The sequence below is a fragment of the Pipistrellus hanaki genome (genome assembly GCF_964339955.1).
Source record: "Pipistrellus hanaki genome assembly, chromosome: 7".
NCBI lineage: Eukaryota > Metazoa > Chordata > Mammalia > Chiroptera > Vespertilionidae > Pipistrellus > Pipistrellus hanaki.
This window is the reverse complement of record NC_140509.1, coordinates 5,174,755-5,296,650: the sequence shown is the minus strand read 5'-3', so window position 1 is coordinate 5,296,650 and position 121,896 is coordinate 5,174,755. Positions and strand designations below refer to the sequence as shown.

At 63.3% G+C, this 121,896-nt stretch overlaps 1 protein-coding gene and 1 long non-coding RNA gene across 7 annotated transcripts; one reads left to right on the top strand and one right to left on the bottom strand.

Moving 5' to 3' along the window:
* The first annotated feature begins 1,047 nt into the window (after window positions 1-1,047).
* Window positions 1,048-106,070, top strand: GRM4 (glutamate metabotropic receptor 4). 6 transcript variants are annotated; one of them, XM_084890712.1, is made up of 11 exons: window positions 1,048-1,523; window positions 12,798-13,688; window positions 55,553-55,769; window positions 74,333-74,468; window positions 77,205-77,359; window positions 80,157-80,297; window positions 89,019-89,219; window positions 89,490-89,626; window positions 93,300-94,235; window positions 99,715-99,961; window positions 105,134-106,070. In XM_084890712.1, the coding sequence occupies exons 2-11, from the start codon at window positions 13,170-13,172 to the stop codon at window positions 105,181-105,183; spliced, it is 2,739 nt and encodes a 912-aa protein (XP_084746838.1). In that variant the 5' UTR covers window positions 1,048-1,523; window positions 12,798-13,169; the 3' UTR covers window positions 105,184-106,070. The 6 variants fall into 6 exon arrangements, with proteins under 6 accessions (XP_084746838.1, XP_084746840.1, XP_084746839.1 ...); XM_084890714.1 differs by lacking the exon at window positions 105,134-106,070 and adding an exon at window positions 95,072-95,110 and having other exon boundaries at window positions 99,715-99,774; XM_084890713.1 differs by lacking the exon at window positions 1,048-1,523 and adding an exon at window positions 4,044-4,061.
* Window positions 35,685-39,025, bottom strand: LOC311625946. Its single transcript, XR_014795594.1, has 3 exons — window positions 39,000-39,025; window positions 38,673-38,968; window positions 35,685-36,378 (listed from the first exon to the last, which is right to left on the bottom strand). It is a non-coding gene; the product is annotated as an uncharacterized lncRNA (long non-coding RNA).
* Window positions 106,071-121,896: the final 15,826 nt, after the last annotated feature.

Below are 121,896 nucleotides of genomic sequence, written 5' to 3'. Positions count from 1 at the left end.
AGGAGTCAGACACCGCGGACATTCCTGACTGATATGGAAGTCAGGGGCTGGGTTGTGGGAAGGTGCTGACTGTCCCGGGCCTGGGCACCGGTGAGCACAGGGTGGCACGCTGAGGTCAGCCAGGAGGACTGATGGGGAGGAGGCCACGGGCCAGCCCCCTCCCCCACTCCCAGGCGCTCTGCCTGGGACAAGGACGTCACACATCACAGCTCTAATGGAAGTCTCTGCAGGCTGGAGGCGATGCTCCTGCCACCCTAAGGGGGCCACATGGCACCTCCTCCCTCCTCCCGCCTGCCGCCCGGGATTTCTCTCAGCCCTCCGGGCCTCCAGCTTCTCCCTGCGGAGGGATTCTCTCCCAGGTTTGCTGCAGCTGCTGGCCAGGGTACCTGTTACACGTTGCAAACCAGAGGGAAGCCAGCGAGCTGTGGGCCTTGGAGAGGGGGTTCCCCTCACCTGGTGGGGCTCTGGGGTGGCGTGGTGTCTCAGTGGAAAGGGACCCACAGGCTGTGTGACCAGGGGCAAGCAGAATCGCCTCACTGGGCCTCAGTTTCCCGCGTGTCCTATGCTTGGACCAGGAGCAGTGGGGTGTGCAAATGAACACGCCACAGGGAGGCACACGCCACAGTTCAGCGGATGGGAGGATGGGGGAGCTACTGACAGATGGAGGTGGAGGGGGTGGGGGCGTGGAGGAGCGCCACCCCTTTGCACCGCTGTTTTGCTGCACTCCTGTGTCCTATGACCCCAATCTTTGGGGTCAGGGGGGTCCCTGCCACGTCCCGGGTGGGGGCGGTGGTTCGATGAGCTGACATGGCACGGCGGGAAGAGGGGAGGAGGGGCTTCCAGGAGGGGGCGCCCGCGGGGCCGGCGGGAGGGGCGCAGCCGGCGGGGTGTGCAGGGTGGAGGGGGGTGGAGGGTGGCGGCGGGTGGCGGGCTCGGAGAGCACCGGTTCCGGCGGCGGGTGCGGGCGGGGGCTCCCGGGTGCTCCTCTTTAAAGGCGGCGGAAGCGCCACGCGCTCGGCCCGCACTCGCGGCGCGAACTTGCCGGCCCTCGTGCTCCGGGCGCCCCCGCCCTCCCGCCGCCCCGCGCCGCCCGGCCCTGCTGCCCTCGCTCCTCCGCGGCTCCCGCGCGTTCCCATTCCTCCCGCCGCCGCGGCGCCCGCTCCTCGGCCGGCTGCGCCCGCGGTGGGCTCCCGCTCCGCGCCCCTCGCTCCCCCGCCCGGAGCCCGGGCCGGACCGCGCTGCCCGGAGCCGCCTCGCTCGTCCCCCCGGCTTGGACCCCGCGCCCCGCGGCGGCCGGAGCGGGCTGCCCGGCGCTCCCCGCCCGCCCGCCCGCCCGCCCGCCGCTCCCGGAGCAGCCGCTGCAGCGGCCCCGGCTCCTCCCCGCGGCGCCGGGGCTCCGGCGGCTCCGCGCCCGCTCGGTCCGCAGCGTCAGCGCCGCCGCCGCGGCCGGGCCCGGCCCCGCGAGAACCTCCGCCGCCTCCGCCCCGCGCCCCGACCCTCCGCGGGCGGACCCCGCCGGCGCGGTGAGTGTGGCCGCGGGGACCGGCGGGGACGGTGCCGCCGGCCTGGCGCGGGCTGCGGGGGGACCGGGCGCGGGGAGGCGGCCTCCGGAGCTCCCGCGCTCGGGCTCCGGGGGAAGGCCGGCCGCGGAGTTTGGGGGCTGGGGGTCTCCCCTCGGGGCCGCCCCGAACGCCCCGGGGAGGGCCGGCGGCTGCGTCCTGCGGGCCGGGGAGGTGACAGGGGTCCGGGGGGAGGTGGCCCGGGTCCGGGGGGAGGTGACCGGGGTCCGGGGGGAGGTGACCCGGGTCCGGGGGGAGGTGGCCCGAGTCCGGGGGGAGGTGACCGGGGTTCGGGGGGAGGTGACCGGGGTTCGGGGGGAGGTGGCCCGGGTCCGGGGGGAGGTGGCCCGGGTCCGGGGGGAGGTGACCGGGGTCCGGGGGGAGGTGACCCGGGTCCGGGGGGAGGTGGCCCGAGTCCGGGGGGAGGTGACCGGGGTTCGGGGGGAGGTGACCGGGGTTCGGGGGGAGGTGGCCCGGGTCCGGGGGGAGGTGGCCCGGGTCCGGGGGGAGGTGACCGGGTCCGAGGTTATGTCAGGTCCCGCTGCCCGGGGTCTGCCGGCTCTCGGTGGGGGCGGCGGGGACGCGCCGGTTCGCGGGGGCAGGGCCGGCGGGAGCGGGGCAGCACCCGCACCCCTTCCCGTCCCTCCGGCGGAGGCAGCGCCAGCCGCGAGCGCCTCGGCCGCTGCTCCCGCCCCGCGTCCCGCTCCGCGGCCGCCAGCGCCGCCTGGACCCCGCGGAGCCCGCGCCCGCTCGCCTGGCCGCGCCGGTTTGGGGTGGCGCTCGGGGTCCCCCGCCCCGGGCCTGGGGGTCAGTGCTCCTCGGACAGTCTGCACCGACCTCCCCGGACCCAGAGGAACTCATCCTCCGTGTGGCAGCCCGGCGCTGCGTGTGTGAGTGTGTGTGCGTGTGTGTGAATGTGTGTGTGTGAGTGTGTGTGTATGAGTGTGTGTGTGTGTGTGTGCGCGCGCGTGTGAATGAGTGTGTGTGTGAGTGTGAGTGTGATGAGTGTGAGAGCGTGTGAGTGTGTGTGAGTGTGTGTGAATGTGTGTGTGTGCGTGCGCCCCGGTGGGGTCCCCTCTGGGGTCGGGCTTCCCCGGCGCTCATGGGAGCGGGGAGCCCCTCCGCGGAGGCGCGGGCGGAGGGGAGGGGAGGGGAGGGAGGACGGCGGAGCGGCGCCCCGCACCGGGCGGTCAAGGCTGTTGGTGCTGAAATGCCAGGCGGTGGCGGCGGCGGGGAGTCCTGAGGCCCGAACGTGCGGACGAGCGCCCCCTGCCCCCGGGCCACAGTGACAGCCCGGCCGCTGGGCTTCGGGTCCTGGAGGCGGCTTCTCCTGCTTCCCCTCCGCGCCAGCCTCGCTGCCCTCGGCAGGAGGAGCGGCTTTGCGGTGTTGAGCTGGGTTTGCCTAGCGGGGTGCCCGGAGCTCCGTGTCTGATGGAGCAGCTAGTCCCTCTGCCCCTCCTGTAGTCTGGCAGGAAGGCCTCTCTGATGGGAGGAGGGCGTGTGTGTGGGGGGACTGGGGGGGATAGGGGGGTGCGCGCTCCATCACAGCCCCTCCCTGCCACATTCTAGGGTGACAGTGGGGCTCGGGCAGGCAGCCGGCCAGCGCTCCGAGTCTCCCCACTGCACATCCGGTTCCCACAGCCCCGGGGCCAGCTCCCTGTGGAAGAAATGACTATTCTAATTCCCATCTCCCTCCCCTGGTTCTGGGTCTGTTCCACGCTCCTCTGGATCCACAGGGGCTGCGGGGCCGCCCCAGGCTCTGTGTACAGTCCCAGCTCTCCGAGGCCTCAGGGCTCCACGCAGAGGTGAGGACCTCAGGGGCTTTCCCTGGGGTGGCAGACGCAGTCCCCCCCAGGGCTCTGGACGCTCTTGGGTGTGGTCACCCACTGGGCAGGCCCTGGGGACTAGAGGTGAGGGTCTGGCTACTGTGGAGAGTGGAGCCAGCCCCCCCCCTCTCCCCTCCCCGCTGGCCACCACTTCCTAGAGGGCCTTTGAGGATGGCGCCCTGAGCCTCTGCTTAGCCCTGGAGGGCATGCCTGCCCATTTGTGAATGCGGTGACCACGGTCCTCACCTGCCCCCAACTTCTGTCCTTTCAGCCGCCAACTTTCCTTCCCCACCCGTCAGCACCCACAATCCTCTCAGAGCGGAAGACAGCAGAGTTTCCCCTCCTGGGAGCTCAGCCCCTTCAAGGCTGCCCTGCCACGGACCTGTGCGTTTAAGAGAGACCCGAGAGGGAGATGGCCTACCCCAGGGCGTGCTCTCTGCTGGTGGGGGCGGGTTTCAGGAGAGATGTCCAGGCGTAGGGGGGCATGCCGTGTGCCAGGCAGTAGGGGAGGGAGCAGTGGAGGTGGAGTGTGGCGGGAGCTGAGCTGCCTTTTTGGCCTCAGTGGCCTAGCCTGGCCCTCCTCCCCCTTCCTCTGGGCGGCTGCAGGCTTCGTGCCTGTTGGAGGCGGGACGTGTCCTGGAGGAGCCCGTGCACAGCAGCAGGCAGGCAGAGGCAGGTGAGGGGACTGTGAGTAAGTGAGGAGTGAGTGGGTGAGTGAGCAGGGTGCTGGCCCTAAGGGTCAGAGGGTGGACCCAGGGCAGAGGGCTGGGAGGGCCCCGGCTCAGACTCAGGATGCTTGGCCACACCAGAGCTGCCCGCTCCCTGGGGACAGCTGGCAGGGAAGGATGGGACCAAGGCCCACGGGCTTCCGTGGGCTATAATTACAGCCAACAGACGCGTCCTCTCCCCGAGACAAGTGCGGGCTGGCAGCCCCTAATTACCGCCCACCACGACATCTGCCCACCCTGCTGTCCTCCTCTGCTCAGCCCGGAACCCAGCTTGGTGGCGGGCAGGCCCCGTGGCAGCCTGCGCAGCTGGGCCTGTCGGCTGGAAGGTTATCTCACTTCTGCAGAACGGTGGCAGCCTTTGCTGCCCGGAGAAGGTGTGGGGGAGCTGGCCTCTGGGCTTCGCCCTGCTCGCTGGGGCTGGCAGAGGAGCGGCTGGCTGCCCAGGCCAACCCGAGGGCCTTCCCCAGGCGGGCAGCGGGCCTGGAGCGGAGGGTACCAGCTCCCTGTTGCTCCCGCCCAGCCTGGTGCCAGCTCCTGCAAAGGGCAGGGACGACTTGTTTTCGTGTTAACTCTGCCCCAGCTAGCAGGCGACCATCAAAAATTAATTTAGAGATTTCACTGCCTTTGGCCCTGACAGAGTGCGGGCTGCCTTTCCCCTCGCTCCTGGCGGCCCTGGTTCTCCCTCCACTGAGTTCTCTCTGCCCAGTCTCTGGCCTCCCAGCCACCCAGGCTTGTAGCTCTGTTCCAGGCTCCAGCCCCAGTCAGACTCTGGAACTTCTGCCTCAGTTTCCCCCACTTCTGTTTCACTGTTTGAGCTTCTCCTAAAAGGCCGGCGTGGCTCAGTGGTTGAGCATTGACCATGAACCAGGAGGTCACGGTTGTATTCCCTGTCAGGGCACATGCCCGGGTTTGGGCTGGATCCCCAGTGGGGGGTGTGTGGGAGACAGCCAATCAATGATTCTCTCTCATCATTGACGTTTCTCTCTCCCTCTCCTTCTCCCTTCCTCTCTGAAATCAATAAACATATATGAAACAAAAGGGAGGTGGGTAACAGGACTTGCTTAGAAAAGATAAGGCCTGCCCTGCAGCCTGCCCACCCCGCGCCCAGCCCTGCCAGGGAGCGCCTCCTCCGGCCTGGCCGTCTCTCTTGGCTGGAAAACGAGCACCAAAAGGATAGTAATGATCACCCCTTCAATTAAAGCCGATGACGCCTGTCAAAATGTTTTATTATTAATCTCATCATTTAGCAATCTCGCGGCAGCAGTGCGGCTTAAATATGTGCACACGCGTATATTAGATAAATCGAGAACGCGGGGCGTGATGCCATTATCCGGACCCCATTCAATTAAGGAGATATTATCTGCCGGCGCTGGGAACAGCCCCCGATGACAGCCCAGGCCATTCCGGGCCGAGCCGCGCTGCGCTGCCGAGCGCCGGAGAAAGCCCTGGGCACCGCTGTGTGATGGCCCCGAGCGCCGGGAGCTCCGCCAGCTGCCCCGGGCCCAGGGGCTGTGTGTCCTGCCCTGTCCCGTGCACTCGCCCGCCCAGGCCCCCCTCCGTCCCTCGGGACAGCTACTACCCCCTGGACCTGTTCGCTGGTCGGGGCCCAGGACTTGTAGTAAAAACAGTCATTGCCAAGGGGCGGGTTTTAGATGTGAATAGTGAAGTAAGAATCGGGGCCTGGCCTGATTCTGAAGGTTCTGGTACGTGATGGCTTCTTAGGGGCCCCTGTCCCTTCTCCGTGCCTCACTGCGTGTGGCCGGGATGGAAGGCCCACCCACAACCTGACTCTGTTCACCGCTGAGGGAGACGGTAGAGTCCGGGTGCTGACTTGCTAAGCCAGGGCCCAGCTGTCCAGGCGGTGCTGGGGTGGGAGCTCTGAGGCGGGAGGCAGGAGGGAGGAGAGGAGGAAGAAGGCATCAGCAGGGAAGCCCACAGCAGCAGCAGCTGCGAACAGAGACTCTGCCGCTTGGGTCTTCGGTGGGAAAACAGGATGGTGGAGGCACGTGTTGCGGCGAGTTGGGGGAAGGAGAGGCCTGGGTTGCACGAGAGGAGGGGCTGCTGGTAGGAGGAGATCCGGGCGGATTTGAGCTTGGAGGCTGGTCCCCCGCGCTGGGTGAGGCGGAAGTCAGGGCTGGCGTTTTCTGGGCTGACCTGGCGGAAGCAAGGGCGGAGGGGAGGTGCTATTTTCTACGCCGGCTGCTGGGAACTGCTGTGGCCTCGGCAGGCTGCTGCCCCGTGAGCCTCAGCGTTTCCTGTCAGGGATCTCTGCCCATCGCCGCTGGTGGGCCCTCCCTTCTCTGTCCACCAGGGGTCCTGTGCTTGGTGCCTCTCTGACCTCCTCCCCTGCCTCAGGGCCTTTGCATTTGCTGTTCTCGCTACTGCTACTTGGGATGTGTTTCTCCCAGATACATGCCCATGCTTTCATTGGCCGGCCTTCCTCCCTCCCTCCCTCCCTCCCTCCCTCCCTTCCTCCCTTCCTCCCTCCCTCCCTTCCTTCCTTCCAACTTCCTTCCACTGAAGTTTTACATATGTCTCTTTTCACCCAATTGACCCCTCCCCCCCAGCTTTTAGTGTTTTGCTTTTTAAAAAATCCTCACGCAGGTATGTTTTTATTGATTTTAGAGAGAAAGGGAGAGAGAGAGAGAGAGAGAGAGACACACACACACACACACACACATTGGTGTGAGAGAGAAACATCTATTAGTTTCCTCCTGTTTGTATCCCAACTGGGATGAACCTGCAACCTAGGTATGTTTCCTGACTGGGAATCAAACCCCCAACCTTTTGCTGAACAGAACTACGCTCCAACCCACTGAGCCGCCCACCCGGTGGGCCCTTTTACTGTTTTAATCTTTACCCAGTGCCACCTCCACAGGGAAGCCTTCCTTGCCCCATTCCCCCCAGGATGCCCCTCTGGGCCTTTCTCTGTCTCCTGACACCTGATTCCCTCACAGCCCCTGGCGGGCCACACCTCTGTGTGTAGGTGTGTTGATTGCCTCTCCTGTGCCACCCCACCGGGACCGTAGCTGCACAGGGCAGGCGTTTGTGTCCGTGCCGCTCTCTCGGTGCCCGTCCCAGAGCAGAGCCTGGCACACAGCAGGTGCTCAGCGGGCATTTGAGAGACATATTGAGCCACGGTGTGGCAGGAAGGGCTGTGCTCTCTGCCTGACCACACCGAGGGCTGTAAGAATTCGGTGCAAGGCGGGGTTCCTCTCTGTGGACCGGATGCCCCTGCAGACCCCTGCTCACGGCTCTGCCTTAGCAGGGTGGCTGCCAGGCTGGCTCTGGGCAGGGACCGGGCTTTGTCTTATTATTTATGGAGAGTTTCCTGTGTTTGAGCCTTGGGCTAGCCGTGGGGACAGAGGTGAGGAGGTGGTCCTATGTAGGCAGGCCCTGAATGCGCTCTTCAGGGACAAATAACAACAGAGAGTTGTGTGGCATTAGGTGTGGAGGAAGGAGACAATGGGAACGGGAATAATCAGGGCAGGCTTCCTGGAGGAGGAAGGGTCTCTTCAAGTGGCCGAGGGTCACAGGGAGGAAGCTGGAGGGAAGCAGGGTGGGGGAAGCACAAGCAGTTGACTTAAAGTTTTCCCTCGTTTCCATTGGCATTAAGCTAAAGAATTACGTTCCCTGCCTCCCTTCCTCTCTCTTTCCTCTCACAGACATTCCTCAGTGCCCAGCACATGCCCAGCCAGAACCAGGGGCTCCTGAATCAGGCCCTCTTGTTTTGGTGGGACAGGGAGTGTGGTGTTCAGAACGGGGGAGGGTTGGGGACCCGGGGTGGGGAGCTGGAGCAGCTCCAGGAAGTGCAGGGGCGAGGACCTGAGGCCCGGACCCCAGGGTGTGCTCCTCCTTGCCCTTAGACCGGGCTCAGGCGGGGGGAGTGACTGGAGCAGGGATGCTCGTTCTATTAACAGAGAAATAGGTTTCCTGGGAGAGAAGGGAGGGCAGAGCCCAGGAACCGTCACTCACATCTATCACTCATTCATGTCCGCGAGCCGGGCCGGGGTCGCAGGCACTGCGGGCCGGGTGTAGCAATATCCAGAGGAGCAGGACAGGACCCCTCGAGCTGTGGTCCGAGGGGGGAGAAGGTTGCTAGGGTTTGAGGGAGCTAATTGGCCAAGCCCTTTCCCCGAGGGCCGGGCCTCACGCAGGTGGAAGTCAGACTGTCCCTGGCAGCTGGCAGCATGGCTCCCGGTGACCTGCTCCCTGAGCTCAGACTGCAGCCAGCCCTGCCTCTGCCCGCTGGCGCGGGGCCCAGGGCTGGCTCCTGTGAGTGGGGGGCATATAGGAAGGAGGGAGGGACCTCAGGTTCTCCCTCACCTTCCCCTTAGGAGGTGGAGGCATCTAGAGACCCGCACTCCCCAGCTTTGCCGAGCACCTGGGCTGGGCCGGGCCTCACAGAGGCAGAGGGGCCAGAAATGAAGTAAGTGCTGCAGGGACGTGGATACACCTGGATGACGAGGGCCCCGCAGGTCAGGAGGCTTGGCCCAAGGAGGGCAGAGGACGGGCCTGGGCAGCCCTGAAGCCCGCCCGGGGCCTGGCTGTCCTCACTGAGCCGGAGGGCTGGCCCGCTGGGAGCCAGGGGCCTAAGAGCCCCTCAGAGGGCTGAAGCAGGAGGGAGCCTGCCGGGACCCAGCCCCACCCCCGCGCAGGGTCCTTCCGTCCGCCGCTGCCCTTTGTTTTGGGAAAATCCCGTCCCCTTAGGTTTGGGAGAGTAAAACGCAGCTCAGTGGGAACGGAATCGGGGTTTGGTAAATCGCAGCAGCTGTTCGGATCTGGCTGTTTTGTGGTTGTGGTTCTGCCTGGCTCAGGCCCGGGCTGCTGAGGGAGGATTAGGTTAGACCTGGGGAAAGCGGGCGCCCGCTGTCAGGGCTGGGAAGGGCCTGAGGCAGGTCCGGAGCCCTCCCTGCGCTTCACCCACCCCCAGCTCCCCTCAATCCCCTTTCACAGGAGAGAATGTTCTGGAAAATGCCCTCGAGCTGTTGCCTTGTGGAGATGACTGAGTGCTCTTCCCTCCCTGCATCCCTTCCTGCCAGTCCGTCCTCTCCTGGAGCCAGGGCCGGGGAGGGAGGGGAAGGCGGGCTGGGAGAGGGTGTGGGCGGGAGAGGGAAGGTCAGGGGGCAAGAGACCGCCTGGGGGAGCTGCAGCCACAGCCACCCTGGGCTCCCGGGCTCCCCGAGCCGTCCCGGTGTGAGCTTTGGCCGTGGAGGGGGTGGTCCGAGGCTCCAGCCCCCCACCCGGCGCCCCTCCCCTGCCGATGGAGGCAGCCGCCCCCAGCCCCTGCTCTCCGCCACCCCTTTCACTCACAGGGTATTTTTACTCTTCCCTTTCCCTGGTTCCTGTTTCATGATCAAAGGAAGGAGGGAGGCTGGGAGAGGCGGCGGTTTGCTCAGCTCTTTGAGAAGCTCGGAAAAGGCAGCCTGTGGGCCCGGGGAAGGGGGGCCCGTCTCTGGGGAGGGGGGCTGGGGCAGCCCCACCAGTGCGGGCAGGACCTGTCCCTGGGCTCCTGATTCTAATCCTGCTGGTATCTGCCTCTCGCCTCACTGAGGTCTCCTTCCCCACACGGACGTGTCCTTTCTGTGTGAATGTGTGTGTGTGTGTGTGTGTGTGTGGTACATGGTGTGCATGGGTGCCTGCGTGTGCACCCTGGCCAGCCACAGGTGCCCAGGCTGCAAGGAGAAGCCAGCGTGAGCCCTCAGGATCAGGGCCTGCCGGCTGCCCTGTGGGGGCCTCCCAGCCTGAGTGCACACAGTCTGCCCCGATGCTCCAAACCCCGGTGTCAGGAGAACCCGGCCTGAGCTCCTGGGCCGCCAGAACTGGGAGTGGCCGTGTGGTGGCGTGGCAGGGGCCTGGCAGCCTGCACAGGCTCCGTGTCCCTGGGCTCCATGTCACCGGCTGAGGTTCGGTGCCTCAGCCTCCTCCTCTGGGTGTTAGGGACAGAAGAATCCCCTAGCCCCATGGTCGGCAAACTGCGGCTCTCAAGCCACATGCGGCTCTTTGGCTCCTTGAGTGTTCTAACGCCACTTCTTCAAAATAGACTCGCCCAGGCCGAAAACCGACTTCTGCCACGAAGTTTCAGTCGCACTGTACGTGCGCACCCGCGCCTGGTGTTTTGTGGAAGAGCCCCACGCAAGGGGCCAAAGAGCCGCATGTGGCTCTCGAGCCGCAGTTTGCGGACCACGGCCCTAGCCCATCGGGAGGTGAGCATCGCCTGAGGAGGTGTAAGCAAAGCACTGGGACAGCTCCTGGCACACAGGAGTAAGTTGTCATTCGCTGTCACTTCTCCTCGGGGCACTGTTGGCATTTGGACAAGACAGCGTTTCATTGTGCAGGCTGTCCCCACGGCATCTCCGACCACTGCCTGGATGCAGGCTAGTAGGAGATTCCCTCCCATCACCGTGACAATTGGAAATGCCCCTGCATTTCCCTCCAGCCCACCCATTTCACAGATTTTGAAACTGAGGACTCTCCAGGGGACATGCCTGGCCCCCTGCAGGCAGTGGCAGGGCTGTGGCCTCTGTCTAAGCCTTCTCCGGTTTCTCTCTCCGAAGTGCCTAGTATTGGCACCGGCAGCTAGGCCCCCACATCCTCCCGGGCCCCACCGCCACCTGGGAAAGAGCGCTGATGAGCTCACACGGAGGTGTGAGCGATGGTGACAGCTCCATTCAGCTGCAGCCACCCCCTCTCCTGCATTTTAGCAGTCTTACGCCTCCCCAGAGCACAGACGCCCAGCCCTAGGTCACGGGGTCCTGGTCTCAGGGGTGCGGGTGGTACCGGGGAGCTCTCCTGCGGGTGCCCGCAGGGCTCGGTGTGACTGGCGCTGGCTGAGCCGGGGCCCGCCCTGAGGTGCTGTGTGCCCGTGGGTGCTGCTGGGCTCCGGGCTCCCCTGCAGAACGGGGCTGCGGAGAACCCAGTGTGTCCCTGGCCTCAGGTGCTAACGGGGAGGGGCATTTTGGTGAGGGTTGCGATGGGAGTGCCCGGAGGTGCTTGCCAGAGAGACCCAGGAGCTGAGGCTGGACTCCGGGTCTGTGCCCTCTCCTATCCTCCCCTGTCCAAGAACTGGAGCAGTCGGCCTCTGTGGGGGACTTACAGGTGGGGGGGGGGTGGCCCTGGGACCACATTCTCCTGGGAAACCTCCTAATCCAAACGCAAGCCCTTCTTCCAAATGGCGAGGGAAACCGAGGCACACCCCGGGCAGGTGGCTTCCTGGTCTTCACCTGACAGGCTCCTGAGGAAGAGGCTGGGCTGGCGCTCCGGCCCAGCCCTGACTCAGCTCCCAGCACCCTCCCCGTGGCCTCCTCAACGGAGGGGAGGGAGGCTTGTCTTTGAGCAGGAGGCTGGGGGAGGGAGGGAACCCCAGGGGAAATTAGCCCAAATTAGCAGAGAGACGAGGAAGAGCTGGTGTGCTCTCCTCTACCCTGGCAGATAAATATTTAATCACAACAACAATAATAATGACGATGATCCTAATAGTGTGCAGTGGCTCCGGCCGTAACCGGAGCCCCACTCTCAGAGGAAGGAAGTAGGGGAGAGAGAAGGAGCCGTGGAGAGACTGAGAGATAGAGATGGGCAGAGAGAAGGAGGGGGAGGGAGGCTGGCTTCTCACTCAGGAGGCCCAGGGTTTGCTCTCTGCCTGGGGTCACTGGGCGGCTGGGGTGGAAACGGGAAACAGGAGGGTCCACCCCTGAGTCAGGAGGAGAATCCTGACCCCCCACTTCTCCGCAGCCCTCAGAGGAGCAGCTCCCAGCCGATTCCTTCTCCAGGGGACCCTGTTGGCCTTCCTTGTCTCTCAGTCCCAGGAGCCTGAGTGTGTGGCCCCAGAGCTGGGAGCTGGGAGCTGGGAGGTGGGAGGTGGGAGCTGGGAGCTGGGAGCTGGGAGCTGGGTGCTGGGAGCTGGGAGCTGGGAGCTGGGTGCTGGGTGCTGGGAGCTGGGAGCTGGGTGCTGGGAGCTGGGAGCTGGGTGCTGTGAGCTGGGTGCTGGGTGCTGTGAGCTGTGAGCTGGGTGCTGGGTGCTGGAAGCTGGGAGCTGGGAGCTGGGTGCTGGGTGCTGGGAGCTGGGTTCTGGGTGCTGGGAGCTGGGTTCTGGGTGCTGGGAGCTGGGAGCTGGGTGCTGGGAGCTGGGTGCTGGGTGCTGGGAGCTGGGTGCTGGGAGCTGGATGCTGGGAGCTGGGAGCTGGGTGCTGGGTGCTGGGTGCTGGGAGCTGTGAGCTGGGTGCTGGGTGCAGGGAGCTGGGGCTGGGTGTTAGGCGATGTTCTGCTGGTCACTACCTGTGTGACTTGGGCAAAATGCTCTCCTGCTCTGGGCCTCAGTCTCCTCATCTCTAAAATGGGCTGCCCAGTGGGACTGGCTTCTTGCTTCTCTGACACGGCAGAGTGCTGGGGAAGGCCCTCGTCCTCCCGGCCAGTCCCGGCTGTCCCTGGGCGCGTGCTCACTGATGCCCAGGCTCCTGATGGCAGTGGGTACAGGCCTCAAGAACTGTTCAAACATGACCCACTTTCTGCCGTAAGCTCTCCCATTTGACTCAGGTTGAGCAGCAGCCAGGAGGAAACCGAGATGAGATTTGGAGTCTTTGGCGATAACTCCCAGCGTCTCCTCGCAGGCTCCTGATGAGAGATCAGAACAGCTGATGTCTTCTTCGGGCTTCTGTTTGATTCTCTCTTTCTCTCTCCCTTCGAAGGTTGGTAGGAGGAGAGCGTCGGAGCGGTTTTCTCTTTGATGCCAAGACACGCCGAGCTAGGAGCACCTCCTCTGTCCAGTCATCCGCCGAGAGCAGGCCCGCAGGACGTGGGCACCGAGGCCAGAGCCCGGCCGCCCGTGGCCGCTCCCCGCCGCCTGTGGGCACAGCCCGTGGGGCCGCTGAGCACTGCCTGAACGGCGAGGAGCACCGGCATGGCTCACCCCGTCGGCAGCCCTCGGCCGCCCCGCTGCTGAAGCCACCCCGGAGAGCCTGTGGGGGCTGCTCCGCTCATGCTCACCCCGGCTGGGGGGCCAGGGGCCGGCCAGGGCTAGGAGTGGGGCTGCCGTCCATGGATCTCTAGAGGCTTCCAAGATGCCGGGGAAGAGAGGCTGGGGCTGGTGGTGGGCCCGGCTGCCCTTCTGCCTGCTCCTCAGCCTGTACGGCCCCTGGGCGCCTTCCTCGCTGGGGAAGCCCAAGGGCCACCCCCACATGAACTCCATCCGCATCGACGGGGACATCACCCTGGGGGGCCTGTTCCCGGTGCACGGCCGCGGCTCGGAGGGCAAGGCCTGCGGGGAGCTGAAGAAGGAGAAGGGCATCCACCGGCTGGAGGCCATGCTCTTCGCCCTGGACCGCATCAACAACGACCCGGACCTGCTGCCCAACATCACGCTGGGCGCCCGCATCCTGGACACCTGCTCCCGGGACACCCACGCCCTGGAGCAGTCGCTGACCTTCGTGCAGGCGCTCATCGAGAAGGACGGGACGGAGGTCCGCTGCGGCAGCGGAGGCCCTCCCATCATCACCAAGCCCGAGCGCGTGGTGGGCGTCATCGGTGCTTCCGGGAGCTCCGTCTCCATCATGGTGGCCAACATCCTCCGCCTGTTCAAGGTTAGTGGCCGCCGGTTCACTTCGGAGGTTTCTTCCGCAGACACGGTGCCGGGCCCGGCCAGCTCCCTTCTCCTCTTCCCTTCCCGACTCCAGAGGGAAGAATTTTTTCCCCCTTGGAGTCTATCTGAACACTCGGGGCCTGTCCCGTGCAGAAAACAGGCCCAGCGGAGGGAAGGTGTCGGGGCGGGCCGCAGCCCGGTGGTGCTGACCGTGGTGCTGAAACAGCACCTGCCGCTGGCAGCTCCTCGATCAATTCCCCTCTGCGGGGAATTCCGAACTAAGAAGGGGAAAAAGGAAGCGCCTGTGAGCAGCGGAAGGGAGGGAGATTTGCAGACCGATATAGAGAAAGACAGACAGATAGAAAGGTAGACAGGTGGAAATAGGACAGTCTCCAGGGAGGAAAGGAAGACTTGTTTTGACATTGTTTTCAGATAATCGCAATTCCCAAGAAAGATGTGTTTTTCTTCTGGGTCGCCCTGCGTGGCCCTCCCACTCCCCCCGAGATTGTGGTGAGAAAATGTGTGACTGGGCGCGGGCCCTGAGCCACAGAGCGTGGAGATGAGGATGGAAAAAGGCCTGGAGAAGCGGCGGTCCCGGTGCTGGTGCCCTTGGCCCTGAACCAGGCCTCCTCCCTCATCTCCTTCCTCTGCCCTTCCTCCTCGCACACCTTTCTCCCTTTCCTTCTGGAATCCCTCCCTGCCAGCCCTTCCTCTCTTCCTGGGGCAGGAGCTGCTGATTTGCAATTCAATTGGAGCCAAGTGCTTCGCTAAGCTGGTAAAGCGACTGAAAGCTACCGGGTAGGGAGAAAAACATTACCAGCATTTTACCCGTAATTACGTGCCTGCTCCTCTCTCAGAGCCTCCTTGTTCGCCCTGTGTTTGTGTGTGTGTACATGTACATGTGTGTGTGTGTGTGAGAGAGAGAGAGAGAGAGGAAGAGAGAGAGGGAGGGAGGGAAGGAGAAAGAGAGAGAGAGAGAGAGAGGGGGGGAGAGAGATAGAGAGAGAGAGAGAGAGAGAGAGAGGGAGGGAGGGGAGGGTGAGGAGGAAGGGATGCAGAGAGGAAGCCACCGGGTCTCTCCTTCACTCTGGTGTCAGATTCTCAGCCTCTGGATGGTCTGGCTCCTTCTCTCCTCAGTCTTCAGAGTTAGGGGTTGGATTGAGAGAGGCTGTTGGCCCCAAGGTGGGAGCGCTGAGCCTGGAGCCCTCTCTTTTACCCGTTCTGGAACCCATTGCCCAATCCCAGCATGCACCAGTCCTCTGTGTTGTGGGGGCTGGATGAAGTGGGGATGAATGGTGCCAGAGATCCCTGTGCTGGGGCTGGGGGTGGGGCTGGTGGGAAAGAGGAGGCTCCAGTAGCCCTGTCCCCCATGGGCAGGGTCGGAACCTTGCATGGGCTGGCGTGGGCCCCTGTGCCATGCGGTTCTTGGCTTTGCACCTTCTTCTTGGTTTTACTCGGCGATCCAGATGAAAACACTATTGGCATCTGAGAACAAGTGGGTGCGTTGTGAAGAATGGGCACGAAGATGAAGGACGTAGGAGACTTGGGGGAAAGCTGTCCTGGCCCAGGACAGTCTGAGCAGGCACTGGGCGGTGGCTGCTCGGCCGTTCCTTGGTGGGCAGTCTGGGAGTGGTAGTTTGGTCCAGCCCTTCCACCTGCCCGCGTTAGCAGCAAGGCTGGGAGACCCACAGTGGGCGGGCCAGGGCTTGGCTGTCCCGGCTGGGCCGGTGATGGCGTGGGCATCCTGAGGGCTCACATCAGCCTGCCTGCCATGGAGGTGGGACCTGGGTCATCCAGCAGAGGGGGCAGTCCCCGGGCTGCTGTCAGCCTGTCTGAGAGGGACACAGGCCCGAGGAGGCCGGTGCTGGGGTGGGGCTGCGGCAGCTTCCGTAGCTGGGCTTTTGTCACAATCCATTTGCAGAAAGATGGTGAAACAGCCTGCGCGGGCCTTGGGACTGTGGCATGGGCCAGGGTCCCTCCGACCATCTCCTGAGGGGAGGCCACGCCCACATTAGAGGGAGGTGGAAGGCCAGGAAGTTGAGAGGTGACACGGCAAAGGCTCTCAGAAAGGCCACTGTCCGCGTTGGACCTTACGGCGTGTTCCTGGGAACATGGGTGTTTTGGGACGAGGGGCCCGGCCTGCCCTGCGGGGTGGGCCATGGCTTCTGTGGTAACTGTTCCCAGGATGGGGGTGCCTGGCGGGGTGATGGGGCCTGGGGCCGAGGAGCTCACCAGCCTTCTCCTCTGCTCGTCTGGCCACAGAGCCTGAGCCTCCTCAGGTTGCAGAGAGACGAGTGGGTTGGGTGGGGGCCAGGAGGCCCGGGCCGGAGGAGGGACAGGTGAGGCAGGAAGGAGAGGCGGGGAGAGAGCCAGAGGAGAGGATGGCTGTGGCCTGCCCTCCCGGTCCCTTTTCACAGTGTTAATGTCCCGGCTGGCGACAGGAAGGCTCCTCAATAATTAAGCGGACAGACATGAGAGTCTGGGCGAGAAACTTAAAAGCCATTTGCAGAGGGAAAAGATTGAACTTTGGGGAGGGAGGTCAGGAGCAGGAGCCTCAGGCAGGAGAGGATGGGGAGGGGCCCTGGGGAGCTGCCAGGGCAGGCAGGCATCTATTTCAAAGAGCACCGTGTGGTCCCAGCCCAGCTCCGCCCCACCACGGCCATTACGGGGCCTGCTGGGAGCTCCTCCAGGGGCTGCCTGACGGCTCTTCCTCCTCCTCGAGGGGGACTTCCTGTGCGGCTCACAGCAGAGCTCTGGCTCCGGGGCTCCAGGGTGGCTTCCTGCCTAGAGGACGCTAACGGGTGCAGTCCGGGTGTGAACAAAGCTCAGAGCTGGCAGAGCCCGGAGGGGCGTGGGAACAGCCCTGCTCAGGTGGCAGGCAAGGCTGGGAGTCAGGTCCCACTCCCAGGCCTCAGGCCTTGCAGACTGCCTCCCCGAACAAGCCGGGCTGGACGTGGGATCCACCCCAGGCCTTTGGGGATCGGGAGCCCTCACTTTGGGAAGTCATGTCATCTGACAGCTTCCCTCGCGTACCCCACTGCTCCCACTCCGCCCCCATTCTCTTTTGGCCCTGTTCTCCCAGGGGAGGGAGTGTGATGGATGTGAAGAATACCTTTTGGAGGCGATCCTAAACCCAAGATGTGGCCTGTCCAGTGCTGTGTTGTGAGGACAGCCCAGGCTCTAGAGGCCTGGGTTTTATGTATACTAGAGGCTTGACGCATGGAATTCCTGCAGGGGGCTCGGTGCCCACCGCCGCCTCTGCCTCCGCCCCCACCATTGCGGCTTCGTCTGGAAGGTCATCCTGAAGAATGTCCAGTCTAATTAGCATATTATGCTTTTATTATTATAGATATATTTTATTGAATTCAAAGGGGAAGGGAGAGAGTTAGAGAGATAGAAACATCAATGATGAGAGAGAATCTTTGATTGGCTGCCTCTTGCATGCCCCCTACTGGAGATCGAGCCTACAACTCAGGCATGTGCCCTCGACCAGAACTGAACTTGAGACTCCTCAGTATGCAGGCCGACGCTCTATCCACTGAGCCAAACTGGCTAGGGTGAGGCCTGGGTTTGAATCTCTGTTCTGCCAGTTACCTCACCATATCCACTCACTGTATCAGTCATTTACACCATAGTGTGAACGAGCCAGTACTATCCTTTCCTGAGAGCAAACATTGTTGCGGGGAGAACATACACTAAGTGCCTCAGAAGGAAGCACTTGTCAAATCCTGGTCCCGTAAGAGCACAGAGGGATCCAGAAACCATTTCACCGAGTCCCTTACTCATTTCACAGTGGCAAAAAGCGAAGGCTTGAGGAAGGGGAGAGTGCACAGGATGCTGGCTAAGGATTTGGACGCTGGAGCAAGACGGCCTTTGCCACCTTGGCAGACTGTTTAGTCTGTGTGTGCCTCAGTTTCCTCATTTGTAAAATGGGGATGACAGTGGTCTCTTAGACCAGGTGTGGAATTAAGAGTTCATGTCCACAGAAGGCCTCGTGCAGCGCCTGGCACACAGTCAGCCCGCAGAAATGTCACAGCACAGCGTGTAGCTGGCCTGAAGTCAGCACGGGAGACGCGTCCGGGCGGAAGAGGCTGGAGCGGGTGGGCAGGGACAGACGGTGACCTTTGAGGCTGATCCCGGAGAGGCCCCGCCATCTGCTGGGCCTCTTGTGTCTCCCTGCAGAGAGTTGAGACTGAGCAGCCAACTTAACTTTTGGCTAATGAGAGTGTCATCGCTGTGGCCACAGTGGGGTGGGGTGGCGTGGAGGGAGGGCATGGAGGGACCCGCAGCAGAGAGGATGGAGGGAATGCCAGCGAGCGGGTGGGGGTGGGGGGCGGGGGCAGGCGCCCTGCTTCCCAGGAGAGGCCTGGCTAGGATGCTGGTGACTGACATTCGCACTCTGAGCACCATGCCCCGCCCCCGCCCTCAGCCAGCCTGGCCTTGCGAGTCCTCTGGTCCCACCCGGCCCGGACGTGCTGGAAAGGCTCATGGCTGCTCCAGAGAAAGCTGCTGCCTGGCGCTTGGCTGCTCCGCTCCTCAGCGCCGGCCCAGGCTCCCGGGGATACTTTGCGGCTTTGCTAACACCAGCCATTCTGTTGAGGATGTGGGTTTTGTGTCTTCCAAGTATTTTTGCTGCACAACGAAGAGGAACTTTCTAGAGAGCCCAGCCTTCCTCCCCAGCCTGGCCGTCTTCCTGGAAGACAGCTCCACCCTCCCAGCGCCCGGCCCACATGCCTGGCCGCGCTTGACCACCCTCTTCCTACCGTCCCAGCCTCTCCTCGGAGCGTGTCCTGGAGAGGAGCGCCCCCTCCTCCCGCCCCGGGCTTGGCCGGGCCACTGCGGAGGCCTCCTCCTGCCTCCCCCTGGGCCTCCGAACGGGGCAGCAGCTGTGCTCGGCGCCCCGAGGCCCGGGATCTTTCTGAGAGCCACCGCACACCTGCCCCCCTGCCCCCCAACCTTCTCATTGACTTCCTGCTGCTCTTAGATCGAAACGCAAACTCCCGGCTCCAAGCTGCCGGAGACCCTGGCCACCGCTCTGTCTCTCCTGGGTGAGCCTTGAGTAGCTGCTCGGGGATGTCACACGTGGCGTGCTGTGTTCTTCCTGCCACTGGGAGACACCATGCTGTTCCCGCCAGGGCCTCCGTCCCTGCTGCCCCCTCTAGTCTGGAATGTTCTCTCCATCCTTTGAGGCTGGGTCCTTCTCCCAGAGCCTGAAGCTTACCTGGACTTTCTTCAGAGCCCCCGCGCCTGCTCAGCTTGTGGCCACGCCCGTGTTTGCCTTTCTGCTTGCTGTCGGCATTTCCTCCAGTCTGTCTCAGTCTTTGTATGGCCCATGGGGGAAGGATGGACCTTTGTGTTTTTAATGATGGAACATAATCAAAATCATCATAAAACGAAACGGGAAAGTTTATGAAATTCAAATTTCATGTATGTGTTGCCTCGGCTGCTCTCAAGGCGTGACCACTGAGCTGTGAGACAGCCATCAGCTGACCCTGCTGGACTCCAGCTGCACCTCTAGCAACCCCCCCTCCCCCATGCCAGGCCCAGCGGGGCCTCAGGAAATCCTGGCCGAATGGACTCCTGGGGAATGAGTCCTGCAGCCCGCACGCCCCTCAGCTCTGCAGCGACAGCAGGGTGCCACGGTTGGACGTGTCTGCTCTGGCTGTGCGGGTGGGGGCGGCAGGGCCCACCTTACCACTGGGTCAGACCTGTGCCTGCCAGTGCCCTTAGGCTGAGTCCTTGAAACAGGCTAGGACCATTGTTGTCCCCATTTCACATATGGAGAATTAAGGCTCAGAGAACTTAAGCAACTTGCCCAAGGTTGCACAGCAGGTAAGTGTGGAATCTCCTCTCTTGGACATCAGATTGGCTTGGGTTTGAGATCTGGCCTGATACGGTGTGGACTCTCTGAGCCTCAGTTTACTCATCTGTAAAATGGCTCACCTGGTAGGACGGCAATGTGCACAAAGCCTTGACTAGCTGCTCGGGGATGTGGAGTTACAGAGCGGGTTTGACAGGCCTCAGTGCTGTGACGTGCTGGCACCAGGGTGGGGGAGAGAGTGGATGGAGGTGGCCATCAGCACTGCTCTCTCAGGGTGAGGACCACGGAGCCCTCCCTCTGATTTACGGTGACTCTTTCCCCAGAGCCCAGGTGCTCCTGTGTGGCAGGGGGTCTGGGAAGGTGACCTCTGAACAGAGAGGAGAGGGAGCTGGGAGGAGGGGATGTGGCATTGGGGAGCGGCCCGGGGAGTCTGGAGCCCCCAGACAGCTCCCTGCGGGGAAGGGCCGCTGGGGTAGAGTGGCCTTGCTCCAGTGGCTCTCAAGCCTGAGCTCACCACAGCCACCTGCGGGGGCTGGGACTGGGGCTGGGTCTGTACTTGGACACCTGCCGGGAGGCTCTGCTCCACGGGTGCTCTGAGTTCTCAGTGTCCCAGTGTCCCTGCCTGCCCACCCGGCTTCTCCACGGAGTGCCCCCATCGCTGTGCAGGCCTCCCCGGCCCTCCGCCTTTGAGGTGCACCTGGGGTGGCGGGACCTCTGAATACCGGAGGTGTGGGCATGCAAGCGGGAGGGGCTCAGCTCTGGCAACAGGCTGGCAAACAGGCTCATTGTTGTGGGATGAAACGAAGGCAGCAGAGGCCTCGGGGGCCCTTTCTTACGGAGGAGGGAGGTGGCTCCTAGAGACCAGGCTGGAGCAGGCCCCGGGTGAGGTGTGTGACATGTGGAGGGGCTGACGTGGGGCTGCGTCTGGGGAGGCTCACGTTCATAATGGCTGGCTCCTGGCTCTCACGCTCCCATCTGGGCCTCAGTTTGTCCATCAGTGAAAGACATCCATCCACCAACCCACCCATCCATCCACCCATCCATCCATCCACCCATCCACCCATCCATCCATCCACCCATTCATCCACCCATCCACCCATCCACCCATCCATCCATCCACCCATCCACCCATCCACCCATCCACCCATCCACCCATCCACCCATCCATCCATCCATCCATCCATCCATCCATCCATTCATCCACCCATCCACCCATCCACCCATCTATCCATCCACCCATCCATCCATCCACCCATCCACCCATCCATCCACCCATCCACCCATCCATCCATCCACCCATCCATCCACCCATCCACCCATCTATCCATCCATCCATCCATCCATCCATCCATCCATCCATCCACCCATCCACCCATCCATCCATCCACCCATCCACCCATCTATCCATCCACCCATCCATCCATCCACCCATCCACCCACCCATCCACCCATCCACCCATCCACCCATCCACCCATCCACCCATCCACCCACCAAATCTGAATTGAACATCCCGAGCCTTTCACCACTGGAGCAGTGGTTCTCCGTGGGCTGCACGGTGGGGTCACTGAGAACCCCACCCCAGGAGTCCAGGCTTCATTGGTTTGAGATGGGGCCTGGCTCCCGCGTGTGCAAACCAGGTGGAGACCACACTCTGAGCAACTCCATACGGCGGAGACAAAGCGGGTGGAGGCCTTGCCCTGGTGGGGCTCCATGTCTGAGGAGAAGGCAGGCGGTGAACAGGCAAGGCACACAGATACAATGTCAAGGGGAGCAGTTCCCTACAGAACAAAGCAGGGAGCGGCTAGAGAGCCATGGGGGCCGTGGGGGCCCCTTTAGACGGGTGGCTGGAGGGGGGATTTAGAAGAGGGACATTTGCTGATCAAACCTGGAGGAAGAGTGTTCCCGATGGAGCGACTGCAAAGGCCCTGGGGCGGGCTGTGCCTGGTTGCTGACGTGACCCAGGAGCTCGAGAGAGACCCAGAGGCTCTGGAAGCAGGGAGGGGGGTTTGAGGTGGCTCCAGAACCCACATCCTCTCCTTCTCACTGCACAGGGTGTTTCGGGAGGAGGGTCACAGCGTTTTGACCTGGGGCAAGTCACTGAGCCTGCCAGGCGTTAGTCTCCTCTCCTGTGAGAGGCAGGGGGGCTGGCTGGGCCTCGGGAAGCCACGGAGGTGATGGGGAGGAGATCCAGGGGCAGAGCCGGGGTGAGAGGCATGCTCTTCCCCTTGGCTCTCACCCTGTGGTCCCCACCACCCAGGCCCCCTGAGCCTCTTCCAGCTCCTCCCTCTATTTCCGGCTGAGATGGACAGAGCGGAGCGCTGGAGGCCGGAGGGAGGCAGGGCCAGCTAGGCGTTCTGAGGCGGTGGGTAGAGTGTGGGCCCTGGGACCAGAGGGCCTGGGCTCACCCCCTGCTCTGCCATTTACTGCCTGGGAGGCGCCTCTCTGTGTAAAGTGGGGAGCCCTGTGGCTCATCTCGTAAGGCATTGTGAGGATCAGATGAAGGAGACGGAGAAGGGGCTCAGGGCACTGCCTGGCACGGAGTCTGGATTTCTGCCGAGTGCCTGCTTGTGGTGGGCACCCAGAGCTCCGGCTTTGGAGGCAGCTGCGCAGTAGGTTGCTCAGAACCCAGCCCCAGATCACTCGGCCTCTCTGGACAGTTCTCATCTCGCCTGTAAGATGGGCAGAATCCCCTGTGCCTTTCAAGTGTGGAAACAGAATTGCACCATGGGAGCTCGCAGTGTGGTGGGCGCACGGTAGGGCTCAGCAGCGTTAGTCCCCGTCTCCTGCTGCCAGAGCTCCCCCGGGGCTGCCAGGGCAGAGGTGCAGGTGGGAGCTCTGCAGTTGGAGGGCAGCTCGCTGGCGGCTGGCAGAGGTGATGGTGAGTGTCCCCGCATCGCCCTGTGTGAGGGCCCTGGTCCTCCTGACCCTCACGCTGGGAGATGTGCCATCTCTGGCTCCCCACTTCCGGGAGGACTGTGGGTCGCCTCACCAGAAGCCTCCCGGAGCTCAGGGACCCGCTTTCTGGGCCTGGCTCCGCTGCCAGCTCCGTGACCCGGGCTGGATCGGCCGTCCTCCCTGCCGTGAGGGCATTGGCTTAGGGAGGCTCTGGCCCCACACCAGTGCCTCCTGCAGGAGGGGCCCTGGCTCACTCCCCTGTCAGGCGGCGGCCGCCCAGCCAGCCCTCTGCACTGTTCCCTGCCGTCCCAGACCCGCGCCCGTGCCTGTGCGGACCACGCTCTCCCGGAGGCCTTTTTTAAAAAGCAGGCTTAATTCACTGTGTTTTTCTTGCATGAAATTGTGTGTTGGCCACAGCGGGAGCCTGGGTCCTCGGCACAGAAACGGGATGGCCTTTCCAAGACGTCAGTGATTCCTGGCGGGGAGCCTTGGTGAACAGTCTCTTCCCAGAGCTCGGGGGTGCGGCAGCTTAGGTCTCAGAGGTGGCCTCAGAGGTGGCCCTGGACGAGTGCAGCAGCTGGCGATACCAGCCACCAGCCGCAGATGCTTGGACATGGGCTGAGACGGTGCCATGTCCTCCCTGCCATGAGGCCCACCAGCGCAGAGCCACGGGGCCAGTCACTCGCAAGGAGCGGGGTGGGGCTTGTTTCCACTGGCCGGGGGACAACAGGGCCCTGGGCCAGGATAACAGCTCCACGGTGTGCCACTTCCTTTGGGCACTTAACACCCAGGCCAACATGTCCATTGTCATCCCCAACGGCGACAAAGCCTTGAGCCCGGTCCTCTGGCCAGCACGTGTCTGCTTTTGCCCACACATGATCTTCAAAACCTCATCCTTGAGCATATCCCCAAGAAAATGTCAGTGATCTCAGATTCCTTGATCTTTATGTCCTTTACCAGGCGGCCAGCTTGGTGACAGGATGCACTCCTGTCTTCGGTTTTGCCTCCACGGGCTCTGAGGCCTCAGCCCCGGTCTCTGCTCCGACCCCAGCCATGACCCCGGCCCCGGGCCCCGGGCCCCGGATGCCGCTGCCAAATCCTCCACGGAAGCCACCTCGACCTCCTATTCTGGGGCCCTGGGGCCTCCAGGCCCTCCTGCAGCACCGGCGTCATCCGCCGTTCGGTGTTCCGTTAGAAAAGACGCTGGAAGGCCTTTTTAAAAAAAGAAATATTTTTATTGATTTCAGAGAGGAGGGGAGAGGGAGAGAGGAACATCCATGATGAGAGAGAATCATTGATCAGCTGCCTCCTGCAGGCCCCCACATTGGGGATGGAGCCCACAACCTGGGCAAGTGCCCTGACCGGGAATTAAACCGCGACCTCCTGGTTCACAGGTCGACGCTCAGCCCCTGAGCCACACCCGTGGGGCTGGAACGCCTTTCTTGATGTCTGATGGACAGTCCACTCCTCCTTCAACTCTGATTCAAAATCCAAGACCTTCCGCCTCCGAAGGCTGAAGCGATTCTGGGGCATGTGGGGCGCTCACGGATCCGCCCCGAAGTCCGCAACCACGTCAAGGGCAGGATTGGGTTGGACCTCTCCTGTCATCCCCTGAACACCAGTGCCCGGCCCAACAGACAGACAGACAGACAGACACGTCAGGGAGTGTTTGGGCTCACCCTAAAGGGTTCGCTCCCTGCCTCTCCCGCCCAGCCCTGAGCGCGCTGTGCATTTTCCAGTGCCCTCCAGCTTATTAAACTAGCATTTTTATGGCTCAGACATGTTGGAAAGGAAAAGAAAGCCAATTCTACTTTATATTCCAATTGACCTTTATGCTTGCCACTCGCCCCGGGGCCTGGGCTGGGGAGGCAGGGGAGCGAACCCTTTAGGGTGAGCCGTCACACTCCCTGATGGGGAGGCGATGTGTGTGTGTGTGTGTGTGTGTGTGTGCAGGCTCAGGCCTCCGCTCTTGGTCTGGGCCGCGGAGAGTCGTGGCGGGAGGCAGTGCTGTGGGGAGGGAGCAGGGACACCCCTGGTCTGAGGAGCTTCCCCTGATCATCTGTCCCGGCCCCTGCCTTGCCGTCGGACGATGGCTTCCTCATGTCCTCCCACATCTCTCCCCTGGTGACGTGGGCAGCCTCCTCCGGGCCGGGGTTGAGGCCAGGCGGTAGAAGCAGCTGCTGAGCCTGCCTGTCCCTGGCCAGGTGCCCCAGCCTGGCACCCCCTCCGGCCATCCGCCTGCCTCACCCCTGGCCATGGCCATGGCATCTCAGGACTGAGCCCTACCTAGTGGACAGGCAGCCCGCCCAGGCCCTCCCTGCCTCAGCTGACCCCGCACAGCCCCGAAACGGACCTGGCCGTGGGCACGTCCTGCTCCTGCTCGGGGCTCTGCTTTGCCGCCTGCGGGATGACGAGGGCTGGCTCTGCAGACCTCCTGTAATGCCCAACAGGCTGTGGGGCCGGCCCATCACGGGGTGTGAACCTTCAGAAAGCGACTTCCTGGCCCTGCCGCCTCCTGACTGTGACTGGGGCAGGTCGGTTTGCAGACCTGTAAGTGGGTGGGGCCATGTATGAAATGGGACAAGAGTAACCAGCACAGGGCCTGGTGCATAGTAGGTGCTTAAGGAACAGTAGCCGTTGTGAAGTGTGCTCGTGTGGGGAAGGGCCGGACTCCTCCCATCCCCTCTTTTCATTCCCTCCCCCATGGACCGGAACGGGGATGAGGATAACGGCGAGGGCTCAATCCGGACCGGCCTCCCCAGGCCTCATTCCCTCTGGGGTCTGTCAAGAGATGCTCGGGAGGACCCAGGGGTGTGGAGCTCTGCCAGCCCAGCCGTGCCCTGGCCCGGCAGGCACATGCGGTGGAACCCGGCCATGGGCGGCTGGAGGCCCTGCCTGCCAAGAGGGAGTTTAAACTCTTCTGGCTGGAATACCCTGAGGGGAGGGAGCCCACCGAGCACCCCTCCCCCAGCCTCCTCGCCTGGGCAAGAGCGGAGAGGGGCCTAATGGGTCTGTGGTGTGGGCTGGGAGGGCAGCACTTACCTCACTCTCCCCGGCTGCGGTTAGGGGCTGTGGTTAGGGGCTGGACAGGCAGCATTAACCTCTGGCAGGGCCGCTCCCAGTCTGGCTCCCCGCCCCCGCCCTCCTGAGCTCAGCGTCTGGAAGCTGCTGGGGAATCCAGTGTGTGGGACCCCTCCCCCCATCACATACTGGCCTGGGTGGGGCGTGTGGGGAGGGGTGCACACAGCTTTCCAGGTGTGCCTTTTATTGGTCTTCATGTGGGTCTGATGGGAAGGGCTTCTCGCATGGATTTTAGAAACAAACTATTTCAAGCCTATGCAAAATTATCTATATAGTAAAAGCATAATATGCTAATTAGACCGGAGGTCCTTCCTAGTGATCTCTGGATGAAGTGGGGCTGCGGGGGTCCTGGGTGTCTGTGGGTGGCTGAAGGAGGGTCCTGGGGGCCTGTGGGTGGCCGAAGAGGGTCCTGGGGGCCTGTGGATGGCCGAAGGAGCATCCTGGGGGCCTGTGGGTGGCCGAAGGAGCATCCTGGGGGCCTGTGGGTGGCCGAAGGAGGGTCCTGGGTGCCTGTGGGTGGCCGAAGGAGGGTCCTGGGGGCCTGTGGGTGGCCGAAGGAGGGTCCTGGGTGCCTGTGGGTAGCCGAAGAGGGTCCTGGGGGCCTGTGGGTGGCTGAAGGAGGGTCCTGGGTGCCTGTGGGTAGCCGAAGAGGGTCCTGGGGGCCTGTGGGTGGCCGGAGGAGCATCCTGGGGGCCTGTGGGTGGCCGAAGGAGCATCCTGGGGGCCTGTGGGTGGCCGAAGGAGGGTCCTGGGTGCCTGTGGGTGGCCGAAGGAGGGTCCTGGGGGCCTGTGGGTGGCCGAAGGAGGGTCCTGGGTGCCTGTGGGTGGCCGAAGGAGCGTCCTGGGGGCCTGTGGGTGGCTGAAGGAGGGTCCTGGGTGCCTGTGGGTAGCCGAAGAGGGTCCTGGGGGCCTGTGGGTGGCCGGAGGAGGGTCCTGGGGGCCTGTGGGTGGCCGAAGAGGGTCCTGGGGGCCTGTGGGTGGCCAAAGGAGGGTCCTGGGGGCCTGTGGTGGCCGAAGAGGGTCCTGGAGGCCTGTGGGTGGCCGAAGAGGGTCCTGGGTGCCTGTGGGTGGCCAAAGGAGGGTCCTGGGGGCCTGTGGTGGCCGAAGAGGGTCCTGGGGGCCTGTGGGTGGCCAAAGGAGGGTCCTGGGGGCCTGTGGTGGCCGAAGGAGGGTCCTGGGGGCCTGTGGGTGGCCGGAGGAGGGTCCTGGGTGCCTGTGGGTGGCCGGAGGAAGCCGGGGCAGGCGGCCGGGAAGGAAGGCCTGCTGGTGCATGGATTTCGTGCATCGGGCCTCTCGTAGAGAATAATATAATAAACTGCCCTGTACTGCAAATATTGACATTTGCCCTGATTTTGTGTCAAATTTTGTTCCCATTTTAAGAAAGAAAACATTGCAAATATAGTTGGAGGCGTTTCAGGCACTGGTCCCACTTCTGTCCCCTCAGGCAGCCCGCCCTGCCCCGGGCACTTAAGGGGTGTGTGTGTGTGTGTGTGTGTGTGTGTGTATCTGTGTGTGTGTGTGTGTGTGTAACCCACAGCTCCATGAAAACTGGTCACACCGGTGTTCTGCAGCTTGCTCAGTGTCACTGCCACGCAGCTTTTGTTCCTTTTCCTGGCTGTGTCGGCCCTTCTCCCCTCCCCCGTCCCCCCCCCCGTCCCCCCCTCCCCCAGCTCCTTATGGCTGCCCTCCTGTTCCTGCTCTTGGGCCTTTCTTGGGGCTCACCCCCCGAGGGACCTGCGGAGTGGGGGATGAGCTCCAGGACTTCCCCAGGGGCTGCCTCCACACCCGCTGGCCTCCACACCCGCTGGCCTCCACACTGCCTTGCCGGGGAGGCGGGCTGCTAAGCCAGGCTGAGGGGAGCCTGCGCCTAGGCCAGCGGTGCTAAGAGGACTCGGGGGTGCAGTCGTGTCTTCAAGCCCAGGCCGGCATTTGCAGGTTCCCGCGTCTCTGCCCCCACTCACTGTGTGACTGGGTGAATTGCTGGGTCTCTGAGCTCGGTGTCCCCTCCAGAAAATGGGGTGAGGATAACGGTGAGGGCGAGGCCGGCGGCGGCTCAGGGCGGCTGCAGCCTGCGGGCTTGGCGTCCTCTCCAGGAGGTGTGGCCGGAAGTCCTGTCAGACTCAGCGAACCTCTCAGCCCGCGGTGTGCCACCCGCTGTGCTTTGGGGCGGAGTACGGGCCAGGCACCCGGTCCGCGATGAGAGAGCCGCCACTGCAGGACAGTGTGCTGGCCGGTGCTGTAATGGGAGGACAGGAGCCCTGGGAGGGCCCTCAGCCGCCTGGGTGGGGGTGCGGGGAAGGCCAGTGTGTGGAGGCCCGGCTGGCAGGGAGGGCGCGGTGGGAGGGAACGATGAGTCAGGGCAGTGTGGCGGCCTCGGTGCTTTTGGGCGGGTTTGCCCCGGGCTCCGGGCTCGGTGACGGCAGGAGCTGGGCCGGATGGTGCGCTCCCGGTGAGGCTCGGACTGCTGGCCTGGGCGGCCGCTGGAGGGTTTGTGAGCCGCAGTGTGAGGAGATGTTAAGTGCCTGTAAGTGTAGTGCTTTGATTATTTTAAATTGCTTAAGTGGTTTCTAAGATGTCCTAAGTATCCCAGTGACACAGACACAAAATCAATTAGGAAAGTACAACAAAGCCAACAAGAGGGAGCACCTCACCTGCCCCCCCCCCCCCCCCCCGGCCACCTGGGCCTGGCGGTCAGGCGGACCCTCCGCCCAGCGCGCCCAGCCCCGGCCCCGGGCACGCTCTCCTGGCCTGGCGTCCTGGCTGCCCTCTAAGGCAGGGGCCAGCCTTTCGGACCTCACTGGTTCCAGCGGCCGGTGGCCCACCGGTCGGCAGTGGCTGCTCCGAAGGTTTCCTTAAGGCATTCCGCCGGGTGGGGGTTGGGGGGCAGAGAGGGGGCACCTGAGAGGGTCTCCCGTGGAGATGCCCTCTCCTGAGTGAGCCTTTGCCCTGTGGCCCCAGCGGACAGGAGCCCCGGGCATCGTTTCCTTTTCAATGACAGCGCCCTCACTCGCCCTCACTCGCCCTCACTCGCCCTCATTCGCCCTCACTCGCCCTCACTCGCCCTCATTCGCCCTCACTCGCCCTCACTCGCCCTCAGTCGCCCTCATTCGCCCTCATTCGCCCTCAGTCGCCCTCAGTCGCCCTCAGTCGCCCTCAGTCGCCCTCAGTCGCCCTCATTCGCCCTCATTCGCCCTCATTCGCTCTCATTGAGTGTGCAACGTTCCCACTGTTCAAAGGATCCAAAGCTCAGGCCTCAGCCAGCCCTGGAGGTAGCACTGCTCCCTGTGTACCCTCTGTGTGCCCTCTATGTGCCCTGTGTGCCCCCTGTGTGCCCCCTGTGTGCCCTCTATGTGCCCTTTGTGTGCCCTCTGTGTGTCCCCTGTGTGCCCTGTGTGCCCTCTGTGTGTGCCCCCTGTGTGCCCCCTGTGTGCCCCCTGTGTGCCCTGTGTGCCCCCTGTGTGCCCTGTGTGCTCCCTGTGTGCCCCCTGTGTGCCCCCTGTGTGCCCCCTGTGTGCCCTGTGTGCCCCCTGTGTGCCCTCTGTGTGTGCCCTCTGTGTGTGCCCCCTGTGTGCCCCATGTGTGCCCCCTGTGTGCCCCCTGTGTGCCCCCTGTGTACCCTCTGTGTGATCCCTGTGTGCCCTCTGTGTGCCCTCTGTGTGTGCCCCCTGTGTGTCATCTGTGTGCCCTCTGTGTGTGCCCCCTGTGTGCCCCCTGTGTGCCCTCTGTGTGTCCTCTGTGTGCCCTCTGTGTGTGCCCCCTGTGTGCCCCATGTGTGCCCTCTGTGTGCCCTCTGTGTGCCCTCTGTGTGTCCCCTGTGTGTCCTCTGTGTGTCCCCTGTGTGCCCCCTGTGTGCCCTCTGTGTGCCCTCTGTGTGCCCTCTGTGTGTCCCCTGTGTGCCCTCTGTGTGCCCTCTGTGTGCCCTGTGTGCCCCCCCTGTGTGCCCTCTGTGTGTCCTCTGTGTGCCCTCTGTGTGTGCCCCCTGTGTGCCCCCTGTGTGCCCTCTGTGTGCCCTCTGTGTGCCCTCTGTGTGTCCCCTGTGTGTCCCCTATGTGCCCTCTGTGTGCCCCCTGTGTGCCCTCTGTGTGCCCTCTGTGTGCCCCCTGTGTGCCCCCTGTGTGCCCTCTGTGTGCCCTCTGTGTGCCCTCTGTGTGTCCCCTGTGTGTCCTCTGTGTGTCCCCTGTGTACCCCCTGTGTGCCCCCTGTGTGCCCTCTGTGTGTGCCCCCTGTGTGCCCCCTGTGTGCCCTCTGTGTGCCCTCTGTGTGTCCCCTGTGTGTCCCCTATGTGCCCTCTGTGTGCCCCCTGTGTGCCCTCTGTGTGCCCTCTGTGTGCCCCCTGTGTGTCCTCTGTGTGCCCTCTGTGTGCCCCCTGTGTGCCCCCTGTGTGCCCTCTGTGTGCCCTCTGTGTGCCCTCTGTGTGTCCCCTGTGTGTCCTCTGTGTGTCCCCTGTGTACCCCCTGTGTGCCCCCTGTGTGCCCGCCGTGTACCTTCTGTGTACCCTCTGTGTGTCCTCTGTGTGCCCCCTGTGTGTCCTCTGTGTGCCCCCTGTGGGTGCCCCCTCTGTGTCCCCCCTGTGTGTCCTCTGTGTGCCCTCTGTGTGCCCTCTGTGTGCCCCCTGTGTGCCCCCTGTGTGCCCCCTGTGTCCCCCCTGTGTGCCCCCTGTGTGCCCTGTGTGCCCTCTGTGTGCCCTGTGTGCCCTCTGTGTGCCCTCTGTGTGCCCCCTGTGTCCCCCCTGTGTGTCCTCTGTGTGCCCTCTGTGTGCCCTCTGTGTGCCCCCTGTGTGCCCCCTGTGTGCCCTCTGTTTGTCCTCTGTGTGCCCCCTGTGTGCCCCCTGTGTGCCCTCTGTGTGCCCCCTGTGTACCCTCTGTGTGCTCCCTGTGTGCCCCCTGTGTCCCCCCTGTGTACCCTCTGTGTGCCCTGTGTGCCCCCTGTGTGCCCTCTGTGTGCCCCCTGTGTACCCCCTGTGTCCCCCCTGTGTGTCCCCTGTGTGCCCTCTGTGTGCTCCCTGTGTGCCCCCTGTGTGCCCCCTGTGTACCCTCTGTGTGCCCCCTGTGTGCCCCCTGTGTGCCCTCTGTGTGCCCCCTGTGTACCCTCTGTGTGCTCCCTGTGTGCCCTCTGTGTCCCCCCTGTGTACCCTCTGTGTGCCCTCTGTGTGTCCCCTGTGTACCCCCTGTGTGCCCCCTCTGTGTGCCCCCTCTGTGTGCCCTCTGTGTGCCCTCTGTGTGCCCCCTGTGTGCCCTCCCTGTGTGCCCTCTGTGTGCCCCCTGTGTGCCCTCTGTGTGCCCTCTGTGTGCCCCCTGTGTGCCCTCCCTGTGTGCCCTCTGTGTGCCCTCTGTGTGCCCTCCCTGTGTGCCCCCTCTGTGTGCCCCCTGTGTGCCCCCTGTGTGCCCCCTGTGTGCCTCCTGTGTACCCTCTGTGTGCCCTGTGTGCCCCCTGTGTGCCCTCTGTGTGCCCCCTGTGTACCCCCTGTGTCCCCCCTGTGTGTCCTCTGTGTGCCCTCTGTGTGCTCCCTGTGTGCCCCCTGTGTGCCCCCTGTGTACCCTCTGTGTGCCCCCTGTGTGCCCCCTGTGTGCCCTCTGTGTGCCCCCTGTGTACCCTCTGTGTGCTCCCTGTGTGCCCTCTGTGTCCCCCCTGTGTACCCTCTGTGTGCCCTCTGTGTGTCCCCTGTGTACCCCCTGTGTGCCCCCTCTGTGTGCCCCCTCTGTGTGCCCTCTGTGTGCCCTCTGTGTGCCCCCTGTGTGCCCTCCCTGTGTGCCCTCTGTGTGCCCCCTGTGTGCCCTCTGTGTGCCCTCTGTGTGCCCCCTGTGTGCCCTCCCTGTGTGCCCTCTGTGTGCCCTCTGTGTGCCCTCCCTGTGTGCCCCCTCTGTGTGCCCCCTGTGTGCCCCCTGTGTGCCCCCTGTGTGCCCCCTGTGTGCCCTCTGTGTGCCCCCTCTGTGTGCCCTCTGTGTGCCCCCTGTGTGCCCCCTGTGTGCCCTCTGTGTGCCCTTTGTGTCCCCCCTGTGTGCCCCCTGTGTGCCCTCTGTGTGTCCTTTGTGTACCTCTGTGTCCCCCCTGTGTGCACCCTGTGTGCCCTCTGTGTGCCCTCCCTGTGTGCCCTCTGTGTGCCCTCTGTGTGCCCTTTGTGTACCTCTGTGTCCCCCCTGTGTGCCCGCTGTGTGCTCTCTGTGTGCCATCCCTGTGTGCCCTCTATCTGCCCCCTATGTGCCCCCTGTGTGCCCTCTGTGTGCCCTCCCTGTGTACCCTCTGTGTGTCCTCTGTGTGTCCTGTGTGTCCCCCCTGTGTGCCCTCTGTGTGCCCTCCCTGTGTGCCCTCTGTGTGCCCTCTGTGTGCCCTCTGTGTGCCCTTTGTGTACCTCTGTGTCCCCCCTGTGTGCCCCCTGTGTGCCCTCTGTGTGCCCTCCCTGTGTGCCCTCTGTGTGCCCTCCCTGTGTACCCTCTGTGTGTCCTCTGTGTGTCCTGTGTGCCCGCCCTGTGTGCCCTTTGTGTGCCCCCTGTGTGCCCTCCCTGTGGGGTAGGTCCCAGCAGAGTGCTGGGCAGAGGGCACGGGTGTTTGCAATGTCTGACCCTCTTACCAGAGGGGTGAGAGCTGGGTGCCGGGTCTCATGCAGCCTCGTGCAGGGGCTCAGGGAGTGGACGAGGGCCCAGCCCTCAGCTTAGAGCTGCCCGGGGTGAGTGCGCCTTCCTCACTGAGGGTCTATGTGTGTGTGGGCAGGAGGCTCCCTGCACCCAGGAGCTGAGGCCACCAGCCCACACAGGCCCCCCCCCACGCCCCACGCCCCACGCCCCTCCCCCACGCCCCTCCCCCCACGCCCCCCCACGCCCCTCCCCCACACACGCCCCCTCCCCCACACACGCCCCCTCCCCCACACACGCCCACTCCCCCACACACGCCCCCTCCACCCACACGCCCCCTCCACCCCACACACGCCCCCTCCAACCACACACGCCCCCTCCCCCACACACGCCCCCTCCACCCCACACACGCCCCCTCCACCCGCACACGCCCCCTCCACCCCACACACGCCCCCTCCACCCACACGCCCCCTCCACCCACACACGCCCCCTTCACCCCACACACGCCCCCTCCACCCCACACACGCCCCCTCCACCCCACACACGCCCCCTCCCCCACACACGCCCCCTCCCCCACACACGCCCCCTCCCCCACACACGCCCACTCCCCCACACACGCCCCCTCCACCCACACACGCCCCTCCACCCCACACACGCCCCTCCCCCACACACGCCCCCTCCACCCCACACACGCCCCCTCCACCCCACACACGCCCCCCCACCCACACACGCCCCTCCACCCCACACACGCCCCCTCCACCCACACACGCCCCCTCATCCCCACACACGCCCCCTCCACCCCACACACGCCCCCCCACCCACACACGCCCCTCCACCCCACACACGCCCCCTCCACCCACACACGCCCCCTCATCCCCACACACGCCCCTCCACCCCGCACACGCCCCCCCACCCACACACGCCCCCTCCACCCCACACACGCCCCCTCCACCCACACACGCCCCCTCCACCCACACACGCCCCCTCCACCCACACACGCCCCCTCCACCCCACACACGCCCCCTCCACCCACACACGCCCCTCCCCCACACACGCCCCCTCCACCCCACACACGCCCCCTCCACCCCACACACGCCCCCTCCACCCACACACGCCCCTCCACCCCGCACACGCCCCTCCACCCCACACACGCCCCTCCACCCCACACACGCCCCTCCACCCCACACACGCCCCCTCCACCCACACACGCCCCTCCCCCACACACGCCCCCTCCACCCCACACACGCCCCCTCCACACGCCCCTCCCCCACACACGCCCCCCCCACCCGCACACGCCCCCCCCACCCACACACGCCCCCTCCACCCCACACACGCCCCCTCCACCCACACACGCCCCCTCCACCCCACACACGCCCCTCCACCCACACGCCCCCCCACCCCACACACGCCCCTCCACCCCACACACGCCCCCTCCACCCCACACACGCCCCTCCACCCCACACACGCCCCCTCCACCCCACACACGCCCCCTCCACCCCACACACGCCCCCTCCACCCACACACGCCCCCTCCACCCCACACACCCCTCCACCCACACACGCCCCTCCACCCCACACACGCCCCCTCCACCCACACACGCCCCTCCCCCACACACGCCCCCTCCACCCACACACGCCCCTCCCCCACACACGCCCCCCCACCCACACACGCCCCCTCCACCCACACACGCCCCCCCCACCCCACACACGCCCCCTCCACCCCACACACCCCTCCACCCACACACGCCCCTCCACCCCACACGCCCCTCCACCCACACACGCCCCCTCCACCCACACATGCCCCTCCACCCACACACGCCCCTCCACCCACACACGCCCCCTCCCCCACACACGCCCCCTCCACCCACACACGCCCCCTCCACCCACACGCCCCCCCACCCCACACACGCCCCCTCCACCCCACACACGCCCCCTCCACCCCACACACGCCCCTCCACCCCACACACGCCCCCTCCACCCCACACACGCCCCTCCCCCACATACGCTCCCTCCCCCACACACGCCCCCTCCACCCACACACGCCCCCTCCACCCCACACACGCCCCCTCCACCCACACACGCCCCCTCCACCCCACACACGCCCCCTCCACCCACACACGCCCCCTCCACCCACACGCCCCCTCCACCCCACACACGCCCCCTCCACCCACACACGCCCCCTCCACCCCACACACGCCCCCTCCACCCCACACACGCCCCCTCCACCCACACACGCCCCTCCACCCCACACGCCCCCTCCACCCCACACGCCCCCTCCACCCACACATGCCCCCTCCACCCACACACGCCCCCTCCACCCACACACGCCCCCTCCACCCACAATGCCCCCTCCACCCACACACGCCCCCTCCACCCCCCACACGCCCCTCCACCCACACGCCCCCTCCACCCACACATGCCCCCTCCACCCACACACACCCCCTCCACCCCCCACACGCTCCCTCCACCCCCCACACGCTCCCCCTCCACCCACACATGCCTCCTCCACCCCACACATGCCCCGGGAAGATGCTGAGAGCTGGGTGGTGGGGCCGTCACTGGCCGGCTGGGCTGTCTGCCTGTCCCCCATCACTGTGCTGTGACTGATCCTAGTAAAGCGCTGTCAGGCCACACTCCGCTGTCCTCGGCCATGGCTGCTCATCCCTTTCTCAGAGGAGCCTCTGCGGGGAGGTGACTCATGGGTTTTCTCTGCTGGGAGTGCCCTTCTCTGCTCACCAGGCGGGACCTGGGCAGAGCCATTTAGTCCTCCTGCTCCTCAGTTTCCACCTGCAGAATGCATCCAGGCCCACTTTACTGACACTTTTCAAGGGAAGCGATAAAGGAGCTTTCCCACTTCTTCCCGGAGGGTCTTGAAACTCTTCTTCTGGGGGGCTTGAAACTGCTTTTTTGTTTTCCACATAAAACACGGTCTTAAGTATCAGGGAATCTACTGCCTCATTCCTCCTGCCTGAAGGTGCACCGTGAGGCGAGAGAGCTGAGAGCATGTCCCCTGGAGCATTGCACGTATTTATTTTGTGAAATTCGTAAACTTCCTTTGGAAAAGCCATGGCTCCTCCCCTTACTGAGACCCTACCCATTCTTCCCTGTCCTTCAAGTTCAGTTTCAAACACCACCCCTCCCCCCTCCTCCTCCTCCTCCTCCTCCACTTCCTTCTTCTCTTCCTCATCCTCTTCCTCCTCCCCTCTTCCTCCCCCCTCCTCTGAGACCCTCCCTGTCCATACCAGCCCTCACCTGCCTCTCACTCCCACTCCTCATGGTCAGTGCTGGCTGCAGAGCTCTCGCCTCTAGTCTCCCCATTCAGAGAGGGAGAAGGAGAAGGAGGGGGAGAGAGATGGGGGTGGGGGGGGGAGAGAGAGAGACCCTGAGGTTACAGACTATGTTACCCATTTCTTTTGTGGGTCCCCACAGGATCCAGAGGGATGAGTCAGTGTTTTTTAGCGAGAGGTGCCATGGGAAAACATCTCTGTTCCCAGGCGCAGAACCCTGGAGACGGGCCAGCAGGTGCGGGCCCAGCGCTGGCCGGCTCCCTGGGTCGGGGCGGGCTCGCGGCAGCGTGTGCAGCTGGTGCCCCGGGCAGGATCCCGAAAACCACAGGCCCGCTTTCTGTTGGAGGAGGAAGGGACGTTTCCCTCAGCCGTTGCTCGGTCCCCAGCTCCGGTGGAAATACGTGTGTTTTACGTTCAGCGTGGGATTCAGCATGTGAATGAGGTGCCCAGCGTTCAGGACATGTGGGTGCCCCTGTGGGCGGCTTCTGAGCACTTCTTACCGGATGGGACGAGGACCGGGGCCTGGCGGGGCCGGAGACGGGACTCAGGGGTCCATCCCGGCAGCTCGCAGTTCAGCCTCTCCCATCACTTGGTGGCCATTGCACACGACAGTCCTACTGCGTGGCCAGGACAGGTGTCCTCGGTCACAGGTGAGGGAACGGAGGCCCAGAGACGTTAATGTGTGGGTGGCCACCTGGCACTTAGTATGGAACTGAACTCAGACCCGGGCTCCCGGACTCCCAGCCAGTGCCCAGCCCCTTCCGTGGCCGGACGCCGCGGCCGGGCCCTGTCAGGCCAGCGGCTCCTGCTGCAGGCGCGGGGGCTGCTGTGGAAGGTGGTTTGCGGGCTCCAGGCATGTCGGTCCTCCCTCCGCCCTCGGAGCAGGGACGGCAGCCGCGGTCCCCGTGTGAGTGGCCTGGCTCCGCCTGCGGCTCCTCTCCGGTGTCCTTTACGAAGCTGACATCCCAGCATCCACGTGGTCTGGCGGCGTCTGTCCCCCAGACTGCAGGTGGGAGCACCTCCCACATCCTCTGTGACCTGGAAACACGGTGTTTATGGGGTGTGTCCACTGGGGGTGCTGTCGCCGTCGATGTGCCTCGGCTCCCTGGCGGCTGCTCCCTCGGCCCTGTCCGTTGCCAGTGGGCTCTCCACGAGGCGTGCCCAAGGGCGGGCGCGTGTGGGAAGCAGCGGTGGGAGGGCCCTACCCGACTGGGGCGGTGATCCTGAGAGCCGTGCTCGGGGGCTCCGGTGACAGCGGTGGGAAGGGGGACGTGGCCGGTGGAGTGAGGGAGGCAGAACCAGGGGTCCTCAGTGACCCTGTGGCCGAGCATCACTGCAGGCCCGGGCCCAGGGAGGCGTGCCGAGCCGACTGCAGGCGTGGGGCCGGTTGTGGCTGCCTGCATTCCCTCTCAGGACGAAAGCCCTGGACACTGCAGTGAGGCGGCCGAGGGCGGGGGCAGGGGCAGGGGCCTCACTCACACCATTGCTGTGGGCAGGTGGGCCATGTGGCAGGAGGGCCCCGGGGGAAGGAGGCAGAGGCCCTGGGGTTCCCAGGATGGCATTACCTTGGCTGCCATCCGGCCCCTCGCTCCCGCCCCGTCACTTCCCCTGCAGCCCCTGGGCCACTCTCCCCTCCTCCGTGTCCCGTCGGCGAGCCTCTGCTTCCCATGTGCCCTCTGCCGGAGGAGTGCTCTGGCCGCCTTTGCTTTACATTTAAAAAAAATTGAAGTATAACATCCACACAGTAAAGCGTTCGAGTTCCAGGGGTCCTACTCGCGGGCTTTGATGAACGCGTGTGCCTATGAGCACCGAGACGGTAGCGTTTCAGCGCCTGGCGCCCCAGGAGCTCCTCCGGCAGGCTCCCTCCCTCCCTCCCTCCGCCCCGGAGCCCGGAGCCCGGAGCCCGGAGCCCGGTGCCTGGCACACAGGGCAGCATCACGTGGCAAGCCCTCTGTGTCTCCGTGTCTCCCGGCCGCTCTGAGCCGCCCTCCCGGGGCCTGTTGGCGATCTGCTCCTTCTCATTGCTCCGTGGTGTGCGATTGTATGACTGTTTGCACAGTTCTCGTCCGCTTGTCCCTCCCGCCGTTGCTAGCAGCTGACCCGCTGCGTGGCCATCAGACTCCGAACGTGTCTGCCTTTCGTGGACGTGGCGCCCATTTCACGTGGCTCTGCCCCTCGCAGGCTGCGGGAGTGAGGGGCTTCAGGAGGCTGCCCGGAGGTCTGTCCTCTTCTCACCTCGGTTTCTGCTTTGAGGCTCCGCCTGCCCATCAGGCCCACCTCGCATGCCCCTCCGTCGCCCTGTGGGGAACAGCACGGGCTCCTGGCCTGCAGCATCGGGTGCTCAGTAGGACAGCGGTTGTGTATGCACCATGTGAGCACCAGGCCGGCGGTGTGAGCACCGGGCCGGCGGTGTCACGCGGGTTACTGAATGCCGGTCACCGGCCGGGAGCTCAGCGTCACTGGCCCATTCTGCAGGCGGGGAAGCCGAGGCCGCCCGGCGCCAGCAGAGCCAGCGCTGCCTGCGGAGGCTGTAAGCGCCGCTCCCGGCGGGCGGCATGTGTTAGGAATCCCTGCTCTTTTCCAGCTCGCCCACTTTGATTCCACTTGGCCTCGTCTCCCAGTCCGGGGGCTGCTGAATTAAATCTCATGGGTGACCTAGTTAGCTCGCGACCCAGCCAGCGCCGGGAAGATCTGTCAGCTCGCTTCGCGCCGAGTCTGTGCCCCAGAATCGGGGACGCCTGGGCTGGGGTGGGGACGGGGAGGCCGCAGAAACCCCCTCGTATACAATGAAAGCCGCCTCTGGCCCGGCAGCACGGGTGCCTCCTCTGTGCTTTCCCTGAGTTCCTCCCACGGATGGTGGCGGCTGTGGAGGTCACAGCCTGGCTTCATCACTGGCCTTTTTCCAGTGACAGGATTGGAGTCCCTGGATGGGGTGCCCGAGTTTGTCACGGGGCCTAGGGAGGAGCTGGGGAGAGAGCCTCGAGCTCCTGCCTTCCAGCCGCCCGCCGTGCCGTTTCCCGGAGCTGCTGGAGGATGGAGCTGGGCGCCACACCCGCGAGGCTGGCCCCAGGCCGCTGTGGAGGCTGGAAGGGCTCCTGCAGCCATTGATTTATAAATGGCCTTTTAGGGCCCTGAAAGCTCTGCCGGTCTCAGGGGCAGCCTCTGGGATGAGTTAACCTCAGGCCCCAGCGGAGCCGAGGCCGGGCCGCTGTCCACAGTCCTGAAACGGGCCTGTCTGCCGGCAGGCAGCGGAGGGCCGGCAGGGTTGGCCTGGCTGGGGGTGGGGGGTGGGGGGTATGAGGGAGGGTGGAGGTGGGGGATGGGCCACTTACGGCTCCCCAGGAGGTGCTCTCCTGCCAGTCTTGGTGGCAGCTGGGCATGTTGCCGGCAGACAGTGCGGGTGCCTTGATGTTTTAACTGAAGCCCGGAACAGGGTGGCTGTCTGCTGTGCTGACAATGTTCGGAATAAATAATTCAGTGGTGGCTGTGCTGTGCCTGCTGTCCTCCCCGGGGGTGGACACGCGTGTGCTCACACATGCCAGCTTCTGGGTGGGCCGGGAGCCGCTGTGAAGGGCTGGCGGCCGGGCCAGAGGCAGCGCACCGCCGTTTTAACGGGCCCGGCCGCCTCCTCCCGGTGAATCGGTGTCCTCCTGGGCAACCCCGAGGAGAGGTCAGTGGACGTGGGGCCGGCGTCTCCTGTGCGCTGTGGCTAAGTGGCACTTAAAGGTCCGTTTGTCCTCAGGCCAGCCTGAGTGCCGGCAGCCTGCAGGAAAGGCCCTCGTAATGGGCACCTCCCGGGCTGTGTCTGAACTGGTGCATTGGATCCAGTGAACCTGGAGTCCCAAGTCTGTGCAGGACGCCAGGCAGGTGTGGCGACCGGAGAGCTCGCCGGAGGGAATACATCCGGGTCCTTCCTGGACGGGGCGGTGTGGCAGACGTGTGATTTGCCACCGGCTCATTTAGGGGAGGGTGCGTCGGGCTCAGAGGAGGAGAGGTCAGTCTGACAGGATGAATGGAGGCTGCCTGGAGGAGGTGGCGGATGGCCTGCAGGCAGAGTGGCGCCAGGACCGTGCTGTGGGCCGAGAGGGCATGTCTGGCTGGAACTGAAGGTGTGTCTGGCACGGAGGAGGGTCGGGTAAGGGGCGACAGGTTGGGGTGGGTTGGGGGGCTAAGTCTAGGAGTGTGGCCTTGATCCCGCAGGACAGGGTCCTGGCCGGATGTGAGTTAGAAACACCCCTTCGGGTGTGGAGTGGAGGTTTGGTTGCAGGCCGAGAGGATTAGAGGGCAGATGGGAAACTTGAGACTGGAAATGATGGTGGCCCAAATGATGGCCTTAAGCATTTTGTCATTCACTCACTCATTCATTCACTCACTCACTCACTTATTCATTCACTCACTCATTCATTCATTCACTCACTCACTCATTCATTCACTCACTCATTCATTCACTCATTCATTCATTCATTCATTCACTCACTCACTCTCTAGTCAGACAGTGACTCTGATGTCAGACTAGGTCAGGATACAGTGAACAGGAACACGGCCGGCCCACGGGAGCTGGCTTCCTGGGGAGAAAGGCCGGACTGAGATAGGCAGTAATTCCAGTGACGGTCTCTGCCGCGGAGGAAGGGTGCCCGGGTCGGGGTTGGTGGGACACCGGGGTGGGGGGATGGAGGGGGTGAGGGGAGCGGGGCTCCTCTCGGCAGGCGGCCCAGGAGGGTCTTTGACTGGACCAGGCAGGTCAGGAGGGAGCCGTGTCTGGATGGTGAGGGCCAGCACAGGCGGAGAGCCCATCGAGGGGCAGGGGCGCGGCCCAGAGGGAGGGCGGCAGGCCGGGCCGCGGGGACTCCGGGGCCCAGAGCGGCCTGACTGCTCTCCGGTGGGGGCCGCCTCTGGAGGGCGTTGGGCAGAGTGACAGGACAAGATTTATGGTTTAAATCAGAGGCGGGAACCTTTTTTCTGCCAAGGGCCATTTGGATGTTTACATCATCATTCACAGGCCATACAGAATTATTAACTTAGAAATTAGCCTGCTATACTTGGTCAAACATTTAATTAACTCACCCCAATGCCCTGACAGGACCAGACCAAATGATTGCATGGGCCTTCTATGGCCTGCGGGCTGATAGTCCCCACCCGGGTTTAACAGGCTCTCTGGCTGCCCGCGGAGACTGAATCTGTAGCTTTGTCACTGCTCCTGTGGGCATTGTGGAGTTTTGTAATAAGCTTTCCCTCCCCTTCCCTCCCTTCCCTTTCTCTCCCCTCCTCCCTCCTCTCCCTCCTCTCTCCTTCCTCATCTCCTTTCCTTCCCTTTCCTTCTCCCCTCCCCTCCTATCCTCCTGGGGCCAGTCAGCCCCCAGCCCTCTCCACAGTGGCCCCTGAGGAGACTTCCAGGGGGCAGCTCTGAGGGCTCTGTCTTCCCCCACCCCCTGCCCTGCACCCCTGGTCCCCGTGGCCTGGGACCCCAGCCATTGCTGATGGGCCGTGGGCAGGGCTCTCACCTGTAGGCGAGCACCCAGACAGTGTCTCCCTCTCCGGTGGATGTGGGGTTACATGGGAGCATGCACAGAAACGCTGCAGATGGAAGGCAGTTAGCATGGATTTCAAAGCCAGAGGGCAGCCACAGGGTCGGCGTGCCTGGGAGTGGTACTGGGACCTGTGAGGAGAAGGTGGCCCGATGAAGCATAAATGCAGTAAAAAGCTGCGGGGAACAGAAATCTGAGGAGCCAGATGCCCAGCCTCTGCCGGAGGGCACTGCACATCCTCGGCCGGCGGGCGGTGCAGTGACGGGGGTGCAGTGAGGGTGCTGGAGCCCCGGGCTGAGCGCCTGAGCTGGGTCGGCCCCGCGCCCCTCCCCCTCCCACCAGGATGGGGCCAGGATCCCGCCGAGCCCGCTGTGGGCACTCGGTGTCCTCACGTGGGGGTGCGCCTCCCCACTTCCACCCCAGCCCTCCTCCCTGCAGTCACCCCCCCCCCCCCTCTGTGAGGCCCAGACACAGGAACCTCCGCCTCGGGAGGGTGGTTGAGTTAACTGCTTCATGATTTGGCAGAGCGCTGGCAGAGCCCCACGCCGGGCGCTGGGAGAGTGCTCACTGAGGGCTCCGTCTGGGGAGGCCCCTGTGACTGGCATCAGGAATCCCGGTCCTCTGGGCGCAGGTACAGGCTGGAGCAGGGACACCCGCCTCCCCTGGGTGGGAGGGGACAAAAGGAAAGGCTGTTTAACTCAATTCCATGGGTTTTTTTTTTTGCTTGTTGGATAAAAAGCCTTCATTAAGATGGAAGGTGGGGGATGGACAGAGTTTGATTAATTTTGAGCCGGCTTTTTGTTTGTTAATTTTCTCCCAGTTCAGCAGGATTATTCAAACAATTACAGACAGCGCTTTCTCCTCCCTGGCCGGGGGGGACTTGGCTCCCAGGGAGGGATGCCGCCCCCTTTCCACTGGTTGTTTATGAGAAACCTGGGGTGCTGGGGAGGCCGCCCCCCTCAGGGCCTCCAGGGAGACCCTGTTTCTTGCTAGCGGGGACTCTGCAGCCTCATGGAAGACCTGCCAACCAGGAAACACAGCAAGGAGTGCTGGCCGGGACACCTCCCCCGGCAGTGCCAGATGCCCGGGGGCTGTGCCTGGAGTGGGGGCAGGCCTGCCCTCGGCAGCCCCCACCTGTGGTGTCCGAGGGAACAGGCAGCAGGCGAGCAGGTGAGCGGGCTCAGAGCCACTGAGCCGCCCCTAGCTGGTGCCTGCCCCCTGCCCCTCCCCCTCCCCAGCCCATCAGGCTGGATCCCATCCGCTGGATCTGCAGAACTGCTCCCCCGCCCCTCACCCCTGTCACTCTGGGCGGTTTAGGGTTCCAGCTGCTCCAGGGACAGCTGGGCAGAGCCGTGACACCGGGAGGTGATAAACACGTTTGCCCTGTGAATGCTGCCCCGCAGTCCTGGCTGTACCGGGAGTGTCGTGTGTGTGTGTGTGTGTGTGTGTGTGTGTGTGTGTGTGTGTTCCCACAGGCAGGTGTGCCCGTCATGTGTGTGCTCATGTGCCCAGGGATGTGTGTAGCCTCGGGGAGTGCCTCCCGGCGCTCCTGCAGGCGGGGTGGGCGGTTCAGTGTGCCACGTGCATGTGTGTACCTGAGTGTGCCCGCCTGCGCAGAGCACGCTGTGTCCTAGTGTATCTGTGACTCAGATGTATTTCTCTGTGTGATCTGTGTGTGCGGGCGTGCCTGGGGCACGTGGAGGGGGTGTGAGCACTGCGGTGTGGGTGTGTGTGAGCCTCCCGGACGTCCCTGCTCACACCCATGTGTGAGGCCCTCCGGTGCGGGTGCGCTGACGGCCCGCCTGCTCCTGCCCGGCTGGTCCTGCGTGTCTCCTCCTCCCCGGCCCCCCTGCCAGCCGGTACCTGGGTGCATGAGACTGAGTGACCTGGAGCTGTCACCCGGCCTGGGCAGCCTGACCGGGGGGAGACCTGTCTCTGCTTTGCTCCTTGCAGCTTGGGGGGTTCAGGATGCTCCTGGAGACAGACCCAGGCTGTCACCCCATCTCCAGGCCTGAGCTGCCTGGCAGGACAGATGGCCCTGCAGCTGGGCGGGGGCGGGGGGGGGAGGGGGTGTCCCATCAATGCCCAGATGTGGGGCAAACCTCGTCTCCTGCGGCTCACAGGCTGTTGCGGCTGCCAGTCCTGCAAGGCACCACCCAGAGGCTGGGCCTGACGCGCACAAAGAGAGACATTATATAAAGCCGGGTGAGGGGCTGGGTAGGGAGCCCGGAAGTGGGTGGGGCTGCCGGACACGTGCTGTTCAGTGGCAGCCTCTCTGGGAAGGTGACATTTGCCCAGAGACACGAAGGACATGAAAGAACATGCAGAATAGCCAGCAGGCGGACCACAGGCACCTGCAGAGGCCGGGAGGCAGACAAGGCTTCAGTGCTCAGGACCTGGGCGGAGGCTGGCGTGGCCCTCGGCGTGGCCTCGGCGTGGCCCTCGGTGTGGCCCTTGGCGTGGCCTTCGGCATGGCCCTTGGCGTGGCCCTGGGAGGTGGTGAGCGAGGTCAGTGGGGTGGCAAGCTCACTCAGGCTGGGCTTTTCTTGGAGATGGGGAGGGTTTGGGGCAGGGAGCACAGTGCCCAGAGTCGCATTTTAAGTGTCGGTCCTGCCTCAGCGTGTGCACTGTCCCGTGTGTGCAAACCGTGTACACGTGCAGACCTGGACCAGCGAGTGCAGGAGACAGGCCAGGCGCCGAGGGGCTGCCGGTGGGTGCCAATGTAGAAGGGAGCCTTGGGGGGCCTCCAGCCGAGGGCGCAGGCTGGGTCTCGGTGGCCCCAGAGGACAGACCTGGAAGCACGTGTGAGGGGCAGGGAGGCAGATTCAGCTGGGAGTCCCGAGAGCCCGCGGCACTGGAGCCGGGACAGGCCGCCACCTGCAGGGGCCAGTCCCCGTCGTAGGAGGAGGCGGGCACAGGCCAGGGCCCTTTGGGGCCGCCATGGGGCCAGTCCCGCCTTCTCACCTGGTCTCTGGCTAAAGCACCTCTTCCAGGTGATGTGGTGGGTCTGAGCAGAGACCCACTTTGAAGCCAGTGACCGGGGCTTGGAGCCTGAAGCAGCCGTGGGGTCCCAGAGGCGGCCCAGTGGGCCTGCGGAGGCCTGGGTGACTGGGGCCCAGCTTTGTCAGCCCTCTGGCTTTTATGGAGGTTCTGGGGTAGGAGCCTGAGGGGTGGGACAGGTGGGGGGGCCCAGGCCCTCCTGGCTTCCCTCTCAGCCAGTCAGCTTGGATCGATCGCCAGTTGCTGGAAACGACACAGTGGGCCGGGCCGGGAGAGCCTGAGGGCATCTCCCGTAGGCTCCCTGAGACCCAGGGGTGCTGGCAGCTGTTCCCAGACTGGCAGGGGGATCAGGCGCGGGGAAGGGTCTCTGCCTCCATCAGCAGCTAAGCCCCTGAGTGTGGATGGCTCCTCTCTGCACCCTCCCTGCAAAGCACGGACCGGCGCGTGCTCTGAAGGTGGACGGGCGTACGCTAAGTGAGGTGGTGGCGGAAGCACCGTCACAGGTCGGCCGGGAGCAGGCCTGAGAGGAGGGTCTCAGGCAGCGTTCCCGGGCGACTTCGGGACGCACCCTGGAGGAGAGGGAGCTGCTCCGGCGCCCGAGCGAGCGGGTCACCTCGGGTGGCCAGGCCCTCCCCAGGGGGCTGCTGGGGACTGTGCAGGGCAGGTCTCAGTACGGCGGGCAAGTCCTGTCCCCACCTGTCCCCGCTCCGGGCACGCTGTGGGCAGGTGGACGGTGGTCGCTGAACTGAATCAACACTTGGAGGTTTCTGCCGAAGGTGGAGAGAAGTCAGAGGGTCTGGGGAGACCCACTCCGGCCCCTAGGTGTCCGCCTTCAGGAGGAGCAGGCCTTCCTGGCGAGAGGCCTGGTTTCTGGTTGAGACCGTGGTGCGCAGCTCCACAGACTGAGGCCTCAAGGGGATCGGTCCAATCGGACTCCACAGGGAGGCGCCGAGCGGCTGGCAGGCAGGGCCCGGCCGTGAGGGCCCAGCTGTGAGGGCCACATCCCCGTTGGCCCCTCCCAGGTGCAGATCTCTGGGAAGTGACTGACTGCTCTGGACCCCGTCCCCTCCCTGTGAGACAGGCCAGGTGCTGGCCCCTGTGTGTGGCCGGCGGCGAGGACTGAGCGAGTGGATGCACAGCGGTGCTGAGAACGGAGTAAGCTATTGTCACAGCTATCGCTGAGATGGCTATTAGGAGAGAAACGGGTGTGGCAGGAAGAGGGCCGTTACCCCCATTCCCGGCCCTCACAGCCCCGGCCCCTGCCCAGCCCTCCCGAACGCGCTCGGTGCCTGCCGCGGTGCCGGGGCGGTGAGTGCAGCTGGCAGTGCGCTCTCAATGAGTGAGCGATGGGTGGGAGCCCTGCATGGTGGCCTTGCTCGGGGTCAGAAGCCCTCATGTGGCAGTTGGAGATGGGGCTCCCAGGGCAGACGTCCCCCAGGAGGGAACCCTGGGGAGGATTGTCACCCCGAGGGTATGCGCTGTGGCCCCTCCCCGAGGCTGCTGGCGGGAGCTGGGTCGGAGCAAGGGGCCGCCCATGCGTGAGGAGGCAGTGGGGCCGCCAGGAATCAGCAGCCCATGGAGGGTGGGGGTGCCCGGTGGGCTCAGGCCCTCGGTGCCCCTGGAGGCAGTGCTGCTCAGTGGGGTGCGCAGGGGAGAGGTGGCCTCCAGAAGCGGCTGACCACCAGCCCACCCTCTGGTCTTGGCTTGGTCGCTGCCATGTGGTCGGTCCACTTCTCCGTTTCCTGCTCAGACCAGGCCAGGGGTGCCCACACTCTTTAGAAGCAGATGTTTTTCCAACAGAATATTTAGAGGAACTCGTGGGAATCAGGCAAAGCAGACTCCACTCTGATTGTTCATGTTCATTGGCGGAGCCTGCAAAATGAGGGCTTAGTGCCAGCTGCTGCCCTGAGTCCTGGGCTGTCGCGGTGAGCAAGGCAGACAGAGGCCCCGTCCCCGTGGGCTCGGCATTCCTGAGGGGCGGCGGGGTCCGCAGGCCGCGTGGGTGAGCGTCAGGTGTAGCAGGTGGTGATGAGCAGGAACAGCCGATGCCGGGCCGGCGCTGGGTCCCGCCCTGAGCGTTGGGAGGAGCAGCACGGAGGCTGGGGAGGCTGGAGCAGAGCGGGCGGGGCAGGTGGTGGGGGGTGAGGCCCGGAGGCTAGGCGGGGAGGACGGGCAGGGCCTATGGCGCATGGAGGACCCCAGCTTTCCCTCTGGCTGTGAGATGGAGACTCGGAGAGAGGAGGGACAGGATCTACCTGGGGCCTGGTGGGTCCTGGGCTGCCCGGTGGGCAGTAGCTGTGCCTGTGCTGGGGTCGGAGGTCAGTGTGGGAGGCAGAGGTGGGAGGCCAGGGAGGAGGCTGCTGCGACATCCAGGCAGAGACGCTGGTGCGGGGCCAGGGCGGTGCAGCGGAGGAGGAGCTGTGGCTGGGTTCTGGGTGTTTTCAGGGAAGAGCCAATAGAATTTGCTGCTGCGTCAGTCGTGGGCCTGAGAGAGGAGCCAGGGTTGTGCCCAACACTGGTCTGGCTGGAAGGCCGCGGGCAGGATCTGGGGGTCAGGGGCTCAGCTCGGGGCATTTGCAGTTTGACGTGCCCATTCCATGGCCAAGGGCTCAGGCAGCAGCGGGGCCTGGAGTTCAGGGGTACGTCATCAGGTGGAGCAGCAGGGAGAGGAGGCGAGAGAGAGAGAGAGAGAGAGAGAGAGAGAGAGAGAGAGAGAGAGAGAGAGAGAGGAGGTGAGGTGCTGCAGGACTGAGCCCCCGTCAGGCTGTCCCGGAAGGAGGCAGGAGCAGCGAGGAGGTTGAGGAGGAGCTGCCTGAGAGGAAGGAGGGCCTGGGAGGGGAGAGCTGGGCGCATGGTCAGTGCTGCTGGTGGTGGGGGAGGGGGGTCATGTGTGTGGAGCTTGGCTGGAGGGCTTTGGGGTGGGAGCCCCCGAACCACAGCCTGCATTCCGGCCTGCGGTCGCCCGGCCTTGCCTGCCTGGCTGCACCTTCCTTTGGAGCTGGGTTCGGCTCCGTCCGCCCAGGGCTCAGGCCCTGCCCCGGCGGAAGCGCCAGAGCTCGGGTGGGGCTGCCGGCTGCCGGCCTGGTGCCCGGCTGTGATATAAATTCCCGGAGTGAGGCTGACGTGACCTATTGGCTCCTGTTCAGTAACGTTAATGCATCCCATTATATTACTATAGGCCATGTACTACACTCAGGCCAGCACGTTAACTTGGGAGAGCACCAGGCAGACACTGGGTAATTCCCTCACAGCCTGGCCACGCCCCCATTGCTGGGCGCCCCCCTCCCTGAGGCTGTCCCGGCCCTCTGGCCCTCCTGCAGCCCGTGGGCAGGCCGTGGTTTTGTGGAAGAGGCTTTTGGATGCCACACCTACATTGTGGAGGCCCCTCTTTATATCCTTACCTTGTGGGTCCAGTGGGGCGGGGCCATTAGCCCATTGAACAGATGTGGAGACTGAGGCCGAGTTGAGAGGCCACATGCTCAAGGGACAGGGAACGGCCCGGCAAGGAGTCTTGGCTCCCTATCCTGGCTGCCTCCCGGGTGCGGGTGGTGTGGGCACAGGGCCGGAGGCAGGAATGAATGAGTGCCAGGCAGATGGCATGGGGGGGGGGGGGAGAGCTCTCGGGGCTGGAGTCAGCCACCCTGGATCCAAGCCCCTCTTTGCCACTTACTCTGTGAGTTTGGGCCTCAGTTTACTCATTTGAAAAATGAAGGTAAAAGTGTTCATGGGTTATTGTGTGAAGAATAAACGAGATAACCCCTGTGAAGTGCCCATTAAATGCTAGCTACTGGTTAGTGGTGTTATTACCACAAACACCTGAACAGCCTCATGCCTGCTCCCCCTGCCCCCACTCCCCAGCTACCAAGGTACCTGGCTCTGTCTGTGTCCTGAGCCCTGCCCAGCGGCACCTTCAGCGTGGCCCTGGGCCTGCAGCCTCCGGGGGTGTCGGGCCCCTGGCCCCTGGGAGCCCCGTGGCTTGGAAAAAGCCCAGCTTTGCTATCAGCTGGGTCCGGAAGCCACTTGTGGGCCCAAAGCTGGTGACGGGGCGGGTGCCTCAGCTTTCTGACCCGCGTGCTCTCCCGTCTGAACGGCTCCGGGCCCCGGCCTCAGGGCTGAGGGTTAACGGCAGGAGAGGCCGCCTTCGCTGACCGCCGCACCCGGCGTGCCGACAGTCTCCCTGTGAGCCCCTCCGTGAGGGCGGCAGAGCCCGGGTTCTCACCCCTGTGCCCACTCAGCAGATGAGGCGACCGAGGCCCCCAGGAGAGCCGGGCAGGGGTGGCAGCCGCCTCTCGCCTCCAGACGTGGCGGGAGGAGGAGAGAGCAGGCCTCTCCTCTTCCACCAAAACTCACACCAGCCTTCCTTTGGGATCCTGCCAGGTGCCCCAGAGAAAAGGGGGCGCAGTGCTATGGCCCCCTGGGCCCCCCCCCCAGGGCCCTGCCCTCCTCCCGGCCTCTGAGCTCTCCCGTCCCTGGCCTCCCCACATATATCACTCTTGACAGGGTTACGGAGTCAGCATGTAAAACCTGCAAAAGTGAGTGTAATTTATTGATCTACATTCCGCTTATGAAATGGGACAAGTGCTGATTTGAGGATCTCGCTTGCTCTCAGCCGAGCACTGCCCACACCCCGCCCGCTCTCCGGCCTCTTGTCTGCGGTAAATCTCCGGGCCCATCGGAGCTGCCTCGGGCTGGCCAGGCCCCGCGCCTCCGTCCTTCCCGGCCTCCATGCCTGTCCGCCGGCCTCCCTTTTCCGCCTGACTCCCGAGAAGACATACTGTCTAAAAGGGTGAGAAAGGGACTGAACAAAGTGCTTTCTGGGGAATTACTTGTTCAAAGGCCTGTTGCCTGCATCTGTCTGGTTCTCTCCCGGAACGCATAATTCAGAACAGGCCTGGAATTAATCCACGCGTCTGCTTGTTCTCTGATAAGTGGCTGGGCAGGCCCTGGAGCGGGGCGGACAGAGACGGGCGTGGGACGGTCCCCCCAGCGCTTGGCTTCTGGGGTGCTGCTATGAAATCAGGCAGGCAGCTGCAGCCGGCCCTCGGAGGTGAGGGGTGCTGGGGTGAGGCTTGCCCTGGGGCGGGAGGAAAGAGACCAGAGAGCATCTCCCCTGTGCCAGGCACTGTGTGGAGTGGCTCACCCACCACAGAACCAGCCTCTGGCGTGCCCAGGCGAGGCGTCAGACCGTGTGAGAGTCGGAGCGTGGCCACCGACGGCTCTGACCTTAGGAGGCCCCGGGGCTCTGAGCCTGTTTCCTCACCCTGTTCATGGCACTGCAGGCTCATCCTCAAGCCGGCTGCCTGGACGAAGGAAGTGGCCCCTTTCTGCATGGAGGGCCTGCCCTGTGCCAGGTGCTGTGCCGGGTGTCCGAGGGCACCGTGGGGACAAAGTGGTCCTTGGACTCATGGGGCTGAGGTTTTAGGGGGAGGTGGGTAACAAATGCAGTAAGTCAGCAAATATAGAGCAGGGCAGAAGGGGGTCCTTGTTATGGGGGAATCTAAGCAGGCACGGTGGGGATGGGCACGGGGACGGTGGTGGGAGGTCTCCCCGAGGTGACACTGGGCACCTTGGAGGGACGGAAGTGAGGGAGTGAGCCGCATGCACACCTGGGGGAAGCATCCGGGCACTGGGCGCGGTCGATGCAAAGGCCCTGAGGCAGAGAACAAGAAGGAGGCGGTGTGGCTGGAGCCAGGAGAGCCCGGCCATGGTGCGAGTGGCTGGAGGTGAGGTCAGAGGTCATATATGTGGAAGTGCCTTGGTAGAATGCCAAGAGTGGCCGATAATTCTGACAGCTTGCCCTACACGGAGCTGCAAAGGGCATCGTATTGGCACCTGGGAGGGCCCCCAAAGCGGCTGGTGAGTGAGCTTTGCTGGAAGAGGAGCGGCCTGCCCTCCCTCCTCCTCCTGCCCACGAGGGCCCAGTTCTTCTGGCTGCAAGGTGGTCCGCACTTCCCCGAGCCATTTCCCCACTGTGATGCGGGAGGAGAGAGGCCCGCGGTGACTGGGGCCCGCGGTGGGGTGGGGAGGATGGCAGTGGTCCTGGGGAGGGCCCTGGCCTGCCAGGGGGCACCGGTGACTGTGGAGGCGCCCACACGTCTGGCTGTGCCTGCGGCCTCAGGGAGAGAAGCCAGGGGCCACCAGCCCACTTTCTGGCAGCCTCTGGTGGAGTTGGGGATCCTAATGAAAAGCTTGGGTCCAAAGGGCTTGGTGATAGAATTTCTAATGAAATCACTTCATCTCGTGTGGGAGACAGAGGTTTGTGAACGATCCTTTGTGTTGGGGACAGATGGGCCATTCAGGCCCTGGTGTGGCAGCCAGGCGTGGGGGTGGGGGCGGAGCAGGAGGGAAATGGGGCTGGCTCTGCCCGCCGGCGCCAGGAGACCCCTGCCCCTCGGGACATGTGGGCGCCCTCCTGTCCCCGGAGGCTGCCGCTCTCACCCTTAGGCTCTGCGTCTTTGTATGTGCGCACACACACACGTGTGTGGGACCCACTGTGTGAGGGGAGGCTGAGGTTTTACATGACAGTTAGTAGCATGGGCTCTGGGCTAGTTCCCCCGGGTTCAATTCCTGGCTCAGCCAGCCGCTCACTAGCTGTGTGACCTTGGCCAAGTTACTTAGCCTCTCTGTACCTCAGATTTGGGAGAATGGCGAGAAGATTGAGAAAAAAAAAAGATTGGAGGTGTTCAGGCTTATAAAACCGCGTGGGACAGTTCTTGGCACAAAACACTCAATAACTGTTAGTCCCCACGACGCTGATTGCATGTGTGTGTGTCTGTTTGGGTGACTTTAATTCATTCCAGCTCATACTGGCCTGTGAGGAGTGTGAGCCCGACACAGCCAGGCGCGTGGGCGGGATAAATGGGAATCCTTCCAGGCTCCGGGAGTGAGCATTGTGCCGTGTGAGTGTGTGTGTGTGGGGGTGTGAGAGTGTGTGAGTGTGTGTGTGAGAGAGTGTGTGAATGTGTGTGTGTGTGTGAGAGTGTGTGTGTGTGTGTGAATGTGTGTGTGTGTGTGAGTGTGTGTGTGTGAGTGTGTGTGAGTGTGTGTGTGTGAGAGTGTGTGTGTGTGTGTGTGAGTGAGTGTGTGAGAGTGTGTGTGAGTGTGTGTGTGAGTGTGTGTGAGAGTGTGTGAGTGTGTGTGTGTGTGAGTGTATGTGTGTGTGTGTATTTGAGTGTGTGTGTGTGAGTGTGTGTGTGAGTGTGTGTGTGTGTGTGTGTGTCGCTGAGGGGCTGCCATGGGGACAAACCATCCCCGAGTCTGTGGCTTAAAATACGTCCACGCAATCCTGCCACGCTCCAGGTCTGCACGGCCGGCGGGTACCCCGCCCGGCTCCTCAGGGACCGGAGCGCCGCGGTCCTGGCAGCAGAGGGAGCAGGGGCCCCGTGGGGCTCAGTGGCAGGGCCGTGCTCTGGCCTCGGAGTGGTCTTCTTTCCAGTCCGAGCCCATTGGCTGGGACAGGCCACACGGGCCGGCCAGCCTCAGGGCCAGGGAGCTGAATGTGACCGCGTGCCAGGAAGGCAGAGGCTGGCAGAGGCTCAGGGCCAGCACCATCGTAAGGCGTGTGCACATCTGTTCATTACCGAGCGTCTCTCTCAGCAGCGACAGCTCCGGCCGGCCGTATTCTCTCTGTGTTCACCCCCGGGCCGAAGGCGCAGAGCAGTCAGTGCTCAGGAAACCACTGCTGAGGAGGGACTGTGTGAACGAATCAAGAGTCTCTGAGGATGTGGGGGGCGGGGACAATGTGGGGGGCGGGGACAAGTGTGGGAGGGGAGGCTGGCGGCTGTGGGAGCAGCTGTGGCGAAGGGACCTCGTGGGCCTTGGGTGCAAATTTTATCGTCTTTTAAGAGCCTGTGGCCTCAGAGACTCTCATGCCCACTCCTCCGTTATGGTGGGAAACGCTGCAGGCCGCGGTGTGAGGGCAGGGGCCTGTGTGACGGGCAGAGCTGGGGGGCCTGGGGAGGGGCAGAGCTGGGAGGCTGGGCGCCTCGGGTGGGAACCAGCAGGCTAGCTCTGGCAGAAGGTCCAGTCAGGGCTTGTCCGGGCGGCCGGCGGGGCAGACAATCGATGACCGGGACATAGTCTGCGGCCCAGGGCCAGGCCCGGTGACCAGACGCTCAGCTTGGCGTCACGGCCGGTCTGTGTCCGCAGAGCAGGGTGATGAGGTCTCACCAAAGAGGACGTCCTGACCTGCATCCCCTCAGGGCAGGCCGCAGCCCCAGTGCCCGGTGAGTGGGGGGAGGCCCTGTGTGTGGCCTGAGGAGCTGAGGGGCAGGTGGACCGCAGTTCTAGCTGGGCCTGTCCTGGAACTTCCACTGGTGCCCAGGCCCCGCCCAGGCCCTGCCTTTGGAAGTCCCTTCTCTGTGCTCAGATGATGGTGGGGCGCCCAGGGGTATGGTGTGCGCTGGGGTCACTCTGTCTTCTGCTCCTGGCGCTGTCACCTGGGCCTGGTCAGGGCTGACTCTCCTCGGCATCGGCAGGTGGACTCCCCGGCTGCCCTGCGAGGCCCCGGAGTTCTGGGTGTCCACACCCGGTGCTTCAGCCGGAGACGTTTCACTCTGAGCACCCCTTTCCCCGCCCGCCTCCCGGGGCTCGTTCTCTGCAGGCGGGTGATGGCCGTGCGTGCGGCACCGGGGACAGGAGGCGCTCCTGCTCCATGAGGGCGTGCCGCGCCGATGCGCCCGGTTCTCAGTGGGCACCCCTCCCCGCCGGCAGCACCTCTTGCTCCTCAGGCAGTGTCTCTGCAGCGGAGGCCCTTACGGCTCGGCAGGTGAGGGTGTCGGTGGGGCCGTGCAGGCCGGGCCTTTGGAAGCTGCCTTCTCTGGCCGGCTCTCTGACCACACATTCCTGCCCGCACAGCCGTCATACCCGAAAGCCCGGCTGCCTTTCGTCTGAAGAAAAGCGATGCTGAGAGCCGGTGCCGAGGTCTCAGGCAGCTGGGGTGCGAGGGCCCGGAGCAGGTAGCCAGCGCCAGGGTCTGCCCGCCCTGTGCATGGTCCCTGCTCCCTGGCTGAGGGGATGAGGCAGGCCGGCGGGCTCCAAGGTCTGAGGGTCCTGGCCTGGGCGGGGCTGGCAGCAGAGGTGGCTGCAGGATCCCACCTCGTCCTGCTGCCGGGCCTGGCTGTGGGCAGAGCAGAGGGCAGGGTCAGCTGGGAGGGAGAGCAGCGCCTGAGGCCTGGACTCAGTGGCGGACGGGGAGGCGGAGCAGCTCCCTGTGCCTGGCTTCAGGTATCTCCTGGCTCTGATGCTCAGAGGGCATTCTCATCTCTGAGCCTCGTTTTCCTCATCTGTGGAATGGGCATAAGGGCCCAGCCTTGCCTCCCTTCCAGTAATAATCTCTAGCGTTTGCTGAGGGCCCCATGTTTTAAGCACTTTGCGGGGACTCACTAATGAGGTACTCTGTTGTTGCTATGACTACTTAGGGGTGCGGGGAACTGAGGCCTGGAGAGGCCCTCTTCCATTTCCGTCCGGACCTCGTCCATCTAACGGCCCTGCGTCACCTCCATTGACGTGTCGGTCTAGATCGGGAGCCACAAGGGCCGTGGTCACCGTCTGTCTCCAGTCCTCAGCGCTCGCTACACGTGGCAGGCTGTCACTTAATGCCTATTGGTAGGAGGAGTGTGCTATATACTTGTCTTTCCGCAGTGCGTGAGCCTCCTGGTCACCCCAGCTGGGGCGGGTGTTCAGCTCCTAGAAGTGCTCTCCCTCCCAGGCAGAGACCTGCTGGCACAGGCGGAAGAGGGGCCTGTGTGCTCACCAAGATTCACAGGTGCTTGTGTTCCAAGGGTGATGTCTGCAAAAGGCACCAAGGGTGTAAGGTGAAAGGTCTCTGCCCAGCCCTGCCCCGGCCATGGCTCCCTCCACAGACACCTCAGCCGTGCTGTGGAGGGTCTGTGTGTTTACAGCCGGGTATGTATGGCCTCTCACCAACAGGGGCGCCGGGCTGCCCCTGCTTCTCTGCTGCTGTGGTTTTGGGCCTGTGTCTCAGAGCGGCCCTGAGCGGGCCTGGAAAGCTGCCTGCTCCTTTTCGCAGCTGCACAGTGTTCCTCGTGTGGCCATCGCTTCTTCACCACGTTCTTTCCAAAGTGTCTGTATGGAGAGTCTGCAGCGAGTGAGCACAGCACTGCAGCGAGCGGGACTAGCTGCCCAGACAGTCCAGAACAGTCATTGGCTCCCTCACCGGGGCTCCCCACGCCTCCCAGGGGCTGGGTCCCTCCCCACGAGTGAGCTCACGGGCCTGCTGGGCCATCGCAGGGCCGAGCTGGCCACGCCTTTTCCTCGGCGGAAGGTGTGTCTGGCTCTCCCTGGGGGTGGGGACGCCGGAGGCACAGGCTCGGTGGGCACCCACGTGTCCTGGGGGCGTCCCCAAGCCTCCTGCCCACACATTTCCCCCCTCCGTTGCCGCAGGGACGAACGCTCTGGCCACAGGTGTTTGTGGCCAGGATGGAATCTCAGTGATTCCTTAGGCGGATACATCTTAGGCTTGACATCAGCCCAGATCACTTCGCCCTGTCAGCCTGGACAGCCGAGGGCAGGGCAGAGGGCACAGGAGCAGTGCGTTTGGTGTGCACAGGGGCGGGAATGGAGAGCGTGGAGCACCGGGTGCCCCTGGGGAGCCGGGTGGTGCGTCTGTGCGGAGGGCACAGGGGGTGGGGGGGGTGGGGTGCGAGTGCGGGCCGGGGGAGGGGAGGCCAGGAGGCCCGCACTGCCCAGTCCACGAGCTTTGGAGGTTCAACCCCAGGAGGCAGGCAGCCTGAGGGCTCCCTCCGCGTCTCCCCTTTGCGGGGGGTGGGGGTGGGGAGGCGGGGGCTGTGGGCCGGGAAGGTGCTCCAAGGCTGCGGTAAGTGGGAGCTGGGCAGCAGGCCTAGAGCCTGTGGGACGGCGGGCCCTGCCCCTCTGGGCCCTGAGTCCCAGACTGTGGGAGAGGGGTTCCCAAAGGCCCCACCCACTCTGGCCTCCTGGGATTCCATCCACGGGAGGGCAGGGCGGGGGGCGGGGGGCGAGGGGAGCTGGAGCCTGCATCCAGAGGGAGCTGTGGGGACAGGGTCTGCTGGGTGGTGACCCAGGGGCTACCTCAGGGTCCTCTCTTACTACATCACCCCACCCCATCCCCAGTCAAACCATCCCACACACCTGGGGATTTCCCCCGCTGGGATCTTCCAGCTCTTTATGTAAATCAAGGCCCCCAGAGGTCCCTGGGGTGTGTATACACGTGCAGGTATGTGAGTGTGTATGTATAGATGCCTGTGTGCACATGTGAACACATGTGCATGCATGTGTGTGCATGTGTGAGATCCCCGATGACTTCGTGGTGTGTGGTTGGGGGACCACCAGCCGCAGGACCCAGGTAAGCTGGAGGGGGGCTTGGTGCTGAGGTGCCAGGCACGGCCCCACCCAATGCCAGTCTCACTCCTGGGAGCGGGAGGCCCACAGGGGCACAGGGCCAGGGAGAGCCGACTGGAGGTGGGTGGCATCAGGACCTGGGCTGCAGCCAGAAGCAAGGCCAGCCTACCATTGGCCCACCCTCTCTGGGCCTCCGTCTCCTCCATGTCACAGGGTGCCCCGCAGGACTCGAGGAGGCCGTGCCTGCGGGAAGGCTGGGGGACTGGAGGGAGGTTGTGTGTAGGGGCGCGGTACCGGATGGGCAGGGGGGTGCCAACCGCCCCCATTAGTGGCCCTCTCCCCTCCAGATCCCCCAGATCAGCTACGCCTCCACAGCCCCGGACCTGAGCGACAACAGCCGCTACGACTTCTTCTCCCGCGTGGTGCCCTCGGACACGTACCAGGCCCAGGCCATGGTGGACATCGTCCGCGCCCTCAAGTGGAACTACGTGTCCACGCTGGCCTCGGAGGGCAGCTACGGCGAGAGTGGTGTGGAGGCCTTCATCCAGAAGTCCCGGGAGGACGGTGAGTCAGGCGCCGCCTGAGGGCCATCGTGGGAATGGGGGCCTGTCTCACACCTCGCTATGCACTGCCCCCCGCCATCCGCTGGGCCTGCCGGGGGCTCTGCCCGCCCTGGGCCCTGCCCTGTGGGCCTCGGTCTCTCCTCTGAGCACTGCTGTGGCCTTGCCGGGAGCTGGGTGGCTCCTGGGGGCGAGGGGCGGGTGTGAAGGACTTAGCGGAGGCAGCCAGGCCGGAGGGACTGGCAGTGCTCCTGGTGTGGGAGCTGGTGGAGCGGCCGCTGTTCTCAGGCAGAGGGAAGGGTGGGGGAGGGCAGGAGGTGCCTTATCTAAGGGGCTGTCAGGGGCCAGCCAGCAGGTTCGGAAGCACGTTAGTGGGATCAGGAACCTGGAGTCCTAAGACGGAGCGGTCTGGTGGTGCGGGTGGGGCATTGGTCACATCTTGTGCTGGCTCTGGCTCCAGGAAGCAGGTGCCGTGGGTGGGAGGTGAGGGCTGTGGCTGTGGGAGAGGGAATTGCTCTCCTCGAGGACCCCCGCCCCACACAGGCCTGCTCCCGGGCCAAGCTCACCGCTGTCCCTGAATTGCGTCAGAAACTCGAGCGCTCAGCCAGCAGTGAGCGGTAAGTGGCCGACATAACAAGGTTTCACCCTGGGTGGCCCTGCCAGGGCGGGCAGCCCTCTGTGGAGGGGGAGGGGGCAGCCCCACGACCCCATGGAGAAGCCCCTCCGCCCCCTCCTGGCTGCTCCCAAGGCCCCGTCCCTAAATAGCTCCTGTGGCACCCGACCTTGGGTGGCGCCTGTATATTTATACCCATATAACCCGGCACTCTAATTGCTTTTTCTAAGGACCACAGTGTCCAGAGGCTGTCGTCGGTAACACCCTGCGGGCATAATCCCGCTATAAATCTTGGATAAGCCTCTTTAATTGTGCAGCCAAACCCTCCGGGTGCCTGTGACCTGGCGGAGAGGGCGGCCTGCGGAAGTGGGGCGGCACTGACTGATGGCCGAGGCTGAGGCTGTAGCCGCTCCCACTCCCTCCCACTCCGCAGCCCGGCCTGCAGGGGAGGGGGCTCACTGAGCGCTCCCATCTCCGGCCACTCCCACTCCGCAGCTGCAGCCGGCCTGCAGGGGAGGGGGCCTGCCATGTGGGTGGCAGAGGCAGACTCTGTGCTGCAGCCCTCCCCCTGGCTGCTGCGTGCCGCCGCCTTTGCTGACTCTGGGCGGGCCCTCGCCCCTGCTTCCAGGTCTCTCTCCACACAAGTCCATGGCCTGTCTGTGGGGACAGAGATGCCGGCTGGGGGTGGGGGCAGAGGCTCTGCAGCTCAGTGCTCAGTTGTGGTCAGCCCCTGCTGGGAGGGACCTGGTAGCCCCCCTAGTACTTCCTACCCCCCCCCCCCCGTGTGCCCAGCAGTGGGCTCCTCCAAGCAGTGCCGAGCACCTGTCTTATGCCTGTTGTCCTGGGCATCCCTCCTGCCTGTGAGGTAGGTGCCCATTTTACAGGGAGGACCCTGAGGCACAGGTCACAGAGCACGTCATTGGTGGGGAAGGGATTTGAACTTTTGAACTCTGGAGGTCTAGCTCCAGGACTAGAGGTCTTAACTGCTTTTGTATTCTGTCATTCTATCTTCTGCCCGTTTCCCACTGCATTAACTGAGGCCCGTGTGGGCCAGCCCGTGCGAGACACACACACACACACACACACACACACACGTGCGAGTGCGTAGAATTAAGGCATGAGCTGTGGGTGAGGTCTGGGCATTGCGTGTTATCTGAAGCTAAGATTCCATATAAATTTCCCATTAGCATCTAATCAGACATTGGGTAGTTAGAAAGTACAATGTCTACTCAAGACTTTAGAGGACTCGCAGCAAAGTAAGAGAAGTAGCTACTGCACCGAGCCTCCGGCTCAGGGCCTCTGCCCGGCACAGGTGCCCCTCCCAGGGCGGCTGCCCCTCTTCCCATCAGTGCTCTCCTCCCGTTGCGGGGGGCCCGGCCTCCCCCCTGGCAGCAGCTCCCATGCCCCCAGGCGCTCCCGCTGTCACAGTGCCCGGCACAGCCCTGGGCGCTGGCCGGCCTGCCCCGGTCTGTGGGCAGCTCGGTCTCCGCGCCCTGCCTGCTGAGAGTTGATGGGAGGACCGTCTTAGGTGAGTGAAAAGAGAAGGAGGGAAAGCCGTGCTCCAGCTGGCCAAATGGAAAGGAGAATTGAATGGCCAGGAGGAAGAGGCCACAGTACCTGTAGCCTCATCCCTGGGAAAGGTTAAAGGTGTCTTGGCCGTACACGGTGCTGATTTGTCCTCTGAAGTGTAACCGTCAGTGAGTGGCCCAGGGGAGCGCCAGGGAGTGGGGCAGAGGGCAGGGTGTGCACACAGAGCCCCGGCCAGGGCTCGGCCAGCAGGGCCTGGCACCTGCTGTGTGCTGGGCTCCGGGACCTGCATACTTACGCCCATTTTGTAGATGAGGCAACTGAGGCAGAGAGGGTAGGTCAGTCTCCCAAGGCTACGAAGCCAGACGTGGAGGAGCTGGGGCGGGAAGCCTGCTCTGTCTTCCGGGTGGGGGCTTCCGGGAGCGCCCCGCACTGCGGACACTGGCATGGCGCTTGAAGAGGCTGCCTGCCCCAGAGGGCGGGAAAGGGAGAGGCTCGGCCTGCAGACCACTGGAGCCTCCGGCTGGCCTGAGCCTCACTGACTGACTTCACACGGGCGGGAGTGGAGGGGTGCCTGGCCGGGGCCGCTGGCTCTCGTGGGCGTGGGAGGAGCGGTGCCCGCCCTGAGTGAGTGAGTGTAGGGACCCGGATGCATCTGTTGAAGTGAAGAGAGACACTCTAGGTCGCGGGGGCCCTGCCGAGCCAGAGGGCAGGCCAGTGGAGTGTGTGTGTGTGTGTGTGTGTGTGTGTGTGTAGGGGTGGCGGGAAGGTGCTTGGCCTCGCACGGAGGAAGGAACGCCTGCCAGGCCGGGGAACAGCAGGAGCAGGAGTGTGGAGGGAGGTGTGAACAGGGCAGATGGGACGCCGGCGAGGGGCCTGGCCTGGTCCTCGTGGCCTCAGGACAGGGGCCAACGTGGAAGGGAGCCGAGCAGAGTTTCTTTCAGGACAAGCCTGTGTTTTTAAACGTTCTGGCACTTGGGGTCACACCTGCTTGCCTGAGAGCTGATGTGAGCACACACCATCTCTGCCAGCCACGTCCAGCCTGCTCAGGCCCGGGGTCTCCCTGCCCCTCAGGCTCAGCGCCAAGGCCCTCCTCACTGGGCTTCGCTGGCCTCTTCCCCCCAGCAGTGCTGCTCACCCGGGCGGGACGGTCTCCCAGCATCGTCCCCAGGGGGCTCCGTGCTGTGACCTCACCCTCTGCCTCATGGGCTTGCCTGGGTGCCCCTCGCCCCCGTCACAGCAGGTGTTTGCAGAATGGACACCTCGGTGGCAGATGCCCAGCCTGTGCTCTCTCATGCCTCCCTTTGGGCTCCCTCCTCTCCCTGCAGCAGGCGGGCGTCAGCTCACCCCCGGGCCCAGCCTGACCCTGCGGGCTGCGTCCTCCGTCGTGCTGACTCCACATTCTTAGAAGCGAAGGCTGTCAGGGCCTGTTCCCCCGAGCCTGGCTCGTTCTGCAAACCCCTCAAACATTCATGAGACTCCTTCCTGGGGCGGCTCCTCAGAGCAGGCTGGGAAGGGAACTTCCTCAGGCCCAGGAGGTGGATGTCCAGTGGGCACTTCAGGGCATAGCCTCGGCCCAGGGCTGCGGGGCCAGCGGCACAGGGGCAGAGCCTGGGCACCAGCCTTCTTGCCTCGGTCAGTGAATGGGGTTGGCATTACCGAGGGGATGGGAGCTGGACGCAGTGAGGGCCTTGCCACTGGGTTGGTGGTGATGAGAGTGAGAAGCTTTGCAGCGTCTTCTCAGGAAGAGACCTCTGGACTGTCCCTCCAGTTGCCTCCTGGACTCACGGCCCAGGGACCTGGCAGCTGGCACCTGGAGTGCCCTGACCGCTGACCATGCATTCTGCAAGGGGGTGGGAGGGAAGTGGGCCCGTCCTGCAGCCAGCCCCCACCATTCTGGCTCATCCACCAGGACTCCCCGAACCGGGGACCCTGCATCGTCAGCTTCCCTGTGCCCCTGTCCCTCTCTGTGGGTAGAGATGAAGTGGACCTGGCCCGGGCACCTTCTGCTGAGCCACGAGGCCTGCCACAGTCTCGCCGAGTCTCTAACAGGCGCTCCGACGCGGGCAAGGTGCTGGCGTTAATGTGACTGCGAGGCGGCTGTCAGGTCGGTCTGTGTCCTGCCATGGAGATGAACCGGTGCTGGCCTGGCCCGCCCCGGGGGTTTTGCCCGTCCGCTCCGATTCCCTGCCGCTCTGGCCTCTCGGTGCTGCGGGGCCCCGGCTGAGTGTCACTGTCCCGCTCTCTCCGCCTCGGGGGGCTCTTCCAGTGTCCGGGGGCCCGCCCCGGCCTCTCCCGATGGGAGCAGGAGGTGGACTGACACCCAGATTCGCCTCAGCTCGCGGGAGTGGCAGCAGGATGTCAGACGCGCCTGCTGCTCCGGATGCTCGGCCTTTCCCTCTTGGACAGAGTAACCGCTTCTCTCTCTGGCCTCCTTTGTGGCACAGGCACTTGAAGAAGATTTCTTTGGGCTTTAAAACACGCCCCTTTGCTGGCTGCAGCCCTTTTGCGACTCTGGCCTCCTTAGTCCTGTCCTATTCGGGTGCCACCGTGGAGCGGAGAGGTTAACTGCCTGGGTGCCGGATCTGCCCCGGGAGCTGTGCCGCCTTGAGCGCCACTGGAAGGCTCCGGGCCTCAGGGTCGCCTGGGGAAGTGGGGACGGTCACAGCACCGGCCGCACAGGTTGCTGTGGGCACTGAGTCAGTGTGACGAAGCCCTTAGCTCAGCCTGGGCCTCACGAGGCCAAGCGGCCACGGAGTGGGCTTCCTTGTTGTTGACCGGAGGGGAGGGGGCAGAGGGCCTGCTGGGAGCCCGGCCCGGTCTCGCCCGCTCTGGCTCTGGGTGGCGGTGTGACCTGGCGGGTCACTCCCCTCTGAGCCCGGTTCATCGCCAGCGTGCAGGTGATGTGTCAGGACCTCTGAGCCCCCCTGACCTTGTCTTCACCCCCTTCACCCAGGCGAGCTTTCCCGCTGCTGCACGGCGGTCCGGGTGCCACAGATTCGCCTTTGGTTTCCGGGGTGTCTACTGTGTTGGGCCCAGACCTGTGCCCACCGAGTAGCCGCACCCACGGGTCCTCAGCCCTTCCAGCCTCTTTGGTTTCTCGGCCTCCATACTTTTGAAAGTAAATCTCGAAGCCTGGTTTGAAGCCCATTGTCTCAAGTTCACCTGAGCCTCCTCACCGAGAGCATGTAGGCCCTGCCCTCCCAGGTCCAGGCCTCAGAGGCCCCACTCTGAGCTCCTTGGAGACGTAGCTAAGGCGCGTCCTGTCTCTTGTTCTCTGCTGCTCAGAGCGGCCCTACAGGCTCACCATTTCCTTTCCTTTCCACTGAGACTTCCTGCTGCAGGCCGGTATGTGGCTGCTGACTGTCCTGTGTCAGCCCCATCTCCTAGGTGACCTCAGACAAGGCACTTCCCCGCCCTGCACCCCAGCTTCTCACCCATGAGCCCCGGAAGGGGCTATGTGCGGTCTTCAGTGGGCTCCTGCCGGGACATGTTGGGGCTGCCGTGGCCCTTTGCCCTTGTTATCTCCCCCCCCCCCCCCCACCGCCCCGCTCCAGGCCTCCTCTGGAGCCTTTGGCCCCCAGGCTCTGCCCTCTGCCTTGGCCTCAGCCAGCCTGGCCTGTGAAGACCCCCGAGCTTCTTTAGTTTTAATGTACATGTTTTTAGGGACGGTGTCATTAACTGTTACAGAAGCTGCCAGGCCTGGCCCCGCCTTGGCCCCTGCACAGCTGTCCTGAGAATTGTCCCCATTTTACAGGGGAGTGGCCAGGGCCTGGGCCGCCGAGGCCTTGTCGGGGGCAGAGCTGGGGTTTGCACTCGGCCACTCCAGCCCTGCCCGGCTCTGCACTCGAGGGGAGGGAGGCGGAGCCCTCCTCTTAATGGGGCATCGGATCCGCTCCACCTGCTTCTCCGGGGCAGCCCTGGTGTCAGCCAGATGGACGGACCTGCCCCCAGGGGCCAGGCAAGGGAGAGGCAGGGTGCTCTTGTGATGAGGAGGGAGTGCGCGTGACAGGGATCACCAGCCATGGGAGGCCCAGTGGTTGAGCATTGATCTATGAACCAGGAGGTCATAGTTTGAGGCCCGGTCAGGGCACATGCCCCAGCTTCTGGGCTCAATCCCTGGTGTGGGGCATGCAGGAGGCAGCTGACCAGTGATTCTTTCTCATCATTGATATTTCTACCTCCCTCTCCCTTCATCTCTGAAATGAATAATGTTTTATAAAGTGTTCATAACAGGCCTGGGAGCTGGGGCAGGACACGTCCCCTCCTTCAGTGCAGACCCAGGACTGTGCTGGCAGGGAGGGAACCGGGACTCGGCATTCAGCCCTCTCCTCCCACCTCAGCACAGTGATTCATTCATTTGATGAGTAAATATTTATCGGGCACCCACTGTGTGCTCCGCATTGAGTCGTGACACTGAAGATACGGCCTGCAGTGACAGGTAAGTGCTCTGCTGTATACTTTCACCAGGAGCTCCTGGGCACCGGCAGGAGGAAGATACTGCAGGGTGAGCGGCAGAGGGGCAGGTGGTCAGGGAAGGCCTTCCTGCCGCGGTGACAGCGGGGGCGTGAGCCGTGTGGAGCTCTGTGGGGAGACAGCCTCAGGCCGCGGAACTGGCCGGGGCATGGCCTGGAGAGTAGCCAAGAGGCAGGAGGGAAAGGGGGCGTCACCCGGGGCTCTGGGTCACTGTGAGGACTTCGGGCTTTGCTCTGAGCAGGATGGAGCCGGCGGAGGGCTGCAGGCAGAGGAGGGACACGAATGGACTCGGATTCAATAGGATCCCGCCGGCCGCGTGTGGGGAGAAGGATGAGGGCCCGAGGCAGGAAGGCCAGAAGGAGGCTCCTGCTCTCATCTAGGCAAGAAGTGATGAAGGGGGTGTGGGGGTGAGGATAGAGTTGGGGTGTACGCTGAGTTTGAGACCACTGGACTTGCTCTCAGGATACCTGCGGGCAGAGAGGGGCATCACGCGGGCACTCCCGGCTTCAGCACCACGGATAGCGGCCCCCCCTCCCCCGCCCCCCCCCCCCCCCCCCAGGGCCGCAGACGTTCCGGAAGCTCTGGTCAGCTCAGGTCCCCGGCACAGGCTGGCTCTCCCGTTCTGCAGTCTGTGCACGCTGAGCCAGAGCCTCATTTGTAAAGTGCGGATCCCTTCCCCTCGATTTTGTTATCAATTTTTTTAGCCAAATATGTTTATTTCTGGGCACTGCTGCAAATTCTTTCAGGGACGAGGCAAGTCTGAATGCAGTCTTACAGCTGGGATGAGAGATTTGGAAGCAGTTGTTTCAAAAAATCTCTGCATCTGGCTCAACTGTTGTGGAGGTGGGCGGGGTGGGGACGGGGGAGGGGCCTTCCCGGAGGCTGGCGGTGGGAGGGGGAACCTTGAAGAGTGGGTGGTCAGTCTGGGGGAGCAGGAGGGAGCCCTGGGAGGGGAGCTTCGTGACCGAATCTGGTCCGTCATGCCACCTCCTCCTGAGAGTGAGGGGGCAGAAGCCCACCGGGGGTGAGTGGCCATGGCTGGCCACGGCTCCTGTGTGTCTTTGGACAAACCACTCTTCCTTTCCGGCTCTCGGTTTCTTCACCTGTAAAACGAGGATAACTGTAGTCCCTACGTTGTTGGTTGTGGTTAGAATGACGGAAACAGGTGAATTAACCACTGGAAAGGCTGAGAAAGGGGTGGCGGGGCTGCCTCCGAGGCCCCGGACCCCGAGGGAGAGCACTTGGCCTCTCCCCCCTCCCAAGCGACCGTCCTCTTCCCCCCGCTTTCCCTGGTGCACACAGCCGTGCTCCATTTTCTGTAGACGGAACGATCATATGGATATTCCACACAAACTCTCATTTTTAATGAGCCGGAAGGAAGCTAATGACCATTTGCAGGCGTCTTGGGCCCAAGGGAGGCCTTGGGGTGGGGGAGGAAGGAGGACAAAGTGACAAGCAATAGGAGAGAGGAGGGGGAACGAACTGGAGGGGGAGGGAGTAGGGGCTGCCTGTCTGCCCCACAGCGGAGAGAAGAGGCAACTTGCCAGTCACCTCAGAAGGTGGGAGGGAGAGGAAGGTGGAGAAGGAGAAGGAGAAGGAGAAGGAGAAGCAGGGAGAAGATGGGCTGGAGGAAGGGAAGGTGAAGGCAGCCAGGACTAGGCTCTGGTTTGTGGGGCTCGGTTTTCCTGTCTGTACATTCGATGTCATACCTAAGACTGGGCGGACTGGGAGGATCTGATGAGAGACCATGTGAAAAAGAATTAAACTGAGGAGTGCTGCATGAATATGAGGGACCATGGGATAATGAGGGAGCAGGGTGTGTGTGTGTGTGTGTGTGTGTGATGGTGAGCGAGGGGAGGGGAGGAGACAGCATGGGGCAAGGGAGTGAGTATGGGAAGAAGGGAAGAGGAGGTGAGGGTCAGGAGCTGAAGATGGGGCATGAAGGCCTGGACAGTAGGCCAGCTCTTAACTAGGTCGTCTGTTCCTTTTATTTTTTTATTTTTTTTATTTTAAATATATTTTATTGATTTTATTCAGAGAGGAAGAGAGAGGGATAGAGAGTCAGAAACATCGATGAGAGAGAATCATCGATCAGCTGCCTCTTGCACACCCCCTACTGGGGAGGTGCCCGCAACCAAGGTACATGCCCTTGACCGGAATCGAACCCGGGACCCTTCAGTCCCCAAGCCAACGCGCTATCCACTGAGCCAAACTGGTCTCGGCCCTTTTTTTTTTTTTTTTTTTTTTTTTAAATATATTTTATTGATTTTTTACAGAGAGGAGGGGAGAGAGGTAGAGAGTAGAAACATCGATGAGGGTCATCAATCAGCTGCCTCTTGCACGCCCCCTACTGGGGATGTGCCCGCAACCAAGGTACATGCCCTTGACCGGAGTCGAACCCGGGACCCTTCAGTTCGCAGGCCGATGCTCTATCCTCTGAGCCAAACCGGTTTCAGCTAGGCTGTCTGTTCCTTCCTTCGTTCATTCATTCATTAATTAAATAATTCATTCTTTCTTTCTTTAGCATCTATCCTCTCCTTCATAGACGATGTCTGCCCCCTGAGGGCAGGTTCCTGGCTTTCCTATCCCTGGCCATGCCCTCCGTGTCTAGGCCAGTGCCTGGCACTGGGAGGTGCTTAGCAAATTGTTGCTAAATCCATGACTGCTCCGTGCCAGGCACTGTCCTAAGCACTTTAGCGTATTAACTCACTTATTATTCACATTCTGTTAGGAGGAGACAGGCCCAGAGAGGTGCAGTAACTTGTCCATAGCCACACAGCTAAGAAGTGGCAGAGCTGCACTCTGAACCCAGGCAGCCCGTCTCCAGCCCTCAGGCCCTGAGGCAGGAGAATTATAGACCGGCCACAGCTCAGGCAGAGGGCAGCCAGTGCCAGCCGTGAGGGTGTGGTGAGAGCAAGAGGGCAGCGGTGAGTTCTGACGGGGGAGGGTCTGAGATGTTTGGGGAGATGGAGGAGGAGAGATGGGCCCCTCGGCGGGGTGGGGATGGCAGGGAGAGGGACCAGCACCAGCTCCAGGTGGGAGAGTCGAGTTGAGGTGGAGGGGGCGGGCCAGCTGTGGAGTTGTGAGGCTGAGGAGGGGCGAGGAGCTGCGGTGTGACCTCGGCCAGCTGTGCCCTGGAGCTGGGGCAGACGGGGAGGGTTGTGGGTCTCACGGCTGTGGCTCCTGGCAGAGGACTCGGAATGAACTCTCAGCAGTCCGGGCCACACTCCCCTTCCCTGACCCAAGTCTGAGCAATGGTGGGTTTCCCTCATTCTCACCACTGAGAGGGGGAAGTGGGGCCAGTGGTCTCCCAGGGCGGCTTGGGGTGGGGGCAGGGCAGGAGCCAGCCATCTCTCGGTGCTCTGCCCCCTGTGTCCCCCCATTAATCTCCTCCCCCATCACCGGTCTCAGAACACGTTCACTTCCTTTTCTATTTTTTTCCTTGTTTCTTGCTTCAAAGGTGTTTTGCCTAAATGGGTTTGTGTTAAGATATAAGGTCGATCACTCAGCACATTTCCCTCTGCTCAGAGCTGAGAGCCATGAATAATGCAGCTCTGCAGGAGGCTGCTGCTGCCCGGCGCCTCCTGGGGAGGGGACGGCTGCTGGGCTCAGAGGCGCTGCGCCCAGCCGCTCAGGCTCAGACGGGTCGCCCAAAGCCCGCAACCTCCCTCCCAAATACCCCCTGGGGGCTGCACACAGGTGGTCCCTCTGTCCAGGTGAGGATAACGCATCCGTTTATGCACGTAGAAATGGAGGCTCAGAGATTGGGCGAAGTGGCTCTTATGACGGAGCAAGCAGGTGACTGAGCTGGGACATGGGCCCAGCCTGTGCTCAGCAGCCCCTGAGCCACACCAGGCCGGCCCTCTGCTGCCTGTGCCCCTGGCAGACCCAGCTCCTTCCCCTGCAGGGGTGGGGCTGTGTGAGGGCGGTCGGGTGGGCCTAGGGAGAGGGCTTCGGAGGCAACAGGACTCTGCCCCACGTGGGGCCCCGAGGCTGAGCTGGATGGCAGGTGTGGTGCCTCCACCCGGGCAGGGACCCGCTGCCCATGTCAGCAGCATGGAGGCGCTCACGGTGCCGAGGCAGGCCTGTGGCTGCGTGGCTGTGTGGGTGCGTGGCTGTAGGGTGTGATTGTGTAGGGTGTGGCTGTTGGGTGTGACAGTGTAGGGTGTGGCTATAGGGTGTGACTGTAGGGTGTGGCTGTGTAGGGTGTGTGTGTGGCTGTGTAGGGTGTGACTGTGTAAGGTGTGACTGTGTAGGGTGTGATGAGGTGGTTGTGTGAAGCTCTGTGGCTTCTGCCTGAGCTGTGGCTGTGGGGTCGGGAGGTGTGGCCGTGTGGGTGCCTGTGTGGCCGTGTGCGTGTCCTGTGGGTGAGGCTGTGAGGTTGTCTCTGGGTCTGTGCTCCTGATGGGTGGGGCCATGGGTCTGTGTGAGGGTTTGTGACTGGAGGTTGTGTGAGTATGTAATTTGATTTGTGAGGGTGAGTCACCGTGTATGTGTGTGTGTGTGTGTGTGTGTGTGTGTGTGTGTAGGGCGTGCTGAGATTGTTTAGGAAAGAAAGGATGGGTGTCTTGCCCAGAACAATCCCGGACCCTCCAGCTGTGGCCCGGGGTTCTGCCCAGCACCCATTCCTCCCGTCCCCAGACACACACACCCACAGCCCTGGGTCCTGACCCCAAGAGGGTGGTGAGGTTCCTGTGCTTCCAGCCCCGCCCCCCAGGCCTGGCCACTCCCCGAGGCACAGGCTCCGAGGCAGACCCCGGCCTTCAGACACCATCCCACTGAACCGCACTGCAGCGTCACAGGCTGGGTTTCTTCCAGTCCGTCCCATTTTGCGGGTGGAAGCCTGATGCTCAGAGGCTGAATAACTGAAGCCTCACAGCGAGGAGCCGCCGGCCTCTGCCCCCGCCGGAGGGAGGAGCTGTGTGCGCTGCTGAGGCTGTGTGCAGTCCTTCGATGGGTGCAGCAGGGGCAGGGCCGGGGGACTCCATGCCTGTCCCCTCCTCCGGGCCGCTGCCCCCGATGTTCATGCCTTTCTCTGCTGGCCCCGCTGGGGCCAGGCCCGGACCCAGGGGCTCACCAATCCGCTCAGCTGCCTTTTACTTTTCTTCCCTGTTCTGCTTCCCGTGTGCTTTTCCTCGGCGCCAATAGCGAGGAATTCACATCTAGACGGAGAAGTAAAACCCCAAGAGAAGGCTGGACTCAGCGATGTCCAGGGGTTCGTGACGCCCAGCCCACGCATGTGCATGGACCTCCTGGGCGGGTCCTGCCAGGGCAGACGCTGTAGGTGACTATCTTTGTAGCCCAGAGCCTGGCATGAAGTAGGTGCTGAGTGCGAAGTGGGCGCCCAGTGGGTGTGCACACAGCCCCTGGGCACTCGGCGTGACCAGGTGGTGACATAGGGGAGGTCACAGTGGGTGTGGGGTTAGGGCAGCCCGCAGAGGAGGTGGGAGGGTTTGAGCAGGTGCAGGTGCCCATCCTGGGTTCCCGAGGAGCCTCTGTCCACGCCTGTGCTCACAGCTCCTCCCGCGCCTGGGAGGAAAGGAAGGAAGGATGGTATGAGCACTTGTGTAGGTGCGTGCATGCATGTATGTACACGTGTGTGCATGTGTATGAGGCCATACAGTTCAGGGTGACTCCCTCATGCCTTCCCCCCACCTTCCTCTGTGCTGGGAATCTAGGGGAGCCCAGGGGTCCCCCTTGGGTTGTGTATCTCACCCCCTTTCTCTCCACATTGTAATGTGCTGCTTTCACATTTTGCCATAATGTAGATTTTTCCACTTGATTTCCTAGAATTTGTCTTCATTGTTTTTCTCGCCATTTTAAATTTAAAGGCGGCTTGCTCAGACTGTGAAGGTCGGGGCAGGCCTGGCTGTGCCCCCTGCGGGGTTGGGCCTCAGGGAAATGGTTTGATGCTCTAGAGGGGGATTTTCCTCCAGGTCTGAGCCCAGAGCCAGGGGCTGCTTGGGCACAGAAGGCGGTCCCCGGGCCCTGGGCGCGGGAGCGGGGACATGGCGTCCAGGGCCCGGGAGCTGTGGGTGCGGTGCCCTGTCTTGGTCACCAGGGCCCCCTCACTCCCGCAGGCTGGCCGTCTAGCTCCTTCCTGGGGAGGGCCCGATCCTGCCGTGGGGCCTGGCGAGGCGGGTCTCCCGGTGAGAGGGAGGATGAAGGAGCCGGAAGAAGCCTGAAGGAGCGCGCCCCTCGGGCAGGCTCCCTGGGTCACCTGTGCGGACGGAGGGCCAGGCGGGGACAGTCCGGGCCGGGAGGCAGGAAGACAGCCACTCCGCAGAGCCTCACCGAGGGGGGCTTCCAGGTCAGAGCGTTTCCAGTCCCGGCTCCCGGGCAAGGCGGCTCCTCAGGGGATGTGGGAGCAGCGGGCAGGTCTGCCTCCGCCTCTGCAGCGGCTGCTGGCCTGGCCGCCCTGCCCTCTGGGCGGGGTCCCAGCCCCCTGCTTGCTGCCACCCTGCCCTTCGCTCCTGCCCGTGACGTGGTGGCATGGAGGAGCTGGGCTGTCCTCACGGCTGCCTCCCGCCTCTGACCCGGGGAAACACCCTGGGCGTCAAGAAACGCGTGCTGACTCCGCAGGACGAGCAGCGGGAGGTGGGCAGGGCGTGTGGTGAACGCTCGGTGCCTGGGGAAGGCGGCGGCCTGGCGCCCAGTGGGCCTTCCCCGCCAAGGTGTGCCCTGCGGGGCAGGAGCGGCCTGGGCTGACGGCCTCCTGGCTCCCACGGAAGGGGTCTTACCCGCTGTCCTTTCTTAAGGCCAATTGTGCCAGGCACTGAGCAGACACTTTGAGAATTAATTGAATGGACGAGCGACCACACAGCCCCAGCCCCGGCCGTGGGGAGTGCAGGTGGGCAGACTCCGGGACAGATTCATCGCCGGACCCGGAGGACGGACACCGGGAAAGGTCCCCGACGCAAAGGGAAAGGGCGAGGAGACCACAAACACAATTGGAAACCGATAAGTTTTGGAGTCTCTCTGTCACATTCCTGTCAGGATAGGCGGCTGGAGCCTGGGGGAGGTGCCCTGGGGGCTGGCCAGGTCGGAGCCCCCCTCGGGGAAGTAGGATTTCAGGAACCAATCGGCTGGCAGGATAAGAGCAGCTCCTGGCAGGCCCCGGCCCCGTCCCGGGCACTTCTGAGTGGCCGAGGGGCCCAGGTCGTGAGGGATGAAGGGAGGACCTGTGGGTTCTCCATCCGGCAGCACACCTGAGACCGGGGACACCTTCACGGTCACTTGTGTCCGAGAGCCGTGTCCGGCTGGGTCCTGGAGCCGCCTTACCGAGCATTTACATTTTGTCGTGTTTGCTTCTGATTTATGTTTGAAGAAATAAAACATGGATTCCTGGAAGCCCTATCCCTCTGGAGCCCTGTCCTGTCCTTTGCTTCTTGAGTAACCATGACCCTGAAGGGGGCGGGTCCCTCTGGTCCTCGTCAGCCACTCGAGCACCTGGTATGTGCCAGGCGCTGTGCTAGGCAGTGGGGAGAGGGAAGCGACTCCAACAGCCAGAATCTCCTGCCTTCACGTAGCTTCTGCTCATCTGTGTGCGAGGCCACAGGCAGATCTCAGGGCGTGTCCTCAGACGGCAGGAAGGGACAGATCCTGCTGCAGCTGGCTCTTCAGGCAACTTCGTTTTCAGGACGTGGTCCGGCTGAGAGCTGCCTTATTACCCGGCCCCCGCACAGCGGTGTCCGCACCGCGGCTGCCCGTGCTGCTGCCTCCATCTGCTGTTGCCCGTGTTGTGGTGCACTTGTCTGCACTGTCCTCATGTCCCATGTGCGGTTCTCGTCATACTCAGCTTTGCAGGACGTCACCCTGCTGTCAGCCTTCTGGTGACAGTCGTCCATCACACTGACCAACTTTCTGGTGGCAGAGGCAGGGCCTCGAGGGGTGGGGCCGAGGAGAAGCCAGTGTTGACCGGTGGAGCGGCACCGGGTGAGAGAAGGTGTGGAGCCAGGGGGGCTCAGGCCATCGCGCCGGGGTGGGGGGATGGGGTGGGCTGGGCGGGCTGGGCTCTCACTGCCGGGCTGGGAGGGGGTGGGGTGGGAGTCGGGGAGCAGGGAGAGGGGAGTGGGGCCTAGGGGTATGGGATGCCCCCCTCACTGTGGCTCAGTAACAGTGACCAGCAGGTGGGAAGCAGTCAGAGGGCTGGCCTGGATGCGGACCCCGGGGCCTGGTGAGAGCCTCCCCTGGAGTGGGCACTGCCCTTCTCTGGCCTCAGGCTCCTCCTCCAAGTCCAGCGTGGGCCAGGGGTCTCTGAGGTCCCTGCCACCGCCGTGTGCTCAGCTGTTCTCGGCAGGTGGCTGTGGCTTCCTGCCTGGCCCTGCATGGGAGCACTGGCTTGGCGGGCGGCAGCTTGAAGCTGGCACATGGCAGCTGGGTGCTCGCCAGGGGGCTGGGTGCTCGCCAGGGGGCTGGGTGCCTGGCGTGCAGCATGAGGGGCTTGCCAAGGGGAACCCGGGAGGGCTGGAGGCGATGGGAACCCAGACTCCTCCCTGCCCCCTCCTGTGATCCTGAGCTGGAGCCGGGCGGGGGAGGGTCCCAGCCCTGCCGGAGCAGGGAGTGGCTTGGGTTTGCTGTGACCACATTTACTGTCACATTTTACTATCCAGGGGACTCACGGATTCTTACTTTCCCCACCGGGAGGCCAGGAGCGGGGAGAAGGCTGTGGAGAAGCCCCTCCTTGGTGCAGAGGTTGGGAGGGTGCTGAGGGTGTTGGCCACGGTCTCCATGGTGACGGAGCACGCTGCGGGGGCTGACAGGCTGGCGGGCTGGTGTGTGCCTCGGTCTTTCAGGGCTGGGAGGCGCTGCAGGATGGGGGTTAGCAGACCCTGTGGCCCAGGCTTCCCTTCCCCTGGGGCTCTCACAGACTGGGTGCAGGCCCCCGGCCCGCTGTGTGAGCTGCCAGGCGCCTGAGTTCCTCAGCCTCTGTAGGACGGGGCTGTTAGCACCTGCCCCGGGTGTGCGAGGATTCAGGGAGTGCCAGCAGGCAGTGGGGGCCTCCGGGCCACTCCAGGCCTCTCTGGCTGTGGAAGGGGGCCAGGAGGGCAGCTGAGGCAGATGCTGGGCCACCCACTCTGGGAGCTGTGTCACCACAGGGAAGAGCCAGCCCCGTGTGCCGGCTCTGGGGTCCCCTGAGCAGCCGTGCTGACCATTGGGCAGCAATGCAAAGGGGCCCCATTGGCACTGGGCCTCTCACCCCGGGGCAGGTGCTGTGCCCAGACACCCCCAGGCTCACGGCCCCCAGGTGTCCCCCTGACTCCACACCCCAACCCCTTCCCCACGTGCGTGGCCTTGGTCACGACACAGGGGACAGGCTGAAGGGGTGGCTGAGGGAGACAGGAGGCCTGTCACCAACCCCTGCTCTGCCTGTGACTTTTTGTGACCTCAGGAAGCCGCTGAGCCTCTCTGGGCCTCAGTTCCTCTTCTGTACATTGGAGCTACGCTGACGATGCTGCCCTCAATGAGTAATGTAACATCTGCAGAGGAATACTCAATGTGGGTTTGATGCTCCATAGTTCACTGAGCTCTGCATAACCCCCCAAGCCCCCCCTCCAACTCCCCTGCGACCCCCGACTCCCCAACCCCTCTGACCCCCCCGCCTGGTAGCTCAGGCCATGCTCTCATCTCTAGTGCCTGTGATGCACATTCTCGCTGACAGAGCTGTGGTCACCTAGTTCTTCCTTCACCAGCAAAACGAAGCCGGCGGGACACGCCAGGGCGGCAGGTGGGGCTTCCGGGGCCTCCCGCAGGGGCACTGCCCAGAGAGTTTTCTCCCTGTTGGGAACATTTGACTCCATCCTGCCTCCCTCCCCGGGGCCCTCGCCCCTCCCTCCCTCAGCCAGGTGGCTGCCCTCACCCCCCCAGCCTCCCCCTCTCGTCCATCTGTCTCCCCAGATGGGGCAGAACGGTTGCAGTTGGCCCACTTTCTGACTGCAAAGCCACCATATGGAGGCTTAGCCGGAGCTGTGTCCGCCGGCTGCCATTAGCGCCGGGCAGCGCTGTGGGCAGCGGCTCGGCCCTGCGGCTCTCCCTGTGCCCAGGACTGAGGGCCGGGCCTGCCACGGACCCTCTTTCCTTCTCTCCTCCCTCCCCAGGAGCTCCTGACATGGCGATGGGAGCTCTTCGGGTGTCTGAGGAGAGAAGGAGGGGCTTGTCTGCCTGGGAGGCAGAAAGGGAGGGGGTGCTGGGCAGGTGGGGCAGGGGCGTGGCTGCTTGCCTGCTGCAGAGGGGCAGGGTGCCCTTCCTGGGGGCAGGGCTGTGACAGTGTGTGTGGTGTGGGCCCAGGCCCGGCGGGCACCTGGCGCGGAGCTGCCCCCTCTGCTCCCTGTTCCTTCTTTCTCTCCAAGGTGCCCCCCTGGCTGCTTACGCCTCCTCAGCAGGGTCACCGCCGCTGGGCAGCCTTCCCTGGTTACCACCTCTGCCGAGGGTAGACTCTCTTCTTGGGTGGAGCTGGGTGTTGGCACCTTTCCCTGGGGCGTCGGGTGGGTGTCCCCGGCACAGGGAGCCCCTGGCCGCCCAGGCCTGGGCACACAGGTGCAGGAGCCTGTGCCGAGGCTTCCGGTGGCCCCACCTGGACCGGGAGGCCATCGGAGGCCCGGGCGCCCAGCCACGTGGATGGCCTGAGGCACTGGCTGGGCCCCGAAGGCTCCTGCTTGGGGTGGAGCTGGGCCAGGACCCCTGAGGGGCTTGGCGGTGGGTGATGGTCTTAGTAAAGGGCCTGGCTTCATTCAGAACAATCCCTTACGCTTTTCCATCAATGGAAGGGGAAACCCCTCTGTACCCCGGCAGGGGAGGGGGAGGAAGAGGAGTGGGGGAGGGACGGGACTCTGTAGCTTTGAGCTAGCCGCTTCTCTTCTCTGAGCCTCTGTTTCCTTGCTGTCAAATGCGGTGGTGACAGAAGCACAGGCCCACAGTGCTTTTGTATGAGGACACTGGGGATTTAAATGTGTGATAATACCCGTTCTGCCAGCGCTGGGGCAGTCTGGGCTGGGAACCGGCTGGGTGAGGGGCACCGGGATTCTGTGAGCCTCCAGCCTGGGTGTTCCGGCTTCTGCAGAGGAGTGAGCAAGAGGCAGGTGGCCCTGGTCCCCTCCCCTGGTCCCAGCCCGGCAGGCCATGGGGCAGAGTGACAGGAGGCTCCCAAAGACCCCTGACCCTAGTCACCCCCTGTCTGTGCAGCACCCGCCCCCCCCCTGCAGCACCGCCCTGCACGCCGTCCCAGGCTCATAGAGGCGGCACGGGGAGGGAGGCTGTGTTCAGGCACCGACCAGGCCGGACGTGGAGGCCGAGCAGGGCGGTGAGCGCTCAGAAAGGAGCCTGGGGCCTGGAGGACACGGAGCTGGGTTTGCGGCAGCGCTGTCCGGGTGTGGCACCAGCCAGCGGCCTTGCACACTGCTTTCCCGGGGCTGCTGGTGGGCACAGGCCTGGGGCAGAGGCTGGGAGGTGGGGGTGGGTGTGGGGGGTGCTGATGGCCCACAGTGGGTGCTTTGCTCTCAGTCTCAGATTCTCTCCTAAAAACCCTTTCGGTGTGGTTCCAACAGAGCAGCCAGCGTCTACTCAGCACTTAACTCTGTGCCAGGTACGATTCTATTTGCACACATTAGCTCAGCCTCACAACAACCCTGTGAAGTAGTGGTGTTCTTGTCTTCACTTTGCAGACGACGTGTTTGAGGCACAGAGAGGTTCGGTAACGCCCTCAGGTCACACAGTAGTAAGCATCAGAGCCCAGATGTGAACCCAGGCAGACTAGCTCCTAACCACAAAGCCGCATTGCCTCTGCCTACTTTATAATGGGGAAACTGAGGCACAGAGGACGTAGGTGACGCGGCAGGGTCACCCAGCTGGTGTGTGTTGGACACTCCCGCCTGGTTCTCCCGGAGGGAGTGTGAGTTGGGGGGAGGGGGGAGACCAGCTCCCCTGTCCGCCCGGCTGACTGGCCCCTCCCGCAGGCGGCGTGTGCATCGCCCAGTCGGTGAAGATCCCGCGGGAGCCCAAGCCCGGGGAGTTTGACAAGATCATCCGGCGCCTCCTGGAGACCTCCAACGCCAGGGGCGTCATCATCTTCGCCAACGAGGACGACATCAGGTGAGGGGGCAGCGGGCGGGGGAGCAGGGAGCCCGCTGTGACCTTCCCACAAGGCTGACCAGAGCGGGGTCCAGAGGGCAGGGTGCTGAGTGATGAGGGGCTGGGACGCCCCTCAGGCCACAGGCTAGTGCTAGAGGGCGCCCTGTTCTCTCCCCTCTCTGTGTCCCGTCCGTTCTACCCGCCAGGGGTGGGAGGCAGGCTCTGTAACGGAGGGGCTGCGGCCCTGGGGTTAGGGCCAGAGCACCTCGGTGCTAACCTGCTCTCTCTCCTGCGGGTTCCGAGGCCCCAGGCGAGGTTTCCAACCTCTCTGAGCCCCTCATCTGCTTAGGAAGAGGGGCCTAAGGATGTCTGCCTGGTGGGGTTGAAACTTGTGTGCTGGAATGGCACAAAGGGCTTAGCGTGGCCTGGCACACAGCAGGTCGCCACTTCTCAGCTCCTCCCTCCCTCCTTTCGTGGTGAGCTCAGGGTAGCGGGGAAGGGCCTGGGCTGTGATTCTAGTCCTGGCCTGGGGACACTCACTGTGGGCAGTATTGTCCCCTCCCTGGGCCTCAGTTTTTGCATCTGGAGAATGGGAGCAGGTGGGCTCCAGGGGCCAGGACCACGCAGTGCAGCAACCCTGGGTCAGCCTACGGCTTGCACACCTGCCCTGATGCCCCAGGCACAGGTCCAGAACTCGGTGCCTTTAAAAGATGACCCCCGAACCCCTTATAACCTCCTTTCCTCCTTCCTGCCTTTTTCCTGTTACCTCCTCTCAGGGACTGGACCTCAGGGCCAAGATGGGCCAGGCCTCTGTGACCCCCAGTCTGAGGGGACACAGCCCTGCCCTGGGGGAGCCCTGTCAGAGGGAGGCCACAGCCCCGGCTCAGAGTCTGCTGGGGGAGACACGCCCCTGCGTGTGCAGAGGTGGGTGGACAGCAGCCCTGGGCCCCCCCAGGCCCTCCCTTAGGGAGCTGGCTGAGCTGCTGTGCGGCAGGCTCCACTGCCTACAGGCCCCTCCCTCCCCTCCCCTCCCTCCCCCCCCCCCCCCCTCCCCACTGCTAACAAGCGTCCTCTCTGGCCATGCTTTGCAATGCTTCCCCACGTGGGGAGGAGCCCACTGGCCTGAATGGCAGGAAGCAGATCGCCCCAGAGACATGCTGGGTCCCTAAGTTCTGGAACAGCATTCAGGCCTCAGAACGAAGGACATCTCGAAGGAGGCACCTCTGGCCGTGAAGGGCCGGGGGTTCCTAGGAGCCCCCCTGACGCCTCTGAGTGGGCACAGAGCTTGCCCATGACCCTCAAAGCGCTCAGGTGTCTTAGTTCTGGCTCTGGCGGTTTCTGCTGCCCTCGGTCAGCCAGTCTGAGGGCAGGGACGGGGTGGGGGAACGGGAGGGGTCCCCGTCTGAGCTCCTTGTCCTCACTTCAGTCACAGCCCCTGCGCTCCTGCCTCCCCCTTCCGCCCGGCAGCCCAGCACTAGCCAGGGCTCACACCCGCCGGAGAGGCCTCCGGCTCCGCTCAGCTCCGATGGGCCGGGCTGGGAGGGCGGGGAGGGCGCTGTGCCCTGTGCCCCAGAAGAGGCCCTGGGGAGGGGCCGTGTGGAGGGAGGGCATTTCTGGAAATCCACATGCATTTCTAAAAGCAAACAGCAGTAAAAATAAACCCGGGTGACTGCAGGGCGGAGGTCGGCCGTTCTGGCTGGCAGGATGCGCGGGTGTCAATGACCCGAGCGGCAGCAGCGGGCCTGGGGTCTGCACATGTGCTCCTCAGGGGCTGGGAGGAGGGACGGCGTGGGCTCTGGGGCCTGGAGACAGGTTTCTCCCCAGCTGTCCTTCCCAGGAGGTCGCCCTGTACTGGCCCAGCAGCACCCAAGCCTGGGGCTGGGCCTGGCTCTCGCCGTGAGGGGCCTGGCCAGTGTCTGGCACCCTGGCCCCTGACCTGCTGTGTGATCTGGAGCAAGGTGCTCGCCTCCTCTGAGCTCCAGTGGAGGGCGGGTTGGGGGACTCCTCCCGGCCTCCCTGTTCTTCCCCTGGAACAGGCATTTGAGGGGCCACTTAGACGGGGTCTCCGCCCTCTGCTGGGCTCAGGGACCCTGACTTGATTAAAACCACTGCCAGGCAGGGCAGGGGGGTGGGCAGAGAGAGCAGCTCTGTGCAGGACCTGGACTCTGGCACAGAAGGAGGGGGTGATGGGGCACTGCTGGCAGGCAGCAGCAGGTGCAGAGGGGTGTATGTGTGCATGCCTGTGCATGTATGCCTGTGTGCATGTGTGTGCATGTATGTGCTTGTGTATGCATGGAAATGTGAGAAGCGGTTAAGAGATGTGGGTGTAGGTTTAGGGTGAGGGTGGATTGGACCTGAGAGGTCTGGGCGCCTGGGTCAGACACAGGGCAGGCACATGCTAGGGAAACAGCCTGTATTTGCAGGGATAGGAGTAGGACTGGGGAGCTCATGGGGCCTGTAGGACACGTGGGCCCAGGGGAGAGGCTGGGTCTGGGGGTACCTGTGTGGGACGGTGAGAGGGGTACCTGTGGGCGGTGAGGGCCAGCGGTGGAGGGAACTAGGGTCTAGGGGAAAGCACGGTGCTGGGGCAGCTGGGGCCCTGTGGTCAGTGGTGGAGGGAGCGGGGTCCTGGGGACATCATGGGCTGTGCTGTGAGGGGGCCAGGTGTGTGCCTGGGGCGGGGGGGGGGACAGCCAGCGGCCAGGGCAGGGACAGCGTGGACAGACATGGCCCGGCTGGGCTGGTGTGTGTCCACAGGCGTGTGCTGGAGGCAGCCCGGAAGGCCAACCAGACGGGACACTTCTTCTGGATGGGCTCGGACAGCTGGGGCTCCAAGATCGCCCCCGTGCTGCACCTGGAGGAGGTGGCCGAAGGCGCCGTCACCGTGCTCCCCAAGAGGGTGTCCGTGCGAGGTAGGCCAGCAGGCCCGATGGTGCCCCCCCTCCCCCCTCTACCGCAGCCACCAGCATGCCCCTCACTGTGCCTCCTCCTCGCCCCCTCCCTCTCCCACTCCTCACCCTCCCGTCCTGCCCTCCCTCTCCCACTCCTCACCCTCCCGTCCTGCCCACCCTCTCCCCCTCCTCACCCTCCCATCCTGCCCACCCTCTCCCCCTCCTCACCCTCCCATCCTGCCCACCCTCTCCCCCTCCTCACCCTCCCATCCTGCCCACCCTCTCCCCCTCCTCACCCTCCCGTCCTGCCCACCCTCTCCCCACTCCTCACCTCCCGTCCTGCCCACCCTCTCCCACTCCTCACCCTCCCATCCTGCCCTCCCTCTCCCCTCCTCACCCTCCCATCCTGCCCTCCCTCTCCTGCTCCTCACCCTCCCACCCTGCCCACCCTCTCCCACTCCTCACCCTCCCGTCCTGCCCACCCTCTCCCCCTCCTCCCCCCTCCCATCCTGCCCACCCTCTCCCCTCCTCACCCTCCCCACCCTGCCCTCCTCTCCCACTCCTCACCCTCCCATCCTGCCCACCCTCTCCCCCTCCTCACCCTCCCATCCTGTCCACCCTCTCCCCCTCCTCACCCTCCCATCCTGCCCACCCTCTCCCCCTCCTCACCCTCCCATCCTGCCCTCCCTCTCCCCCCTCCTCACCCTCCCAACCTGCCCACCCTCTCCCGCTCCTCACCCTCCCGCCCTGCCTCCCTCTCCCCCTCCTCACCCTCCCATCCTGCCCTCCCTCTCCCCCTCCTCACCCTCCTGTCCTGCCCTCCCTCTCCTGCTCCTCACCCTCCCATCCTGCCCACCCTCTCCCCCTCCTCACCCTCCCATCCTGCCCACATCCTGCCCACCCTCTCCCACTCCTCACCCTCCCATCCTGCCCACCCTCTCCCACTCCTCACCCTCCCATCCTGCCCACATCCTGCCCACCCTCTCCCCCTCCTCACCCTCCCAATCCTGCCCTCCCTCTCCCACTCCTCACCCTCCCATCCTGCCCTCCCTCTTCCCGGCCCGCAGCCCTCTGTCCCGGGCTGGCCTTTCTGGGCTCCCTCGGGCCCTCCGTGGAGCTCCAGGGCCTTCCTCTCCTTCTCAGACATCTTTGGCCACGGGAGACGCATGGCCCACAGAAGCTCATTTATCAGGCTCTCGCCTTCATCCCGGATACTCCACCCCTTTCCTTCTGGAACAGGCCCTGCCCTGCCTGAGGGGCTCTCTGCTGGCAGGCCCGGAGCTGCCCGCAGGCCCCACGGAGAGGGCAGGGAGGGCCGGAACGCCCTGCCACCTGCCGGGCGGCAGGGCCTCAGTGGTGGGGCCCGTCCTGCTCGGCATCTTTCCTCCTGGTCCCCTGGGCCGGAGCAGCGGCCGTGGCCACCTCGCTGGGGTGGGGTGTGGCGTTCCCGTTAACGGCCGGGTGTGCCGGACCTCGCTGTCCTCCCCCGGGGCCGGCAGGCTTCTCCTCTGCTCTCGCTCCGTTTGGCGGGAAGGCCTGCGGACATCTGCCTCCTCCAAACTCTCCCGGAGACCGAGCCTGAGCAGGGGAGGGCCCTGCTCAAGCTCAGAGCCGTGCCCTCTATTCTCCCCGAGGCGGCGGGAGCACAGGCAGCCGTTTCCACCCCCCACCCCCTCCCAGCCCAAACCTTAGTGAACACACAACCACCATGGCCGCGGCTACTGGTACCCGCAGTGCCGGGCCCCGCAGACTCCCGGCTGGCCTCCCATCCCCCCCAGCCTCCTGTGGGTGGAGGCCTCGAGGCCCGGAGAGCTTAGGTGACATCCCGTGGCTGTCACGTGGCAGAGCTGAGTGAGCCAGGACTGGCCTGACACGTCCCTTTCTCTCTGACGTTACAGAGCCTTCAGGGCAGTGGCTCTCGTGTGCGGTGCTTTGGCCCCGAGGACATGGGGCGATGTCTGGAGACGGTGCTTGTCACAATGGCGGGGGGTGCCCTGGCACCCGGCGGGTAGAGGCCAGAGTGTAGTCCAACAGCTGCAGGGCACTGGGCATCCAGCGCCACATGGAGCACGCTGCCCAGGCCAGCGCCCGCTCTGGCAGCAGCCCCTGTGACCAGGCCCCTGGCCCCCCTGGGCCTGCCACCGGGAAGCTCCCGTTCGGTGGGGCCCCTGGAGCTCTCAGCGTCCGGCCTCTCCCAGGCAGTGGAGTCAGCTGTGTGCATAGCACGGAACAGTCACCGACGTGGAAGGGGCGTTGGGGGAGAGGGTGTTGCTCACCGCCACCTGCCACCGGGGCGGGGTTTCTGGGCTCAGGGCAGAGCTGGGAGCCCCCGGGAGCATGAGGAGGAGGAGGAGGCTGCATGGTCAGCGACGCCAGCTCTGGACCTGAAGGGAGACCAGCTGCTGGCCTTGCTGTGACTGGGTCACCCAGCCTCTCTAGAGTGGGCTCCTCCTCAGAACCAGAGCCCAGGTGTTTCCAGCCCCCCCCCCCCCCCCCCCAGCCTCTGCTCCAGCCTCAGGACCGCAGTGGCCCTCGCACAGGCCGGTAGTGAGAAGGCGGGGAGCGCCTCTCCACTGCGCTCCCATAAAGGCGCGCTTGTAAGATCGCACATGCTCCCCCTGGGGCTCCGTAAGCGCTTTCCATTTAGAGCGGAATGAAATGCCCACGTTTTGTTTTCTCCTCCTGGCCTGGCTCTGCCCGCCCGCCCTCCCTCCCTCCGCCCGGCCATCTCTAAGGGGGGGAGCGGGAGGGTGTGTGTGGGGGGCGGGCGGGGCGGTGGAGGAGGGGGCTCCCCCGTGTGACCTCCTGGTTCCCCCAGGCTTCGACCGCTACTTCTCCAGCCGCACGCTGGACAACAACCGGCGCAACATCTGGTTTGCCGAGTTCTGGGAGGACAACTTCCACTGCAAGCTGAGCCGCCACGCGCTCAAGAAGGGCAGCCACGTCAAGAAGTGCACCAGTGAGCGCGGGGGGGGGGGGGGGGGGGGAGGGGGGCGGGGGGGGGCGGGGGAGGGGCTGGGTCCCGGATCCTGAGCGGGCGCTGAGGGGGGAAGACCGCTAGTGCCCAGCCAGGGGCACATACTGCAGGGCGGAGGCTCCGGGGTCTAGGTCGCTGGGTGAGAAGGTGGGCTGGCGCCTGGGGCGGGGCCCTGCGGGGGCCCTGGGGGTGGGGACGAGCTAATTGAGGGTTAGGTCCCAGAAGGTTAAGGGCTTGGGTGGTGGAAACCTCTGTGGTCTCTCCCAGACAAGCCACCGTGACACTGCTGAGTGGGGGGAGGGGCTCCTCGTCCTCGGGCCTGTGGTTGCCTTGGGGTCCATCTGGAGCCCCAGAACTGAACCGGTTCCAGCTGCCCTGTGGGCTCCGGTCGGACCCCCAGGAGTGCTGGCTCTGTTCTAAGCAGGTGGATAGAGCAGGAAACAAGAGTCAGAAATCTCTTGGTGTTTTTAATCCAACGGGGAGACAGACCATCAACAAGATCAGGAAATAAATAAAAATTATGTCAGAGGAAAAGGTGCATTAGAAACACAAAAACAAGAAAAAGGACGCCTCCCAGCAAAGGTAATGTGTGGCAGGTCCTGAGGACTCAGGACGGAGTGAACCGGCCGGACAGGACAACGGCCCATTTCCCAGGCTGTTTCCCAGGCAGAGGTGGCAGAGCAGGATTTGAATGTAGCTGTGAGCTTGAGGCCTCAGCCCCCTGGGGTGCCCTCATGGTGTGGATGTGGGTCCTGGGTGCTCCTGGTCTGGGCAGCTGGGCAGCGGGACCTGGGCTCAGTGGCGTTGGAGGGCCGGGTGCCCTCCCTGAGAGGTGCCTGTGAGAGGAAGGCAGACTCCCTCCCCTCTCCTCCTGGACTGGCCGGTGCGGCTGGGAGGGGCCAGGGGCAGGACAGCTGCAGGATATGCGTGGATCCTAGGCAGTGGAGGCACATGTGCTGCCCTCTGGTGGCCAGGCTCACTGGGAATCGTGGCCACTTAGGACTGGATATCTCCTAGGGCCCCCGGCAGGTTTCTATGGGGGTGGAGATGGCAGGGTGTGTGTGTGTGTGTGTGTGTGTGTGTGTGTGTGTGTGACTGTGTGTGCAGGAGTCTGAGGGAGAAGAGGCGTGTGGCTGCTTGTGTTCCTCGGTGGGCTGATAACCATGTACACCACTCTACAGTGTACCTGCTGTTTTGGAACTGTAAAGACATGATCTCATTTCACCCTCACAGTAGCTCTAGGGACTTTTGTGATCCCCGTGTCATGGAGGAGAACATGGAGTCAGCCAGCCCAGCACCGTGTCCAAGGCTGCACAGCAAATGCTTCATCGCCAGCAGTCACGGCAGAGGTGCCAGGAGTCAGGCAGGGTGACCGTGCATCCTGCTTGTTCTGTGTGTGTGTGTGTGTGTGTGTGTGTGCACACGTGCACGCGTGTGTTGTGTGTGTGTAAGTATGAGAGCATCCCAATTTGTTCTCAGAAGTGCCCGCGTGGGGATGGAAGATCCGACGGTCACCCTGATTGTAGGTCCTCAGATGTGCTCGGGACAGAGATGGGTGGCACTGGACATGGGCCAGATGGGTAGCTGGCCTGGCCTGCCGGGCGAGGGGCTTGCTGGAGGCACCTGTTGGTCTGGAAGAGGCAGGCGGGGACAAGGCCTCGGTCAGTCCATGTGGGCTCTGTCCGGACTCAGTCCTCAGGTCAGGACTCACAAATGGGGAGAGGGCCGGCTGCCAGAGGCGGTGTCTGGTTCGGAAGAAGGTCTCCTTCACTGAGCCCGAGGCAAGCTCTGTGGCCTCTCTGGGCCTTTGCTTTCCTGTCTGAGAAATGGGGGTGATGGTGAGCCAGCCCCGAGGGTGTGGGAGAGTGAGGAGGGTTAGTGGAGGCGCTGTGTGAACTGCACGGTGGCTCCCAGCCTGGCTGTGCATTGGAGTCACCGGGGCTCGGACACCGTGCCGGGACCCGCTGCCTGAGCAGGGCGCCGCCGGGCCTGGTAGTTTGAAAAGCCCTCCAGGTGAGGTGTGTATGCTCAGGGCTGGCAGCCTTGAGTAGGAGCAGAGCTCCCCCAGCCTGTTCTCCCCGAATCACTGGGGACTTTTTAGAACGACTGATGCCTGACGCCCACCCCCAGACAAGCTGATTGAATGGGAACTGGATGCAGCCGGGGCACCGGGATCTTCAGAAGGTGCCCCAGGCGTTCTACTGCGCAGCAACGCGTGGGCGGCTCCGAGGGAGGGGCGCTGGAGGGAGGACAGTGTGCTCCCCAGGCTGCAGGGCGGTGTGAGCAAAGGAGCCGGAGCGAGTGGGTGAGCAGGGGTGGCGGGAGGGGCGGGAGGACAGCACCTGGCAGCGAACCTGGGTCCTCGCTGCATCTGAAGCCGCAGCAGAGCTGGAGAGAGTCCCTGTGTGACCCCCAGTCAGGCGTGGCGGGCCCGTCCATCTCTGGGTGAGGTGTGGAGCGGAGGAGCATGGAGCCCGAGGCCCCCTGAGACCCAGCGCTGGCTTCCCATGGCCTTGTCCCTTGGGAGAATGCCTTTGGCAGGAGGCTGTTACCTGGGCGGGGTGAGGGGGGCTCACCCCCAGGTCTGGGTCTGCCTCTGCCTCCTCCCTGCTGTGTGACCTTGGACGAGGTATGAAACCTCTCCGAGTCTCCGAGCTCAGGAGGTTGTCAGTAGAACAAGGAGAACACCCGCCTCAGTGGGAGTCGTGAGGGCTGGAGAGGGAGTGTCTGAAGAGGCTGGCTGAACACCACGCCCACGAGAGGTGCTGATGACCTGGTTGTCGTTGACAGAGGAGTGAGAGGTGGGATGCACAGGCGGTTGGGTAATTATCACCCACGTGTAGGATCCTGGATCCTGAGGGTGGGGGGTCTGGGCTGTCCCCAGTGCTGCACCGCTATCAGCGAGGAGACTGAGGCATTGTGAACATGACGGCTGGAGAATTGGCAGGGCTGGAGGCACCCCCAAGCGAGCCTGGCTCCGGAGCTGGCCCTTGGGAGAATGCCTTGGGTAGGAGGAGCAGGGTGACACCCATGGAGTGCTGGCTCTCGGCCAGGCACCTGGGCGGGGAGAGGGGGGCTCACCCCCAGGTCTGGGTCTGACTCTGCCTCCTCCCTGCTGTGTGACCTGCCAGCTGGCTGCTGCCTTCCCTCCCGCTGGGCCCCCTCCCTCCTGTCCTCAGCCAGCTCTGTGTCTCCACCCGCCCCCTCACCTCCTCCGGGATTCTGCCAGCCTCGGTTAGCCCCCGACCCTGGTCCCCTTGATGCTAGCATTCGGCCTCTGCCCAGGCCCTCCTACCCGGCCCGAGGTCCCCAGTGAGCCAGGGCACCCTGTGCTCCTGTCAGCGCCCCTGCTGAGAGGATGGGCGGATCCTCTTGTCCTGGGTGTTCCCCCTGGGGAGACTGGATCCAAGCTGCCAGGCTGTCTTCAGCTCATTTCCCTGAGACAGATTAGAGATAGAGCAGTTTAATGGGGGGGGGGGGGGGCAGGGGCAGGGGAGGGACCCCAGGAAGCACAGGAGGGGAGGGAGGCAGCATAGAGGCAGGGGTGCCAGGCAGGTCCCCGCTGAGAGCTGGAGCTCCACACCCCTGGGCTCGGACAGAGGAGCCCGCCTCTCAGTCTCCCAGGAGGTGCGAGGCGGGGGTGGGGGTGTCCTCCCAGCAATCCCTGGGAGCTCCTGGAGGGGGATTCCTCAGAACCCCACCTGCTGCAGGCCTGTGACCAGAGGAAGCCTCAGAAGAGTGGCAGGTGCTGGCAGCTGGAGATGGGCCGTGTGCCTCGAGGGGTAAGGGTGAAGGGAATGGGTGGGCACTCATTCTTCCTCAAGCTTACAGCCTGAGAGTCTCTGCAGGAAGCGTGGCAGATGCCCAGCGACCACCGCACCTGGCGCCGGGCGAGCTAGGGTCACCCAGCGGGCAGCTCTGCAGCTGTCAAGGCCCGTGGAAGGCAGCACCTGCCCCTCCTCGCCGCCTCCTCCCGGGAGCCACAGAGCAGGGTTCGGAGGCAGAGCTGTAAACAGGGCAGATGCGGCATCCATCTTCCTGACAGCACTGCCAGCCAGGTGACGGCTGAGGGAGGAAGGCGGTTTATGAGGAAATAGGAGAAATTTACTGCTCGCTGCTCCCGGGGCCAGGAGCCTGAGCGGAAGGGCAGCTGCATGGCAGCTGGGGATGTGGACGGTGCGATCACCCAGCCTGTGATAACAGAGTAACACGGCAGCGAAGGCTTGTACAGCACTTACCGCTTGTCAAGCTCCGCTCCAGCACTTCGCATTGAATCCTCACAGCAGCCATTTCACAGATGAGAAAACTGAGGCATGGAGAAGTTAAAGACTTGCCCAAGGGCACAAGGTAATAAGTAGCAGAGCTGAGATTTGAACCCAGGCTGTCTGGCTCCAGGGCCCTCCTGGCTCTTCCAGCGGCTTTGAAGGGGCTTCCACCTCCACATTCCCAACGGAGCCTGAGGGGAAGGCAAGGCAGACACGTTTGGAACTGGCTTCCCCTCCGGCCTTCCCCTCCTTGCTGCTTCTTGTTTGTCCAACCAGCGTCTGTTAAGAGGCTGTGTGCCCAGCCCTGTGCTGGGCTTGGGGATGGGCCAGACCTGCCCGGGCTCTCCCTGCTGGTGGGGGACAGTATGACTGCAGACAGGTGGTGCACCGGGCCTCCCAGGAGTCAGAGCCGAGGGCCTCCGGGGAGGAGCTAACAGTGAGGCCGAGAGGGCAGGTCCGGGGCCTCTGGGAGGGGGTGGGGAGTGCTGGGGACCAGCTCCTTTCCAGGAGTCAGACGTCCTCACCGAGAGGAGACACTTGAGCAAAGACTTCAAGGCATGAGAGAGCGAGGCATGTGGAGACCGGGGGAGACAGTGCCAGGCAGAAGTCACAGGTAGGCTCATGCCTGGCAGGCGAGGGGGCAGTGAGGAGGCCCCGGCAGTTGAAGAGAGAGCAGCGGGTAGATTGGGGGGTTGGGGGTGCAGATGGTGTGGGCCTTGTAGACAGCTTGTAAGGATTCTGTCTTCCACGGACTGAGAAAAGGCCATGCGGGGTGTGAAGAGGGAGGGGTTAATCTGAATGACCATATGCTTGTATGAAGGTCATGCTAATGGTGTGTTACACATATTTTGTGTGTTTATTTGTACATTGTGTACATGGACATGCATTCAGATGTGCTAGGATGCATGCAGGTTTGCGTGTTGTCTATATGTGTAGATGTGAAAGCATCTGGCTGGTCTGTATCTTGTGTGAGCGTCACGGGTGTGTGTGTGTGTGTGTGTGTGTGTGTGTGTGTGTGACTCAGGAGGGCTGTGCTGGGCGGGTGAGTTGTGGAGAGGTGAGGGGGAGTCAAGGAGGAGCTCTTATTATTTCAACCTTGAAAACACATTTCAATTACAATTTACAACCTGCAGACAAAGGCTGCAGTCACCGTAGTAACCGCAGCTGTGGGGCTGGGGGAGGAATCCTTTCGCTGGCGCCCTGGCTGGCTGTCAGGCGGAGGAGCCGGGCGCATCTCCGCTCATTGTGCCCCGGGACACAATTAGGACATCTCCGCGCTGTTGCTGCTGTCACTGCTGCTGTGTGTCCGGGATTTATCTCTTCCACCGACTCGCTGAATTGTGTGTCTTGCCTCCTCCCAGATCTGCGGTGCCGCTGCCGGGCCCCGGGCTCCCACCACCCGAGAGGGGTTTTCTGACCCCTCTCCCTCCATGGCCGCTGCCTCCCTCCTTCTGGCCCCGCAGACAAGCCCTGGACTCCCGCCTGGGCCTGGCCTGACAGCTGGCACAGGGCCTGGGCCCCACAGCGGAAGAGGCAGGCCAGGGAGCAGGGGAGAGACAGACCAGGTTAGACCCGTGGTTGGCAAACTGCGGCTCGTGAGCCACATGCGGCTCTTTGGCCCCTTGAGTGTGACTCTTCCACAAAATACCACGGCCTGGGCGAGTCTATTTTGAAGAAGTGGCGCTAGAAGAGTTTAAGTTTAAAAAATGTGGCTCTCCAAAGAAATGTCAATTGTTGTGCTGTTGATATTTGGCTCTGCTGACTAATGAGTTTGCCGACCACTGCGGTAGACAAACTCTTTTGGAACCAGCCAGTCCCCAGGGATGTATGAGCGCCTACTGGGTGCCAGGGTTCCTGTGAGACTCGGGATGTCACCGGACCAGCTGCAACCTCCCTCCCTCCTCCGGAGGGGGCCGTGCAGCCCCCCACTCGAGCTGCGCCTCGGAAGAGAGCAGGGCGGGCTCAGGAGGGCTCATTGCCGAGGAGCCGGGCTGCGAGGAGAGCCGGGCTGGTTGTGGGCACAGCTTGGGCGGAGCACCTGGTCCAGTCTGACTGGCATGTGTGGCTCCTGCGCCCCCACCGGTTGCGAGCACGGGACTCTGTCCCTGGGCTTCCTGTGGGCGTGGAAGGGCTCAGGCTGGAGGGGTGTGTGTGTGTGTGTGTGTGTGTGTGTGTGTGCGCGGGGGGGGGCCTCGCTCAGGCCTGCTGCGCTCTCCAAGGTAAAGGTGCTTTGCAGGCCACCTCACTGCACCTGTTATCTCATCTGTAATTGGGGCTAGACTTGGGCAGAAGTCAAGGACGTGAAACTGGCACCCTGGCAGCTTTGGGGTGGAGATTGGGAGGGGCCCACAGCAGCCCAGGCAGAGACAGGCTCCCCAGGGGGAGGTGCCCCATGGGGAATGGCTGCTTCGGCGGGACACTGAGGAGGGGCCCCTGGGGAGACGGAGAGCAGAGCCGAGGGCCGAGGGCCGCTGGGGCCATTGGCCAGTGTGCTGGGCGCCGTGGCCTCGGGAGGGCTGCCTCCTTTCTGCCGTGGCCCATGGCTGTGGCCGCAGCCTCCTCCCTGCCTGCTGGCTAACCATTCAGTCTCTCCCTTTGAACCGGGATGGAGCTGCGGGGAGCTGAGCTTTACCTCCTTCAGGCTGCAGAGGCCAGGCCCCGGGGGCTGGGGGCTGGGCTGCGGTAGGCAGAGAGGGAGGGGTTCCAGGGTGGGGCTTCCAGACCCTCCCCCCCCCCCAGCCCAACCCCTCTGAGGACAGGATGGTTTTTGCATTTCTCTCCCAGCCGGGCTCTTAGAAGCTTGTGATCAGAGGCCTCGGACAGAGGCAGCTGCGCTGCGGAAGCTGGGAGGTTTGCTTTCACGTCCATCCTGTCTCCAGGCCGTGGCCTAGAAATAGCCTTCCCTGTTAGCAGCCTCTGCTGTGCAGAGCCCGAGGTGGGCGGGGCCTCCGCATCCTAACTTCTGAAGCCCTTGGCAAGCACCAGGCCTCTGTGCCTCCGTGAATATTAACCCATTAGTCCCCTCAGGGTCCCGATCCTGGCCCGAAACTGAAGCCCCAGAGACGGAGTGATGGTTCAAGGTCACACAGCTGGAGCTGGGGTGCCCATGCAGTGCAGCGTGGTGGGTGGCGGGGGGCCAGGGCAGCAGGCTCGGGCCCACCCCTCTCCAGCCCCGAGGCCACACCGCAGAGCGGCGGGCTCTGTCTGGACCAAACTGTCCCTGTGGAGCCACTGGATCTGCCCCAAACGGTCCAGTCTGAGCACTGACTCTTGGCTCTGACCCCGAGGCTGGGGAGACGGGAGCCAGGCTCACCCTGGGCACGGGGTCTTGGCGGCTGAGGCAGGGAGAGGAGACACGCTGACGGTCACCAGCTCCACGGAGCCCTGGCAGGCAGTCTCAGTGACCGTCACCGTGTCTAAACACAGGGTCTCCCCCCACCCTCCCGGGGGTGAGCTGGGGTCCTGGGGCCTGAGGTCAAGTGCGGTCTGGGGTGGAGGGTGGGAGGGGCTGAGCTGGGAGTGCTCATCTGTCCCTGAGGCTGGCTGTGACCTGCAGCCGCCTCTCGGCTTCGCTTCCTTATCTGTAAGTGACAGAATGGGAGCAGGTGAGCCCACGGCTGCCACCCAGCTCCGTGATCCGTGATTTCCAGCTTCCACTCAGCAGTCCCTGGGGATCTGTCCCAAGCCAGGCCGAGGAGGGTGGATACCCTGGTGGGTGGCGACTGTGGGGGGTGAGGTGGTGGAGTAGACCACAGGGCAGCAGGGTGCCCCGGCACCCACATCTGTCTCTGAGGTGTGGGAGGAGGGGGATGGACACATCAGAGCTCCAGGGGTTCGGGGCTGGTGCTGACCCAACCTGACCTGGCCCCCGCACAACGGGTCCTGAGGCTCAGGCGTGGCTCGGGGCAGACACAGTGCTCGCCCTGCTGCCCTCGGGGAATTGCCTCGGGAAGGTGTCACTGGCCCTCCCACAGGGAGGCGTGGGGTGGGGGGGCTTATGAGGCTCCGTCCTTGTCCTGGCCTTGAGGGAGGAGGCTGCGGCCATGCTGTACACCGGGGCTGGGGCCTCAGGAGGGGAACCGGGCTTCCCTGGTGGTCTGTCTGTCCTGTCCCTCCACCCTGCCCCGTGTCCTCACCTCCATGTCCTTGCCCCCTCTCCCCCTCCCTGGCTGTTCTGGGGCTCTGGGGCACAGGGTCCAGGTGTACAGGGGGGAGAACAGTAGGCCCTCCCCTTCACCCCAAGGGCCCCCAGCTGCCTCCACCAGACCGATTCCTGGGGAGCAGAGCAAGCAGTGGGCTAGGGGCCAGGAGAGCTGGGCCTGATGGCTGCGCGCCTCTGGCCCCCCTGCGCGGTCAGCGGGGATGCGGGCGTGGGGGCGTGGCGGGGATGGCAGGGATGCGGGCGTGGCGGGCGCCCACTCTGCGTGTTTGGTTGCAGACCGAGAGCGCATTGGGCAGGATTCGGCGTACGAGCAGGAGGGGAAGGTGCAGTTTGTGATCGACGCGGTGTACGCCATGGGCCACGCGCTGCACGCCATGCACCGGGACCTGTGTCCGGGCCGCGTGGGGCTCTGCCCGCGCATGGACCCCGTGGACGGCACCCAGCTGCTCAAGTACATCCGCAGCGTCAACTTCTCAGGTGGGAGTGAGTGCGTGGCCCTGCCGGCCGGGGTCCTGGGCCCTGCAGCCGGGGGAGGGGGCCTGGGCTGTGCAGCCAGGGGAGGGGTCCTGGGCCGTGCAGCCGGGGGAGGGGTCCTGGGCCTGGGGGAGGGGGCCTGGGCCCGGGGGCGGGGTCGGAGGGTGGAACCTCCCAGATTGCCGGAGGCCTCTCTGCCCTGGGCTCAGCGCTCCAGCCGTTGGGTGCAGGCTCAGCAGAGAACCTGAGTGTGCGGCTCCCACGGCCCCACAGGCATCGCAGGGAACCCCGTGACCTTCAACGAGAACGGAGACGCGCCTGGCCGCTACGACATCTACCAGTACCAGCTGCGCAACGGCTCCGCTGCGTACAAGGTCATCGGCTCCTGGACTGACCACCTGCACCTGCGAGTGAGCGCCTGGCGGGAGGGGGGTCTGAGGGAGACTCCAGGGTGGAGAGTCACTCGCCCTGTCCCAGCTCGGTAGGGGGAATACGGGGGTGGGAGGGAGCCCCTGAGTAGCCCTGGTCTCTGGGGTTTGTTCCGTGCCCGCTCCCAGACATCAGAGGGCCCCGAGCCCCCCCGAGGGGAAGGACAGGGCCGCTGGACCCCTGCCCCTGCCTCTCCCGGGCCTGGGCCTTTCGGCCTGCCGCCCACTCGCAGGGCACAACGCTCTGGATAGAGGCTCGCTGGAGTGAAATGGGTGGTGTGGGCAGCGGGGCGCAGGGGGCTGTGTTTGGACAGAGGATGGTGTTTAAGGCCAAGGGCAGTCAGTGGCAGGCGGGGAACTGTTTGAGAGGTGGTCTCCAGCGTTGTCACACCCCAGGGAGGCCATCCTTTCCCTGGGTCCTCCCGCCACGCTTTCCAGCTCACAGCTGTTCCCGGGACACGGGGACACAGGGACACGGGGACGGGGACACGGGGACACGGGGACGCGGGGACGCGGGGACGCGGGGACATGGTGGCTTTCTCTCTGGCCTCGGTCCCCTGCTGTGAAAGGAGCAGTGTTCGCAGAGGGAAAGGACCTGTGATTCGTTCCCCAAGGAAATGCCCGTGGACGCGGTCCCTGCCTGCAGGGTGAGGGTGGGCGTGCTCTGGTGGCACAGTGTGACATCTGGATGGACCCGGGAGCTCCGGGGCCCAGGTCCACGTCTGGTCTCACCCATGCTTCTTCCACCTCCCGGGAGAGCCGCAGTGTGCCCCGCTCCCCTCCTGTAATGATCTCTCTGGTGACAAGCCCCTGGGGCCCTGCAGAGCAGCTTCTGCCGATGATCCCACTTAGCCCACATCTTCTGAGACAGGAGAGATCTGAGGAAACCAGCCCGAGGGTGTTCCAAGCACAGCAGGACGGAGCTCATTGCTATGGTGATGCTCCTTGGGCTGAGCGGAGACAGACAGACAGACAGGCACTTGCCAGCGTGGGACAGTGCCCACATGGAGCCAGGCCTCATTCCGGTGCAGTGGGTGTGGCGGGGGGGTATGGGGAGGTAGGGTGCAGTGACTCAGGTCCTGCAGCAGCAGCAGCAGCAGCAGCTAACCTGGCTGCACCTGCTGTGCCAGCTCCTGTTCCAGCAGTGGCCTCACCGTGAGGACAGCCCGCGTGGCAGGCAGGCAGGCACAGTGCCCCATGCCACAGCGTGCTAAGGGAAGGCCCCCCACTGTCCTCCGCCCTCCGCTGGCCTGCAGTCGGGGTGGGAGGAGGTGACCACACCTGCCCCCTTTCTCCCTGAGCGCTCACTGTGGAGGCCACGGGTCAGGCTAGCTCAGGGCGCCGAGGAGGAGGCCTCTCTGGCTGGTGCCGGACCTCGAGACTGCTTCTGCAGATCCCACAGAGATTCCCCGCGCCCCCCCTCTCCCGCCTCCGGAGTGTCAGCCTGTCTGGGGGCTGGATGTGGGCAGGGAAGCAAACATGAAGACTCCGCCCTTGTGGGGCTGATGTTCTGTGAAATCAAAGAATTTCCATTGTGACTTCTGAGGCGAAACCCCCTAAGTACCAAAGGGCCCATGGCTTCGCGTCTGCGCTCCTCGGAACAGAAAACAGGCTCAGAGGTGCCGGGTCTTCTCCGGGCACACAGCCAGCTGGCAGCAGAACGGGGACCACATTCACTGCCTTTTCCCCTAGAGCCAGAACTTTCCAGAACGCCCGCCGTCAGCCGAGTCCTCTGGGAAAAGTCCTTTCCTGCAGTCCCAGCTCCGGGGCTCGGGAGTGTCGGGCCTCGGCGTCCCCGCAGGCCCCGGCCTGGCCATTGCTCTGCTCCTTGGCACTAGGGACCACATGCCTATCAGGCCAGAGCCACAGACGAGCTCCTTCCTCGTGGCTGTCTTCCCACTGGCCACGGGCCATCTCTGTACCCCTGCCCCCCACCTTGTTCCTCAGCTCCGAAACCCGCCCTCGCGCCGGGGCCAGCTGGCTGTTCTCCGGAGTAAGCACCCAGCACCCGCGAGGCCCCGTCCGGCAGGCCCGCTGCTCTGTGAGCATCGGCTCCTCCTCAGAGTCACTTCCTGTGGAGCAGACGCTGTGAGCCCAGCTCCCCAGTGGTCGGCTCCCTCTGCCCAGTGCCTGGAGCGCCTCGGGGCCTCTGGCTTACTTTCCAGGATTCTGTGACACTCAGAGCGCGCCCATCCTCCAGCGGCTCCTCACTCACAGTGACCGTGTCTTTGAGATGTGGGATGTGGCCGGCACTAGTTTAGAGCAAGCTGTGGACACTAACCGGGGCGCGCAGTGGCTGTCCTGGGAGTGAGCCTTGGTTCGTTGCTCTCCGCTGACCCCAGCTCATGTGTGGTGGGAGGAGGCCCGTGGGCTGAGCCATCAGCATGCTTCTCCCCGCCTGTGGGCACCCGGGTCTCCTGGGTCTCCTGGGAACTCAGGCTCGGAGTCAGTGGGCTGGGTGGGCCAGAATGTTTGTTTCCCAGCAGGCCCCTGGGCGGAGCTGCTGCTGCCGGCCTGGGGGCCACTGCGGAGCCGCACGGCCTCCTGAGCGCGCTCTGCCCTGCTGTGTGCCTCCAGGCCACGCATGTCAGACTCAAAGGCTCACGCGGGCCAAATAAACGAGGTGTAAGCTTATGTGGCTGCAAAAAAACAAAAGCTTCAATTTTCATAGGATCGTAGGTTTATTTCGATAGAGACATGCTGAATACAAAGGGCTGGAATAAATGAGTTATCCTTAACATAAAATAATAGAACATTTCAATAAAAATTAATATTTTTTCCTTGAACATTAACTTACCAGACATTAAATAACTGCACAAATTAATAAGGGTAATGCAAATAAAGCTATTTTTCTTGTTCTCCAAAAGTGAAATATTTCCTGTTGCACACACCAAACAAGTCAGTCCAAGACTAATGACGTGGCCATCAGCTGCTAAAATATTCGCTGCTGGTATTAGTGGAGAGAAATTCCTGTGTGTAAGGGAAATGAATGCAATACAATTATAGTAATCACTAATTAGCAAACGTTGTAGTTGGTTATTAATAATCCTATATAATAAAAGGCTAATATGCAAATTAGAGTTCAACTGACCAGGAGTTCAACTGACTGGGAGTTTGACCGCTTGCTATGACGTGCACTGTCCACCAGGGGGTGACATGAAACAAAGGCAGGTCCAGCCACAGCCTGAAGATCCCTGATTGCCCTGATTGCCGGGGACCCTATCAGTGCATGAATTTTGTGTACTGGGCCTGTAGTTATATATAACAGGGTATTGTAAAAGTTAAGTTATGGGATTTTTATTAAAATGTTTCTTATATACTGTTATATTGGCTGGCCCGCAAAAATATTTGTTGTGGGCCACATGCGGCCTTCGGGCCACAAGTTCGACATGCTTGCTCTAGGCTGCTCTGCTGTTCCCCTACAACCCTGGAGTTGTGGACTCCATTAGGGTTCCTCATAGGCCAGTGTGTCTGAATCAGGGGGAGCTTGTTTAAATCCAGCTATTGGTTTCAGCGGGTCTGGGGGGCCCGGGAAACTGGATTTGTAGCCGACTAAGTGGGTGATTCAGGCGTGGGGCCACAGGGTGCCAGCCGTGGGGTGGTCCGGGGCACCAGGGCATATCCTGAGGCCCATGCCCCACGCTGTCATTGGCAGATGGAGCGGATGCTGTGGCCGGGGAGCGGGCAGCAGCTGCCCCGCTCCATCTGCAGCCTGCCCTGCCAGCCCGGCGAGCGGAAGAAGACGGTGAAGGGCATGCCCTGCTGCTGGCACTGCGAGCCCTGCACCGGGTACCAGTACCAGGTGGACCGCTACACCTGCAAGACCTGCCCCTACGACATGCGGCCCACGGAGAACCGCACCGGCTGCCGGCCCATCCCCATCGTCAAGCTGGAGTGGGCCTCGCCCTGGGCTGTGCTGCCCCTCTTCCTGGCCGTGGTGGGCATCGCCGCCACGCTCTTCGTGGTGGTCACCTTCATGCGCTACAACGACACGCCCATCGTCAAGGCCTCGGGCCGCGAGCTGAGCTACGTGCTGCTGGCGGGCATCTTCCTGTGCTACGCCACCACCTTCCTCATGATCGCCGAGCCCGACCTGGGCACCTGCTCACTGCGCCGCATCTTCCTGGGGCTGGGCATGAGCATCAGCTACGCCGCCCTGCTCACCAAGACCAACCGCATCTACCGCATCTTCGAGCAGGGCAAGCGGTCGGTGAGCGCCCCGCGCTTCATCAGCCCCGCCTCGCAGCTGGCCATCACCTTCAGCCTCATCTCGCTGCAGCTGCTGGGCATCTGCGTGTGGTTCGTGGTGGATCCCTCCCACTCGGTGGTGGACTTCCAGGACCAGCGGACGCTGGACCCCCGCTTCGCCAGGGGCGTGCTCAAGTGCGACATCTCGGACCTGTCGCTCATCTGCCTGCTGGGCTACAGCATGCTGCTCATGGTCACGTGCACGGTGTACGCCATCAAGACGCGCGGCGTGCCCGAGACCTTCAACGAGGCCAAGCCCATCGGCTTCACCATGTACACCACCTGCATCGTCTGGCTGGCCTTCATCCCCATCTTCTTCGGCACCTCCCAGTCGGCGGACAAGGTGAGTGTGGGGGGGGGGGAGGGAGGGAGGGGTGGAGGGTGGGGTGGGAGGGAGGGCAGAGGAGGGGCAGTCTCCCACCGGCGTGGAGGTGCTTGTGTTCCTGCTTTGCCCTAGCTTCTCTCTTCATTGAGCATTTTCTCCAAGTTCTGGGCTTTCTCTCCTCCCTCCCTTTCTGTTTTCCTGTCTCCTCTCCTTTTCTCTGTCTCATCTCTCCCTTCCTCTCCCTCCTTCCCTTTTCTAGCTGCCTCCTCTTTCCTCATCTCTCCACCCCTGCCTCTCCCTCCTCCTCCCTTTCTCTTCCCCCCTTTCCTCATTTCTCTCCTTTTCCTCTCTCTCCTCTCTGAGCCTGGGAGGCTGCGCCGTCTTTCGTTCTTCATTCTTTTCTAGATGGTCCTTTACCTCCCTCTCCATTCAGCCCCACCTTCCTTCTGTCCATTTCCTTCTTCATCCTCCTCTGCCCTCCCTGCCTCTGCCCTCCCAGGATCCCCTGGGTCCCCGAGGTGGGAGGTGGGTCAGGCACCTTTCCCCTCTCCCAGCCCCAAGCTGCCCTGCCCGGGAGCCGGCCTGGCCAGGGCCCTTCCCTCCAGCGCCTCCTGCTGGCTCTGTAGGCCATCCCGGCCCCGCCCCTAGCCCCGTCCCAGCACCCACTGGGGGATTATCTTGAAGCGTTGGGTGTCAGTGAAGTAGAGGCCAGCGACATGGAAGACCATGGGGACCCCAGACCCCAGCTCCTGGTCGGAGCTCTGTGTCTAGCCGTGGGATCCTAGGCAAGCTGGCTGGCCTCTGCCTCAGTTTCTTCACTGTGGATTAGGGCCTTGATCCTGCTCATCCTATAGGTGCTGTAACAACCACACGGCATGATGGTGCAGACTCAGGTGACCTGCTGTGTGGGTCTGGGACTGGGGAGGGTGGAGGGGACAGGCGGATGGCAGGGGACCCAGTGCTGTGGGAAGGCTGTTGGCTTTTGCCGTGAGTGAGAAGGGAGCTGCTGTGGCTTTTGGTGTGAGGCTGGGGAGGGAGGGGTGCCGAGCACTAAGGTGGGGGAGGTGCTAGAGGAGCTGATGCGGGCAGATGTCGGGATCCCCTGCACGTGCTAAGTTTGGGGTGATGCCCAAACTTAGATGCCCAACTGCAGCTATCACGCCAATGGCTGACTAGATGAGCCTGGAGCTCAGGGGCGAGGCCAGCGGGATGTACCAGGGAGAGTCCTCAGCCCGTGGGTGGCCTCAGGGCGTGGGCCTGGGTGTCGCCCGAGGAGGTCGTGGCTGCAGAGCGGCTGCCGCCAAACCCTGGCAGGCGGTGCTTGTCATATGCCAGTGCCTTACCTACCGGTTAGCTCACCCACAGCCGCAGGTGAGGGGAGCTGTCCCCTCCCCATTTATACACGAGGACATGGGGGCACAGAGAGGCAGTGACTTGTCTGAGGGCACAGCCGGTGGGTGGCACAGCTGGACATGGCCCTGCTCTAACTCCGGAGCCCTCCCTGGCCCTGGCCCTGCAGCTCTGGGGCACCTTCTCTGCCCAGGGGCGTCTGGGTGGCTGCCCCCCTTCTCCCACAGCTCCTCTCCGATGCCGGGCCCGGCCCAGGGAAGCCCGTGGCCTGTCTTCTGGGGGTGGCCCTGCGGGCCAGGGGTCCCAGGAGCAGACCTGGGGCTGGCAGTGAGTGCCCTGAGGTCTGAGACCAGGCCTGGCGCCAGGCCGCTGGGAGTCAGAGCAGCCACAGGCCTCACTGGTGCTGAGAGCCGGGTCTCCAGCACCCACCAGGCCTGGGGAGGCCTCTGTGCTGAGGCAGGTGCAGGCGGTGGCCCACGCCCTGCAGCACTGCGGAGCCCACAGAGCCAGCAGGGCCACCCCCACTCCGGGAAGCTGGCAGCTTGAGGAATTCCCTACAACAGCCCCTCAGAGGCCAGCAGCGTGGTGGTTAAGCCCCTGCTCTGCTGCTATAATTTCCTCAGGCTCCCTGCCTGCACACCCCGCCCGGTGTACCCCTGCCATCCGAGGGCAGACCTTCCCACCTACAGATTCTGGGCCCAGTTCCTCCCCGCCCCAGGTGACACCCCCCACCCGCGCCCCCCCCCACCCGCCTCTGATGTCTCCCTTTTTGGAGCTCCCTCCCCTCAGCACTGCCTACGAAAAGGAGCCTCTGAGGGTCTGCTCTGAGGCCCCTGGAGGAGCAGGCCTTGCCCAGGTCCCCCAGCAAGCTGGCTCCCCTCCTGTGTGCCCACAACTCCCAGCTCCACCCTATGGCCTGGGGCCTGGGCTACACCCTCCCCTGGGCTTCTGCATGAGGAGGGTGAGGCGATGAGCTCCCAAGTCCTGCGGGTTCAGACCACCAGGCTTCCGAGAGGCACAGACAAAACGCCCCCGGGAGCTGCAGGCCTAGGCTGCCATGTGTGTGCACACGTGTGTGCATGTGTGTGCACAGGGAGTGGGGAGGAGTGTGCCCAGGGATTCATTGCTGCTGGCGTGTGTACAGATTATGTGCAAATGTGAGTGTAAGTGGAGTGTGCAGGTAACGTGTGTGTTCAGGTGTGTGTGCAGATGTGTGAATGCATCTTTGTGTATATGTACACCCAACTGTGTACCAGGTACATGGAAGGTCCGTGTGTGTGAGCCCAGGTGTGCCTGAGTCAGGTGAGTGTGAGTTGTGAGCTCAGGTGTGTGTGAATGCAGAGATGCAGGAGTGACAGAGGTATGTGTGCGTGTGCTTGTGGACATGCATGTGTGCAAACCAGCTTGCAGGTGCTGTGCTGCGCCTGCTCCCCCGGGTGCGGGTGCGGGTGTGGGTGCTGGCAGCGTGGAGCCGGCTGTGCCGCTCTGGTGAGCTGGTGCTGGATTTGCCAGCATTAGCCCGGATTTCCAGGGCTTACCACGCAGCCGGCCGCATTACCCTGAGCCGAGCAGAGCCACTCCTGTGCCGGGTGGGGTTGCTGCGCGGCCAGGCTTGGCCAGGACGGCGGCGGAGGCCGGCGGGATGAGGAGAAGCCGTCTGGTAACAGAGGCGGAGGATCCCCGTGGCCACACGGTTGGCCTGGGCAGAAGTGCAGAGCGGGCAGAACTCCTCGGTGCCCCCACCAGGCCCCTCGAATTCTGTGCCCACAAGGCCTCACACAAAACAGGAAATCGCACAGCCAGGTCGCTCCTCTCTGTGCCCTTTGTCCCACCCCAAGGTGCCCTCTGCCCTCCCCGCCAGCCCGGCCGGACAGCCCCTTCCCCTGGAGGGCACTGGCTTGGGAGCTCCGTGTGGGATCCTGCTTCCTCAGGGGACCGGAGCGGAGCGCAGCGGGCCTGGCCCGGGGGCAGCGGGCCTGGGGCCGCTCAGACCCTCCGGCTGGGACACGTGTGGTGGGAGAGAGCACTCTGCCTGGGTTTCCTCCTGCCTCTGTGCCAGGCCCATCTCCGTGGGAGGCCGCTGGGTCTAAGGTGGGAGAGGACCTCTGCTTCTCCGATGGGGTCAACATGCCACTGCCTCCGGGACAGCGTGCGGCTTCACACGGGGCTCCAGAGCAGGGCCGGGCTGTGTTGGCGTGGGAATCCCAGACCCTGGGCACCCACAGGCCCCACTCCTGCTGTGCGCACAGCGCCCACCCCAGCCCGGGATGGGAGAGGAGCGCAGGGCCCATGCTGGGAGGGCCGGGCCAGCAGATGGGCTTCGTTTTGCTCGCTTACGCCCCTCCTTGTATTTTGTTTGCAGAAAGGCTCTGGGCCGGGACGCCCACAGCTGTGCTCGGGCCTGGCTCCAGTTTCCAGTGCCCAGAGCAAAATGAGAACGAGGGGCCCTCATCCAAAACTTATTAGATTCAAGACGGCGGGCAGCAGGCACTGACCCAGCACCGGCGCCGTGTGGCTGCCGGGCCACCTGCCATGTTGCCGGCTCCGCTCCTTTTGGAGGGCTCAGCAGCCACACGGGGTCAGGGCAGAGTGGGATCTGGAGCCTAGACTCCTGGCCACCACTGGTCTGTGCCCACTGCAGGGCTCAGTCTGCCCAGAGAGGGGGCCTCTACTCTGGCCACCAACTCCTGTACCACCATAACAAGGTGGGGGCAAAGGGCCTAAGATAGAACCCCATTTCTGTTCCCGAGAACCCCCAGTGTGAAAGGTGAGACAGCCCCTCCCTCATGGAACCCCCATGTAATTAGGAAGACACATCCTGCCCCCAGGGCACCCTGTCCCCAGGGCACCCCATCCCCAGGGCACCCCACCCCCAGGCACCCCATCCCCAGGCACCCCATCCCCAGGGCACCCCACCCCCAGGGCACCCCACCCCCAGGGCACCCCATCTCCAGGGCACCCCATCCCCAGGCACCTCATCCCCAGGGCACCCCATCCCTCGGGGAGGAGCCTGGTGGTCTGGGTGAGGCAGGCACTGTCACCCCACGCACTGATGGGAACACTGAGGGCCAGAGAGGGAGGAGGCCGCCCGGGGTCACTCTGCTCTCTCCTCTCGGGGAAGGGCTGGGATGAAGGCCTTTAGATCCAGGGCGAGGTGTTCACGGAGCGGGCGGGAGATGGCGAGGACCCGAGGACAGAGATGTGCCCCCAGGGCTCCCAGAGGAGGCCAGGCCTCGGGGGACCCAGGAAGCAAATCCAGACCAGATGTCCACTGCTGGCCGGGCACAAGGACCGGAGGGTGTCGGGGTCAGATGGAGCTGGGGCCAGGGAGAGGTTCCTGGGAGAGGTGGTGGGTCAGCCAGGCCCCAGGGGAGGGGCCCAGGCCACACAGCAGATTGGGCAAAACTCCCAGGGCCAGACCTGGGGGCACCGCCAGAGAGGCAGCTGGGCCTGGGGACCGGGAGGGAGCAGGGGGGAGGGATCCCAGCTGGGGCGGGGGGGTCCTCAGGCCTGCTGGAAGGCCCCACTAGCGAAGACTGGACTGCCCACACCCACACTAATGGGCGTTCCTTTCGCTGAACGTCTGTCACTGAGTGCTGGTGAGGGGGCTGAATGAGCTCTGACTGTGCTGCCCTGTGCGTTGTGTGGGCACTGCGCTCCCGTGCCAGTGGCTGCTCTGCACAGGGTGGCCCGTGGGGGCAGCCATGGAATGGGGGGCCTGGCTGAGGGCCTGGGGCACCCCCCTGAGCAGGGTCTGCTGTGGTCCAGACGGTCCTTCCTCAGGGCGGCCCCTCCTCAGGTCGGCCCCTCCTCAGTGCATAGCAATGGTGACCACTTCTCCGAGCTCTCGGGCTGGGCACTGCCGGGCAGGCTGTTACCAGGGGCCCGTCTGTCCTCCTCACAACCCTAGAGGTAAGCGCAGGACTGACCACCGCGCCTGCATTAGCGTGAGGACACTGAGGCAGGAGGGACCTGGTCAGGATTGGAATCCAGGGCTCCTGCCTAAAGCCCCGGCTCTCATCGATGACTCCCTCCGATGGATCGGGCAGGGACAGCCCAGTCTGCCCCGGCCGTGTCTGCCCCTGGGTGGGCGGAGGGGTCAGCGCGAGGTCCGGCGGCCGCGCTGACGCCGCCCCGCCCCGCCCAGCTGTACATCCAGACGACCACGCTGACGGTGTCGGTGAGCCTGAGCGCCTCGGTGTCGCTGGGGATGCTCTACATGCCCAAGGTCTACATCATCCTCTTCCACCCGGAGCAGAACGTGCCCAAGCGCAAGCGCAGCCTCAAGGCCGTGGTCACCGCCGCCACCATGTCCAACAAGTTCACGCAGAAGGCCGGCTTCCGGCCCAACGGCGAGGCCAAGTCCGAGCTCTGCGAGAACCTGGAGGCCCCCGGTGAGTGCCGGGCCCGCCCTCCCCCTCCCCCTCCCCCCACTGCCCAGGCCCCGCCCCTTCCCGGAGAGGGCCAGCCCCCCACCTCGCCCCTCACCAGGAGAACCCCAGGCTGCAGGTTAGTGCCCTCGGCCCGACCTGCCAGTCCTGGGAGCCCATGCCCACCCTGTCCTTGCCCTTTCAGGGGTCTCCGCCCCCCAGAGGGAGGCCATGGGGACTGTGATGTGAGGCCCGATTGCTCTGCCCTGTGACCGTCAATCTCTCAGGAGAAGGTGGTGTAGAGGCCCCTGCCTCTGGCCCTCTGGGAAGCTGGGGGCCGTGGCCCTGACACCAGCCCACCACCTCCTGGCAGGGCCCTAGAGGTGGGGACTGGGGCCCTGGGCCCTGATGGGTGAGTGAGGGGTGGGGTGGGCAGGGGCCACCAGAGGCCAAAGTTCTCAGGGAGCAGGGTGGCCTGGGGGTTGTCCGGGGCACCTCACTGCAGAGGGTCCTTGAGGGGTTCAGGGGAGGGAAGGCGGCAGAGAACGGGGCATCTGGGGACAGGCCCAAGGGCGGGCGGGTGGGACAGTCCTTCAGGCGGGTGAAGGCATGTGCCTGGGAGGGAGCAGGGCACCCTCTTCGCCAGCTTCTCTGGTCCCTGTGTGAGGAGACGAGGTGGGAGAGGCCAGAGGGCAGGGCAGGGAGGGCCAGGTTAGGCCCTGGGAGACCAGTAATAGGGTGACCAGCTCTTGAACCCTGTATGCCACACCTGTCCGGTGCCAGTGTCGTCCCCACAGCGATGCTGAAAGAGGTGTTTTGTTAGCTGTGTGATACAGAGGAGAGAGGCACGGGAAGGCAAGGGGCGACCCAGGTCACACCCCCGCAGGTGGCGGGCCGGCCCTGACCCCCCCTGTCCCCGCTGCCCGCTGTCTCCTGGGACAGCCTCACCCTGCGGGGCGGGGCCTCCATGGGCCTTGCTTCAGGGTAGGGGTCGGGGGTCGCTGTGGTCGCCCCACCCCACTGCAGACCTTGGCTCCCCCCCTGGCTGCCCTGTGAAGTGGCTGCTCCTCCTGCCTCCCACTCCCTTCGAGTCCGGGGGACATCAGGACCTGGTGGGGCCGGCATGAGCCCTCTGCTCCTTCGGGTGCTCGGGGAGGCCGAGGGGCGGTGCCGAGGGCAGCAGGAGGGAGGCGGGCTACATCAGGGGAAGCAGATTTCCCTCCGTGTTTGGGCTTCTGACGGGCCCTGCCTCGGGCTCTGGGGGGAGTGTGGTCCCTCCGTTCTCAGCACCGGCCACACCCCTGCCCACGCCCATGCAGGGTTTTTCACTGTGAACCTCACAGCATCCTGTGAGGCCGGGGTAGGGCTGGAGGTTTGATCCCAGCTGAGGCTCAGAGAGGGTGAGTAACTCTCCTGAAGGCACACAGCTTGGTGGTGGCTGCCTGGCCCCGTGACCCTCACTTCATATGGCCTCCCTGTCTCCGGGGTCCCCGTTCTCTGCGGAGTAGTGTACCCCCGCTCTGAAGCACCCCTGCTTGTTGCCACCCCACCTCCACCAAATGACTGGTTCTTGCCAGCCCTGCCCCTCCCAGAGGCTAGTGTTTCTGCACCTGCAGCCCTGGGCTCCTTTCCTGGCTCCGGGGCCTCCAGGGAGAGGGGAGGGCAGTGTCCTCAGAGCTCCCCACCTCTGCATGTCTGCCCGACTGTAGCCCCTCACCTGGCCCTCCTGTCCCAAGCAGGGACCCTCCCCGCTCCCTGCCCCACACTCCGGCTCGCTCCCTGCAGGCCATGCTCTGCCGGTGCAGGAGCAGCTCTGCTCAGGGCTCCTGGCAGTGAGGGGGCTTAGCCCTCCGAGGGTGGCACTCACGGTGCTGTGACATCCTCGGGGCCACAGAGGGCAGGCGGGCCTCACGGAGAGCTCTGATCACACCTCTGCCTCTGCTCACTGGCCACCTGGGGTCCGGGGCAGTCCCTTCCCTCCCTCCTTCCTCCAACGAGGAGGGTGTGGCAAGGGAAGACCTGCTTCCAGCTCCCTGCATCCTGCAAGGGAAGGATGAGAGCTGCCCGCTCCCCCCCCCCCCCCCCCCCCCCCGCAGCGAGGCCAGAAGCCGCACCCTTTGCCCCTCTGCCTCTCCGCTCGGTGCCAACAGGGACCGTGAGGTCCGGGCAGGAGCCGGTGATTAATTCCGGGGCCGGCCCGACGGAGGGGTGTGAGCAGGAGCGGGGAGGCGTCACTCCTGTGGAGCAGGGACATTTTTCACGCTGTCACTGGCAGGGCACGTATCTTTAAACAAACAACAGAGTAAATAATTCAGGGCCCGATTGCAGGCAGATTGGGTGCGGAGCCGGCGATGGGGCTGTCAGCTGCAGCCTGCCGGGGCCCAGCTGACTGTTTCCAGAGGCAGCCAAGCCTGCAGACCAGCGGCCACGAGCGGTCTGTCACCACACGGGATGGATGGGCTCAGGGTCTCTGCCCACACCCTCGTCCCTTCCCAGACCCAAGGACGCCCTGGGGGTCCCTCTCGCCACCCCTCCTTGTCACTGTGGCTATCTCAGCCCTGCCCCTCTGCCCACCACATCGCAAGGCTTAAGGGTGTCCCCTCCACCTGTGGCTGGAGCCAGCTAAGGGTTACCATCGTTTCATAGGGGCGGGGACCGAGGCTCCCAGAGGCTCTGTTTGCTGGAAGGGCCACATGGCAGGTGCTGAGATCCCCGTGTGGTGAGGGTAGGATTGGACCCCAAGTCTCCCGAGTCCTGGCCAGACTCTTCCTTTTATTCCTCGTAGTTAGCTCTTGGGGGACCCTTCTGGACAGGTCATTGCTCCCATTTTCCTGATGGTGAAACTGAGGCTCCACTGAGGGATTGGGTCCCTGGCTTGTAACTGAGGGCCGAATGCACTTCCGGGTTCTGGAGTCCACGGGTTGGCTTTTCTGTTGGCGACAGCTCTGGTCTTAAAGGGCCCACAGGGGCCGCCTGTCCCTCAGGTCCCGGCCACTTCTATTCCATTCCCCCCCCACCCCCCCACCTCCCCGCCGGCCGTCAGCTGCCTCAGGCTCCCGGCTCCCTGCAGCCATGAAGGTGGTGCGGCTGCCCTGGGGGCCGGAGCTGCTGGCGGGTACAGCTTCGGAAACAATTTTCTCAGTTCCCCCGGGTGACGGAGCCTGCTCTCCTGCTGGCCTGCAGGGCCTGATTCAGAGTAGGCTGGGCTCTTTTCTGCCTGTGAGGGATCGGGTGGGGTGGGGGTTCCCCTCAGGAAAAGAAGCCGAGGCAGACACGGCCGCCGCTCGGTGTTAGGGGGGAAGCTGAGGCCTAGCAGGCCAGGAAAGGAGCTCTGGGTCCCAGAGGAGTGGGCTGTCTCCAGAGTGCTGATCTGCTGGTCCCCCCACCGCCTCCCTCTCAGCAGCGCGGGTGTCGGGGTTCCAGCCGCCTCCCTCAGCTCCCTTCCCCAGGGCACCCACCCAGGCCCCCTGTATGGGCCTCCATTAAAACGGACTCATCCGTGCCCGCCCTCCCTCTCGGTCACCCAGCACGCTGAGCGGGGTGGACATTTTCCAGGGGAAGGTGGGGCTTCTTTGTAACCTAGACGTTACTGTGCCGCGATCTTATTTTCTTCCTGGATGCCATGGGCACCATTTCCTCCCATTAGCACCTGTCTGGGTGGAACCTAAAACTGAAACCTCCCTGGGGCTGCCCAGCCTGGCGATTGCTCATCTTCTGCTTTAAGAAGGGCCCGGCTTTGCTGCGAGGGAGGCTGGGCAATGTAGTCCTTAACTTCGGCCGTCATGAGTCCAACAAAGATGGGAAAGAGGGCTGAGGGGACAGTGCAGCTCACCACTCTGCTCCCCGCAATGTCCCCTTCTCTAGGCCAGATGCCCTGATGGACAGGGTCCTGCTGAGGGTCAGGGCATCTTTATGACAAGTGACACCGTGATTTTCTCCCGTGCAGCCTCCTTCCCCCTTGAGGCATCTGACTGACTGTTCTGCCCTTGACTGCTGTCCTCTGGGTGTCCCCCCCAGGTGACGGAGGGAGACCCTGAATGCTTGCTCGCAGGACAAGACAAAACCAAGGACCTGGCCAGCCCACCCCTCTGGCCTCAGTTCCTCACTGGGCTGCGGTGAGGTGACAGCTGATGTCACCAGTGAAGGCTGTGGCCAGGAAATGGGAGCTGCCCAGATATGGGGCTCCCTCTGGGGCCCAGGGGAGGGTGAGCGAGGGCCAGCGTGATGGGTGCAGATAAGGGAGGCCAAGGCTGAGGCAGGACAGGGCACCCAGAAATGGGAGGTGGCTACAGGGAGGAGACCTAAGAACTCCTGCTTCTCTCTTCCATGGGGAGAGGCCCCGTCAGTCAGAGGCCTCAGTGTCTCGCTTAGCAAGGGCCCTGTCTGGTCCCATTATTTCTCTCCTCTGTCCCGTCCCCACTCGCTTCCCTTAGGCCGCCAGCCCCTGTGTATTCTTGGCCTGGGCTCTTCCAGAATGTGCGGTGGGGCTTCTGGTAAACCTCCCTTGATAATGTGGTTGACCTTGGAATATCGGGGGGCTTTGGGGCGCCAACGCCCATGCAGTCAAAAAATATCCATATGACTTTGACCCCCCAAAACTTAAGTTGTCCCAGGGGGTCCTCGGGGGCTTGGTCCAGGACCTCCGTGGGAACCAGCCCTGCAGATGCTCCGCCCACGAAAACTGCCGAGGACCAGTGCATGCACCCAGTTTCCCAGACCCCCAACCGCGGATTGAAAACACCGTAGCATTTACTCCAGACAAAACTAGACAAAAACAAGAGAGCCAACGGAATATTAGCGGACCCTCAAGTTCAAACACGTGTTAAGGGTCAATGGAGCTTTAAAAATACACATTTATATCACAGATAAAAGTGATTCTTTTAAAGTGTGGTGGAGTCCGGAGGTGGCAGGGGCCCCTGGGAGATCCTCACGGGGGTTGGGCGGGAGCACTGCCAGGGGGGTCACATCTAGAGCAATAGGTGGAGAGGGGGCGCTCCCAGCAGGAAGCCCAGCCAAGCTGAGGTGTGACGGTGGAGGAGGAGCTGGGGCGGCCCAGGGCAGGAGTTGGTGACAGGCTGGCGAAGGCGGACCACTCTGCTCTGGGGCCTGGACCTGATGCCCCGGCGGGCAGTGTGGGCACGGGGTGGTGTGGAGAAGCTAGCCTCTGACTCCTGGCTACCCCGTCTCTCCCTCCAGTGCTGGCCACCAAACAGACCTACGTCACCTACACCAACCACGCAATCTAGCGAGGCAGCCAGAGCCGAATCGGAGGAGGAGGAGCCGAGACCCTCGTGATGGTGCGTCGAGCCGGGGCCACTCCCGGGGCCCGCTGATGTCCTGCCTGCCCGTGGACACCCGCGGATGTGGCTTGGTGCTGAGGACACAGAGCCCCAGTGGTCGCTGCTGGGTGGCCTGGGCAAGCCGGGTGGGCGCCAGCGGAGGAGGACCAGGGGCGGGCAGCTTCTGCCACTCCGAGAGCCTGCGTCTTGGCCCAGGGCCCCTCCTGGCCCCAAATCACAGGGGCTCGGTTACGTGGGCCCCGTGCGGTCCCTCTGTCCCTGCCTGTCCCACGGGCGACCTCTGCGTCTGTCTCCATCCTCTTTATTTTCTCATCTCTGCGTCTGTCTCCATCTGTGCGCTCTGCTTCTCCGTCTCTTCCTCCGCCTCTGCGTCTCGCTCATGAGCGCGTCTCCAGCTGTCTCCCGTTTCTCTCCTGTGCTCCTCCGGGTCTCTCCTCCCGTGCATTTCTCTTGCCTGTCCCCCCCTCCTGCACTTACGACCAGCTTCTGCTCTCGCCTCCCTGCCACCTTCTCCCATCACTACGTCTTCCACGTCACAAAAGAGAAAAAAGGGGAAAAAAATCAAAACACAAAAAAGCCAAACAAAAACCAGTCCCGAGTGTGTTGCAAAGTGCTGCGTCTCCTGGTGGCCTCTGTGTGTCCCGTGGCCCGCAGCCCGCCCGCCTGCCCCCGCGTCCGCTGCGTGGCCCGCCCGCCTGCCCGCCTGCCCCTCCTGCCGATGACACGGAGTTCAGTGCCTGGGTGTCTGGTGATGGTTCTGATGACAATGTGTAGCGCATGGTTGTTTTTTATACCGAGAACATTTCTAATAAAAATAAACACATGGTTTTGCACCCTGGCTCCACGTCCATGGAGGTCCTCAGCCCTCAGGCGGGGGCCGGGGCCGGGGGCAGCGGGAAGGGGGAACTGGGTGGTGAAGACAAGGCGTGGGCCCTGGAGGCTGCTCCCTGGGCTGCATCGAGTGGGGGTGTGGGGAGGCCTTGGGCAGGGAGGGGCCAGGGCATTGTGGAAGATTCCGGAAGTCAGCCCTGCTGGTAAGGGGGAGGCTCTGTTCCTGCCCGCTGCCCTGCAGCCCCCAAGGTAGGTGCCATTTCTGCCCTTCCTTCCTCTCTTCTGGCTCACATCCTGCGCCTGGCACCCCAGCCCACCCCATACCTGAGCCCCCCTCTCCTCCCAGAGAGCTCTCCCCTGAGCATTTGGCTCCCGGGGCTCCCAGCAGCCACAGTCCTTCCCTCCTGCTTGTCCTGTCTTCAGGCCACAGGTTCCAACATGATGGGTGGGGCCAGGTGGGCAGCACAGGTGTGCACACGTGTCTGTTCTGGCTGCGTGTGTGTGTGTGTGTGTGTGTGTGTGTGTATGTGTGCTCCTGCCACCTCACATGCATGCTTTTTTCTCTGTCTGTTTAGGCCCAAGTGGACGCGAGTGTGTGTCACAGGCTGGCCTCCCTGCAGGCTGGGAGGGAGGGGGCAGGGCGTGGCCTCGGGCGGGCTCTGCAGGGGCTGAATCACAGAGCCAGTGGCACAGCGAGGCCACAGGCAGCAGCTGGAGCCGGGCGGCCATGCTGACTCCCCACCAGCCGCCTCCTAAGCTGAGGGGGTGTGGGTGCTGTGGGCGAGGCTGGGGGCCCCTGGGCAGGAGTCAGGCAGGGCCTGGGTGTGAAGGTGTGTGTGGAGGTGAGGGGGCAGCACTGAGCTTGCCAGGTGCCCTCGGAGGAAGCCTTCTCCTGGGGGAGGCCGGTCACGTGTGAGCACGCCTGCGCTCACAGGAGCCGTGTGTTCACTCGGAGATGCTGGTGCGAGGGGAGGGGAGGCGGGTCTCACTGCTCGCCTTGCTTTCGCAGGGCGGACCTCAGGCCCAGGTAGGTCCTTCCCATGTCCCAGGCTAATCAGCAAAACGAGGTTGTCAGGCCAAGGCCGTTTGCCAGAAGCTCCCCGGCCATTCTGCAGTGTTTGTGCACCTGTGCGCCTGTGTGTGTGTGTGTGTGTGTGTGTGTGTGTGTGTGTGTACAAGGGGAGTGCGGCCAGCTCTTCCCCTGGGGATTCCCTGACACCCCCAGCCCGCACCTCCCCACCCAGGCTCACTTCCCTGGCAAGGTGAGTGCCTCGAGGGGCACCGAGTACCGGGCGAGGCTGCAGACCTGGCCTGGAACAGGGTTTGATGCTCGCTCAGCCCAGGACTTTCCCACATCTGTGAGGCTGGGGAGAGTCACCTTCCCAAGGGGTGCTGTCCCTTCCCCTCCCCCCAGCACTCAGGGGGGCCCGTGGGGGACCAAGGAGGAGCCGGGTTGAGCAGGTGGGCGCCTGGAGGGCATCCCTAAAACTGGCTTAGTCTGCCCGGGGATCAAGGGTGCAGGAGGGCGCGGGCATCCAGTCTGCTGGGGAGGCCCGCTCTGCTCCCAGGGCCCGCTGTGCTCCCAGAGCCCGCTGTGCTCCCAGAACCCGCTGTGCTCCCAGAACCCACTGTGCTCCCAGGGCCCCCTGTGCTCCCAGAACCCGCTGTGCTCCCAGAACCCGCTGTGCTCCCAGGGCCCCCTGTGCTTCCAGAGCCCGCTGTGCTCCCAGGGCCCCCTGTGCTCCCAGAACCCGCTGTGCTCCCAGGGCCCCCTGTGCTCCCAGAGCCCCCCTGTGCTTCCAGAGCCCGCTGTGCTCCCAGAACCCGCTGTGCTCCCAGAACCCGCTGTGCTCCCAGGCCCCCCTGTGCTCCCAGAGCCCGCTGTGCTCCCAGGGCCCCCTGTGCTCCCAGAACCCGCTGTGCTCCCAAGGCCCTCTGTGCTCCCAGAACTGGCTCTGCTCCCAGGGTCCGCTGTGCTCCCAGAACCCGCTATGCTCCCAAAACCCGCTGTGCTCCCAGAACCCGCTCTGCTCCCAGGGCCCCCTGTGCTCCCAGGACCTGCTGTGCTCCCAGGGCCCGCTGTGCTCCCAGGACCCGCTCTGCTCCCAGGGCCCCCTGTGCTCCCAGAACCCGCTGTGCTCCCAGGTCCCCCTGTGCTCCCAGAACCCGCTGTGCTCCCAGGGCCCCCTGTGCTCCCAGAACCCGCTGTGCTCCCAGGGCCCCCTGTGCTCCCAGAACCCGCTGTGCTCCCAGGGCCCGCTGTGCTCCCAGGACTCTCTGTGCTCCCAGGCCCCCCTGTGCTCCCAGGGCCCGCTGTGCTCCCAGGTCCCCCTGTGCTCCCAGGGCCCGCTGTGCTCCCAGGGCCCCCTGTGCTCCCAGGCCCCCCTGTGCTCCCAGGACCCGCTGTGCTCCCAGGCCCCCCTGTGCTCCCAGAACCCGCTGTGCTCCCAGGGCCCGCTGTGCTCCCAGGACCCGCTCTGCTCCCAGGGCCCCCTGTGCTCCCAGAACCCGCTGTGCTCCCAGGTCCCCCTGTGCTCCCAGAACCCGCTGTGCTCCCAGGGCCCCCTGTGCTCCCAGAACCCGCTGTGCTCCCAGGACCCGTTGTGCTCCCAGGGCCCGCTGTGCTCCCAGGGCCCGCTGTGCTCCCAGGGCCCGCTGTGCTCCCAGGCCCCCCTGTGCTCCCAGGGCCCGCTGTGCTCCCAGGGCCCGCTGTGCTCCCAGGGCCCGCTGTGCTCCCAGGCCCGCTGTGCTCCCAGGCCCGCTGTGGGCCTCGCAGCCACAGGAGGATGCTGAGCTTCCAGGGGCTTTGTGGCCCCTCCAGGCAGAGGACAGGCCGTTGGTTTTGGTGCTCTCACTGGGACCCGCCGTGCCCCCTCCCAGCCTGGTCTCTCCTGCCCATTGAGCAGTGAGAGCATACGGAGCTCTCCTGCCCTCCCGCCGGCCGGCACTGCCCGCTGTCCCAGAGGACAGGCCCGGGCCTCTGAGCCTCACTGGCCTGGACCTCGCCGAAGACCCCGCGGCACGGAACGGCACACACGCCGACATCTCACTCCGGCGGCTAGAGCAGCAATTAGCATTAATGAGGCTCCTTGCTTTATTTTTAGGTAACCTCCGAGGCCCTGCCTGTGTAATTCAGCCCGCCATTGCTCGGCAGATAATTAAAACATGTCACCGTAATTTGCCCTTTTCTAAAAAGAAAGCTGGTAATTATGTTTTTATTGCGAGTGAGGGGAGAGAGGACAGAAAGCAGAGAGAGGGGGAACCATGAGCCGCTCTGGGGCAGCTGGCTCGGGGCCTCCGGAAGCTCAGGGCCCTTTCTACCCAAGACCCTCTCCTGGCGACTCCCGGCCGCGCTCCGGGCCCTCGTGCCCAGGCTTGGTGGGACGAGCTCCTTTCAGCCGGTTGGCTGCAGAGTGTTCCCGTGGGCAGGACGGGGGCGGGGTGGCGGTTCTGGAGCTGTGCACGGCCTCCTGGGAGTCCCTGTGCGGTGGAACCGTGACACGTGTTTGAAAATTGCCATAATAACTGGTTAGATAGGAACCCCTGCCAGGAAGGGGTCTGCCGGAGCCCGGCACCCGGTGCCGCTCTCAGGGGCCCCTGTGACTTGATGCTTCTGACTCCGAGGAGAAGGGCTGTCTCTGTGCACCAGGAACTGACTGCAGTACGGCTGGGTGCCAGTGGTGACCCTAGGCATCTGCAATGAGACCCTCCGAGCCTGCGGGCCTGCTGGGAACAGGCAGGCAGCTGCCCGCATTGTCTCAGGAAGGCTGCTGCCCCAAACACGTTGCAATGCCATCTCTGCTGCCTACCACCCTGCCTGACCGCCTGGTGACCGCCTGGGGTCCGGGCCGAGGCACAGGCACGCTCTCCATCAGCAAACACGCCCACCCGCTTGCAGCCTATTGGAGTCAGGTGTCAAGACACCAGCGCTGCCCAGGACCCTCAAGGCGTGAGACAGGGCAGGTAAGTTTTGGAAGATCTGACTTTGAAAGAACTTGGAGGTTACCTTAGTTCAAGTAGCAAGCCGGCCCTCTGCCCCCACCACTTTTGGATACCACTCAGCCCCAGACCTCGTTCATTATCTTCATCCTTCTGGCAGAATACCAGCCACCAGGGCTGGGTGTCTGCCTGTTTTACCACAGTTGGATCCCCAGGGCCTGGGACAGTACCTGGCACACAGTGGGCATATGAGAGGTGTTTGTTGAATGAACGAATGGGGAGGAGCTGGAGACCTAGCAGGACCCATCCTATCTATATATCTCCCCCTGCACTCGCCCAGGCTCAGCTGTCTCTGAGCCTGCCCAAAGCCCAAGGGTCATTTCTTCACGGTGGCTGCCCACGGTCCTCCCAGAGGCCAGAGGAGGGCACGGATGCCGCCCGCTTGTCACGGAGTAGGGAACAGATCCCCCATATGCCTCCCCGACCCTGGAGTTGGAATCGGGAGATCTGGATTCTGGGTGAGGCTCTGCTGCTAGTTCGCTGTGTGCCCTTGGGCAAGTTGCTTTCCCTCTCTGGGCCTTGGTTTCTTCCTCAGTAAAATGGAGGTTGGAGCTCTGAGCCCTCAGAACCCGGGTGAGCAGCCAGCATTGCAGCAGTACAGAGGGGAGGTGACTGCAAAGTAGAATCTTTGGGGGCCGGTTGCTATGGCAACTGAGCACACTCTAAGATTGGGAGAGGGGCTTGAGATGCAAATCAGGCCCTTCCTACCAGACCCAGGCAGTCTGTGAGCAGAGGAACAGGCTTTGTTAATGTTTTGGGGTCCTGGAAGAGGGTGGAGAAATGGTGGGGTTGTGGGGTGAGCCAGCCCTGCACTCTGCCTTGTGGTAGATGAGCTTGTGTGTAGAACCAGATGTCTAAGCTGGATGGGACCCCAGGGCCATGCACTGACACCTCCCCACCCCCCACAAAAACAGAAGCAGAGGAACAGGCTCGGAGAGGCCCTGAAAAACCCTCCCACCCCATTTGGATCAACCTCACACGTAGGGGGCATGGTTCTTAGAGGCCCCTGAACACTCTTCCTGGTGGGCACTGAGCCTGAGTGGGGAGACAGGGGGCCCAGCTTGGAGGGGAGGGCCAGTCTGTGCGCCCCGTCCATGCAGCTGGTCAGCTGCTGGCATAGGCCGGGGGGCTGGGTCCCTGCAGGTCTGTGGCTCAGACGTGGAGCGTCAGCTCCCTCACCTCAGTTTCTGTGGGAGAGGGAGAATACTATCCACTGGAGGCGATTTCAAGATGGCAAAGCATTGTAAGACACGGGGTCAGGAGGTGACGGGAGCCTTGGCCCCTTCCCTGACGGTGTGCTCCCCTCTTCCCCGGACGGTGCTCCCCTCTCCCCCGGACGGTGCTCCCCTCTCCCCCGGACGGTGTGCTCCCCTCTCCCCCGGACGGTGCTCCCCTCTCCCCCGGACGGTGCTCCCCTCTCCCCCGGACGGTGCTCCCCTCTCCCCCGGACGGTGCTCCTCTCTCCCCCGGACGGTGCTCCCCTCTCCCCCGGACGGTGTGCTCCCCTCTCCCCTGGAAGGTGCTCCCCTCTCCCCCGGACGATGCTCCCCTCTCCCCTGGAAGGTGTGCTCCCCTCTCCCCCTGTCGGTGTGCTCCCCTCTCCCCCGGACGGTGCTCCTCTCTCCCCCGGACGGTGCTCCCCTCTCCCCCGGACGGTGTGCTCCCCTCTCCCCTGGAAGGTGCTCCCCTCTCCCCCGGACGGTGCTCCCCTCTCCCCCGGACGGTGTGCTCCCCTCTCCCCCGGACGGTGCTCCCCTCTCCCCCCGACTGTGTGCTCCCCTCTCCCCTGGACGGTGCTCCCCTCTCCCCCGGACGGTGTGCTCCCCTCTCCCCCGGACAGTGTGCTCCCCTCTCCCCCGGACGGTGTGCTCCCCTCTCCCCCGGACGGTGTGCTCCCCTCTCCCCCGCACAGTGCTCCCCTCTCCCCCGGACGGTGTGCTCCCCTCTCCCCCGGACGGTGCTCCCCTCTCCCCCGGACGGTGTGCTCCCCTCTCCCCCGGACGGTGTGCTCCCCTCTCCCCCGGACGGTGTGCTCCCCTCTCCCCCGGACGGTGCTCCCCTCTCCCCCAGATGGTGCTCCCCTCTCCCCCGGACGGTGTGCTCCCCTCTCCCCCGACCCCGCCCACCCCCCTCTGTGGTGTGGGCTTCTTTCTTTACCCATTCCTAAAATGCTGGGCTCCCTGCGGGCTCCAGGCCTGTGTCCATTCACCTTTTTCTTCTTCCACCTCCAAAGTTCCGTGGCTCTCACCTAAACCCATGGCCTCAGTGCCTTCCCGATATTCCGTGTCCTCCCCCCGCCCCCCACCCCGCGTGTGCCAGCTGCCCTGCAGTTGGGTGGAGGCCATGTGACCAGGTCTGGCCAAGGAGCCGTGGGAGCCACAACCCGTCCCCTCCTGGACCGAGGCTGGGTCCTCCAGGCCTTTCTCTCGAGCGCCGGCGCCGGGAAGTCCCGGACTGAGATGTGGCTCCCAAGATGCAGGCACCTGGGTCCCTGCCGCTGGCGGGAGGAGACCCTCTGCCCACCCACCATGAACTCTGTGTGAACAAGAAGTGAACTTTACGGCTGCGAGGCTGAGGTTCAGGGTTTGTTTGTAAGTTAGAGCTCTTCCTATCCCGACTAAGATATCAGCAGCCGGCTGCCATGTGCACACATCTCTCCCAGACTCCGGCCCACGGGCTGGCTGCACCATCGTCCACGTGGAACCCACAGCCTTCTAAACTGGTTCCTCTTCCGCGGTCTCCATTAGTGACCAGGAGCCATGCCCGCTGCGCCTCTGGGGGGCGCTGCCACGCCTCCTGCCCGGGCACCGTCTCCAGCGCCAGCCTTCCTCTCTGCTCTCACACGCGGCTGCCGGTCTCTGGCTGCTCTTTCCCAGGAGAAGCCTGCCACCTCCTCGCCTCTGTCCGTGTGTCTGTCTTCCCTCTGCCGCTCTGCCAGTTTCTCTCTGTCACTGTGTTAAGCGACTGGATTATGACATGCCTCGCTGGAGTTTTCTTCACGTTCCTTGTTGAGCTTCTTGGATCTGTGGGTTTATAGTTGTTTTATTTGGAAAAGTTTGGCCATTATTTTTTAAAGACGCTCTGTCTGCCTCTCTCTCTTCTCTCCTTTGGGAACGTCTGTTACACATGTGTTAACCTCACACCGCGCATAACTCAATGCTGAGCTGTTCTTTCCTCTTTGTGTTTCATTTTGTCAGGTTTCTGCTGCTGTGTCTTCAAGTCCGCTAACCTTTTCTCCTGTGACATCCGATCTGCTCCCTTTGTAGCCGGCGGTTTCTCATCTCAGCATTGCCGCTTCGTCTATAGAAGCTGGCTTGCGTCTTTTTTTATTTTTTTTATTTTATAATCTTCTAGGCCTCCAGTAAAATGTCTAATCTTCCTATAGCTTCCAGAACAAGGGGATACACTTATAGTAACCATTTGAATATCTTGTCTCCTAATTCTGCCAAAATGTTATTTCTGGGTAGGTTCAATTATTGTACCTCTCTTCTCATTCTCCTCCGTTTTGTATACCTGGCAAACGGAGCGCGGCCATGTGAGTGTGACCGCACGGGGCAGGGCTGTGTGAGTGTGACTACATGGGGCGGGGCTGTGTGAGTGTGACCGCACGGGGCAGGGCTGTGTGAGTGTGACCGCACAGGGAGCGGCTGTGTGAGTGTGACCGCACGGGGCGGGGCTGTGTGAGTGTGACCGCACAGGGAGCGGCTGTGTGAGTGTGACCGCACGGGGCGGGGCTGTGTGAGTGTGACCGCACAGGGAGCGGCTGTGTGAGTGTGACCGCACGGGGCGGGGCTGTGTGAGTGTGACCGCACAGGGAGTGGCTGTGTGAGTGTGACCGCATGGGGAGCAGCTGTGTGAGTGTGACCGCACGGGGAGCGGGGCTGTGTGAGTGTGACTACATGGGGCGGGGCTGTGTGAGTGTGACTGCACGGGGAGCAGCTGTGTGAGTGTGACCGCACGGGGAGAGGCTGTGTGAGTGTGACTGGATGGGGAGCGGCTGTTTCCATGCACAGGGTCGTCCGGAGCGTCGTCCAGTGGCCGTTCAGTTACGTGGCGGGTGGATCCTTCCAGTGCTGCTTTCCAGGCTGTTGGAGGGGCCCAGCAGCACTAGGCAGGGCCCGTGGAGGCAAACCTGTGGCAGCCCCTGGCCCAGCTCTGTGACCTCTGGGTTTCTGCTCCGCTGGTGGGTCTTGTGTGGCCCTGGGACGGGTCCCCCAACCAGGCTCAGCGCGTTTCCAATGGAACACACTCACACGGTGCTCAGAGATGGCCCTTTTGGGGTTCTCTCTGCGCGCTCTCCTCTCTGACCTCTGACCTGTGAACTGTACTCGCCTCGGCCTCCCTGGACTCCAGCTCTGTCTCCGCCTGGACACCCTCCCTGTGCTCAGCCTGGGAGCTGTCTCTGGACACGACGCGGGACCCATGTCCCAGGGACCACCATTCCCTGCTCAATGCCCAGTGCCTGCGCACGCGGTTCCGGGTCCTGTCCGTGTTGCTGCTGTCGGGAGGGAGGAGCCTGCTCCCTGCTGCTGGGCTGCGGTTGGGAGTGAGCATTCTCCGTCTTTCTAAGTTGCATGTCCACACAGGCTCTTCTCTGCTCACTCTCCTCAGAGGTCCCTCAGGGACCGTGCCCGGTGCCACGAAGGGCCAGCTCAGTGCTGGGCACGATTCTAAGCTCCACTGGCCTTGGGTGGTTTTGTCTGTACAGCCCTGCGAGGGGAGTGCTGTGTTTGCTCTCATTTTACAGATATAGACACAGAGCTCAGAGAGATTAAATACTGTTAAGCTGCTCAGGTGCACACAGCCAGGAAACGGGGGAACCGGGATTCGAAGCCAGGCCGTCGGCTGCAGTGCCTACCCTTAGCCTCTGCTCCTCTCTCTGAGATGCTCCTCTCCCTGAGATGCTCCTCTCCCTGAGATGCTCCTCTCCCTGAGATGTTTCTCTCCTTGAGAATCTCCTCTCCCTGAGGTGCTCCTCTCCCTGAGGTGCTCCTCTCCCTGAGAAGCTCCTCTCCCTGAGGTGCTCCTCTCCCTGAGATGCTCCTCTCCCTGAGATGCTCCTCTCCCTGAGGTGCTCCTCTCCCTGAGATGTTTCTCTCCTTGAGAATCTCCTCTCCCTGAGGTGCTCCTCTCCCTGAGGTGCTCCTCTCCCTGAGAAGCTCCTCTCCCTGAGAAGCTCCTCTCCCTGAGGTGTTTCTCTCCCTGAGGTGCTCCTCTCCCTGAGGTGCTCCTCTCCCTGAGGTGCTCCTCTCCCTGAGGTGCTCCTCTCCCTGAGATGCCTCTATCAGTTTTTATCTAGCATTTGTTTTGGAGCTCTGCGGTGTCCAGGTCCACTAGTAGTTACTGGAGAGGTGGAGCAACGAGCATTAAAAAATAATCATAAAATAGTGGGGAAGCAAGTCCATGTTCCAGAAGCTCAGAGAGATTTCTCTGAGTCATTTCCTGAAGGAGCAGCACCTGCGCTCTGGAAGGGGAAGACAGGAAGGATATTTCAAGGATGAGCAAAGGGACAGGCGATAGACAACACGATATCTGGGAGGGCTGAGTAGGGACCTTGGGAAGATGGAGATGTGCACTCAGAGGTGAGCTGAAACTGGAGAGGCGGCAGGGGCAGGGGAGGAGGGCCCCGCCCAGTGGCCTGACTTGCTTCTAAGGAGGGAGTGGTTGGCTAAGCTGCAACTGGGACAGCCCCTCCGTGGATGACTGGTCAGAAAGGCCTGGGCTGGAGGCTGGGAGACCTGTTAGGAGGCCGCTGCATGGCCTGGCAGGGGATGAGGACCCAGGGAGGAGGGAGAGGGAGAAGGAGGGGGAAGACAGATGAGACTGGCGTGGATGACTGGATGCTGCAGTTGCTGGAAGGGGGGAGTGAAGACTGGACTTCCCAGTTATGTCTTTAAGGGAAATGGGCCTGTGCTCCATTAGCTCCTGCCGTCACCTCCGGCTGAGAGGCAGAGGTGACTGCAGGAGCTGGAGGAGCACACTGAACTCAGAGCTTGCGGCCAAGTTTAAGGGATGCCCAGCCACGTTCCACCCAGGAGTAGCTGCCTCTGGGCGGTTGGTGGGAGAACTCATTTGTATCTTGCTGAAGTCATTACAGTTTGCAGTCTCTGTGAGAGCACCTTAGACTGTGCTTGAGCGAATGCAACCATTGATGCACTGGTTCACACTCTGCTGTTCGGGCCTTCCCACCCCCACTATTGACCTTTGTCTACGGTGGTCCCTGAACCAGGGACGCCATCTTTTCAGTCACCTCCACACCCGCCTGCTTGGACATTGGGCACCATCAGGTCAGGATTCGACCTTGGCATTCCTTCCTCCAGGACCAGCCCTTCTGCTGTGCCCAGTCACTCCATTCCACTCACTGCTCTCACTCCACTCACTCCATTCCACTCACTCGACTCCACTCTACTCCACTCCATTCCTTCCACTCCATTCACTCTACTCCAATCATTTCACTCACACCACTCCCTCCACTCCCTCCACTCTTCTCACTCCATTCCACTCCTTCCACTCCACTCCACTCACTCCATTCCACTCACTCCTCTCACTCCACTCACTCCATTCCACTCACTCCACTCCACTCCACTCCACTCCACTCCCTTCCACTCCACTCTACTCCAGGCTTTTGAGTTTTCTTGGCCATTTCTGTAGGCTTTCCAGGGGCTGGCCATGTCTTATTCCTCTTTGCTGGCCGATGCTTCCTTCCTGTGGGGACTCAGTCAATGTGTGACGGTGGAATGCCTCTGAGCAGTGGGCATGGGGAGCGGCGCGGGCTGCTGGGAGAGTTCAGTGAGCTCACTGCACGAGGCGGGTGGTTTAGCTGGGCTGCTGTGCAACAAATGACCTCAAATCTCAGTGGCTCAAAACCTCCAGATTTTTTTTTCTCACACGGGAGGTCCCTCACGGGCAGGGGGAGTGAGCTCTGCTCCTCTCAGCTGCTCAGGGACGGCAGAGGACGGAGGCCCATCGAACGGTGTCACCACGTGCACAGGCCTCCCTGGCAGGGCCTGGAGGGGCGGAGGGCAGGCCGTCCACAGCGGCTCTTGATGCCGCCTCCAGAGAGAACACACCCTTCCTGCTCGTACTGCACTGGCCAAACACGTGCTCCAGCCCCAGCCGGCTTCAAGGAGATGGCCATGCAACCCCTTCGCCTCGGAGAGGAGGGAACTGGGAACGTGGGTTAGCGGGGGAGTCTGCCGCGTCGGTGTGTACAGTGGGCACAGGTGAGAACACAGCGCAGGGCCCACCGGTGTGCTTCCGCTCCAGCGCCCGTCCCGCACCCGCCTCCTGCGCACAGCGAGGCAGGCCGGCCTCCTGGTCTCCTGCGGCTGTGGTCAGGGGGGGAGAGGAGACCCACGTTCCTACATAACACTTACCTACTGTGACAAGTGCTCTGAGAGAAAAGACCAGGTCCCGTGAAGGAAAGAGAGAGAGAGAGAGAGAGAGAGAGAGGGACTCCACTGAAATGGGGAGTCAGGGAAGGCCTCTCTGAGGAGGCTGCCTTTGAGCTGAGAACGAAGGAAAAGGAAAAAGTCAGGGGGAGGGGAGAGGGCAAAGGGAACAGTCTGTGCAAAGGCTCGGAGGCGGGAAAGGGCCTGGCAAGTTTAAGAAACCGAACGAGCTGAGGCTGAGGCCAGGGACTGCGGAGAAGCAAGGGCAGAAGCCCAGAGGGGAGGCCTCCAGGACCTGGCAGCCGCCGCCAGGGGCCCTGAAAGCTTTAATTGGGTAGGATGTGGCGTGACCTGCAGTGACCTCTGAATGGCATGTGCGTCCTGGGTGGACGCAGGCTCCTGAGCGTCTCCGGGTGAGCTCACCCCCCGGGCTCTCAGCGGGGCCTGCGGCTTTGACTCCAGAAGAGCACCTGCTGTCTGTCCTCGCACCTGTCCTCGCACCTGGACGTGGCCCTGGTGGCTCCTGCCTACTCCCCACGGCCGGCCAGGGCGGGAATGTTCCCTCCCTCTCAGGGCCCCTGGCTGCGTCAGGACATTAAACTGACAAGGACAGAGCACAGGAGAGAGGCATGCTCATGTGTTTATGGTGTGCCACGGGAGCCCTCAGAGGCAACGAAGACCAGTTGGACCCGAGGGTGTCCGCGGGTGTGACGCGGAGCGGGCGGGCTCAGGACTGTGGTGCTCACAGAGTGTGGGGGCATCGGCTGGAGGGACTTGGCGAGGCTGCTTCTGAGGGTTCTTCTCCGGGTCCCTTTGCCCCAGAGAGAAGGAAGCTCCTTCTGTCACTGCACAGGAGGAGGGCGCCTCCTACAGGGTGAGAGCCTGCTTCAGGGAGAGGGGCTGGTGGGGACCCAGCGGACCTTCTGCAAACTCCTTCTGGTGCAGATCAGACTCCTGACCACTCTGCCCCCTGCTTCCCCCTCGCTGAAAGGCCCCAGGATCCTCAGGACGCCAGCATCCCAGAAAGCTTGGGATCAACCTTGACTCCTACCTGCACCCTCATCCAGTGTGTCAGCCAACTCTGTCGGCTCGACTTTGGGATGTCAGAGTCCAGCTGCTTATTCCCACCATGCCAGCTTGCCTCCTGGCTGTGCAGGCCCTCTGCAGCCCTGCCTCGGGGCTGCCCTCCCAGCCCTCGCAGCCAGAGGGATCCGTAGACATGCAGGTCGGATTCTCCCTCAGCCTGTAAAGACCCTTCCGGTTTCCATCTCACTCAGAATAGATCTCAGACCTTGGGCCTGGGCCCTCACAGTCCTCCAGCCCGTTCCCTCCCTCCCTCCCCGCTCCTTGCAGCCACTAGCCTCCCCCTCCTCCGGCCACACCAGTCCTGTTCTTTCACCCAGATCCTTCTTCTCCCCTAATTTTGGTCACTACGTGGTCTCCACAGAGGCGGTCTCTGATCGCCCTCACAGGGCACGCCACTGCCTGCGTCAGTGCCTGCTGCCCACTCGGTTCCTCTTCCTCCTCCTCACCCCGGACAGCACGTCTCTCCCCAGGACCGAAGTCTGGGCCACAGGGACCTCTCTGTTTTCCACTAACCTCCCAACGCCTGACACAGCCGCACATGGGCTGCAGATCCCGAGTGAGCGGGTGAGTGACCTGGGAACTCAGGGGCTGCTGGGAGGACAGAGGCCTGGCTTTGTTCTTTCTGGGGAGACGCCAGCTGGGGTGCGGGCCCTTTGGTTCCTGGAGGTGGAACAGGCCGCTTTGCCTGTCCCCTCAGGAGCCCACGCCACGGTCTTGGAGGAAACAGTGAAGTCCCACAAACGGAAGTGCAGATGCTGCCGCTTGTGAGGCGAGTGCGCTGTTCCGTGGGGAGATCGGGAGCTTCTCCAGCGCCGAGCCCCCAAAGCAGAGAAAAGTCTTCCCTGGATGTGGTCTAGGCCAGCGTTTTTCAACCGCTGTTCCGCGGCACACTAGTGTGCCGCGAGATGTTGCCTGGTGTGCCGTAGGTGCAGACAAGACAAGAATTTTATAATTTTTCACTATTTTGTTTACTTAATATTTCATAATAAAGTAATTATAAAATACTTTCTTTGTGTTTATTTGATTCCTATTCAAGAGAATTACTTTATATATAGTCAAAATAGGCACAGAGTTAAATTTTTTAACATTTTCTAATGGTGGTGTGCCTCGTGATTTTTTTCATGAAACAAGTGTGCCTTTGCCCAAAAAAGGTTGAAAAACACTGGTCTAGGCTACCCTAGACGTCCCAGCACGGTGCCTCCTACAAGCTGAATAACCAGGAAGATTGCCTTGCCTGGGCCCAGAAGCCAGGCCTCATTCATCATCCACTCATCACTCATTCATCCTTCACTCTTCACTCATTCATAACTCACTCATCACTCATCCATCACCCACTCATCACTCACTCATCCTTCACTCTTCACTCATTCATCACTCACTCATCACTCATTCATCACCCACTCATCACTCATTCATCCTTCACTCACCACTCATTCATCACCCACTCATCACTCATTCATCATTCACTCATCATTCAGCAAATCAGTACCACGCCCTTCCGGTGGCCCAGGCATGGGCACCAGGTGGGCAAGGCTGATTCAGACCCCAAGGAGCAGGATGAGCAGTCCCGCTGCGGGAGCTGCTTGGGCTCGGGCTGCGGGGAGGAGGGACACTCTCTTTGAACCGCGGCCAGGAGGTGAAGAGGTTGGGGGTCTGGGGCGGGTGGATGTGGCATCAGGCAGGCCTACGAGGGTGGGACTTCCCCCTTTGTGAGCCTGAGTCCCTGAGGCTGGTGGGAATGCCACACCCTTTCAGGACTCTGCATTTTTTCCGAAACATTCAGTAACACGCTCTCCAGGCTGGCAGATGCGCATGGGGGCAGGGAGGGGACATGCAGTAGAAGAAGGGTTAGAAGACAGGGGGCCGGGGGAGATGCCGGGCAGCAATCTTAGCGCTGTGGACACAGGCAGGAGTGACAGGTGGACACCCTGAGAGGCCTCCTACCACAGGACACCCAGAGAGGGCCACAAAGACAACTCTTTTTTCCCCCCAAATACATAATTGTTTGTAAAATGAGTGAATGAGTGAGTGACTGTAAGGACAGCCTTAGAGAATCTGGAAGCCTGAGTGCCAGGGGGCTCTAAGCTGCAGGGAGACCTCAGGGCATTTGCACAGACATCTCCAGCACCTTGCAGAGCTATTGGCATTTTGGGCCAGGCTATTTCTCGTTGAGGCGGGCTCTCCTGAGCATTGTAAGTTTGGCAATAACCTTGGCTTCTACCCACTAGATGCCAGTCGCACCTCCCTCCTGCAGTGCTGACAGCCATAAATGTCCCCTGGGGACAGTGTTGTCCAGGTCCGGAATCAAAGGCCTAGAGAGTTGGGTGTTAAGGGTCCCACAGGGAAGAGGAGGCAGGCGTGGGCGCTGCACAGTGGGGAGCTGTGATTGACCTCTACAAAACCCCAGGGCTCTCAAAGGCTGCGCTCTGTGAAAGGATGGAGAAAAAAACACATCCGTGGCAAAGAGAAACGATAAGAATATGTGTCTATTGCCGTTGCTGCCTTAGGTAGAAAGAACAGCCTTTACATTTGCAACCACAAACTTGTCCACAGGGGGTTTAGGGACAACGTGTGCATTCTCTGCGTCCCAGGAGATTCCAGGTGGACCTGGGGCACCTGGCAGAGGCAGAAGCGATTGTGTTTGGAGAACACACCCTCAGCTCCTACTCACAGAACTCCCATGGGGCCCGGCTCAGCCTGGGCTCACCGTGCACATTACAGTGCACATGGGGACCATCGGCCCTGAGTGAGCAAAACAAATGACAGAATTAGGCCTTTAACGCTTAAAATATTGGGCCAACCAGATCTGGAATGCTTAGAAACATAGCTTGTTTAGAGAAATAAAGATGCCACCGAGAAAACCAGGCAAATCAGAAATGAACAAACAGACTAGGAATTGATAATGATAATGTTGAAATTAAAAACCCAATGGACGAGTTAAACAGCAGATTAGATACCGTCGAAGAGGCAGTTAGTGAACTGGAAAATAGATTTGAAGAAATCATTAGCCATAATTCAGCACAGAGAAAAACATGAACAAAAAGAAAAAAGACATGGGACACAGAATGAGGAATTTAATAAATGTCAGCTAGGAATTCCACAAGAGACAGTTGAGAGAATTGGGGGAGACATGCTGATTAGGAATTTTCCAGAAATGATGAAGAAGACAAATGTTAAATCCTGGGAAGGAAGTTTAAAGAATTCAAGCAGAGTAAACGAAAAGGAGCCCACAGTAATGAAACAGCAGAAATCCAAAGAGAAGATCCAAAGGCAGCTGGATAGAAAGTCCGAGCACAATGACCCCCGATGGCTCCCGTTCTTGGGGGGCCCGGAGACCACAGGGAGGGGCCAG

Excerpts from the sequence above, each read along its gene's own strand:
- GRM4 (XM_084890712.1), top strand. The coding sequence starts at position 13,170 with ATGCCGGGGAAGAGAGGCTGGGGCTGGTGGTGGGCCCGGCTGCCCTTC. Across the intron at positions 13,689-55,552 it reads ACATCCTCCGCCTGTTCAAG|ATCCCCCAGATCAGCTACGC; the intron begins GTTAGTGGCCGC and ends TCTCCCCTCCAG. Across the intron at positions 99,962-105,133 it reads CGAGAACCTGGAGGCCCCCG|TGCTGGCCACCAAACAGACC; the intron begins GTGAGTGCCGGG and ends CTCTCCCTCCAG.